The sequence below is a fragment of the Chelonia mydas genome, chromosome 1, assembly GCF_015237465.2.
Source record: "Chelonia mydas isolate rCheMyd1 chromosome 1, rCheMyd1.pri.v2, whole genome shotgun sequence".
Classification (NCBI taxonomy): domain Eukaryota; kingdom Metazoa; phylum Chordata; order Testudines; family Cheloniidae; genus Chelonia; species Chelonia mydas.
Window position 1 is genome coordinate 209,272,399 of NC_057849.1, and position 144,179 is coordinate 209,416,577.

Below are 144,179 nucleotides of genomic sequence, written 5' to 3' on the forward strand. Positions count from 1 at the left end.
TCCAGATGTATTTTCCAGGCTAACTAAAAAGGAGAAAGACATTGTTGCTTTTAATAACAGAATTAATTCCTACTGTTTTCAAGGCTGCAGTGCTATTACACCTCATTATAGATTGTCAGAATGCCCTTTTATCAGGACTTTGTTTCAAGGATTTTGCAGCCTCCCTGATGTTTAACCAGGGCTATACCCATACTAATAAACTTCATAGCTGTGCTACCAGTACAAATCTGCCAGTGGTAGTGCACGTGGAGGCTGTAGTAGACAGTATTTTTACAAAGGCGAGGTGACGTGGTGGTGAAAACACCTGAGCCCCAGTTACACAACAGCTTCCACTGTTGCTACCTAGTGGGAACTGCACCAATGTTTAATTATAGTTTCAAAGTCTGGTAGTGTTGAAGTAGATGCATCCAGAGTGTTCTGAGTTAGGCACTAAGGATGACTCACCCAACTCAGTTGTGTAACTTTGATGACAAACGAGAGAGAAGTTGCTGTCTTTTCTTGTCAAATGAACCTATATAAATATTAAAGTTCCTTTTTACAGCTGGAGTTACTAAGCTACTTTTAAATCCATCTAAGTACCTAAAAGGCCCCCACAGAGTACTGCGAAAAATAAACAACTCTCCACCAAAACTCAATCTGATCCTTATATTTAAGAGTATAAGTATGTAGCTGTTTTAGCTGCATGCTCAGTTTGTTATTGACACACTTAATAGTTGTGTGATCAAAAAATATTGTTGTGATCTTTCCTATCTCTATCAAGTTCTTGTTTAATTTAATACTTAATGAGATGTTTTACTAAATTAGGTACAGGCTTGGTATCTGGCCTTATTTCTGTAATGTCACTTAGAAGGTTATATTCTCTTTGAAAAAAAATTTCACAATTAGAAAGGGGATATAACTATGGCAGCACTGAACAGTGTTCAGAATTACTATTCTCCTCATCTCTCATTGTAACTCACATCCCAGTTGGATGTTTCCTCACTGCTTAGTCAGGGACAGATCAGCATACAGGCACAAGAGGCCAGTACCCAGGGCCTTGGATCCTGGAGTGATGTGATAACATCAAAATCTCAGCTTTCATTTTTTTAAAAAAAAGTTTCTAGCCCTCTTTGTTGTGAAGAAAATGTTGAAAATGTGACCTGAGTGTAGCTTATGCAGGGACATCTGCTTGAATCTACAGCCAGCCTGTTGTGACCACATCATGCAGATCTGTGGGGTGTTAATTACAAGACTCACTGTTCCAGGAAACTCTGTCAACACCATCGCTGCAGAGAACTTGTTCAGGAGAAGAACTGTGCAATAGACTCGCACTGTGGGTCTCCTGCTGCTGCCCATGCATCCCTAGGCAGAAGATGGGATCCCCGCTGGTCAAACAGGCTAGGGCCTCTGCAGCTGCGCCTGGGAGGTGAAGGGGACCTCATGCTGCTGCCTCTGTCTCTACAAGGCATTGAGCCACCCCTCCCCATACTCCTGCCATTCCAAATGGGTGGGCCCACAGTGCAGGATCAGGGTCATTGGGGTGGAGCCATAAGGGCCCATGTCATAGGAAACCAAAGGCCCCAGATTGTTTTAGTCCAGCCTGCCTCTAATTATGGATCTTTCTGTTCTCTTTTCCGTTTGTCTAGTCTACAATAATCCTTTACATTTTTAAATCTCCCAGTATTACTTTCCATCATCTATTTGTAAACAAGTCATTGCAACCTAACTCAGGAACAGAGCTGACCAGAAAACCCATATTCCCTTTTGAAGTTTTTCAACTGAAAAATGTTGGATTCTCTGTGGGGATTTTTAAAACAAAATTACATTTAAAAAACCAATGATTTTTTTCATTTCCTTTCCACTTTAAATGGTTTAATGTTTGGAAACCAAAACCACTTTCACACACGTCCTTACCATTTTCCAACATTTTCCAGTGTAGGGAGAGAGATTAAAAAAAAAAAAGGGGGGGGGAGGGGAATGAAACACATTTTTTGTTTTCCAGAACTAAAATACTCCAAAAGCACAACCTTTAAGTTACAATGAAAATGTTCATTTTGTATTGAAATGTCAATTCAAAATGAATTTTTGTTTTGAATTTTCTGGTTGGAAAATGGGAAAATGTTGTTGATTTCAACATTTGCCTGTGGAAAAACTTGGTTTTCATAAAACCACATTGTCCAATAGAAAAATGTTTTGGTCAGATGATTTTGACCATCCCTGGTCTGGAAGTCTTTGCTCTTTAGTTGCCACCTTGCTGAAAAGCACATTCTTCTCTACCCCCATCTATTCCCCCCAACATCTCAGAAGAACACCACATAAAAATAATGCCAGTGGCCAACACTGTGATTCCTTGAAGGGGAATGAGAACATGCTCACAAACACCCCAGGTTGGGAGGAAGTGCCTCGCAGAATCAGTCCCCCTGGCCACCCAGGAGCAGTGTTCACTGGCTTTACAGGAAACTCCATCCCTCAATCACAGAAATTATTAACCAAACAGCCTGAGAGAACAGAGACTGGAGACTTCACAAGAGACCCCTTGACCCACAAAGCACAAAGGGTAAAATCTTAGTCCCAGCTGAAGTCAATGGGAGCTCCAAATGGGCCAGGATTTCATCCCAATTTTATATGTTTCTGCACTGTCTGCCGAAAAAGAAATGACATAATTAAAAGTAAAAGGTGCCACTCTCCATGTAAAAACAATTTCTTAGGCCAGCATTAACATTCTCTGTAGTTGTGAGACAGAGGAACAGTGCAAATGTGGCCTCTGAGGGATACAGTCTTTAGACAGTATTTATTATGAAACTGAAACAATTAAAAGGAGCTGGACCTTTCTAGAGCAGATGATGCATTGTCTCTGGTTATGCCCAAGTGGTAAGTGTCTGGGCCTTTACTGCTTCAGGCATGGGCTGTAGGGGGTTGAGAGCTAGCAGAGCGTGTGTTTGTGACTTTGCTGGTGAGTGTCTAACAAACACAATAACATGTGAGCTGTCTCCTAACAGTTCTCTGGCTTTAGCATATTGACCAGCTCCAACTGGTCACACAGGACACAGGACTAGTGCCTGCAGGTGACACCTTCCTCTGTGAGTGCAAAATGTGTCCTTCACTGTGTGCGAAGGCAAAGAGAAGACAGAAGACAGTAGAGTGTGAACAGCAGTGTAAAGATGAACACCTCTTGTCACAAAACTCTACAGATAGGGTCTGGTGAGCGCAGGGCTCCAGGTTCTTCCTCCTGCACCTTTTCAATGGCTCTAAATCCATTCCTGACAGCTAATTTAAACTTACCTCTTGCTTCTTCCTGACTAGTGCATCGTGATCGTCAGAGAGATGCTCAAGCCAAGATGATTGAATCCTGATCCATTTTTATCCAAAGTTTGAGGTCATTGAATGTCTTTCTAATGAGACATCCTGTATATATGGTACATGGCTCAGAGGAGATCAATCTTCTGCTTACACCACGAACTAGAAAGTTGAGTCTAGTCCACACTGGTCCTGCATCATCCTTCAGATGAAGCCAGTTCAGATGAAAGCTGTGCACTACAAGTGAGGGGTGTGATTCTCTTACTCACATAGGCGCCGACTCCATGGGTGCTCCGGGGCTGGAGCACCCAAGGGAAAAATTGGTGGGTGCTCTCCACCCACCGGCAGCTCCCCGCGCCCCCCCACAGCTCACCTCCTCTCCGCCTCCACCTCCTCCCCTGAGTGCGCTGCCACTCCGCTTCTCCTCCTAGCTCCCAGTGCTTGCTACGTGAAACAGCTGTTTCGTGGCGGCAAGCGCTGGGAGGGAGGTGGGAGGAGGGGGAATGCGGCCTGCTCCGGGAAGAGGCGGGGCCGGGGCGGGGATTTGGGGAAGGGGTCCAACAGGGGCAGGGAGAGGGCAGAGTTAGGACAGGGACTTTGGGGAAGGGGCTGGGATGGGAGTGGGGCAGGGGCGGGGCCAGGGGCGAGCACCCACCGGCACCTGGAAAAATTGGTGCCCATGCTTACTCATGGACACATATTCACACTAGCTCTCGTTGAGCTCGCAAGAGTGTACATAGCAGTGTAGCCACGGTCACACAGGTGGTGGCAGCAGAGGCACAGCGGGGCCATGCGGAGTACATACGTATGCCACGAGAACACCTGTTCTCACTTTCAGGTGACATTGTAAACAAGGAGCCAGCAGCATTAGCTCCTGCAAATGTAAACAAATGTGTCTGTCTGAGCGACTGGCTGAAGTAGGACTGAGTGGACTTGTTGGCTCTAAAGTTTTACATTGTTTTATTTTTGAATGCAGTTGTTTTTTGTGTATAATTCTACATTTGTAAGTTCAACTTTTATGATGAAGAGATTGCACTACAGTACTTGTATTAGGTGAATTTAAAAATATTATTTCTTTTGTTTTTTACAGTGCAAATACTTGTAATCAAAAATAAATATAAAGTGAGCACAGTACACTTTGCATTCTGTGTTGTAATTGAAATCAATATATTCAAAAATGTAGAAAACATCCAAAAATATATAACTAAATGGAATCATGCAATTAATTGTGATTAATTTTTTTAATCGCAATTAATTTTTTTTTGTCGTTGACTAAATAGTTCCTGGATTTCAGGGAGAATTGATCTCCTGCTCGCCTGTCTCCCATTCTCCTCATCATCATTTTCCATGATGTCCTCCCTGTTGTTGCCTGAAATGGCCCGGGACTCAGACTCCTGTGAGGTATCCCACTGTGTTTAGGGGTAGTGGTGGGTTCGCCGCCAAGAATCGCATGTAGTTTTGTAGACACGGCATGTGTGTGGTGCAGAATGAGAATGACTGTTTGCCTCCCTTGTCTTCTGGGTCACCTGCCAAAGTTCTTTGATTTTCATGTGGCACTGCTGTGTGTCCCTGGTGTAGCCCTTGTCCCCCCTGCCCTGTTCAATCTTTCCATAGATGTTGACACTTCTATGGCTGGATTGGAGCTTTGCATGCACAGGCTCTTCTCCCTACCGACCAATAAGATCCACCACCTCCTGTGTACTCCAGGCAGGAGGGCGTTTGGGGTGTTGAGTCCCCATGATCAGCTGTGCTGGCGAGCGCTCCACACTGAAGAAATAGGAAATGGGAATTCAAAAGATCCTGGGGCTTTAAGAGGGGAAGGGCTATTTCCTGTGTACTCTGTGCAATGGAGTTAAAAATGGAGTTAAAAATGATCACCAGAGTGGTTACAGCGGAGCATTGTGGGACACTTCCTATTGGCCAATTCAGTCCACCTACACAATGCTGTGTCTACACGGCCTCTCTGTCGACCCATCAACATCAAATTAAGCACTACATCTGTCACGGAGGTGGAGTGATTAAGTCGATGTAACAGGCAAATTAGGTAAAAGGAAGAAACCTGGTAGTGTAGATGCATACATTATTAGGTCAACGTAAAGGCGGCTTCTGTTGACCTAAGTTTGTAGTGTAGACCAGACCTTAGTATGTAGATTTCTAGCATCTGTATACCAAGCACTTACAAAATTTGTCAATATTTAGTTGTGTGCGTTCATGTGATGTAACTGAATGGGACTCTTTTTCATTTGACTGTTCCTCTTCAGTTCCTACCTGTACTTTATCAACTTCTATGTAGTTGGATATAGAATTATAGAATATCAGGGTTGGAAGGGACCTCAAGAGGCCATCTAGTCCAAACCCCTGCTCAAAGCAGGATCAATCCCCATTTTTTACCCAAAATCCCTAAATGGCCGCCTCAAGGAACTCACAATGCTGGGTTTAGCAGGCCAACAAGCAAACCACTGAGCTATCCCTCCCGCAAGGGATATAGAGTATCCCTTTAATAAATCCTTCCCTGTCTGAACCATGTGCTCCTCCACACCTAACGGCTTTCCCCGAGCCCTTAGTTTAAAAATTTCTGTATGACCTTTTTAATTTTACATGTCAGCAGTCTGGTTCCATTTTGTTTAGGTGGATCCCATCCTTTCTACATAGCCTTCTCCTTTCCTAAAAGGAACTTCTCCAAGTTCCTAATAAACCAAAATCCCTCCTCCCAAAACCATTGTCTTAGCCCTGGACTACACTCGGAGTTGAGGTCGAATTTAGCAGTGTTAAATCAATTTAACCCTGCACCCGTCCACATGACGAAGCCCTTTTTTTTTTTTTACTTAAAGGGCTCTTAAAATCGATTTCCTTACTCCATCCCCGACAAGGGGATTAGTGCTGAAATCGGCCTTGCCAGGTTGAATTTGGGGTACTGTGCACACAATTAGACGGTATTGTTCTCCGTGAGCTATCCCAGAGTGCTCCATTGTGACTGCTCTGGACAGCACTCTCAACTCAGATGCACTGGCCAGGTAGACAGGAAAAGGCCCGCGAACTTTTGAATTTCAATTTCCTGTTTGGCCAGCGTGGCAAGCTGCAGGTGACCATGCAGAGCTCATCAGCAGAGCTGATCATGCAGAGCTTATCAGCAGAGGTGACCATGATGGAGTCCCAGATTCGCCCGAAACGATTGTCTGCCATTGCTTTCATGGAGGGAGGGAGGGCCTGAGGATATGTACCCAGAACCACCCGTGACAATGTTTTTTGGCCCATCATGCATTGGGATCTCAACCCAGAATTCCAATGGGCGGCGGAGACTGTGGAACTGTGGGATAGCTACCCACAGTGCAACACTCTGGAGGTCTACGCTAGGTTCGGTACTGTGGAAGCACTCTGCCAAGTTAATGCACTTAATGCACTTAGAGCATTTTGTGTGTGGGGGGACAGAATCGACTATATAAAAACGATTTCTAAAAAAACGACTTCTATAAATTCGACCTAATTTTGTAGTGTAGACATACCCATAGAGACCATTACCCCATAAGGGAAGCCACAAATATAACCATTATTGGGGGAAACAATTCTCTGGCCCCTGTAACTCTCCAGTGTATCAGAGCATGAGCCTCCAAGGCTGCAGTGCATGGGGCAAGTGAATCCCAGCAGCTGCTGGGTCAGTGTCTTGCTTTGTTTCTTTGCTAGCCCTGTAGAGACTTAAGTGAGGATCGGAGGAGCCACTCACAGCCAGAGTGACCTCATGCCTTATTATTTATTCCTTTAGTGAAGAGTTAGTTACTGTTTATTACTCTAGTTATTAACACTAGAAGTAGAGCTCTGATTTATTACAATACTTAACACTATTATATATAACTGATTGTATTCTATAATGTTTTATCAACAATTTATTAATATCTTTAATAATACTACTACTATAATATGAATTATTGTTCATCTTTTTATAACAGTTTTATGAAACTTAGCTTTAGTAACTATTTATTATAATGACCATTATTATTATCATTAGGGTTAGAACTGGGTCTAGTGCTCTATTTTTTCTAATGCTGCTTTTTCTCTCTTCCCTGAGCATTCAAAGCGCTTACAAAGTGCATTCTGTTCAACCACACAGTTGCTGTCTGTACTGGCACCAAAGAAGACCCCACTGGAAAGGAGCCCATAGTAACAACTCTCTGTGTGGCTTGTTTGAGGGAGAGTTGTCTACCCGTATGTCTGTGCTGAGAGGAGACTGTGTGTGTCTGTGTGTGGGTTGGGAAGAGAGTGAGTGGATATTAAGTTGGATATTAGGAAAAACGTTTTCACTAGGAGGGTGGTGAAACACTGGAATGCGTTACCTAGGGAGGTGGTGGAATCTCCTTCCTCAGAGGTTTTTAAGGTCAGGCTTGACAAAGCCCTGGCTGGGATGATTTAGTTGGGGATTGGTCCTGCTTTGAGCAGGGGGTTGGACTAGATGACCTCCTGAGGTCCCTTCCAACCCTGATATTCTATGATTCTATGAGTGTGATGGGCTGAATGGAGAGTGAATGTCCAGCAATGACAGTGAGCCATTAGCATGGCATTGTTGCTCACATATGTATGTGCTAATTCATTGAGATTTTGGGTGTATTAATTGCAACTTTCTTTAGGATGAGAATTTGTTTAATAATCACTGGAGAGGACATGGCATACAATCTAAACCCTTTAAAAAAAAGCCCTGAAATTTATGATTAAATGAAGTTATTTACAACTCTTCAAAATTTGCTCATTTAATAATTTGCATACATTTTCACAGGTACAATTAAGTGTCCTTCGTTTTCTACCCAAAAGGCAGGAATCCTATGAACTTGGAACTCAGCAACTTGATGCTGTTTGGCAAGAGTAGTTCACTGTGAATTTTACCTTGGATTTAGCTCATGCACATAGTCTCTCTCTCATTTCTCTTCCTACCTTTCCTATTTTCCTGGAAGGCCACTGACCAACAGTCCTCAGCAGAAGAAGGGGTCATTTAATGAGGAGGCGTCAAGTACACCTGGTCCATGTCAGTGAATTTCTCTCCTCCTTACATTACTTCTGAGGATCCTGTGGTTCTAAAGGTAAAGTGTTTCTTCAGCCCCTCTACCACCAGAAAGCTGGCTGGCCCAGACATCCTTCCTGATTGGGGTCAGGTTCTTATTGAGTCGAGGCTGGAATGACAATACATGACAAATAGGGATTTAATATCATTCATAATGCTACCTCATAGAGTTTGCTTCCCCTCCATCCACATTTTGTGTCCCTTCTTCCTGGGGCATGATGAATTTAGTAGTGGACTGGCTTTGGGAGTCCTGTGTTCAATTAGTAGCTATGCCATAGATTTCCTATGTGAGAATGGGCAAGTGACTTCATTAATCTGTACCTCAGTTCCTTGCCGGTAAAAAGGGGAATCTTAGCACCCATGGATGTTGTAAAGCAAATATGTGTGATACTATGGTGATGGAAGCCATAGAAATTAATGGCTAGATCAGTGGTCCCCAAACTCTGGGGTGTGCCCCCCTTAGGGGGGCACGGAGGAATGTCCGGGGGGCATGGCCCAGGCCCAGCTTCACTCCATCCCCAGCTGCAATCTCTGCCCCTTCTCTCAGCCCCGGCCTCTGCTCCCGGGTGTGACTCAGCCCTGCTCCTGGCCCCAGCTCTCAGCTGTGGATTAGTTTCTGCTTAATGCAGAATTTTGCATCCTTTCTACAGTCTACAGACAAGTCATATCAACCTGAAAATTGGTAGGTCAGGTCAAGGTTTTGAGTAAAGTTTGTGAGGAAAAACGTTAAGTAATTTGAACAAGGTTTTCCAGAAACTGAATACCCTAAAAAGTGTGCCGTTTTCAAAATTGAAAAATTCAAATGTTTTTTTTACAAAGACCTCCAGGAAAAAATGAGACAGGAGACACATGAAACATATCATTAGACTCCTCCTGCTCAGATCCATTGCATGGTACCAAAAGCAAGGTCTGCAATTCAAAATAGAAAAATTAGCCCTTGAATTGGAATTCTGTGGACAGCAGAGTGTTTGATGGGTGGCACAGAGTGCAGGTGCTTTAGCTGAGCTGTTAGCTGCACTCCTCGCTCCCTGCCCTGCTTTCAGTAGACTTAATGGGGAGCACAGAGGGAGCAGATAGGTGGGAAGGGAACCGAAGCTCTGACAGAAGCAATGCACTGTGAACAGCTCTTCTCCTCTTGAAACACCTCCAGCCAGTGAAGCAGCTTTGTATCTAATGCAGTCCTATTTATCCCGTGGAATTCTCCTCTCTTGTGAAGTCCAATCCATAGACCTTGCTTTGTTATTTTCCTAATACATTTTTGTAGGAAAAAACACACACAAGAAGGAATCTCTTCATCAGCCATTTCTAGTGTTTTGTCCAATTTTCAAAATGTCAAATCTTTGTTCCAGACTAGAAGATCATAGAATCATAGAAGATTAGGGTTGGAAGAGATCTCAGGAGGTCATCTAATCCCACCCCCTCCTCAAAGTAGGGCCAACCCCAACTAAATCATCCCAGCCAGGGCTTTGTCAAGCCGGGCCTTAAAAACCTCTGAGGATGGAGATTCCACCACCTACTTAGGTAACCCATTCCAGTGCTTCACCACCCTCCTAGTGAAATAGTGTTTCCTAATATCCTACCTAGACCTCCCCCACTGCAACTTGAGACCATTGATTCTCGTTCTGTCATCTGCCACCACTGAGAACAGCCGAGCTCTATCCTCTTTGGAACCCCCCTTCAGGTAGTTGAAGGTTGCTATCAAATCCCCCCTCACTCTTCTCTTCTGCAGACTAAATAACCCCAGTTCATTCATCCTCTCCTCATAAGTCATGTGACCCAACCCCTTAATCATTTTCATTGCCCTGTTCTTGACTCTCTCCAATTTGTCCACATCCTTTCTGTAGTGGGAGGCCCAAAACTGGACGCAGTACTCCAGATGAGGCCTCACCAGTGTTGAATAGAAGGGAACGATCACGTCCCTCGATCTGCTGGCAATGCCCCTACTTATACATCCCAAAATGCCATTGGCCTTCTTGGCAACAAGGGCACACTATTGACTCATATCCAGCTTCTCATCCACTGTAATTCCCAGGTCCTTTTCTGCAGAACTGCGGCTTAGCCAGTCGGTCCCCAGCCTGTAGCAGTGCATGGGATTCTTCCATCCTAAGTGCAGGACTCTGCACTTGTCCTTGTTGAACCTCATCAGATTTCTTGTAGCCCAATCCTCCAACTTGTCTAGGTCACTCTGGACCCTATCCCTACCCTCCAGCGTATCTACCTCTCCCTCCAGTTTAGTGTCATCTGCAAACTTGCTGAGGGTGCAATCCATCCCATCATCCAGATCATTAATGAAGATGTTGAATAAAACCGGCCCCAGGACTGACCCCTGGGGCACTCCACTTGATACCGGCTGCCAGCTAGACATGGAGCCATTGATCACTACCCATTGAACCTGACAATCTAACCAGCTTTCCATCCACCTTATAGTCAATTCATCGAATCCATACTTTTTTAACTTCCTGGCAAGAATACTGTGGGAGGCCATGTCAAAAGCTTTGCTAAAGTCAAGGCATATCACATCCATCACTTTCCCCATATCCTCAGAGCCAGTTATCTCGTCATAGAAAGCAATCAGGTTGGTCAGGCATGACTTGCCCTTGGTGGATCCATGTTGACTGTTCCTGATCATCTTCCTCTCTTCCAAGTGCTTCAAAATGGATTCCTTAAGGACCTGCTCCATGATTTTTCCAGGGACTGAGGTGAGGCTGACCAGTCTGTAGTTTCCTGGATTCTCTTTCTTCCCTTTTTAAAAGATGGGCACTATATTTGCCTTTTTCCAATCATCTAGGACCTCCCCCATCGCCACAAGTTTTCAAAGATAATGGTCAGCGGCTCTGCTATCATCCAACTCCCTCAGCACGATTGGATGCATTGTATCGGGCCCCATGGACTTATGCATGTCCAGCTTTTCTAAATAGTCCTTAATCTGTTCTTTTACCACTGAGGGCTGCTCACCTCCTCCCCTCACTGTGTTGCCCAGTGCTGCAGTCTGGGAGCTGACCTTGTCCGTGAAGACTGAGGCAAAAAAAGCATTGAGTACTTCAGCGTTTTGCACATCATCTCTCACTAGGTTGTCTCCCCTATTCAGTAAGGATCCCACACTTTCCCTGATCTTCTTGTTGCTAACATACCTGTAGAAACCCTTCTTGTTACCCTTCACAAACTAGCTGCAACTCCAATTGTGCTTTGGCCTTCCTGATTACACCCCTGCATGCTCGAGCAATATATTTATACTCCTCCCTAGGCATCTGTCCAAGTTTCCACTTCTTGTAAGCTTCCTTTTTCTCTTTAAGCTCACCGAAGATTTCTCTGTTAAGCCAAGCTGGTTGCCAGCCATATTTGCTATTCTTTCTGCACATTGGGATGGTTTGTTCCTGCACCCTCAATAAGGCTTCTTTACAATACAGCCAGCTCTCCTGGACTCCTTTCCCCCTCATATTAACCTCCCAGGGGATCCTGCCCATCAGTTCCCTAAGGGAGTCAAAATCTGCTTTTCTGAAGTCCAGGGTCCGTATTCTGCTGCTCTCCTTTCTTCCTTTTGTGATCTAGTGAATTAGGGTGAAAACACAGAGGTCTCCCAAGAGGTTCGGTTACCACCAGAGGGTTCCCTCTTTCAGTGAAATTCTTGGATGGTAAATCTCAAGGTAACAATTTCTTTCATTCTCTCTTGCAGGTTGGCAGCAAAGGGTTTTAGAGAAGGTGCTTATATTGAATCAGATGTGGTCTCCAGTTCTGGATGCTCATTAACCAGGGGCTGGGGCTATAAAAAGAGCCCTTAGCTGTTTGTGCTCATACACACAGGACACAGCTTGACTTGGCCGTTTTCTCCACTGTTAGATGCTCACTCACCATTAGCTACAAATGGCTTGATTTTGTTTATTATAATGATCACTGATAGCAGCGCTATAGTTAGTAGAATTATATAAGAGATGGAAAAGACATGGAAGGTTGCCTAATCCAGTTCTATCACTGTCCAATTTAAGGTCGTTCCCTACAATACTCAGAGCAACCCATCCTGCACACCACCCCCAAAGTATACCTACAAGCTTGGCTTGCAGTTCTGTTCCACCCCATCACAAAACCAGCCTCTTTTAAAAAAACAGTTTTTGCTGCTAGCTCTGCTCACCAGATATCAGGCATTCTGTGTGTTCCCCATTTGAGTTTTAGATGTCACTTCACTCACCCAATTAATATAAGACCCAGGTTTTAACATAATTTTGAAAGCTATAATGCAATGTAGTCTCAATAAATATATATAAATTTCAAAGCATTAACAACTGTAGATTAGCAAAATCTCTTCCCCAAAACACTAACTCACAACCCCTCCACGTGGGTTCAGTAAGGAAGGAGAAAGATTGAGCAGCAATGAAATGAAAACTCAAGCAAGCTGGTGTGCTGTGAGTGCTAATTGTCCTGCTGATCGGTCCCATCTAATAGATTCCTTGTGCTTCGTCCCCATACCACCACCCCGCGGTTTCTTTGTTGTATCCGCCGATTGTTTCTCATCTCATAGTGAGGACATGTCGATGCATCCCCAAGCTAGCTTTGATCTTCCCAGCTCAAATTACAACAGCAATGAAGCTGCAGCAGCACGAGTTGTACAATCCTGCTGGGGACCTCGAAATGTACTTAAGCAGCAACTCCGTGCAGCGTCAGCTTCAGGTCTATTGTTACTCAACTGAGCTAGTTCAGAGGTAGCTCAAGCATGTCCAAGCTGGCTGCAGTCACATCTCTGACTGCAGTGTACTCTTAGACTGCAAGCCCCTTGGCGAGCTCGATCAAACTATGTCTGTGCCATATGTTTGTGCAGCGCCTACCACAATGGGGACCTGACCACTAGGTGCTATCACAATGCAAATAATTAATAGTGGTAGTCACTAAGCCGATCAGAGGATTAGATTCAAATAATTCTTGGGGGTGTTGAGGCCAAATAAGTTTGTAGCACAAGATTCAGTTCAGGGGCATCTACTAGGGTCACTTTCCTTTCACACCCAAAGAACATGTTCTGGGGGAACAGTCCGAAGGGCTATTCCGGCGCAGCAGTAAAGTTTAAGATAGTCGGGGCAAGTTCCCAACCAACCCTGAGCTACCTACGAATGGAATCTTAGGTTTCTGAGTGAGGGCTTGTCTATGCTACGGGTGCTACAGTGGCAGCGCTCCAGCTATGCTGCTGGATCACCACAGAGTAGAGGCTTCCAACATTGACGGAAACCGTTTTTCCATTGACGTAGGTAATCTGCCTCCCCGAGCGGCAGTGGCTAGGTTGATGGAAGAATTCTTTCCAAGCACCAGGGATTAGGTTGGCTTAACTATGGTACTCAGAAGCATGAATTTGTCACACCCCTCAGCGCTACAGCCACGATGGATTTGATTTAAATCAAATTGATTTAAATCATGGTTTAAATCAGGGGTCGGCAACCTATGGCATGTGTGCCAAAGACGGCACGGGAGCCATTTTTGAATGGCAAGCTGCTGCCTGCTGGGTCCCAGCCGCCGGCCCCGCTCAGCCCGCTGCTGAACCCAGGCCGGGACCTCCGCAGGCAGCAGCGTGCCATTAAAAATCCTGCCCGCCCCAGCCCGCTCTTCTCCAACCCCCGCCCCCCGTGGGGGCAGGGTGAAGAAGCTTGGTCCTGCTGGCTGCTGCTGCTGCAGGGCAGGCAAGGTCCCCCTTCCCATGCTGTGCTGGGTTCCTGCCCCTCCTCCTCTCCCTCCCTGCCGCCGATCAGCTGATCGCTCTTGTGAGGGAGGGGGAGAAGCGAAGCCGCAGCACACTCGCTACTCCGGGGAGGAGGCGGAGAAGAGGTGGGGATGGGGCCTTGGGGAAGGGGGGGAGGGAATCAGGGCATATCCCCTCCAGCCCCCTGCAGTGAGCCGCTCTGGGCAGGGGACTGGGAGCACCCCCATGACCCTAGCCCACACCCACCCCCCCAGCCCTCTGTCCTGACCCCTGCACCCCCCCACACATACCCAGCCCTCTGCCCTGACCCCTGCACCCCCCCACACATACCCAGCCCTCTGCTCTGACCCCTGCACCCCCCACAACCCCAGCCTTGACTCCAGCACCCCCACACCGCATGCCCTGACTCCTGCACCTCCCTCACATGCCCCCAGCCCTCTGCCCTGACTCCTGCACCCTCCTCACACCCCCCCCAGCTCTCTGCCCTGATCCCGGCACCCCTCACCCCCACCAGCCCTCTGCCCTGACCCCTGCACCCTCCCACGATCCCAGCCTTTACTCCAGCACCCCCACACATACCCAGCCCCCCACACCCTATGCCCTGACTCTTGCACCCTCCTCACCCCCCCCCACACCCCATGCCCTTACTCTTTCAACCCCACATTCTCACCCCCACCCTGAGCACCAAACGGGAGCTCCTGCACCACCCTCCCACATTCCTGCCTGCACCCCTCGCACCAAATGGGAGCTGCCCAGGTAAGCACTCCACACCCAAACCTCCTGCCCCAACCCTGAGCCCCCTCCCTCATTCTAGCTCCTGGCCAGACCCTCCAGCCCAACTCCCAGCCTGCTCCTTCACCCCCAGCCCTCTGCTCAGTGCAGAAAGAGAGGAAGAGAATAGGCTAGAACCAGGGAGAAGGTAGGTACCCACTCTATGGGGGCAGGACTGGGATCCCAGACTGGCAGCGGGCTGAGCAGGGCCAGCAGCCGGGACCCTGGCTGGCAGGAGCCGGCGGATGGAAACCCAGACTGGCAGCGGGCTGAGTGGCAGCAGGCTGAACCGCTCAGCCCACTGCTGGTCTGGGGTCCCGGCTGCCAGCCCCTTGCCAGCCAGGGTCCCGGCCGCAGGCCCCGCTCAGTCTGCTGCCGGCCTAGCTCAACGGAACCTCAGGCTGGCAGTGGGCTGAGCGGGCCGGCAGCGTAAGATCAGCATTTTAATTTAATTTTAAATGAAGCTTCTTAAACATTTTGAAAACCTTGTTTACTTTACATACGACAATAGTTTAGTTATATAATATATAGACTTATAGAGAGAGACCTTCTAAAAAATGTTAAAATGTATTACTGGCACGCGAAACCTTAAAGTAAAGTGAATAAATGAAGACTCGGCACACCACTTCTGAAAGGTTGCCGACCCCTGGTTTAAATCATGATTTAAATCACTATTCAGGAAGACTCAATTTAACCATGGTTTTCTACATAAAAGTGCATTGTTGTTGGTTGTTATAACCTTAATACATATTCTTCACATCTCAGAGATAGATGGAGGTTTCATTTTTAGAAGGTACACACTATACATTTTTAAACAGTGATTTATTTTGAAAACTTTTCAGATGAGTTTTACAGCTATATCAGAAAATGAATCATTGTTTGGTTATTTCATTTACCAAAGGTATTGAAGCAGATATTTATGAAGTCATTGGGAGGTGAACTATCTCCAATTCAACAGGTTAATCATTAATATTTGGAGGATTTTCTTGCCCTGTTGTATTAGGAGGAGAACATCACCAGACAGACATTTAAATTGTTTGATTTAACTAAAACAACAACGTTAAGTATTCTGGATTTTTTTCTTCAACAGCAAACATATAATATTTTAACAAAATAAGCATATGTCCCTCGCGTCTCACATTTATCTCCAGACTTCTTCTCCTTGTCCAGATCTATTGGGCCCCCAACAATCTTCTATTCATTGAACTTTTTGAAACTTTGCACTTTTAGAGAGAGATAAGGGATTGACGCTGTGTACACAAATTTGCAGAGGGACAATAGAGTTGAGGTCTGTTATTTCTCACCTCTATATATTATTTATTTATTTCAAAACATTTTTGCTGTTAACAAGCATGTTACCTCTGGAGACACAAATCCACAGTTTGAGAAGTGCAGAACTAAGCATCTCTGATGGTATTTTCTAGATTGAGCACTGAGTCCCATTGGGTAGATAGAAGGATTAACCTAAATAATCTACACAGAAGCCTGTGGAACCCCATAAAATTGGGTCCCTAATCCATGAACTATTAGAACTCATTTACAAAACTTTTCTTAAACATTACATGAATATATTGTCTCATACTATAGAATTAGAATTTATAATCCCAATTCCACGCTGAGCTATTTTTGAGCTATAATGTATCTTAATTAAAGCTATCTTTACGTAGTTTTTTTCCTCAAAAATCTGATTTAAATTAAAAAAAAATCCAATTTTTTAAATTTCTTTTTAAAAATCATGGATTTTTATCCACCCTGGCTATAGCTAGGCTGATCTAAATGTTAAGTGTAGATCATGGCTCAGTATATGAAGCTACTAATTTCTCTGTTGAGATCGTTCTAAGAATAGTGAGGGATAAACGAGAGCAAGGTGGCTGTCAAACTCACTCACAGTGGTCAATGTCTACGTGGCCCAGCCAATTGATTCTAGCTGTTGGTGACGTTTGACTCTTAGGGTAAGAAACCATTCCAAATCAGCTGTCTGTACTTGGGAAGGATCAAGAGTTACCATAAGTCCGGGAGGACTGGAAGCCCTCTAATGTGAGAGAGCTCTGAAGAAAAATATCAGCTTTCATTTAAATATAATTTTCCTTCAACAAGCAGTGGCAATAGAACCAACACAGATCCCCACTGGCACAAAGTTTATCACAGTGATTTTTTTCCCTGAAGATCACAGAGCCAGCTCTTCAGCTAATGTAAATCAGTGTAACTCCATTGACTCACGTGAGGATGGGCCAAATCACACCAGCAGAGGCTCTGGCTTCATGTGACCTTCAGGGTTGTCTCCACTCGCCTCCCTAGGCATGGAGTTGGTCTTTGTGATCCATGACACCAGGGACTTGAGAGTTTTTGGAGGGAGAAGTTCGTATGCAGCCGCTACAGAACGCCTGCTCTTTAGGAAAAAGAGGATCTCGTGATATTCTCATTTGTCCAAAGTGTATCTGTTTTTCAATGGCTCTAAAATTGTGCTTGGTTTCATAAATTGTTTACTTACATTATTAGACTGCAATTTTTTCCCCATAATGGTCTGTTTTTACTGTTCACTTTGCCTTATATATTTTACTTCAATGTATTTTTCTTAAAGTTTATTTGCTGTTCGGTTTTGTCCATCTTATGTATGTCAGCAGTATGGTAGGGCCTTTACACTAACAGGACAGTATAAATTTCCTGGAGTTTATGATTCCAATACCTTTAGTGACTCAGACTTTCTAGATGATCATTTGTTTTTGGTTTTTTATCATTTTAATATTTTGTAGATTTAGTAATAAAAACAAGAAGAATATTTTAACATTTTGGACACACAGACCCCTATGAAGGGTAAAGTAGTAGAGCTGTCCTGAAAGAATACCCCTACAGCGAGTAGATATTGGTACATTCCATGTATGTATGAACATGTCAAGTTGCCTTAATTAAAATTCACATAACTTTCAGATTATTGGATGGAACAGTTCTATCATTCTTTATATCTGAACAATTTTCCCCCATCTGTTGCCATGAGAATTCAGAAACACATTGTGACAGATTTTGCCAAGGTGCAACCTGAACTGTGGGACCACTCAGCCCTCTGTCCCACAAATCTCTGTGCTAAGCCACAAACCTCTGTCAGGTGCTGCACTTACATAGACATCCACAGACAGGGACACACCCAACTGAGTTACATGAATGCTTCTCCCAGCCACTCATGAACCAATAGAGAGGCTCCCCCTCAGCTGCCCCAGAACCTGCATAGAGCATAATAATAATTAAAATCCTGCAAACGGCATCCCACTGCAGCAGCTGTGCCAGGGAAGGCTTAGCCTTCTCTGGCCTATTATACCTGTCACCTCTGGTGCCCTCTAAACCCTGCTGTGACACAAAGACTAAATAAGGTCCTCATCCCACCCCCCAACACACACCATCTGCTCTTGCCCCCCACACAAGCCAACTTCCCACATCCAACCTGCTCTAGATGCCTTCCTGCCCCATGCACATACCCTGTGTTCTGCACCTCCAGGCTCAGCCTCACACACACATGCTCTGCCCTGCATTTCCCTCCCCCACCTACACACAGGCTGTGGTCCTGCCAGTTACATGCCTTCTACTTTCACATTTTCCAGCAGTTGCTCTCCTCCATTGCTCCTTCATTATAAGCCCCAACCTCTGCTCAGCAGTCAGGGACCAGGCAAATGGAACTACATTCCTCTAATCTAATGCAGTACAGGCTGGGGAGTGGGACAGTTCTGGTTTTCTGCCACTCGCTGCCTTCCTGTTTAATACAAGTTCTCTCACACCCCCACTCTCCGCCCCGTGTTGGCCAGCAGCTTTCACTCTTCGTTTGTGTTTGCAGCTGCACTTGGGGATGAAGCTCAGCTCCTGAAAGGGCATTTTATTTTGGAGGAAAGGGGTCACCCTAGAGCAAGAAGAATTTGGGGTGAGGAACTTACCTTCTAGTATTTGTACCTTTGGAGAGCTGTTCAGGAGATAGAAAAGGAGTACTTGTGGCACCTTAGAGACTAACCAGTTTATTTGAGCATAAGCTTTCATGAGCTACAGCTCACTTCATCGGATGCATACTGTGGAAAGTGTAGAAGATCTTTTTATACACACAAATCATGAAAAAATACCTCCCCCCACCCCACTCTCCTGCTGGTAATAGCTTATCTAAAGTAATCACTCTCCTTACAATGTGTATGATAATCAAGTTGGCCCATTTCCAGCACAAATCCAGGTTTTCTCACCCCCATCCCCACCCCACCCCACCCCACACACAAACCCACTCTGTCTCCGTAGACTAAACATCCCCAGTTCCCTCAGCGTCTCCTCATAACTCATGTGTTCCAGTCCCTTAACATTTTTGTTGCCCTCCGCTGGACTCTTTCCAATTTTTCCACATCCTTCTTGTAGTGTGGGGCCCAAAACTGGACACAGTACTCCAGATGAGGCCTCACCAGTGTCAAATAGAGGGGAACGATCACGTCCCTCGATCTGCTGGCAATGCCCCTACTTATACATCCCAAAATGCCAATGGCCTTCTTGGCAACAAGGGCACACTGTTGACTCATATCCAGCTTCTTGACCACCGTAACCCCTAGTTCCTTTTCTGCAGAACTGCTGCCTAGCCATTCGGTCCCTAGTCTGTAGCGGTGCATTGGATTCTTCCGTCCTAAGTGCAGGACTCTGCACTTGTCCTTGTTGAACCTCATCAGATTTCTTTCAGCCCAATCCTCCAATTTGTCTAGGGCCCTCTGTATCCTATCCCTACCCTCCAGCGTATCTACCTCTCCTCCCAGTTTAGTGTCATCTGCAAACTTGCTGAGGGTGCAATCAACACCATCCTCCATATCATTTATGAAGATATTGAACAAAACCAGCCCCAGGACCAACCCTTGGGGCACTCCACTTGATACCGGCTGCCAACTAGACATGGAGCCATTGATCACTACCCGTTGAGCCTGACAATCTAGCCAACTTTCTATCCACCTTACAGTCCATTCATCCAGCCCATACTTCTTTAACTTGCTGGCAAGAATACTGTGGGAGACAGTGTCAAAAGCTTTGCTAAAGTCAAGGAACAACATGTCCACTGCTTTCCCTTCATCCACAGAACCAGTTATCTCGTCATAGAAGGCAATTAGATTAGTCAGGCATGACTTGCCCTTGGTGAATCCATGCTGACTGTTCCTGATCACTTTCCTCTCCTCTAAGTGCTTCAGAATTGACATCTGCTGCCACCTCAGATATTCCTTACAAACAATAGATCTGCTTAACACCATGCTTCACACCATGATGATGGTGAAATAAAAAAAGGTAAATTGGATTAGACAGTGACTGATATTCTTCCTACCCATTTTATGTAACTTTATTTTAGGGAAGGGAACTTTGCTAAAAGAAAATACTTTCCCCTTCAGATCAAAATTTCTAGTCACAGAAGGCCTTAACCACCAGTACCTTAAATAGACACAGTCATTTCCTGTAGTGCACAGAGATTTTAAAAAATTGACTGAAAGGTATCGGGTGACTGCACTTTTAAGATCTGCAACACTCTGATGCAGAGTTCAAAACACCTGGTCAGTCAGTCCTCTGAGGTGACTGGACTGGAGGGAAGCCTGGAAGACCGGCCCTCAGACTCTGCTTACCTGAGCCATTGTTTGATGCCATTTTTCTTGTTTATTTTCTCTTATCCAATTCAAGTAATCTTTTTTTACTGAGAGTATAACTGCCTGATCGGGAATCCCTTTGTATTCACCCTCCCCTCCACGTAAACACAAGCTGCTCCACTACCACAAAACACTCTGAGCCCGTTATTCTCCTCTACCCCACACCACTCTGTAAATGCACTTCACAAATGACCTTCTGCCTCCCTCCCCCATTTGGTCCTAAACGCTGCACAAAGAGCTAGGCTGTAGCTTTCAGTGCCGTATCTCTCAGTTCCATCGTTGGCAAGGTAGTCTGGAGAGCAGTTTAAATTGGCTGTATCTGAAAAAGAAACCTCTCTCACTCGGCAGACAAGAGAGGACTATTATTTTGTAAAGCCCTGTTGGTGGCAGCTGTTCAGCTCAGCATTCTTTTGCAGTTGGTGTAAGACTAAACGCAGTGCTAAACAGGAAACTGGTTTGAAGAGCTCAAAGTGATGTCAGAGTAATTTCATAGCTTCCTAACCCCAGAGTGATACAAATCCACCGTGCAACCTAGAAAACTGGTTCTGATCTTCTCTATGACTGAGGTCTGGCTTCTGGGAAAAGTAGCAGATGATGGCATTGACTGATGAGGCAACTGTACAGCCTCATTCCACCCCAACCATTAAGCTGTTTTCTGGTGCAGATACACTGGCTACAGATATCTCCTTTGAAAATTTACCGACCACAGTCAACAGGATGGAGACCAGGATGGAGGCCAGGTTCACCTGGCTATGACTCTGACTCACAGAATGAGAAACCTCACTGTGCTCTTGGCTGCAAAACCTTCAAACTGTGAGTAGCTCTTCAGGGAGTTAAAACTAGACTCAATGAAAGGCTCATCAGCCTTAAGGAAAATACTGTACTCCTCTGGGAAGGTGGAAATGTTGGAGACCCATATAGCAGGGGTGGCCAAACTGTGGCTCTTTTACTATTAAAGTGTGGCTTGTGGAGTCCCCCCCATTCTCCATCTACCGGTCTGGGTGGGAATGGAGCTCAGGACCTCTGCCTTGCAGCGGGGCGGTGCAATAGGGCTTCCCCATTGGGGAAGGGAGTCTTGGGGCTTCAGCTCTGCAGAGTGCTCCTTCCTGGGCTTGGGGCTTCAGCAGGAGTGGGGCTTCAGCCCATAGCCCCATCAGGTGCCTTCTGCAGGAGAGAAGCCCTGACCCCCGGCAGGTGTACCCTGGATCTCGAACTTCTGAAGATTGTTGTATGTTGCTTGGAGAGCCAGTAAATTTGGTCACCCCTGCCAAATACATCTAATCTGTGTCTAGAACCAGATCCTCAGCTGGTGTAAAGGAAGTCAGATGACCTGTGTCCACTTATACGAGCTGAGGATCCTGCCCCTGATCTCTTCTCTCTCTCTCTCTCTCTTACTGATTTTTATTATGTTATTTTAATCTTATTTATCTTCATCTTCTCCATGTCATTGTACTGCTATATCCCTTGTTCTTCCTCACCCCATCCACTCCCTATTTATTTTTACCCTCACTCTCACCAATGGTCATAGTAGATTCTCCATCACTCACCATTTTTAGATCAAGGTGGATGTTTTTCGAAAGGATCTCTTCTAGGGATGATTCTAGGAAGTTCTTTGGCCTGTGTTATGCAGGAGATCAGACTGCTACAGAATCACAATGGTCCCTTCTGGCCTGGAAATGTATGAATCACATATTTAACATCTATCACTGAGATTGTCTTCAATCTGAGAGGGGGGCATGTCTTCTGTTAAGCACCTTGCTTACTTCTGAGTGCTAAAGAGAAATCAATAATAATAATGAATGTTGGAATCATTAACAGCATTTAAACCACAGGTCACAGTCGAGCTAGAACACTTGCCCTGCTGTCTTCCACACAATACTATAAGGGAACTGCTTTCCAGATGCTAGGGCTTTATACACTTTTTCTGCAGCTCTAAGGCTTATCTATTTTGACACTCAGAACCTGATTCATTCCTTCTCCACTCTGAACTCTAGGGTACAGATGTGGGGACCTGCATGAAAACCCCCTAAGCTTATTTTTACCAACTTAGGTTAAAACTTCCCCAAGATACAAACTATTTTACCTTTTGCCCTTGGACTTTTTTTCTGCCACCACCAAGCGTCTAACAAATGTATATCACAGGGAAAGAGCCCGCTTGGAAATGTCTTTCCCCCCAAAATCCTCCCTAACCCTACACCCCCTTTCCTGGGGAAGGCTTGATAAAAATCCTCACCAATTTGCATAGGTGAACACACACCCAAACCCTTGGATCTCAAGAACAATGCAAAAAGCAATCAGGTTCTTAAAAGAAGAATTTTAATAGAAGAAAAAGTAAAAGAATCACCTCTGTAAAAATCAGGATGGTAAATACCTTACAGGGTAATCAGATTCAAAACATAGAGAATCCCTGTTAGGGTTCCTTCCCCACTCTGAACTCTAGGGTACAGATGTGGGGACCTGCATGAAAACCTCTTAAGCTTACTTTTACCAGCTAAGGTTAAAACTTCCCCAAGGTACAAACTATTTTACCCTTTGCCCTTGGACTTCCACTGCCACCACCAAACGTTTATCTGGGTTTATTTTTATTAGGAAAGGGTTGTTTGGAAACCTCTTTCCCCCCAAAATTCTCCCAACCCTTGCACCCCACTTCCTGGGGAAGGTTTGGTAAAAATCCTCACCAATTTGCATAGGTAACTACACACACAAACCCTTGGATCTCAAGAACAATGAAAAAACATTCAGTTTCTGAAAAGAAGGATTTTAATAGAAGTAAAAAGTAAAAAAGAATCACCTCTGTAAAATCAGGATGGTAAATACCTTAAGGGGTAATTAGATTCAAAACATAGAGAATCCCTCTAGGCAAAACCTTAAGTTACAAAAAGACACACAGACAGGAATATTCATTCTATTCAGCACAGCTTAATTTCTCAGCCATTTAAAGAAGAAATCATAATCTAACGCATATCTAGCTAGATTACTTACTAAGTTCTAAGACTCCATTACTTTCTGTTCTCGGCAAAAGTATCACACAGACAGAGAGAGCCTTTGTTTCTCACCCCCCCTCCAGCTTTGAAAGTATCTTCTCTCCTCATTTGTCATTTTGGTCAGGTGCCAGCGAGGCTATCCTAGCTTCTTAACCCTTTACAGGTGAAAGGGTTTTTGCTCTAGCCAGGAGGTATTTTAAAGGTGTTTACCCTTCCCTTTATGTTTATGATACGCCCCCCAAATCACAGATAGGGTGAAACATTGGCTGTGATTTCTTCCTGGAGCTCTAGGAGAAAACAGAGTTAATAAGACACATGCACCTCTACATATACTTTATACCAAGTGTATAAAGACTAACAATATTTTCCACCTCTCAAGGACTATTTTAACCAGTTGATTCTGGGAAACTTTCACGGGAAAGTGCATCAGCCACTTTGTTAGAAGCTCCTGAGATGTGTTGGATGTCAAACTCAAAATCTTGGAGAGCTAAACTCCACCGAATAAGTTTTTTGTTATTTCCCGTGGCGGTATGAAGCCACTGTAGCGCAGCATGGTCGGTTTGCAGGTGGAAACGCCGTCCCCAAACATATGGGTGTAGCTTTTCCAGAGCGTAGACAATGGCGTAACATTCTTTTTCACTGACTGACCAGTTGCTTTCCCTCTCAGACAGCTTCTTGCTGAGAAACGCTATAGGGTGGAATTCTTGATCCGGTCCTTTCTGCATTAAAATTGCTCCCACACCACGCTCGGACGCATGTTTGGTTACTAGGAAAGGTTTGTCAAAGTCTGGGGCCCATAGTAGAGGGTCAGACATGAGTGTCACTTTAAGCTGTTAAAGGCCTTCTGACACTTTTCGGTCCACTGAACGGCATTTGGCTGTTTCTTTTTGGTTAGGTCTGTCAGTGGGGTGGCAATTTGGCTGTATTGCGGTACAAATCGTCTGTAATAACGGGCCAAGCCTAAGAAGGATTGAACCTGTTTCTTTAACTTTGGGACAGGCCACTCTTGGACAGCATCCACGTTAGCCTGTAGGGGGTTGATAGTTCCTTGACCCACCTGGTGTCCAAGGTAAGTCACTCTGTTTAGGCCTATTTGACACTTCTTAGCCTTAACAGATAGTCCTGCCTCCCTTATGCGCTCAAAGACTTTTTGTAAATGTTCCAGGTGTTCTGCCCAGGAATCTGAAAATATGGCCACATCGTCAAGGTAGGCGACTGCATATTCTCCTAATCCCACTAGGAGATCATCTACAAGTCTTTGGAAGGTGGCGGGTGCATTCCGCAGCCAGAAAGGGAGTACATTAAATTCATACAGCCCGAGATGTGTGGTGAAGGCTGACCTCTCCTTGGCGGATTCATCTAGCGGTACCTGCCAGTACCCCTTGGTTAAGTCCAAGGTAGAGATGAACTGGGCCCGTCCCAGTTTCTCTAATAGTTCATCTGTGTGTGGCATTGGATAGTTGTCTGGGCGAGTTACAGCATTTAGCTTATGGTAGTCCATGCAAAAACGTATCTCCCCATCTGGTTTGGGAACTCGAACTACTGGAGATGCCCACGTACTGCCAGAGGGGTGGATTATAGCCATCTGTAACATATCCTGGATCTCCCGTTCTGTAGCAGTTTTAGCTTGAGGAGACACCTGGTAAGGTTGGACTTTAATTGGGTGAGCATTACCTGTGTCAATGGAGTGGTATGCCCGTTCAGTCAGTCCTGGGGTGGCTGAGAATGTCGGCGCATAGCTAGTGCACAGCTCCTGGATCTGCAGTCGCTGCATACGCCCAAGGGTCATGGAGAGGTTCACCTCTTCCACACCACCAGCACTTTTCCCTTCGTTATAGACACCTTCAGGCCACTCAGCGTCCTCTCCTCCCTGGGCTGTAAACTGACAACCTTTAATTCTCTGGAATAAAAGGGCTTTAGAGAATTTGATATGGTACACCTTAGGCTTTCAGTTTGAGGTGGGGAATGCTATGAGATAATTAACAGCTCCCAGGCGCTCCTGGACCATGAATGGCCCTTCCCAGGACGCTTCCATTTTATGGGCTTGGAGCGCCTTTAAGACCATGACCTGGTCCCCTACTTTGAAGGAACGCTCTCTGGCATGTTTATCACACCAGGCTTTTTGCTCTTTTTGAGCATCCTGTAGGTTTTTTTTGTCAAGGGCTAAAGAGGTTCGGAGGGTGTTTTGTAGTTGGTTACAAAGTCCAGAATGTTAGTTCCTGATGAAGGTGTAAATCCCTCCCATTGCTGCTTCACCAACTGTAATGCCCCCTTAACCTCGCGGCCATATACAAGTTCAAATGGGGAAAACCCTAAACTGGGATGTGGTACAGGTCTGTAGGCAAAGAGCAACTGCTGCAACACTAGGTCCCAATCATTGAAGTGCTCATTTACGAATTTACGTATCATGACCCCCAAAGTTCCATTAAACTTCTCCACCATGCCATTTGTTTGATGGTGGTAAGGAGTGGCAACCAAGTGATTTACCCCATGAGCTTCCCAAAGGCTTCCCATAGTTCCTGACAGGAAATTAGTTCCTGCATGTGTGAGGATGTCGGAGGGCCAACCTACCCTGGCAAAAATGTCTGCTAGTGCCTGGCACACACTTTTAGCCCTGGTGTTGCTTAGAGCTACTGCTTCCGGCCATCGGGTGGCAAAATCCATGAAAGTCAGTATGTACTGCTTTCCTCTGGGTGTCTATTTCGGACAAGGACCCAGAATATCCACAGCTACTTGCTGAAATGGAACTTCAGTGATGGGGAGTGGCTAGAGAGGGGCTTTGACCTGGTCTTGGGGTTTTCCCACTCTTTGGCATACCTCACAAGACCGGACATAGGTAGAAACATCTTGTCCATTCACTCCCAGTGGAATGACCTCCCCAAATGGTCTTTGGTCATGTTCACCCCAGCGTGGCCACTAGGATGATCGTGGGCTAAGCTCAAGAGCTTGACCCGGTACTTAGTTGGAACTACCAACTGTCTCTGAGGATGCCAGTCTTCCTGGTGTCCACCAGAAAGAGTTTCCTTGTATAAAAGTCCTCTTTCTACAATAAACCTGGATGAATTAGAAGAGCTGAGAGGTGGAGGGTTGCTCTGTGCCACCGTCCAAGCTTTCTGGAGGCTTTCATCTGCTTCCTGTTCAGTCTGGAACTGTTCCCTTGATGCTGGAGACATCAGTTCCTCATTGGATTGTGGACCTAGGCTTGGTCCCTCTGGAAGCGACATAGGGGATGGGGCTGTTTCCGTTGACTGTGAACCGCTCTCTGCTGGTGCACTATGTTGGGATTCAGGCTCCTGCTGAGCCTCTTGTGTCGGGTTATGGGCTGCTGCCGGTTCAGGTTCGGTGGGGCCCTCTGGTGTTGGGGTTGCAAGTACTGGATTCAGTGCTGGCAATGGGTCTGGTGCTAGTTGTTCCGCCGGTTCCGGTTCTGGGACTGGCTCTGTCTGGGTCTCTGGGACTAGATCCACTACTGCTGTTGCAGACATTGGCCTGGGGTCCAGGTCCATCACCTCTGACCGGGTCCTGGTAGAAGTTTCCGGAACAGAGCTAAGCATGATGACTTGTTTAGCCTGGCTGCAGGTGACCATTCCCACCCTCTTAGCTAGCTTCACACGATTGGCCAAGTCTTCCCCCAACAGCGTGGGGATGGGATAATCATTATAGACTGCAAAAGTCCATATTCCTGACCAGCCCTTGTACTGGATAGGCAACTTGGCTGTCGGCAAATTGAAAGAGTTTGACTTGAAGGGTTGAATCATCACTTGGAGCTCTGGGTCAATTAAATTGGGGTCCACTAAGGAAGCATGGATAGCCGACACTTGTGCTCCAGCGTCCCTCCACGCGGTGACCTTCTTCCCACCCACACTCACACTTTCCCTCCGCTCTGAGGGTATCTGGGAGGTATCTGGGCCTGAGGACCTCTGGTGTGATTCCAGTGCAATGAACTGTAATCTGTTGGGATTCTTGGGGCAGTTGGCCTTTACATGCCCCAGCTCATTACATTTTAATCATCGTCCAGCTGATGGGTCACTGGGGCGAGGTGGGTTGCTGGAGAACGGTGTGGTGGGACGATAAGGTGGCTGGAGGGTTCCTTGGGGGGTAGTTGGGGCCTTGGGCTGCCCCCGGTAGTAGGGTGTGGTCTGAGGTTGTCCCTTCGGGTCTCTGTTCCAACTGCGACCAGTTTTTTTCTTTTCTGCCACCTTCACCCATTTGGCTCCAATCTCCCCCACCTCAAGTACAATTTCCCATCTAGGATGTATCTTTCTATTTCCTCAAGAACATCCTCTAAGAACTGCTCCATTTGCATTAGGAAGGGCAAATCTTCTGGAGATTTAACACTTGCTCCCGATATCCAGGCATCCCAATGTTTCACAATGTGGTAGGCATGTCAGGTAAATGACACGTCTGGTTTCCACCTTAGGGCTCTGAACCGCCGACGGGAATGCTCGTGTGTTAGTCCCATTGTGACTCTTGCCTTGGTTTTAAACAGTTCATACTGTTTCATTTGTTCCTTAGGCATTTCAGCCGCCACCTCAGCCAAGGGTCCACTGAGTTGTGGCCTCTGCTCTACCATGTATTGGTCTGTAGAGATGCTGTACCTAAGGCAGGCCCTTTCGAAGTTTTCAAAGAAGGCCTCAGTATCATCGCCTGCCTTGTAGGTGGGGAACTTTCTGGGATGGGAAGTGGTACCTGGAGAAGGATTGCTAGGGTTTGTTGGTATATTCTGCTGAGCCTTTGCGTTCTCCATCTCCAGTGCATGCTTCCTCTCTTTTTTCTTCTCCTCCAGTTCTTTGTCCCTTGTCTCCATAGCTCTCCTGTGGGCAGCCTCTTGGTTTTTTTTCTGCCTCTTTCGCTGCCTCCATTTCTTTGTCCTTTGCCTCCATAGCTGTCCTGTGGGAAGCTTCTAGGGGTTTTTCTGCCTCTTTTGCTGCCTCCAGTCTGATTAACTCCAATTCGTGTTGTGTCTTGGTTTCTGTCATCTTTGCCTCTCTGTTTTTAACTAACTTTACACCCGAGAGTTAGAAATCAAACAAACAAACAAACAAAAAACTTGGCTTGTAAAAGTTTGCTGTGCTGTAATATGATATCTATATTCTCTGATAGTGATTGTCAGCCTACACAAAAATCCTTAAAAAAAACCAAAAAACAAAAACCTAACACCTTTGTCTCCAGGCACATAGACAGAAAACCCCTCTAGTTGCTCTTAGGTAAAAAACAACTTCAGGTCTGTGAAGATTTGTGCATTTCCCTGCAGGAGGTTAAGTACCCTGCCTTTAGGTAGAGAAAACTCCAGCTCAAAAAAGACAATTCTCTGGACCCGAAGCAGAGAAAAAAAAAAACTCTAACTGCTTTCAGCTTAAAACCTGCTTTCCAGCAGCCCAAAGGAAAAAAAAAATATTTCCTTTTCAAATCTGTGCTTCTGGTTCAAAAAATCTCAAATTGATCTCAAAATGATTTCAAGTTAATCCCACCATGCTGCCACCATGTCACGGTTCCTTCTCCACTCTGAGCTCTAGGGTACAGATGTGGGGACCTGCATGAAAACCCCCTAAGCTTATTTTTACCAGCTTAGGTTAAAACTTCCCCAAGGTACAAACTATTTTACCTTTTGCCCTTGGACTTTTTTGCTGCCACCACCAAGCATCTAACAAATGTATATCACAGGGAAAGAGCCCGCTTGGAAATGTCTTTCCCCCCAAAATCCTCCCTAACCCTACACCCCCTTTCCTGGGGAAGGCTTGATAAAAATCCTCACCAATTTGCATAGGTGAACACAGACCCAAACCCTTGGATCTCAAGAACAATGAAAAAAGCAATCAGGTTCTTAAAAGAAGAATTTTAATAGAAGAAAAAGTAAAAGAATCATCTCTGTAAAATCAGGATGGTAAATACCTTACAGGGTAATCTGATTCAAAACACAGAGAATCCCTCTCAGCAAAACCTTAAGTTACAAAAAGACACAAAAACAGGAATATCCATTCCATTCAGCACAGCTTATTTTCTCAGCCATTTAAACAAAACAGAATCTAATGCATATCTAGCTAGATTACTTACTAAGTTCTAAGACTCCATTCCTTTCTGTTCCCGGCAAAAGCATCACACAGACAGAGAGAGCCTTTGTTTCTCATGCCCCCCTCCAGCTTTGAAAGTATCTTCTCTCCTTATTGGTCATTTTGGTCAGGTGCCAGCGAGGTTATCCTAGCTTCTTAACCCTTTACAGGTGAAAGGGTTTTTCCTCTGGCCAGGAGAGATTTCAAAGGTGTTTACCCTTCCCTTTATATTTATGACACTCTGAGGTGCATCCTCAATTCTTAATGGCTTCTTTGGGATATGGGGATGCTCAGCACCTCACAGGATCTGGCCCTTAACTTGCTGCATCAGATATTTTCAATGTTACTTTCAAATGGTTTTATAGGAAAGTGACTTTTTAATGGTTCTAAACTCTACTAACCAGGACAGAGCGTCTGCTAGCTAATTCAAACTCCATAATTTTATGTCGCAGCCTCCCCCTTTCCATCCCTCTGTTTCATCTATCATTGTTTAAGGCCCCGATCCTGCTCATGCTTACTTTTACATGTGTAAGCCAGCCCCATGGAATGCAGCGGGAGTACTCACATGCTTAAAGTTAAATGTGTGCATAAACCTTTGCAGCCTTGAGGCCTAAGATTTGAAGTTTTTTGGTGCAGGGATCTTGTTTTCCTTATGTCACTAAAGTATCGTGCAGATTTATAGTGTTACAAAATAATAATAATAGGCCCAAGACCAGGAACACACTTTATTTTACAAATACTAAGAAAAGAGACTGTTCATATACATTTGTCCTTCTGAACATAAAATATAAAACCAGCACTGAGTACCAGTGATAACTTAGGGGCAGACAGTAGCATTAGGGTGAAAATAACCTTGAATATCTTCTTTGGATTTAGAAAAAGAGGTCTCATGGCATAGGGAAGGTATTGATTGGGAGGTTGTTTCATAAGTATCATTGATCTGTTACAAATGCAAAGCAAGGAGCAGGCTGTGACAGTGGGGATACTGATGGTTAGTAACCTTCAAAAATTCAAGAAGTAACATTACAAGATATAGTACCATTATAACCTTTTGGGGGGTGAAAGTAAATAGTAAATAGAAGGGGCGGGGCCTCAGGTGGAAGGAGCGGGGCTGGGGGTCAGCCTCCCCCAGCCAGCCCATCTATGCTGCCTGGCCCGCGCAACCTAGGGCTCTGGAGGTTATTTAAAAGGGCCCGGGGCTCTGGCTGCTGCTGCCAATGCTGCCATAGGAGATGCTCCATCACTGACCATTTTTAGATCAAAATGGCCCCAGGGCAGCTGTCCCTTTTGCCCCCCCGCTCCACCCTCTGTCGGCGGCCTGAGGGGGGGCAAAAGAGGCAACGGCAGTAAAGTGCTGCCGCAGCGCTTAAACATCGCTGCCCCTTTGGCCCCCTCCCCTGCTGACAGGGAGGGCAAAAGGCGCAGCGACGTTAAAGCGCTGTCGGCTGCGTATGGGCCGGTACCAGCTTCTCACCAGTACACCGTACCGGCCTGTACCAACCTACTTTCAGCCCTGAACCTGATCCAACTCTCTTTGCAGTCAATGCAAAGACTCCCCATGATTTCAATAGGAGTTGGATTGTACTCCAAAATAGTAATACTCATATAGATAGTGGACTAGCATCTAACAACCAACCAGAATTTCCAAGAATACCCATCAGTATCAGAAAGTTAACATCTTCACTGGGCTCAGAGAACAATCCAAAGCCCACTGGAGTCTTCCCATGGAATGTTGTTGGAGCTGGATCAGGACGTAAGTGCCCACTTATGCTTCAAGCATGTTTATAGATCCATATTATAAGGCCGGAAGGGACTGCTGTGATCTAGTCTGTTACACTTTTGTCCTGCACTATTGATATGCAGCTATTTGTTCTCAGATTGCTGGATACTCAGAAAAGAAAATATCAGTTTGTAAAAATAAATAAATGAATAAAAAGGTTGTGGCTGGAACCTAATTGATTGGATGTCAGGGTTCAAAATATTAGTCTACGTGGACCAAATCTGTAAGGTGCTCAGCACTAGAGCTCATCAGAATGTTTACAATGAAAAGGTTTTCATTGGAAAATGCCCTTCTTTTTCATAGAAAGTGTTCACAAAGATTTTTTTCAAAACTTTTCATTCTTTCCTTTTGGGGCTTTTTGAGTGTTTTCTGTTTCTTGTTGCTGTTGGTGAACTATTTTCCTCTTTCTTTGGCCATTTTCCTTTTAAAAACGGCAGAAACGCTGTTTTCTTTTCCTATCATTTTTAATTTTCATTGATAAAATGGGAAAAGTTTCAATAGAAAATTTCATGAAAAAATCAAACCCTTGGGGGGGAAATTTTTGTGAGATTAATTCTTTCCCTTTTTTTGACTAACCCTCCTCAGCACCTTCAACCGCAATGACTTCAGGGGGAGTTGAGGACGCACAGCAACTTGCAGAGAGTACTCAGCACCACGTTGGACTGGGCCATACATGAGGGCAACTCCGGAAGAGTGACTTGTTGTGCGAAACTTCAGCGACAGGAAAACAGGCTATTTCCTAGGTGACCAAAGAGTCTTTCATGCCTCATCTTACAGTTGACAACTTAATCAACTGAACAAGGAGCATACACAAGAGAATACAAGATGGGGTTCGTGGACTGCAAGATGGGGTTCGACTGGAAAAAGGCTAATGTAGTGCCCATCTTTAAAAAGGGAAGAAGGAGGATCCGGGGAACTACAGGCCAGTCAGCCTCACTTAAGTCCCTGGAAAAATCATAGAGCAGGTCCTCAAGGAATCAATTCTGAAGCACTTAGAGGAGAGGAAAGTGATCAGGAACAGTCAGCATGGATTAACCAAGGGCAAGTCATGCCTTACTAATCTAATTGCCTTCTATGACGAGATAACTGGCTCTGTGGATGAGGGGAAAGCCGTGGACGTGTTGTTCCTTGACTTTAGCAAAGCTTTTGACACGGTCTCCCACAGTATTCTTGCCAGCAAGTTAAAGAAGTATGGGTTGGATGAATGGACTATAAGATGGATAGAAAATTGGCTACATTGTCGGGCTCAACGGGTAGTGATCAATGGCTCCATGTCTAGTTGGCAGCCGGTATCAAGTGGAGTGCCCCAAGGATCGGTCCTGGGGCCAGTTTTGTTCAATATCTTCATAAATGACCCCAAGGATGGTATGGATTGCACCCTCAGCAAGTTTGCAGATGACACTAAGCTGGGAGGAGAGGTAGATACGCTGGAGGGTAGGGATAGGATACAAAGGGCCCTAGACAAATTAGAGGATTGGGCCAAAAGAAATGTGATGAGGTTCAACAAGGACAAGTGCAGATTCCTGCATTTAGGACGGAAGAATCCCATGCATCGCTACAGACTAGGGACCGAATGGCTTGGCAGCAGTTCTGCAGAAAAGGACCTAGGGGTTACAGTGGACGAGAAGCTGGATATGAGTCAACAGTGTGCCTTTGTTGCCAAGAAGGCCAATGGCATTTTGGGATGTATAAGTAGGGGCATTGCCAGCAGATCGAGGGACGTGATCGTTCCCCTCTACTCAACATTGGTGAGATCTCATCTGGAGTACTGTGTCTAGTTTTGGGCCCCACACTACAAGAAGGATGTGGAAAAATTGGAAAGAGTCCAGCAGAGGGCAACAAAAATGATTAGGGGTCTGGAACACATGACTTATGAGGAGAGGCTGAGGGAACTGGGATTGTTTAGTCTGCGGAAGAGAAGAATGAGGGGGGATTTGATAGCTGCTTTCAACTACCTGAAAGGGGGTTCCAAAGACGATGGACCTAGACTTTTCTCAGTGGTAGCTGATGACAGAACAAGGAGTAATGGTCTCAAATTGCAGTGGGGGAGGTTTAGGTTGGATATTAGGAAAACCTTTTTCACTAGGAGGGTGGTGAAACACTGGAATGCGTTACCTAGGGAGGTGGTGGAATCTCCTTCCTTAGAAGTTTTTAAGGTCAGGCTTGACAAAGCCCTGGCTGGGATGATTTAGTTGGGGATTGGTCCTGCTTTGAGCAGGGGGTTGGACTAGATGACTTCCTGCGGTCCCTTCCAACCCTGATATTCTATGATTCTATGACTGCAAGGCACAAGATACTTTCAGTCCCTAACAAACCCCTTTTCCTTCATATACACAGATCTCTTCTGCCTCCGAAGCTGAGCCCCCAATTCCCATGTGTTCAAGAATCTTTTAACAGGTAAGTTCCAGGCTCTGAATCCTTCCCCTTCATTTAGTTGAGAGATGCCAGCTTGTTCCTTGTTCCTCTCAGGCTGCTCCAGAGTCTTTAAAAAATCTCCACCCATGTTCACCCATGCAGATAGGGGTGGTGTGGGGATGAAAAAGCTCCCCGCTCTCAGTCCATGTACTGGGCTCTGCACAGGTGGAGGGATGAATTCTCCTCAGGGTCAGCCCCGGCAGGGTGGCCACTGACAGACCCGGTAGTGTAGCTTCCACTTAATATACAGGACACTCAGGCAGTTTCCATTTATGGCTGTCTTGACTTGTTTCTTGGAAAGGAACTCCCAAACCATACAGTGCTCACTCAGGGCCAAGCATACAGAGGTTAATCTGCCCCAGCTCTAGTCTCTCCTCCCTAAAGCCCATTAAGCATTACTATCCCATGAATATTCAATCTTTGACTGGTCCAACCTTATCTCAATCCAATAATTACAGTTTCACCCTTTGCTCTCCCTCCCTTATCAAGAGGGGGCATTTGAACACCTGGCCTGCAGGGCCTCACTGCTTACTCTGATAACAAGGAGAGGTTGCCTTGAGAGGTGCCTGGGATTAAATAAACTGTGAAGCTGAAAGTCCAAGCTCCTGGTTAGCTCAGAGCACCATTATAGGAAGCCCCTTGGGGTTATCATTACTGATATCAGGCTGAAGAGTCTAATAATTCAGTAGTAGAGACATTATGGGGTTTCAATGTTTTTCTTTTTAAACAGAAGAGAAAGTGATCAAGCTGAGGCTGCCCTGTGTACTAGTGGCTGGTGACAGTTGGGAGGATTTCTGTGCATGCTGTATGGTTAGGAGTCAGGTTTCAGAGTAACAGCCGTGTTAGTCTGTATTTGTAAAAAGAAAAGGAGTACTTGTGGCACCTTAGAGACTAACCAGTTTATCTGAGCATGAGCTTTCGTGAGCTACAGCTCACTTCATCGGATGCATAGCATATCGTGGAAACTGCAGAAGACATTATATACACACAGAGACCATGGTCTCTGTGTGTATATAATGTCTTCTGCAGTTTCCACGATATGCTATGCATCCGATGAAGTGAGCTGTAGCTCACGAAAGCTCATGCTCAGATAAACTGGTTAGTCTCTAAGGTGCCACAAGTACTCCTTTTCTGGTTAGGAGTCAGTAACTCCACTGTCCACTGGTTTTGCACAGTCCCATTTAGTGGGAAAATAACCAATTCTTTCTCTGTTCTAAGTAACAGGGGAACTTTCTGGACTGTAGCAGATCCAGTCACTGCTGTAGCTCACGAAAGCTTATGCTCAAATAAATTGGTTAGTCTCTAAGGTGCCACAAGTACTCCTTTTCTTTTTTCTAATATACATGCTTCTCTTCCACAAAAGCCTATTGGATAAATCCTCATAAACTCCTCTCCTGTTGTGTACAGTATCTGATACTGTTCACAGTGGAAACTGCTGGGTACTGTACTCTTATGAAAATTTCCCCCATGTCTATTTACAGTGCTGCATAAATGTTACATTATTACAGTAATTTGGCATTATGGGCACTAATGAAAACAGAAGGGTCCCTCTTTGGAGTTGTACAGCGTAAAACAACCCAAAAATTCACTGCAAAGCAATGGGAAGGGCAGCAAGAATTCTCCCCGCAGCCTAATTCTTTTCCCTGCTTCTGTTCCACTGTCTCCCTTGGCTAGAACTCCGAGTACGCCGCACAGTACTTGGTTCCAACTTAAGTTGCTCTTTAGATTCTGAGCAGGGTGAGGCCCTTGCCTTTAAGAGCTATCATGCAGCAGATTTCGAATTCTTATTACTACAGTGTGCTTATTGCTTCAGAAAAATGAAAGTGGTGTTGGTCCCTGCCCCACAGAGCTTACAATCTAAATCAGACAAACAGAAAAAAATGGCAGGGGAGGGGGCATGTTTCAAATCACTAGAGGTGATTTAAGTAGTTTGGGGGGCAGTGTCATTTGTTTGGGGGGGAGAGGGTCCTTGGTCTTGTTCTGTTTCAGACTGAGGTCAATTTACACAGCAGGAGCAGATGGCCCACCCACGAAAGCTTATGCTCCAATACGTCGGTTAGTCTATAAGGTGCCACAGGACTCTTTGCCGCTTTTACAGATCCAGACTAACAGAGCTACCCCTCTGATACTTGACAGCATATTCTAACTTCTCTGGAGCTCTTTGTTTCTCTACCCCCCATTACATTTGCGACACAATACAGGATCATCACGACTTTAATTACCATGCTTTCCCTCTCTCTTTCATACCTAAGAACTGACCGTCTGATTGGGGCACCTCCTCGCCATGCCTCCATTGCCAAAGGGAGATGGACCATCAACCCGTGACGGTGTTTATATCCAACTGCCATTCCGTTTTCAGGTGAGACCACAACACTGAACATTTACATAACTTCAGAGTGCTTCATATGCACTCACTGACCACCCTTCCCAACCCGTTCGGGAGGCAGATCGCCATTCCCCCGTGCACCGGATGAGAAACTACCGGTGCCGGACGTGAAGGGCCCGTGTCAAAATTTACTGGACCCAGGGTTTGGCCGCTACGATCCCTCCTTTGGGTGCAGAGTTGTGAGAGTCGCTGGGAAGCCCCTTCCCCCCAAAGCGCTTGCAGCCGGGATGCGGGCCCCAGCCCTGCTCCGTGTTCCAGGCTTCACTATTTACACGGCATTTGAATGGTCTGTGCTCCGGCTTCCCTTTTCCACTCGTATCCGCCCCCTGGCCTCCGCCCTGCGGGCGCCATGCAGCGGGAGACAGGGAAGCGGAAACCAGGCTAAATGTGCCGGAGCAGGGGAGACGCAGTAATAGGAGGGGGGTCGCCTCCCGCTTCCCCTGGGTGCCTCCCAGGTAAATATGCCTGCGGGATCCAACCGCCGGGGTCCGCAGCAGCCGCTCGGGACTCCGGCCGCTTCTCCGGCCGCAGCGGGGCGGCGCTGGGAGAGGGGACCCCTCTGGAGACAGAGCCCTGTCAAATGGTGCGGGGAGGGACCGGGCTGGGGACAGCTCCAGCGAGTCCAGCACCAGCTGGATCAAGCCGGGCCCAGCGGACTTGTGTGAGTGGAGAGGCGGCTGCTTTGGGGAAGGGCTCAGGCGGATCCCGCACAACCCGCCGTAGCGGCAGGTGGCGAGCCCAGCCCATGCCCTGGAGCGCCTGCAGGGGCCAGTGAACGGGCTGCCCCAGCCCAGCCCGGCCAGGGAAAACAGTCCTGAGCCGGGTGGGAGCAGCAGCCAGGGCTGCCCCGAGAGGATCGTAGCGGGCCAGGGAGCGTGCAACTGCTGAGGCAAGGGGATCCCAGTGCAAAGGCTGGGGCCCTGGGTCTGGACTCATGTACATCAGGACACCGGACCCAGAGGGAGCCAGGCCCGCCCTGGAGCCTGCCCGGACCCGCCCTGTTTCTGGGAAATCCCGTGACTGCCGTGCAAGGGAAGTAGTGGGCCCCAGGGGGCAGCAGATAAAACCGGCCTTGCCTGCACTACAGAATTAAGGTGACGTTAAGTTAAGTGGACATACAGTCACCGCAGTAACTGAAGTGGTGCGTCACATCCACACTGTGCTCCTTCTGTCTGTGGTGCCTGTCCTCACCAGGAGCGCCTCCACTCACTGAAGTGGGGCATTGTGAGGCACTCACAGCTGGAGCCCCCCCACCCCAGACTGACAGCCTGAGCTGGCATGGGGCTCACACAGCTGGAGTGTGCGGCTAGCAACACAGCAGCCAGCCTGGGAGTGCCCAGCTGGAGCCAGGGCTCTGGGGGCTGACAGGTTCTCCACACCGCAGCAGCAGCCCTGGGAGCCCCATCTGCAGGCTGGATTCTTGATGCTGCTCCCAGATCCAGGGCAGGGAGCCAACCAGCCCTGAAATTGACATTGTTGTCAGTTTCACATCTGCTATTATTTCACATTTCCTCTCTGGCTCAGGCTGTCAGCCCCTGGGGACAGGGGGCTCCAGCTGTGAGCCCAGCACAGACTATGTAAGTAACACAGTGTCTGAACGGAGGCTGCATTGCCCTAACTACGTAGAATCATAGCATATCAGGGTTGGAAGGGACCTCTGGAGGTCATCTAGTCCAACCCCCTGCTCAAAACAGGACCAATCCCCAACTAAATCATCCCAGCTAGGGCTTTGTCAAGCCTGACCTTAAAAACCTCTGAGGAAGGAGATTCCACCACCTCCCTAGGTAATCCATTCCAGTGCTTCACCACCCTCCTAGTGAAATAGTTTTTCCTAATATCCATCCATCAACCTACGCACTATGCCTCTCATGGAGGTGGAGTTATTAAAGTGACGTAGTGGACAAATTACATTGGTGGGAGCTACATTTTAGTGTAGATGCTTACAGGGTTAGGTCGTTCACTTAACTCTATAGTGTAGACCAGACCACCGCGTCCCGCTGCACACGTTGGGCCATGTTGCCAATTGCATCGGCGTGCCAGGGTCTGTGTAACTATTGTCCAAAGATGCTGCATGTGCTGGGTTGGGTCTGGTGGGATGCTCCATGTCTCCCCACCGTATGAGGCTTCCCATCAGAAAGTCCAATGGGCTATTTCAGGGGCAGCGTGAGGGATGGATGGCAAGTGCTGCCGGGCTCAGAATGCAGGAATGGAACTTCCACACTGTTGTGACAGCAGGAGCCAGTTACACATGAAATGGCCCCTTTCCCACTGTGCTCTGATCTAATGCACTGAGTGGTGCCTTACCTAAGGTAATCAGGAGAGCCCAGTGGAGAGCCCCATGCAGTTCCTCACCTGACCCCTGCTGGAGTTGCTCTGCCTCCCTCCCGCAATGGGCAATAATATACACCTCACAGTCTGTATCTGGTTCCCACAGAATCTCAGCTCAGCTCTGTTTAGCTCAGCTTTGGAAAGATGCTGTGGGACAGATGCCCAGCTGCTTTAAGTTTGGGTAGCTCCAGTGACTAGAATGGAGCTACACTGATTTACACTAGTGGATCTGGCCCTGTATCTTTTCCAGTTCTAAGCTTAAGGCGTTAAGTACACTTGCATTATTTAATCCTGGGGGAATTCTGTGCCAAAAAATTAAAAATTCTACACACAATATTTTAAAATTCTGTAAATGTTATTTGTCAAAATAACACTATTTAATCATGCCACTTTCAACTATTTTGGTAATTTATTTAAAAAATACCTATCAGCAAGGATGTTTGTAACAATATAGACACACACAAACTTTCGCCCAGGAGTAGAGAGTTATGACACCTATGACACCTATGACAACCAAGTTCCTGTTTCTCTGCCTCCTCACCCCGAGAGCCCAGCTAGGTGGCCAGACACTCACACCCCCACCGAGATCCCAGCCATGCCCCCCCAGTCCAGAAACTCACACCCCCTATCCCACCCAGAGCCCAGCTGTGGCCCCCTCAGCCCAGACACTCGCAGACTACCTTCCCCCCGAGCCCAGAGATACAGAGGGAGAAACAGCCTGATGCTGAGTCCTGGGCTTGCATGGAGTTTCCTGCACGCCCACGCTGCCTGCCTTTGGGGCGTGCTGGGAACCTTCCAGTTCCCTCCCCCAGCCTTGTCTTCTATTTGTGAGATGAGCTCTGCCAGATCCCGTGGCCCCTAGTGGTGGGCAACATCTCTGCCGCCCATTTCTGTGGGGAAAAAATAGAAATTCTGTGCGCACAACATTAACTTCTGCAAAATTCTGCATTGTGCAGGGGCACAGTAAATTCCCCCAGGAGTCCTTGTTGGGTAAATGCCAAATAATTTTGCCGCTTTGTGCTCTGGCACAGAGGAATAGCAGGAAACTTTCCAGCCAGAGCAGCAAAGTGTAAAATAGCACAGAAACTGCATGAAGCAGCAGAGAAAAGAGCAAGAAATACCCGCATCAAACACTCATTCTCAGCCTTGTTTGTTTTGCACTCTCCCTGGGGGAGCAGTTTCCTGCAAGTCCCCTGTCCACTAGCTCCTTGGGATTTGGAACAGCAAACTACAACAGACAGATAGTTGGGTCCCTCCTGGTAGTAAGTAGAGCTCACTCTCTTGAAGTTGGCGGCAGGCAGTGGGGGAAAGAGAGGGAGTCTTTGTAGGAGGAGACTGGAGGTTGCAGCACCAGAAGTTCTGGGCTCAGAGGGCAGTAGACAATGACAATCCTTACTTCCCTTACACACACCATGAACCCTTCACTGCCTTACCCATTAGTTCTGTTCCTTAATCTTTCTATTCCTCTATCTTCATTCCCAGCTCAGTCCCCTCTCCCCATGTCCCATCTCTCTCTATTTCACTATTATTATGACTGCTGAGTACTGGCATTGCACACAGTTGTTTGTAGTGGATATTTAGTCTTTTCTTTTCCTAGCTTCAGTAGCCTTTTTTTTTTTTCATTGTGGTTGTTGAATGCAGAAATTTCTACATCTGGGCTTTCCTAGGTTAACTGTCAGCTTTCCCAGATGTCCAGCTCTACTCCTATAAAGATCACAGCCAGTCATTACATCCTAAACCCCATTCTAGTACATGGATTTCTTTTAGAGTTCTTAAACTTATAGTTTTGTGATTGTTTTCAGGGCTCTGCTCAAATATCTGGTTCTGGAGGTGCACTACAGGGATTCTTGCTGTTGTTTCGGTTTTGATCTTGTGTATTCACCTTGGTAAGTATTTAAGTAATTTTAAAATAAAGTATTATTTACAACTACAGTCAAGAGAACTCCAGATTTTCATAGAGAAACCAAAACCAAATTTAGTTTGTTCATAACTCCCATTATCTGAGAGTTAAATAGGTGTCCCTTGAGAGAGACACTTCATTTGAAGACTCAGTTTCAAGACTGGAGAGGTGAAACCCATAGCAGTAGAAATGGTAAGGGCCATATGTAGTCCTGGTTTACACGTGACTTGTGAATGTGCGACCTTGTCTATTTCCAGATTCAAAAAAACACTCCTTCAGTTCACAGGCAGAAGATTTCCCTGGCCCTGACTCTTTAATTTCTGGCCCTGACTCTTTAAAAAAATGAAAGCTAAATTAATGCAGAAACTGGTGAGACTGCCAAAAAATGCTGCTCTGGCATAACAGCCAAGGCTGGCTCAGTCGAACACTGACGTTATCAGAAGTTGGGGAGATTTTTTTTTAATTTGGGAATTTGGTCTGTTGTTTTCACAAGCTGCCTTCTGGTTATAATTAGACTGTAATGTCTTTAGGCCAGGGACCAGGTCTCTCTTATGAGGTTGTTCAGCATCTCACACCCCCTAGGAAACATAAAAATGATACAGGTTCATTAAATTTAAATCTCAGCCCAGTGTTATATTTGATTTCCTGTAATATTTTCAATTGTTTTGAGCTCTTGTCTGCAGAGGGCACAAATTGAGGGCTGGGCTAGGTAGCTCCAGGAAGTCTGCTCTGGGAGATCTGACTGGCAGAAATGTGATGGTTTGTTGTTGTTTTTTAGCGGTAAACAGCTCATCAGGGAAGGGTTCTTCTGGCTCTCCTCCTCCAGAACCATGCCCTGCCGACTGGCTGTACCACCAAAGGAAATGTTACTGCTTCTCTGAGAAAGTAAAGGACTGGAACTCCAGTCAGAGCTTTTGTGCCTCACACAACAGCTCCCTAATTGTAATTGAAAGCCAGCAGGAACTGGTAAGGGAATGAAATATGATACTTTCACCCCCTCCCATCTCCTGGGATCTGTGTGATTCCCCACTCTCTCATTCTGCTATCTCATCTGAATGGCTGTAAATCCAGTCAAGGAGTGTGACAAGGTACAGTGCACAGAAAAACATGAAGATAAGAACGGCCATACTGGGTCAGACCAAAGATCCATCTAGCCCAGTATCCTGTCTTCCAACAATGGCCAATGCCATGTGCCCCAGAGGGAACGAACAGAACAGGTAATCACCAAGTGATCCATCCCCTGTCACCCATTCCCAGCTTCTCTTCTGGAGCTGCCGTCTTTAACCCCGGTAGTTAATGTTTTAGGAGTTGCCCATGGAATGCCTCATTTAACCTTTGGATTGATCACATTGACAAACGCTGGTGTCTGAAGCGACTGTCTGTGAAAACAATGTCCCGTCTTTCTTATCTGTAACCAGACATAAATTCTCTTAGAGTTACCAGGACCCACTGAGGACAACGAGCCTGGATACTTGTGTTAGCCCCAGTTTGGGAGTGAGGTAACAGTTCTCTTCCACTGAGATTTGCCATTTCTCTTGAATTTTAAATTTCAGTGCTGGGATGTTAGAAATGGTCCCACTCCAGCCCAGCTCTGAAATATAGGAAGAGATTCTCTCCTTTCCCTGATCTGTCCCTTAAATGGAGCTGCAGCAGTGAACAGGGCCCCCAAAAGCCCCATAGCCAGCCAGAAGTGAACTGCCTCAGCTGAAGGGAGCGCTGCACAGCCCCCATCCCTAACCTCAGCACAGTGGTCATACTGGGGGCAGAAGGGGAGTCTGCAGAGCAAGCTGTACTGTGGGTTCGGGGCAGCTCCATGTTGCAAAGCTGCAGGCAGCCAACCCAGGAAGGTCTTTTCTGAATTAGAGGAGGCTTTTGGGCTGTGCTTAGTTGTGCTAGGGGCCACGCTGGCCCTAGCCACCACAGAAGTTTGCTTCCCTTTGTCTCCACTCTGCCCAGACTGCACCTGTTTGTGCGGTGGCTCCTAGACGGGCAGTACACACTCCCACCCTACACCTTCACTACAGGAAACTTTGCACTGTACTGAAGCTCCTTATCTTCACTTTCAAGACCCTCTATAATCTGGTTGCTGACTGTAACTCTGCTCTCATTTTCTCCTACTTCCCACCTTGCTCTGTATGCTCCTTCCAGCCTTGTTGCCTCACTGCTCCCTTCATCTTTTTCCATGCTTGGTTTGGCACCATCTGTTTTCTTGCTTCCAACACTTGGAATAATTCCTCTCTCTTCATTCACATCCCTCTATAAAACCTACTTCTTCCAGGAATCCTTCTACTGGTCTCTACACCAATGATTTCTCCAATCTGCTTTGCCTAAACTGTTGTCCACTGTTCTGCTGATGTCACACTGTAGGCTGTTCAGGGCAGGGACATAACTTATTCTCTATTTTGTACAGTCCTGTGCTCATGAGTCTATGTAAATACTTAATAATTGTCTATGTTCATCCAGGTTCTTATAGTAGACTCTATACATCACTACAGTGTCAGAGCGCCTCCATGGCTCAGTATAAATGCTTAATATTAGTCCATGGCAGTCTTTTGAGCAGAGACTTCCAAACTGGCTGAATTTTGGGGTGCTTTTCTTTATGTGGATATCACAGGATCCACACTTATGATTTTGATGTCAGCTCTCAAGAGGTGAAAGGCTGGTACATTAACCCATAGTCCTCTGGGAGAAGGGAAAGATCATCCTTTCGTTTTCTAGTCTGGAAGAAAGATTGCTCCTTGTGGTTTTTTTCCTACAGAAATTTATAATGAAAATAACAAAGCAAGATCCGTGGATTGGACTTCGCAAGACAGGAGAAGAATTCCATTGGGTAAATGGGACTCCATTAGATACAAGTCTGTAAGTTGATATTGACTTGTATTGCCCTGGATACATGATAACAGAAGGGTTAATGAAGGGTTCCCAGAATAAGCAGAATGTATGGAGTGATTGGAAGGTAGAGTTAAAATGCTGGCGATACAAGTAGCATTGTCTCTGATGCATCTGAGATTATGAGACCACAGAGAGGATGATAGACTGGGGTTGGCAGCTAGATTTTTGAATCTGTCGTGTAGCATTGGCAAAATCATAGGAGGTGTTAAGGTGGGGAGAAAAGCTGAGAACACAAAGGAAAGAATCCTAAGGAGCAAAGAGAGAGAGAGAGGAGGAAGAGGACTTACTAAAAATGGTGCTGAAGGAGTTGTCAGGAAAGCAGGAGTGAATCCAAGAAAGCCCAAAGCTACAGAGTCTGAGAGGAGAGAGAAATCAGTGGTATAAAGGCAGCAGGCACACCAGAAAGGCTGACAGAGAAGTGCCCCTTTGAATTAGCAAATCAAAGGTTGTTTGTGACCTTGGTCAGGCATTTTCACTGAAATGGAGAGGGCTGAGGATAGACTGGAGAGCACCAAGAAGAGGAGGCCAAGGCAGCAGGAGCAGACAGCATATTTTAAGGTACATCTACATGGCACACCACTGGTGGCAGTGTGTAGGGTATGTATAGCTGTATGCTGCAGTGGAAAAGCAGGCTGTGTTCACACTGTGGTGGTGTGCAGTCACACACAGCCGTGAAAAGCTCTGGTCGGGGTGTGGCAGTGGAGAAAGGCTCCTGCAAGTCCCTACTGCCAAAGGCTTTCCCACTGCTCCCCCTCTATTTGAGCCTTTCACTATGCCAGGGTCTTTCACTGTGGTAGGGAATCCCCTTTACTGGAGCCTTTCTCCAGTGCCTTCCCCCACCATTGAATTTCTCTACTGCTGGAGACTCTCCCTGTGGCAGGTAGTGGGACACTGCTAAAGACAGCAGTGCAGACAGGGAAGGCACTGCTTGGGCATGTAGAGATCCGTATAGCGTACAAGTGCAGGTGTATTTACTTGCCTAAGCAATGCTTCACCGTTTGGGACAAGGGGTAAAAAGTGAGATGGCAAAATTTGCAGATGATACGAGACTACTCAGGATAGTTAAGTCCAAAGCAGACTGTAGATAGTTACAAAGGGATCTCACAAAACTGGGTGAGTAGGCAACAAAATGATAGATGAAATTCAATGTTGCTAAATGCAAAGTAATGCACATGGCAAAATATAGTCCCAACTATACATGTAAGATGATGGGGTCTAAATGAGCTGTTACCACTCAAGAAAGAGATCTTGGAGTCATTGTGGATAGTTCTCTGAAAACATCCACGCAGTGTGCAGCAGCAGTCAAAAAAGCAAACAGAATGTTGGGAATCATGAAGAAAGGGACAGGTAATAAGACAGAAAATATCATGTTGGGCAGCACTTACCTCAGGCGGCTCCTGGTTAGCGGCGGAGCAGGGCTAAGGCAGGCTCCCTGCATGCCCTGGCTCCGCACGGCTCCGGAAGCGGCCGGCATGTCCCTGTGGCCCCTAGGCGCAGCTGTGATCAGGAAGGCTCCGTGTGCTGCCTCCGCCCGTGCAGCTCCCATTCACTAGGAACCCCCTAACCCCCTGCCCCAGCCCTGAGCCACTCCCGTGCTCCAAACCCCTTGGCCCCAGCCTGGAGCCCCCTCCTGAACCCCAAACCCCGCATCCCCGGCCCCACCCTAGAGCCCGCTCCCCGAGCCGGAGCCCTCATTCTCTCCCGCATCCCAACCCCCCGCCCCATCCCAGTGAAGGTGAGTGAGGGTGGGGGAGAGTGAGGGGAGGGGGGAGTGAGTGAGTGGGAGCTGGGGCCTCAGAGGAAGGGCGAAACTTTGGGGGAGGGGCTGGGCAAGGGTGTTCAGTTTTGTGCGATTAGAAAGTTTGCAACCCTAACCAACCACCTGATGTTTAATTCTAGAGACTGTTAGTGTGACTGTGTGACCTGATTTCCATTTCTGGGTCACTGCAGGTGAGGAGAAGGGCGAGCTGTTAGGTAGCCAGGACCTAAGTTCCCTCTGAGCTGCACAGGCGCGCAGGTGCTCAGGGCTGCAGCGGGGAGAGATGCCTCTCCCCCAACCCTGGACCTGCTGTAGTGGGGAGAAGCGCCCTGGCCCCAAGCCAGCCGCGGACCTGCCGCAGCCCCAACCCAGCCCTGGATCTTCCATGGCCGGGGGGCAGGTGCCTCTCTCCCGGCCCCTGACCTGTCATGGCTGGGGGAGAGGCGCCCGGCCCCAACCCAGCCCCGGCCCGGACCTGCTGGGTGCCCCTCTCCCGGCCCCAACCCTGCCCCGGATCAGACCTCCCGTGGTGGGGAGAGGTGCCTCTCCCCTCCCAGCCCAGGTGCTGCTTTGGGGGAGAGAGCTGGGGGGAGTCCTCTCTCTCCGCCATAGGCCCGGGGGAGGCTGCACCCCAAACCCCGCATCCCCAGCCCCACCACAGAGCCAGCATCCCGAGCCAGAGCCCTGACCCCCAATCTTCTGCCCCAGCCCTGATCCCCCCTTCCACACACCATACCCCCTAGGCCCTACCCCCGTCACATGAAATCTGTTATGTGCACCAATATGGATGATGTCACACATCACCTCCATATTCATGCACATAACAAAATTCATTCCACACATGTATGGGAAAAATGAGAGGGAACACGGGCCAGGATTCCAGCCATTAAGGGCTTTAATCATAGACTCAACAGCTAAAATATTACCCAGAAGCAGATAGTGAGCTAGTGAAGTTCACAAAGGATTGGTGTACTATGGTGTCCTGATTTCCATTTCTGTAGCTGTCCCAGCTTTCATGAAGCTTTCATGGGTAGCCCCACATACAGCTCAATGCATGTATCTGGTCTGGAGGTCACAGGTGCCTGGAGAACTGTGACAAGGGCCACATCTGAGAAAAATGGAGCAGAGCCTAGCCAGCTGCAGATGGAAACAGCACTTCGGGGTTCTTGAAGTGTGTCAGATTCCCAGTAGCAGACGGGGATCTATAATCGCCCACAGGCTGTAATCCTCTTTAACAAATAGTGACAAATTCCCTCAGTAATGGTATGGAACCATCCCCCCAATACCCTGAAGCTCCTTTCCCAATGCATCCTTCTAGTATTGTTTCCCTTTTAGCTGACTCTTAGCCATTTTGCTCACTCTAGTCCCAAACTCAGCCAGACATTGGAAAAACCAAAGGAACGTGCACCATGTGGGCCACATGAGGAAAGACTTTGTGTGACATCTGCATATTGATGACATCGTAGCCCAAACCACCCATACACCTGTGCTGAGCAGGAAAAGGAATTCCCCTTAAATGACCTATCCGGGCAGATGAGCAAGCACCCAGAAACACCTCTTTGGGGCTGTCAGACAGGAATGGAGGAATACCCATATATAAATAGTCCAATGTGCTGACTGCAAACCCAGGCTATTCATGTCATAGATCAAAATGAAAGAAGACTTCGCAAAGGTTAAGGAGAACGTGTGGGAGACCTGAACTGGAGAGTTTTTGTGTTCTGAGGATCTGCTTCTGCTGTCACTTGCAGGACCGGCTCTCGGCACCAGCAAACCAAGCACGTGCTTGGGGTGGCACAATTCCAGGGGCGGCATTCTGGGTGTTTTTTTTTTCTTGCTTGGGGTGGCAAAAAACCTAGAGCCGGCCCTGGTCACTTGCACTGGTGTAACTTCACTTGAAGTCTCTGGAATTGCACCAGTGTAAAACTAGCATGAGTGAGGAGGAGATTCAGCCCCACAGCTTTTTAAGAAATGTAACACTAGCCGTGAATTTCCAGATATTTAGTTTGTTACAAAATTCTTATAAAATGACATTTGCTGAAATTACTAGTAACTCCATGTTAACTAAGCTTTCTGTCTGGGAATTAAATACATAATCTCTTTTATATTAAGAAAATTCCCATCTTCCCCTTTGCAATAAATTTCATGTAGTGAATTAGGGTGAAACACTGGGGGTCTCTCAAGAGGTTCTGTTACCAACAGAGGATTCCCTCGTTCAGTGGAATTATTTGATGGTAAATTTCAAGGTAACAGTTTTTTTCATTCTCTCTTGCAGGTTGGCAGTAAAGGGTTCTGGAGAATGTGCCTATATTGAATCAGCTGTGGTCTCCAGTTCTGGATGCTCATTACCCAGGGGTTGGGTCTGTAAAAAGGGCTCTTAGCTCTGTGTACTCATGCTTCACTCAGCCAATTAATGTAAAACCCAGGGTTCAGCTGTCACAGTTGAGGGCAACTGCACCTGTATGTCCCCTCAGTGATCCAGCAAGGGCACCTAGTCTCAGGCTTGCTGCATCGTTCTCCCTTCTGACTGGGGTATTTCCAAGGCTGCACAGTTGCCTGCCTTTATTGTGTTGTTCCCAGCACAGAAAGGTTGCCCAAGGACACCTGCTTGCTTTCTCCTCTGAGACAGTTAACAGGTGTAATTGCTACAGTTATAAGATACCACACAGCACTTCCTATGACAGCCCACTTTATTCTTATGGTAAAAATCATTACGGAGAAAACATTGAAAACAATAAAAGACACTACACACATGCTACTAAGCTTCCCAGAATTCACCCTAACATGGATTCTGGCAGGAGCAGTTCTTCCCTCCCCCCAGCCAACAGATTCCTTGTGGTTACAAGTTCATCACAGCTTCAGCTCAGAACAAGCTCAATAGGGCCAGTCCTTCCAACCCTACCAGAAGGATTGGGGCCTTCTGTGGACCAGAGGTCCTGTCTGGTTGCTGGATCAGGAAGAAGGCCCTGAGCTGGTTGAAAATCAAGATTTTTATCCAAAAATCTTTTTTTGTCTGTTGGTCCCTGGAGAGTCCGGTTTGGACTAGTAGAGGCGCACTTCTCCGGGTGGTGGTGTCTCTCTGGAGATAGTACAACCTGAGCGAATGTACCTAATTACCCCCTACTGTTCTCTTATTTATCCGTCCCATGGAAACACATCCATTTCCACAGTAATACGGACAAAGTTACATTTTAATACAGTGGACCCCCAAAGGTATTCACCTCTTTCAGTGAGGTCTAACTTAGTTCAATAAAGTTCCTTCAGGATATTGTAGGAACTTGTCAGTCTGTTATATCAACAACATCTTGAAAGCTATAAATGCAGTGTAGCCTCAGTACATTTACATACATTTCAAAGCACTAACAGCTGTAGATTAGCAAAATGTCTTCCCAAAAACACTAACCCACAACCACCCCACCTGGATTCAGAAAGGAAGGAGAAAAATCTATTAGCCATGAACTGAGAACTCAGCCAGAGTTAAACAAGCTGGTGTGCTGTGAATGCTGCTTGTCAGTCTCATCTCATTGATTCCTTGTGCTCTCCCCCTCCCACCAATCTCTTTGGTGTATCCACCTGTTCTTTCTCATCCAATAGTGAGCGTATGTCTATACTGCAATCCGAAGTGTGACTGTAGCACTTGTAGACATACCCGAGGTAGCTTTGATCTAGCTAGCTCAAATTACAATAGTGATGCAGCCACAGCAACCCGGGCTGTGCAATCCTGCTGGGGCCCTTGGGTATGCAGTTGAGCTGCTAGCCTGTACTGCCACAACTTCTGTGCTATTGTTACACAATCTAGTGAGATCAAAGCTACCTCAAGTATGTCTGTGCTTGCTGCAGCCTCACCTCCGATTGCAGTGTGCCCTTAGAGTCAAAGCTCCTTGGCTAGCTAGATCAATCCATCTTTTTGTCATGTTTGTGCGGTGCCTACCCCAATGGGGCCATTATCTCTAGGCATTATCGCAATACAAATAATGAATACTACTACTGAGAGTCACTTTCCAACCTAGGCCGATCAGAGGAAGAGATTCAAATAATTCCTGGAACCACATATGTTTGTAGCACAAGATTCAGTTCAGGGGCATCTCCTAGGGTCACTTTCTTTTGACACCCAAAGAACATGTGCTGGGGGAACAGTCCGAAGGGCTATTCCAGTCCAGCAGTAAAGTTTAAGGTAGGCAGGGTATGTTCCCATCCAACCCTGAGCTACCTACGAATGGAATCTTAGGTTTCTGAGTGAGGGCTTGTCTATGCTACGGGTGCTACAGTGGCAGCGCTCCAGCTATGCTGCTGGATCACCACAGAGTAGAGGCTTCCTACATTGACGGAAACCGGTTTTCCATTGACGTAGGTAATCTGCCTCCCCAAGGAATGGTAGCTAGGTTGATGGAAGAATTCTTTCCAAGCACCAGGGGTTAGGTCGGTTTACCTATTGTGCTCAGCAGTGTGAGTTTTTCACACCCCTGAGCACTGTAGCTAGGTTGAGCTAAATGTTAAGTGTAGATCATGGCTCAGGATATGAATCTACTAATTTCTCTGTTGAGATAGTTGTAAGAATAGCGAGGGATAAACGAGAGCAAGGTGGCTGTCAAAGTCACTCACAAGGGTCAATGTCGACGTGGCCCAGCCAATTGATTCTAGCTGCTGGTGACATTTGACTCTTACGGTAAGAAACCATTCCAAATCAGCTATCAGCAGTTGGGAAGGATCAGGAGTTACCATTAGTCTGAGAAGACTGAAAGTCCTCTGATGTGAGAGAGGTCTGAAGAAAAATATCAGCTTTCATTTTAAAAATAATTTTCCTTTGACGAGCAGTGGCAATAGAGTCAGCCCAGAGCCCCGCTGGCAGTTTGTCACGGAATGTGTTTCCCAAAGTCCATGGAGCCAGTTCTTCAGCTGGTGCAAATCAGTGTAATTCCATTGACTCAAGTGGAGGTGTGCCAGTTTACGCCAGTCGAGGATCTGGCCCCTTGTGTGCTTTGGGGTTCCCTCCACCCACCTCTATAGGTATGGGGGTTAGTCTTCGTGAGCTGTGACACCATGCACATGGGGTTTTTTTGGAGGGAGCCCCCGGACCATTTTATAAAGTTTGTATGAAGCCATCAGTGAGTGCCAGCTGGTTAGCGAAAAGCAGATCTCTTGATATTCTCATTTGTTAAAAATGTCTCTGTTTTTCCATGCGTGTAAAATTATGTCTTGTTTTACAAACTGTTTATTTACAGTATTTACACTGCCAATTTCCCCCCATAATGGTCTGTTTTTACTATTCTCTTTGCCTGGTCTATTTTTTTCAATGTATTTTTCTTTATTTTATTTGTTTAGTTTAAAGTTTATTTGCTATTTGGTTTTGTCCATCATATGTACAGTAACTCCACACTTATCGTCATCCCAGTTAATGTTGTTTCGTTGTTACATTGCTGATCAATTAGAGAACATGCTCCTTTAAAGTTGGTCAGTGCTCCCTTATAATGTTGCTTGGCAGCTGCCTGCTTTGTCCACTGCTTGCAGAAAGAGCAGCCCATTGGAGCTAGTTGGTGGGGGCTTGGAACCAGAGTGGACTGGCAGCCCCCCATCAGCTCCCCTAAGTTCCTTGTGTGGCAGCCGCCCAGCAGGCTATCAAGTGCCGGGCAGTTCAGCTGTCCTGACCCCCTCTGCCGTGTGCTGCTCCTGCCCTCTGCCTTGGAGCTGCTCTCAGGAGCCTCCTGCTTGCTGTGGGGGGTGGGGGGTAAGAAGAGGGGTAGTAATGTCAGGGTGTTCCCCTCCCCCCACTTCTGCCCCCCCACTCCTGTACCCCACCCCACAGAGCAGGAGGGGGACACAACAGGGCTCAGGACGGAGGGAGCTTGCTGGCAGCAGCTGCTGTCTCAACTTGCTGATCTACTTAAAAAGGCAATGTACTTAGAGTGTGGTCAGCGTACCTAAAGGGGCAATGCGCGTCTCTCTCACACACACACATGGTGTGTCTCTCTCTCTCTCTCACACGCCCGCGCGCGCACACACACACGCGTGCGCGCACACACGGTGTGTGTCTCTCTGTCTCTCTCTGTCATGCTGTGTCTCCTCCCTCCATTCCTGCTGCCTTGTAGAGTGTGAGGCTACATTAACAATGTGTTAACCCTTGAGTGACCCTCTTTCACCCACTGACTCCACCACCTCAACCAAGCTTCACAATCATCATTGCTGTGTGCAGTATTAAATTGTGTGTTTAAAATATAGTCTTTTGTTTGGAAAAAAAAAATTCCCTGGAACCAAATTTCCCCTCCTCCCCGTCAACATTAATTCTTACAGGGAAATTGGATTCACTTAACATTGTTTCACTTAAAGTAGCATTTTTCAGGAACATAACTACAGTGTTAAGCGAGGAGTTACTGTATAACATTGGCAGTTTGGTAGGGTCTTTACAATGACAGGACAATATGTAAATGTCCTGGAGTTTATGATTTCAATACCTTTAGTGACTTAAAGTTATAAAAAACAAATTTTCATATAAAAAGTCTAATAATTTGTAGCTTTAATAATAAATACAAGCACATTTTTTTTTATCCTTTGGACACAAATACCCCTCTGAAGGGGAAAGTAGTGCAGCTGTGCTGAAAGTTTTTCTGAGGAATACCTCTACAGCAAGTAAAAACAACGAGGAGTCCTTGTGGCACCTTAGAAACTAACAAATTTATTTGGGCATAAGCTTTCATGGGCTAGAACCCACTTCATCAGATGCATGGAGTGGAAAATACAGGAGCAGGTATAAATACATGAAAAGATGGGAGTTGCCTTACCAAGTGTGAGGTCAGTCTAAAGAGACAATTCAATTAACAGTAGGATACCAAGGGAGGAAAAATAACTTTTGTAGTGGTATTGAGAGTGGCCCATTTCAACAGTTGACAAGACGGTGTGAGTAACAGTAGGGGGAAATTAGTATGGGGGAAATTAGGTTTAGGTTTTGTAATGACCCAACCACTCTCAGTCTTTATTCAGGCCTAATGTGATGGTGTCCAGTTTGCAAATTAATTCCAGTTCTGCAGTTTCACGTTGGAGTCTGTTTTTGAAGATTTGTTGTTGAAGAATTGCCACTTTTAGGTCTGTTATTGAGTGGCCAGGGAGATTTAAGTGTTCTCCTACTGGTTTTTGAATGTTATCTACAGCAAGTAGATAGTCCATGTATGTGTGAACATGTGTTTTGTGAATTAATTAATAAAATTCTCATCACTTTCAGATTATTGGATGATACTATTCTATCATTATTTATATGTCTAACTTAGTTGTTCCCCATGTGTTGCCATGAAAATTCAGAAACACATCTAAGTCTTAAAGTATTAAAGTGTATTACACAACATATTTCAGAGTAGCAGCCGTGTTAGTCTGTATTCGCAAAAAGAAAAGGAGTACTAGTGGCACCTTGGAGACTAACCAATTTTTTGAGCATAAGCTTTCGTGAGCTACAGCTTACTTCATCGGATGCATTCAGTGGAAAATACAGTGAGGAGATTTATATACACACACAACATGAAAAAATGGGTTTTATCATACACACTGTAAAGAGAGTGATCACTTAAGATGAGCTATTACCAGCAGGAGAGCTGAGGGGAGAAAACCTTTTGTAGTGATAATCAAGGTGGGCCATTTCCAGCAGTTAACAGGAACGTCCGAGGAGCAGTGGGGGGTGGGGGTGGGGGTGGGGGGGGAATAAACATGGGGAAATCGTTTTACTTTGTGTAATGACACATCCACTCCCAGTCTCTATTCAAGCCTGAGTTTATTGTATCCAGTTTGCAAATTAATTCCAATTCAGCAGTCTCTCGTTGGAGTCTGTTTTTGAAGTCTTTTTGTTGTAATATTGCGACCTTTAGGTCTGAAATCGAGTGACCAGAGAGATTGAAGTGTTCTCCGACTGGTTTATGAATGTTATAATTCTTGACATCTGATTTGTGTCCATTTATTCTTTTACGAAGGGACTGTCCAGTTTGACCAATGTACATGACAGAGGGGCATTGCTGGCACATGATGGCATATATCACATTGGTAGATATGCAGGTGAACGAGCCTCTGATAGTGTGGCTGATGTGATTAGGCCTATGATGGTGTCCCCTGAATAGATATGTGGACACAGTTGGCAATGGCCTTTGTTGCAAGGATAGGTTCCTGGGTTAGTGGTTCTGTTGTGTGGTGTGTGCTTGCTGGTGAGTATTTGCTTCAGGTTGAGGGGCTGTTGTAGGCAAGGACTGGCCTGTCTCCCAAGATCTGTGAGAGTGATGGGTCGTCCTTCAGGATAGGTTGTAGATCCTTGATGTTGCGTTGGAGAGGTTTTAGTTGGGGGCTGAAGGTGACGGCTAGTGGCGTTCTGTTCTTATCTTTGTTGGGCCTGTCCTGTAGTAGGTGACTTCTGGGTACTCTTCTGGCTCTGTCAATTTGTTTCTTCACTTCAGCAGGTGGGTATTGTAGTTTTAAGAATTCTTGATAGAGATCTTGTAGGTCTTTGTCTCTGTCTGAGGGGTTGGTGCAAATGCGGTTGTATCGTAGAGCTTGGCTGTAGACAATGGACCGTGTGGTGTGGTCTAGGTGAAAGCTGGAGGCATGTAGGTAGGAATAGCGGTCAGTAGGTTTCGGTATAGGGTGGTGTTTATGTGACCATGGCTTATTAGCACCGTAGTGTCCAGGAAGTGGATCTCTTGTGTGGACTGGTCCAGGCTGAGGTTGATGTTGGGATGCAAATTGTTGAAATCATGATGGAATTCCTCAAGGGCTTCTTTTCCATGGGTCCAGATGATGAAGAGGTCATCAATGTAGCGCAAGTAGAGTAGGGGCATTAGGGGACGAGAGCTGAGGAAGCATTGTTCTAAGTCAGCCATAAAAATGTTGGCATACTGTGGGGCCATGTGGGTACCCATAGCAGTGCTGCTAATTTGAAGGTATACATTGTCCCCAAATGTGAAATAGTTATGGGTGAGGACAAAGTCACAAAGTTCAGCCACCAGGTTTGCCGTGACATTATCGGGGATAGTGTTCTTGACGGCTTGTAGTCCATCTTTGTGTGGAATGTTGGTGTAGAGGGCTTCTACATCCATAGTGGCCAGGATGGTGTTTTCAGGAAGATCACCGATGGATTGTAGTTTCCTCAGGAAGTCAGTGGTGTCTCGAAGATAGCTGGGAGTGCTGGTAGCATAGGGCCTGAGGAGGGAGTCTACATAGCCAGACAATCCTGCTGTCAGGGTGCCAATGCCTGAGATGATGGGGCGTCCAGGATTTCCAGGTTTATGGATCTTGGGTAGCAGATAGAATGCCCCAGGTCAGGGTTCCAGGGGTGTGTCTGTGCGGATTTGTTCTTGTGCTTTTTCAAGGAGTTTCTTGAGCAAATGCTGTAGTTTCTTTTGGTAACCCTCAATGGGATCAGAGGGTAATGGCTTGTAGAAAGTGGTGTTGGAGAGCTGCCTAGCAGCCTCTTGTTCATATTCCGACCTATTCATGATGACGACAGCACCTCCTTTGTCAGCCTTTTTTATTATGATGTCAGAGTTGTTTCTGAGGCTGTGGATGGCATTGTGTTCTGCATGGCTGAGGTTATGAGGCAAGCTTTTCCACAATTTCAGCCCGTGCACATCGGCGGAAGCACTCTATGGAGAAGTCCAGTCTGTTGTTTCGACCTTCAGGAGGAGTCCACCAAGAATCCTTCTTTTTGTAGTGTTGGTAGGAAGGTCTCTGTGGATTAGTGTGTTGTTCAGAGGTGTGTTGGAAATATTCCTTGAGTCAGAGATGTCGAAAATAGGATTCTAGGTCACCACAGAACTGTATCATGTTCGTGGGAGTGGAGGGGCAGAAGGAGAGGCCCCGAGATAGGACAGATTCTTCTGCTGGACTAAGAGTATAGCTGGATAGATAGACAATATTGCTGGGTGGGTTAAGGGAACCATTGTTGTGGCCTCTTGTGGCATGTAGTAGTTTAGATAGTTTAGTGTCCTTTTTCTTTTGTAGAGAAGCAAAGTGTGTGTTGTAAATGGCTTATCTAGTTTTTGTAAAGTCCAGCCATGAGGAAGTTTGTGTGGAAGGTTGGTTTTTTATGAGAGTATCCAGTTTTCAGAGCTCATTCTTAATCTTTCCCTGTTTGCTATAGAGGATGTTGATCAGGTGATTCCGCAGTTTCTTTGAGAGCGTGTGGCACAAGCTGTCAGCATAGTCTATATGGTATGTAGATTGTAATGGATTTTTTACCTTTAGTCCTTTTGGTACGATGTCCATCTGTTTGCATTTGGAAAGGAAGATGATGTCTGTCTGTATCTGTTTGAGTTTTTTCATGAAGTTGATTTCCACTCCATACGGCTAAATGCCGTGCCTTGCATAATGACAGGTTTCAGAGTAGCAGCTGTGTTAGTCTTACACTGATGAGCAGTTACACAAGTAGTTCCATCGCAGTCTCCCATATCTTAGGATGAATGAAGTAATTTAATATTAACTGGAGCATGGACTGGAATTCAAGTCAACCCCTCCCAAGTGAATGCCCTAACCATCAGCCTATAGAGTTAATCTCACTCTCTCTGGCCCTGTAAATATTTAATTATTTGATACAAAGTGGAACAGCTTCAACAAGAGAAACTGAAGAAGTCACACCCCAGAATATGCTATAATAGCCCAGTGTCTAGGGCACTTGCTTGTGACATGGGAGTACTGCGTTCAAATCCATGGTCCACATTAGGCAGGGGTGGCATTTGAACCTGGGTCTCCCACACCCAAGTGACTGCTTTAATCACTAGACTTTGGGGTAAGGGCAGTGGCACTTCAGTTTTTTGTGAGGAATGGCTGACAAGATGTAGGCACCTGACTTGCAGAGGGGCAGCGCTTAAGCCACACCCTTCTCCTTCTCATCTCCTATTGGTTAACTTAAGTGGCTCCCTGCTCACCTTGCTGACTTCGGAAGGGTCTTTGCTTAGGGAGTTTGGGCACCTAGCTTGGGGCTGTGGATTCTGCTAGGTGGCATGGCACCGAAATGTTAGGTGTTGCAATGCTAAACTTGAGTCCCCTTTCTGGATCTAGCCCAAATTTTCTACCCCATATATGCAAGGGCACATTTTCAGATATTTCAGTTTACTTCAAAGCTATTATTTTTTCCTACTTAATAATGGAGACATTACAGGATAATCCTTTGCTAAGTTTCCCAGACTTGTTGTTTGAGTCCCCCGCCCCCCCCCCCAACACCATTATGATTTTTTTGTTTTTAAAACACAATTAAAAAATATATAGTGTGCTGGAGGGGGCTCTCAGCTCCCTGGTAAAGTTATGCCATGAAAGGGAAAGTAGGGCTGATTTCTATGCCTCTGATGGCATCACCCCCTCTTTGGCTAATGTTCGAAAGTCACTTCAGAGAAGTGTTATCCTGGGGGCTCAATAATACTTCTGAAGATCCAATGTATTGTCCTTATGGAATGAGCAGATTGCAACAACCATCAGGTAATTTACTAAAAATTTCCTATGGAAGGAGACCTCTATGCCTGAGAGAGAGAGAGAGAGAGAGAGTCTCTCTCTCTCTCTCTCTCGGCTAGGTCCAAAGATCATCAGTGTAGGTCATCACTTGACTAGGTATAGGAGGCAGACTCAAAACTGATTGGATGGCTGATGAAGGACTAACCCCCACGTTCCACAGCCTCCTCCCGCAGTTTTGTTCTGCCTCCTCTAGATATTGGCAGGGCTGGGGGATTCAGCACCTACTGCAAGAGAGAGAATAATAAAAATAAATTTAAAAAAATGAAGAGTTGGGTTTTTCTCTTACCTGGAATTACCACAGCCCTCAACCCTGCATGCTGAGATAACAGGCTAGGAGGAAGTGGAGGAAGGTTCATATAGGAGCCCAAGGCTGCGTCCTGCCTGCTCGGTGTCCCTGCTATAAGGTGCAGAAGGAGAGGTTTTTGCCTCGTGTGCTCCAGCTGCCTCATCTACTGGGTCAGAAAAGTTTCACTTAGACTGTCTGACCCTGATCCAAGAACCAGTTCTCCAGGAGTTTCTCACCAGTGGGGCCGGGGAGCCTGACAGCCTGGCCCAAACATCTCAAAGGATGATGGAAAACTGAAGAGAGCCTTTCAGCTGCTGGAGGTTGTTATATCAAAGGGCAACGGCCTGGCATAGGGAAACCATCAGGAGGCCTGGCTGAATCTGCCACAGGCACAGCAAGGAGCTGCCAGTGAGACCATTTCAGGTGTATGCCCTCTCACAGCGTAGGTCTTATGACTCCCATCCCTTCCCTCACCGGGAATTCTGTTTCCATCCCTTAGCCCGAGGGGAAGTCAGGAATCCTGTATGGAGGGGAGCAGAAGAGACTCTCCCCATCAAGAAGAAATTCCTTCTTGGGCTAGGCACCTTTAGCTCAGAGACCACCATCTTTCGAACCCTTGGCAGCAGCTGCAGTGCCCCCTTTCAGCATAGGTATCAAATATACCTCTGGCCCATGAAAGAGTTTATTCGCTTCCTGTGAATCTTTGGGCTTGTCTATGCAACCCTGGAGTCTGCTCTACCAGGGTGTGATTGGTAGAGTGCACCAGTGGGTTGTGCTTTGACTCCCCCATGTAGGCGCTGCTAGTGTGCCTTGGTGTGGACGTGGTTTAAACATGTAGTGCAGGGGTGGGGAACTTTTTTGTGTCAGGGGTGTGACGGCTCACCCGTAGTGGGTGGAAGACCCAAGCTTCCCCGCCCCGGGCGAGTGAATTGAATGTATGTGGCCCATGAGCCAGATGAAAATGAGCAAGGGGCGGGATCTGGCCTGTGGGCCATAGGTTCCCCACCCTTGATTTAGTGCATGACAGCAGGGTCCACACAGGGGAGTTAGAGCACAACACAGTGCTGTACTCTACAAATCACAACCCCCTAGTCCAGACTCCAGCACAGCAATCCAGCAAAACCTCATGTACAGGTGTAGACCATCTTGATGGCATTTAACACAGGCATTAGAAGCATTAGTCTGGCAAAAGCTGTTACGTGTTCAGGTGAGCGGAAATATCACCAAAGAGCCCTTAAGGGTACTAAGAGATGCCAGGTATCAGAAAATAGCAGTAGCAGTCACTAAAAGCTAAAATAATTGTGACTACCAGCATGGTTTATCTTTATCTATTTCTATTTTAATAACTTTTGCTGAGTGTGGCCCATGATATTCTATGATTTTATGCCGCAGGGCAGGCTATCAGGTAAAGTCTGCCATATGAAATGAATAGGACACCCCTGCACAGGCCTTCTATCCACTCTCAAAAGAGCAAAAATAAAGAGATTTCCATTAGCAAAAGAGGTTTTCAGGATTCCTCATCTGACTCAGGCTACCAGTCCCCACATCTCCTAAAGAGTAAAATTATAAAAGGGGAAAAGGGTTGAAGAAATTACTTCCAAAACAGGAGAAAACTGACCTGTTCTTCTGGGGACAGCAGTTCCTGTGACTCATCACCAGAGGGTGCCAGAGCTAAAGATTCTGCTCAGTAGGTATCAGTGACACAGGATAGGGAAAGACAGGAGAGAGGTCCTGGAGGCCAAATTTATGCAGCTAGGTAAGAGCTTAAAGTCCAGGACCTCCATAGTACCATTCTCTGAAATGCTTTCAGATCCATGCGTAGGGCCAATTAGGCAGAACTGCAGAGTCTCAATGAGTGACTAAGACAATGGTTTTGGCAGGAGGGATTTAGGTTTATTAGGAACTGGGGACCCTTTTAGGAAAGGAGAAGGCTCTGTAGGAAGGATGGGCGCCACCTAAACCAAAATGGAACCAGACAGCTGACATGTAAAATTAAAAAGGTCATACAGAAGTTTTTAAACTAAGGGCTCGGGGAAATCCGTTAGGTGTGGAGGAGCACATGGTTCAGACAGGGAAGGATTTATTAAAGAGATACTCTATATCCCTTGTGGGAGGGATAGCTCAGTGGTTTGAGCGTTGGCCTGCTAAACCCAGCATTGTGAGTTCCTTGAGGCGGCCATTTAGGGATTTTGGGCAAAAATTGGGGATTGGTCCTGCTTTGAGCAGGGGTTTGGACTAGATGGCCTCTTGAGGTCCCTTCCAACCCTGATATTCTATAATTCTACATCCAACTACACTGGAGAGGATAGAAGTTGATAAAGTACAGGTAGGAACTGAAGAGGAACAGTCAAATGAAAAAGAGTCCCATTCAGTTACATCACATGAAGGCAGACAGCTAAATATTGACAAATTTTGTAAGTGCTTGGTATACAGACACTAGAAATCTACATACTAAAGTCTAGTCTACACTACAAACTTAGGTCAACAGAAGCCGCCTTTACGTTGACCTAATGATGTATACATCTACACTACCAGGTTTCTTCCTTTTACCTAATTTGCCTGTTACATCGACTTAATTACTCCACCTCCGTGACAGGTGTAGTGCTTAATTTGATGTTGATGGGTTGACAGAGAGGCCATGTAGACAAAGCATTGTGTAGGTTGACTGAATTGGCCAATAGGCAGTGTCCCACAACGCTCCGCTGTAACCACTCTGGTGATCATTTTGAACTACGCTGCACAGAGTACACAGGAAATAGCCCTTCCCCTCTTAAAGCCCCAGGATCTTTTGAATTCCCATTTCCTATTTGTTTAGTGTGGAGCGCTCATCAGCCCAGCTGATCATGGTGACTCAACACCCCAAACGCCCTCCTGCCTGGAGTACGCAGGAGGTGGTGGATCTTATTGGTCGGTAGGGAGAAGAGCCTGTGCATGCAAAGCTCCAATCCAGCCATAGAAGTGTCAACATCTGTGGAAAGATTGAACAGGGCAGGGGGGACAAGGACTACACCAGGGACACACAGCAGTGCCACGTGAAAATCGAAGAACTTTGGCAGGTGACCCAGAAGACAAGGGAGGCAAACAGTCATTCTCGTTCTGCACCACACACATGCCGTGTCTACAAAACTACATGTGATTCTTGGTGGTGAACCCACCACTACCCCCAAACACAGTGGGATACCTCACAGGAGTCTTGAGTCCCGGGCCATTTCAGGCAACAAGAAGGAGGACATCGTGCAAGATGATGATGAGGAGAATGGGAGACAGGCGAGCAGGGGATCAATTCTCCCTGAAATCCAGGAACTATTTAGTCAACGACTAAAAAAAAAATTAATTGCGATTAAAAAAATTAATCACAATTAATTGCATGATTCCATTTAGTTATATATTTTTGGATGTTTTCTACATTTTTGAATATATTGATTTCAATTACAACACAGAATGCAAAGTGTACTGTGCTCACTTTATATTTATTTTTGATTACAAGTATTTGCACTGTAAAAAAACAAAAGAAATAATATTTTTAAATTCACCTAATACAAGTACTGTAGTGCAATCTCTTCATCATGAAAGCTGAACTTACAAATATAGAATTATACACAAAAAACAACTGCATTCAAAAATAAAACAATGTAAAACTTTAGAGCCTGCAAGTCCACTCAGTCCTACTTCAGCCAGTCGCTCAGACAGACACATTTGTTTACATTTGCAGGAGCTAATGCTGCTGGCTCCTTGTTTACATTGTCACCTGAAAGTGAGAACAGGTGTTCTCGTGGCATATGTATGTACTCCGCATGGCCCCGCTGTGCCTCTGCTGCCACCACCTGTGTGGCCATGGCTACACTGCTATGTACACTCTTGCGAGCTCAACGAGAGCTAGTGTGAATATGTGTCCAATAGTAAGCATGGGCACCAATTTTTCCAGGTGATGGTGGGTTCTTGCCCCCGGCCCCGCCCCTGCCCTCCTCCCATCCCAGCCCCTTCCCCAAAGTCCCTGCCCCAACTCTGCCCCCTCCCTGCCCCTGTTGGACCCCTTCCCCAAATCCCCGCCCCGGCCCCGCCTCTTCCCGGAGCAGGCCGCATTCCCCCTCCTCCCACCTCCCTCCCAGCGCTTGCCGCCACGAAACAGCTGTTTCGTGCAGCAAGCGCTGGGAGCTAGGAAGAGAAGCGGAGTGGCAGCGCACTCAGGGGAGGAGGTGGAGGCGGAGAGGAGGTGAGCTGGGGTGGGGCGTGGGGAGCTGCCGGTGGGTGGAGAGCACCCACCAATTTTTCCCCGTGGGTGCTCCAGGCCCGGAGCACCCATGGAGTCAGCGCCTATGTGAGTAAGAGAATCACACCCCTCGCTTGTAGTGCACAGCTTTCATCTGAACTGGCTTCATCTGAAGGATGATGCAGGACCAGTGTGGACTAGACTCAACTTTCTAGTTAGTGGTGTAAGCAGAAGATTGATCTCCTCTGAGCCATGTACCGTATACACAGGATGTCTCATTAGAAAGACATCCAATGACCTCAAACTTTGGATTAAAATGGATCAGGATTCAATCATCTTGGCTTGAGCATCTCTCTGACGATCACGATGCACTAGTCAGGAAGAAGCAAGAGGTAAGTTTAAATTAGCTGTCAGGAATGGATTTAGAGCCATTGAAAAGGTGCAGGAGGAAGAACCTGGAGCCCTGCGCTCACCAGACCCTATCTGTAGAGTTTTGTGACAAGAGGTGTTCATCTTTACATTGCTGCTCACACTCTACTGTCTTCTGTCTTCTCTTTGCCTTCGCACACAAGTGAAGGACACATTTTGCACTCACAGAGGAAGGTGTCATCTGCAGGCACTAGTCCTGTGTCCTGTGTGACCAGTTGGAGCTGGTCAATATGCTAAAGCCAGAGAACTGTTAGGAGACAGCTCACATGTAACTGTGTTTGTTAGACACTCACCAGCAAAGTCACAAACACACGCTCTGCTAGCTCTCAACCCGCTACAGCCCATCCCTGTAGCAGTAAAGGCCCAGACACTTACCACTTGGGCGTAACCAGAGACAATGCATCATCTGCTCTAGAAAGGTCCAGCTCCTTTTAATTGTTTCAGTTTCATAATAAAAACTGTCTAAAGACTGTATCCCTCAGAGGCCACATTTGCACTGTCCCTCTGTCTCACAGCTACAGAGAATGTCAATGCTGGCCTAAGAAATTGTTTTTACATGGAGAGTGGCACCTTTTACTTTTAATTATGTCATTTCTTTTTCGGCAGACAGTGCAGAAACATATAAAATTGGGATGAAATTTTGGCCCATTTGGAGCTCCCATTGACTTCAGCTGGGACTAAGATTTTACCCTTTGTGCTTTGTGGGTCAAGGGGTCTCTTGTGAAGTCTCCAGTCTCTGTTCTCTCAGGCTGTTTGGTTAATAATTTCTGTGATTGAGGGATGGAGTTTCCTGTAAAGCCAGTGAACACTGCTCCTGGGTGGCTAGGGGGACTGATTCTGCGAGGCACTTCCTCCCAACCTGGGGTGTTTGTGGGCATGTTCTCATTCCCCTTCAAGGAATCACAGTGTTGGCCACTGGCATTATTTTTATGTGGTGTTCTTCTGAGATGTTGGGGGGAATAGATGGGGGTAGAGAAGAATGTGCTTTTCAGCAAGGTGGCAACTAAAGAGCAAAGACTTCCAGACCAGGGGTGGTCAAAATCATCTGACCAAAACATTTTTCTATGGGATAATGTGGTTTTATGAAAACCAAGTTTTTCCACAGGCAAATGTTGAAATCAACAACATTTTCCCATTTTCCAACCAGAAAATTCAAAACAAAAATTCATTTCGAATTGACATTTCAATACAAAATGAACATTTTCATTGTAACTTAAAGGTTGTGCTTTTGGAGTATTTTAGTTCTGGAAAACAAAAAATGTGTTTCATTCCCCTCCCCCCCCCCCCTTTTTTTTTAAAAATCTCTCTCCCTACACTGGAAAATGTTGGAAAATGGTAAGGACGTGTGTGAAAGCGGTTTTGGTTTCCAAACATTAAACCATTTAAAGTGGAAAGGAAATGAAAAAAATCATTGGTTTTTTAAATGTAATTTTGTTTTAAAAATCCCTGCAGAGAATCCAACATTTTTCAGTTGAAAAACTTCAAAAGGGAATATGGGTTTTCTGGTCAGCTCTGTTCCTGAGTTAGGTTGCAATGACTTGTTTACAAATAGAGGATGGAAAGTAATACTGGGAGATTTAAAAATGTAAAGGATTATTGTAGACTAGACAAATGGAAAAGAGAACAGAAAGATCCATAATTAGAGGCAGGCTGGACTAAAACAATCTGGGGCCTTTGGTTTCCTATGACATGGGCCCTTATGGCTCCACCCCAATGACCCTGATCCTGCACTGTGGGCCCACCCATTTGGAATGGCAGGAGTGTGGGGAGGGGTGGCTCAATGCCTTGTAGAGACAGAGGCAGCAGCATGAGGTCCCCTTCACCTCCCAGGCGCAGCTGCAGAGGCCCTATCCTGGATGACCAGCGGGGATCCCGTCTTCTGCCTAGGGATGCATGGGCAGCAGCAGGAGGCCCGCAGTGCGAGTCTATTGCACAGTTCTTCTCCTGAACAAGTTCTCTGCAGCGATGGTGTTGACAGAGTTTCCTGGAACAGTGAGTCTTGTAATTAACACCCCACAGATCTGCATGATGTGGTTCACAACAGGCTGGCTGTAGATTCAAGCAGATGTCCCTGCATAAGCTACACTCAGGTCACATTTTCAACATTTTCTTCACAACAAAGAGGGCTAGAAACTTTTTTTTAAAAAAACGAAAGCTGAGATTTTGATGTTATCACATCACTCCAGGATCCAAGGCCCTGGGTACTGGCCTCTTGTGCCTGTATGCTGATCTGTCCCTGACTAAGCAGTGAGGAAACATCCAGTTGGGATGTGAGTTACAATGAGAGATGAGGAGAATAGTCATTCTGAACAATGTTCAGTGCTGCCATAGTTATATCCCCTTTCTAATTGTGAAATTTTTTTTCAAAGAGAATATAACCTTCTAAGTGACATTACAGAAATAAGGCCAGATACCAAGCCTGTACCTAATTTAGTAAAACATCTCATTAAGTATTAAATTAAACAAGAACTTGTTAGAGATAGGAAAGATCACAACAATATTTTTTGATCACACAACTATTAAGTGTGTCAATAACAAACTGAGCATGCAGCTAAAACAACTACATACTTATACTCTTAAATATAAGGATCAGATTGAGTTTTGGTGGAGAGTTGTTTATTTTTCGCAGTACTCTGTGGGGGCCTTTTAGGTACTTAGATGGATTTAAAAGTAGCTTAGTAACTCCAGCTGTAAAAAGGAACTTTAATATTTATATAGGTTCATTTGACAAGAAAAGACAGCAACTTCTCTCTCGTTTGTCATCAAAGTTACACAACTGAGTTGGGTGAGTCATCCTTAGTGCCTAACTCAGAACATTCTGGATGCATCTACTTCAACACTACCAGACTTTGAAACTATAATTAAACATTGGTGCAGTTCCCACTAGGTAGCAACAGTGGAAGCTGTTGTGTAACTGGGGCTCAGGTGTTTTCACCACCACGTCACCTCGCCTTTGTAAAAATACTGTCTACTACAGCCTCCACGTGCACTACCACTGGCGGATTTGTACTGGTAGCACAGCTATGAAGTTTATTAGTATGGGTATAGCCCTGGTTAAACATCAGGGAGGCTGCAATATCCTTCAATCAAAGTCCTGATAAAAGGGCATTCTGACAATCTATAATGAGGTGTAATAGCACTGCAGCCTTGAAAACAGTAGGAATTAATTCTGTTATTAAAAGCAACAATGTCTTTCTCCTTTTTAGTTAGCCTGGAAAATACATCTGGAAAAGCATGTATTGGAGACACTGATTTTCACAGTTTAACACCATTCATCTCAGGAGCACAGAGGTTATTCTACCTCTGTATTTGGTACTGGTGCAACCACTGCTAGAATACTATGTCCAGTTCTGGTGCTCACAGTTCAAGACAGATGTTGATAAATTGGAGAGGGTTCAGAGAAGAGCCATGAGAATTAATAAAGGATTAGAAAACATGCCTTACAGTGATAGACTCAAGGAGCTCAATGAAGTTAGCTTAATAAAGAGAAGGTTAAGGGGTGACTTGATTACAGTCTAAAAGTACCTACGTGGGAAACAAATATTTAATAATGGGCTCTTCAACCTATCAGAGCCAGGTATTACACAATCCAATGGCTGGAAATTGAAGCTAGACAAATTCGGCATGGAAATAAGGTGTAGATTTTTAACGGTGAGAGTAATTAAGCATTGGAACAATTTACCAAGGGTTGTGGTGGATTCTCTATTGCTGACAATTTTTAAATCTAGAGTAGATGTGTTTCTAAAATCTCTGCTCTAGGAATTCTTTTGGGGAAGTTCTATGTCCTGAGTTATACAGGAGGTCAGACTAGATGATCACAATGGTCCCTTCTGGCCTTGGAATCTATTAATCTTTTTCTACAAAAGTCAGAAACACAATAGTTCTGTGAAAAACAGACCTGGCAGAAACCATAACCCTTAATTGGGATATGGCTTCTGTCATAAATATAAAGGGAAGGGTAACCACCTTTCTGTATACAGGGCTATAAAATCCCTCCTGGCCAGAGGCAAAACCCTTTCACCTGTAAAGGGTTAAGAAGCTAAGGTAACCTAGCTGGCACCTGACCCAAATGACCAATGGGAGGACAAGATACTTTCAAATCTGGAGTGCAGGGGGGGAACAAAGGATTTGTCTGTCTGTGTGATGCTTTTGCCGGGAACAGATCAGGCATGCAGCCTCAGAACTTCTGTTAAGTTAGTAAGTAATCTAGCTAGAAATGCGTTAGATTTCCTTTTGTTTAATGGCTGGTAAAATAAGCTGTGCTGGATGGAATGTATATTCCTCTCTTTGTGTCTTTTTGTAACTTAAGGTTTTGCCTAGAAGGATTCTCTCTGTTTTGAATCTGATTACCCTGTAAGGCATTTACCATCCTGATTTTACAGAGGTGATCCTTTTATCTTGTCTTGAATTAAAATTATTTTTTTAAGAACCTGATAGATTTTTCATTGTTCTTAAGATCCAAGGATTTGGGTCTGTGTTCACCTGTACAAATTGGTGAGGATTCTTATCAAGCCTTCCCCAGGAAAGGGGTTGTAGGGCTTGGGGGAATATTTTGGGGGAAGATGTCTCCAAGTGGTCTCTTTCCCTGGTCTTTGCTTAAAACACTTGGTGGTGGCAGCATATGGTTCAAGGACAAGGCAAAGTTTGTACCTTGGGAAAGTTTTAACCTAGGCTGGTACGAATAAGCTTAGCGGGTCTTTCATGCAGGTCCCCACATCTGTACCCTAGAGTTCAGAGTGGGGAAGGAACCTTGACAGCTTCAACAGAGGCAGCAGCTTTATTGGGGTTTTGGCATGGAAGTGCAGGTAAAGGGGTTTCTACTTTGAGGCGTGGATTTTCAAAGGGTCTAATGAAGTTAGGTGCCTAACTGCTATTGTCTGTCAGTGCGGATTGGGAGAACTATAAATGGGCAAAATGTTGAGCCCCAATAGTGAAAAGGTGGGAAGGAGACTTCAGCCACATGAATCTCAGTGCCTGGTTTGTATGACAGATGTGAGGTTCAGCCCAGTAGATACTAATCTAATAACACCTGGTACACACAGGTTGGAAGCTTGCAGATGGGGCTGAGCCAGGACATGGAATCCAAGTGACTTTCAATGAGCCTTATTCTCCTAAGCGCCCAAAGTCACTTTTAAAAATGAGATTTAGTCTCCCAAATTGTCATCTCCACTTCCATATACTGCCACTCTGAGGAGCAAATGAAAGCTCCTCACAGAGATTGCCTCAGAATTTGGTATTAAATATAAAGACAGAGACAAAGCTTGGGATAAGTAAACTTTTTAAAAAAAATTTCTGGGTGCTTTGCCACGTGTTGGCTCATTGCAGTCTATTTCACTGGGCAGATGGGCTGTGCACAAGGAATCTGGGAGCCCAGGCACCAGCAGAAGGAATTCAGAGGTCTCCATACCCAAGAGCATTATTAGTCGAAGAGAAAAATCTTGCACAAAGCAGAACTGCTAAGCTGCAATGGTGAGAAGGGAGCCTTTGGCCAGTGAATCCCAGTAACTGGTTTGCACATGGAACTGCTCACCAATAACACTGTTGGAAGCATGCAGATGTGCTTCAGCCAGACATGGAGTCCAAGAGTGATCTTCTAACAGCAGGCAGCATCAGGATCATAGAATCATAGAATATCAGGGTTGGAAGGGACCTCAGGAGGTCATCTAGTCCAACCCCTGCTCAAAGGAGGACCAATCCCCCACTAAATCATCCCAGCCAGGGCTTTCTCAAGCCTGACCTTAAAAACCTCTTAGGAAGGAGATTCCACTACCTCCCTAGCTAACCCATTCCAGTGCTTCACCACCCTCCTAGTGAAAAAGGTTTTCCTAATATACATCCTAAACTTCCCTCACTGCAACTTGAGACCATTTCTCAGTGGTAGCAGATGACAGGACAAGGAGAACTGTCTAGAGCCATCCTCTTTGGAACCCCCTTTCAGGTAGTTGAAAACAGCTATCAAATCCCCCCTCATTCTTCTCTTCTGCAGACTAAATAATCCCAGTTCCCTCAGGCTCTCCTCATAAATCATGTGCTCCAGCCCCCTAATCATCTAAAATAATTATAGCCCTGGCTACAGAAACAAATAATGGCTGGTATGAATGTGGTGCCCTGACTATATCATTCATTGGCCAGATATTAACAGACCCCGCCCCCCCCCCCCCCACCGCCCCACATACCTTGGCTGTGACCATGTTGTTAGTTATTGTCATAACCACATGTGGTTTGATAACTTTATACACTGCCTATTTTGGGGTACATTTTCAAACTATAAATCCATGGTGTACTCACATCTTGAATACTGCATGCAGATGTGGTCGCCCCATCTCAAAAAAGATATATTGGAATTGGAAAAAGTTCAGAAAAGGGCAGTGTAGCCACACGCAGACTCACCAGCGGCACCTCCTGCTGGTCGTCTCAGGGAATTAGCGTTCCAGCCTCCAGAGCGCCCTCTTCAGGCCTGTGTCTCGCCTTGCTACTGACTCCCGTGTCCCTCCCAGGATCCCAGTGCCCCTTTCACTGGGTGTTGCCCATTGTAGTACCCCACAGTCCTGGGTCTTCCCCTCCCAGGGGAATCCCCCACCCACTATCCCTACCTCACCTCTGTCGTAGGCTCCTGCCAGTCACCAGCTAGCCCCCACTCTCTGGGGCAGACTGCAGTATGAGCCACTCATCACCGGCAAGGTTGGGTTTGGACCTGCTGCCTCTGCCTACCCGTGGCTGCCCCTGCAACCCCCTTACCTAATAGGCTTTCCTAGGCCAGAGCTCCCCAGCTCCCTTGGCCTTTCCCCAGCCCTGCTCCAAACTAGGTCCTCTATTCAGGTCTCTGCAGCCAGGTCCCTCCCTCTCAGAGCTAGAGAGAGAGTGCTCTTCTGCTCCTGGGGGGATATGATGGAGGTCTATAAAATCATGACTGGTGTGGAGAAAGTAAATAAGGAAGTGTTATTTACTCCTTCTCATAACACAAGAACTCGAGGTCACCAAATGAAATTAATAGGCAGCAGGTTTAAAACTAACAAAAGGAAGTATTTTTTCACACAACACACAATCAGTCTGTGGAACTCTTTGCCAGAAGACATTGTGAAAGCCAAGACTAATAGGGTTCAAAAAAGAACTAGGTAAGTTAATGGAGGACAGGTCCATCAGTGGCTATTAGCCAGGATGGGCAGGGATGGTGTCCCTAGCCTCTCTTTGCTAGAAGCTGGGAATGAGCGACAAGGGATGGATCACTTGATGATTACCTGTTCTCATCATTCCCTCTGGAACACCTGGTGTTGTCCACTGTCAGAAGACAGGATACTGGGCTAGATGGACCTTTGGTCGGAACCAGTATGGTCACTCTTATGTTCTAAACCATTTAAATAAATATTTGCCTAGCTCTAGGCCCTACTGGGAGCAGAGGTCCCTGTCACAGAAACCATGGTACGCCCACATATTGAATACTGTGTGCATATGTGGTCGCCCCATCTCAAAGAAGATATATTGGATTTGGAAAAGGCACAGAGAAGGGCAACAGAAATGGTCAGGGGTATGGAACAGCTTCTGCATGAGGAGAGATTAAAAAGACTGGGACTTTTCAGCTTGGAAAAGAGATGACTGAGGGGAGATATGATAGAGGTCTATAAAATCATGAATGGTGCGGAAAAACTGAAGAAGAAAATGTTATTTACTCCTTCACATAACATAAGAACTAGGGGTCATTCAATGAAATTAATAGGCAGCAAAATTAAAACAAACAAAAGAAAGTATTTCTTCACAGTTAGCCGGTGGAGCTCTTTGCCAGGAGATGTTGGGGAAAGCCAAAACTATAACAGGATTCCAATAAGAATTAGATACGTTCATGGAGGATAGATCCATCATAGCCAGGGTGGGCAGGGTTCCAACACCATGTTCTATGTGTTCCTAGCCTTTGTTTGCCAGAAGCTGGGAGTGGGCGACAGGGGATGACTCACTGGATGATTGCCTGTTCTGTTCATTCCCTCTGAAGCACCTGGCATTGGTCACTGCTGGAAGACAGGATATTGAGCTAGATATACCATTGGTCTTACCCAGTATGGTCATTCTGTTCTTATTTAGAACTCAGATGTATCTGCTTCCCCCCTGCCCACGCTGTAACCCACTAGACCCTCACTCCCCTCCCAGAGCTGAGATAGATCCCAGGCGTCCTGATGGAGTCTCTCTTTCTACAGAGATAGTAACAAAGTGAGAATATACATTAAAATTTGAACTAACTAGTGTCTCTTAAGTGACTTGCCACAAGATGTCAGAATGTCTTTTGGGGGCCCCGGATGATTGAGATACAAAAGGAGCACTTAAAGATGATAAAGTCATTGCAGAGAAACTAAATGAATTCTTTGCATTTGTCTTCATGGCTGAGGATGTTAGGGAGATTCCCAAACCTAAGCCGTCCTTTGTAGGTGACAAATCTGAGGAATTGTCACAGATTGAAGTGTCATTAGAGGAGGTTTTAGAATTAATTGATAAACTTAACAGTAACAAGTCACCGGGACCAGATGGCATTCACCCAAGAGTTCTGAAAGAACTCAAATGTGAAATTGCGGAACTATTAACTATGGTTTTTAACCTGTTCTTTAAATCAGCTTCTATACCCAATGACTGGAAGGTAGCTAAAGTAATGCCAATATTTAAAAGAGGCTCTAGAGGTGATCCCGGCAATTACAGACTGGTAAGTCTAACGTCAGTACCAGGCAAATTAGTTAAAACAATAGTAAAGAATAAAATTGTCAGACACATAGAAGAACATAAATTGTTGGGCAAAAGTCAACAGGGTTTCTGTAAAGGGAAATCATGTCTTACTAATCTATTAGAGTTCTTTGAAGGAGTCAACAAACATATGGACAAGAGGGATCTAGTGTACTTAGATTTCCAGAAAGCCTTTGACAAGGTCCCTCACCAAAGGCTCTTGCATAAATTAAGTTGTCATGAGATAAGAGGGAAGATCCTGTCATGGATTGAGAACTGGTTAAAAGACAGGGAACAAAGGGTAGGAATAAATGGTAAATTTTCAGAATGGAGAGGGGTAACTAGTGGTGTTCCCCAAGGGTCAGTCAACCAATCCTATTCAACTTATTCATAAACGATCTGGAGAAAGGGGTAAACAGTGAGGTGGCAAAGTTTGCAGACGATACTAAACTGCTCAAGATAGTTAAGACCAAAGCAGACTGTAAAGAACTTCAAAAAGATCTCACAAAACTAAGTGATTGGGCAACAAAATGGCAAATGAAATTTAATGTGGATAAACGTAAAGTAATGCACATTGGAAAAAATAACCCCAACTATACATACAATATGATGGGGGCTAATTTAGCTACAACTAATCAGGAAAGAGATCTTGGAGTCATCACGGATAGTTCTCTAAAAAGATCCACTCAATATGCAGCGGCAGTCAAAAAAGCGTACAGAATGTTGGGAATCATGAAGAAAGGGATACATAATAAGACAGAAAATATCACGTTGCCCTTATATAAATCCATAGTACGCCCACATCTTGAATAATGCCTAGAGATGTGGTCTCCTTATCTCAAAAAAGATATACTGTCATTAGAAAAAGTTCAGAGAAGGGCAACTAAAATGATTAGAGGTTTGGAACGGGTCCCATATGAGGAGAGATTAAAGAGGTGAGGACTTTTCAGCTTGGAAAAGAGGAGACTAAGGCGGGGTATGATAGAGGTATATAAAATCATGAGTGGTGTGGAGAAAGTGAATAAGGAAAAGTTATTTACTTGTTCCCATCATATAAGAACTAGGGGCGACCAAATGAAATTAATGGGCAGCAGATTTAAAGCAAATAAAAGGAAGTTCTTCACACAGTCAACCTGTGGAACTCCTTGCCTGAGGAGGTTGTGAAGGCTAGGACTATAACAGGGTTTACAAGAGAACTAGATAAATTGATGGAGGTTATGTCCATTAATGGCTATTAGCCAGGATGGGTAAAGAATGGTATCCCGAGCCTCTGTTTGTCAGAGGGTGGAGATGGATGGCAGGAGAGAGATGACTTGATCATTACCTGTTAGGTTCACTCCCTCTGGGGCACCTGGCATTGGCCACTGTCGGCAGACAGGATACTGGGCTGAATGGATCTTTGGGCTGACCCAGTATGGCCATTCTTATGTTCTTGTGTTCTTATGTTAGTATTACAGCTGAGTGGGTCTAATATTTATTTAATTTTCTTTCTTTCATATAGGAATTAGATACAGTGCTCCTGTCAGCTAATTGCTAAGTTATCTGACAAAAAATTAGAGTTTTCAAGTGTCTAAGTAGCACCTGGAATCACAGTTGAAGTTATTTCCCACCACAAATCTGAAATGGTGCTGTTGTCCCTCCCCCGCGTGAACCCACTCCCAGCCCTCCCTGACTCCACTGCCACCTGCCCGCGTATGGCTGGTCCAGGGCCCCCCTTTCTGTCCCATGCCAGGCCAGCCTGAGCCCCTGCTGCCCACCCGAGACCCCCCCATGTATGGGACTAGCCTGAGCCCCCCCTGCCACCTGCCTGAGCAGGGCTGGCCTGAGGCCCCCCTCTACTCCCTGCACGTGGGCCAGCCCAAGAACCCAGGCTGCCTGCCCATGTGGGGCAGGCTTGGCCTGATCCGCTCTCCCGAACTCTCGCTCCCTTGCAGGGCTGGCATTGCCACTTGCCCCTCCCTGCAAGTTCTTCTGTGTCCCACTAGGGGTCGCACCCCACTTTTTGGGCAAAACTGTGCAGTTGTCCAGTTTGCTCTTGCCAATTGATGATCAGTTGGCAAGAGAAAATGGGACAAATGACCAGTTTTGCCAAAAAAAGTCAGAATGGCTGGGACAGGGCTTAAAGACGAGATTGTCCCAGCCAAAATGAGACATGTGGTCACCCTAGCTGAGTGGCCATTCTGTGGCAGGAAAGGGGGCAGGGCAAAAAAATCTACATTTTAGCAAAGTCACAGTATGGAGTTCCCTTCCACAGCCTGTTGCATGCTCCCAGCTGGAAATGCTTCTCAAACCGTGGACAGGACTATAAAAAGAAGTGGCAGACCGCCCCCCCCCGCCCGCCCGCCCACCCAAGATACCCTCCTCCCCGCCCACCTATCACATTCATGGCACCTGTAGAAACAAAGGAAGCATTCACTGTACTTTCGGAGAAGGGGTCCTGAGCTAAGAAGTTTGATCGGTAAGACTGCTGAAAGCATGTGGTAAGAAAACTTTGCTTTGAATTTAACATAGTTTGTTAAGTTAGGCACCAGTTGCATTTTATCTTTATTTTCCTTGTAACCATTTGTTTATACTGCATTACTGGTACCCACTTAAAATCTCTCTCTTTGTAGTTAATAAACCTGTTGTATTGTTTTGTCTAGTCCAGTGTGTTTAAATTGAATTGTCTGGGCAACTCCATTTGGAGTGACAAGTTGTGTACATACTATTTCTATTAAAGAAACATTGGACCTAATGTAATTTGTATAGTCCAGGAGAGGGCTGGGCAGTACAGGACATACCTTTTTGGGGGGAAATCTAAGACTGAGGGTCACCCTACAGTATAACCAAGGCTGGTGAGAGTCAAAGTGTAACTCAGATGTGGCTGGCAGGTGGGTGTTACACACAGACATTCAGGATGTGGCTTGAATGCTGGAAGTCTGTTTTGGAGTATGGGCTGCTGCTGTCATGTGTTGAGTTCAATATGTGGTTGGAGGGAATCCAGTCATTTCAGATTGGGGGAGGCAGCTTTGTGATTCTAGGAGCTACTTAAGCACCTAAATCGCTAGTTTTTTTAGTAGATAATAACGTAGAAATAAGCTGACAGGAGCACTGTATCTAATTCCTATATCAAGAAAGAAAAAATATATACAGACACCAGTTGAAGCCATAGTTTAAATTTATATGCAAATGTAGAACAATGAGGAGCTAATACAGCAAAATATCCCCAATCCCAAGCCTTGAGGTTTTGGAGCCATAGCATAGATAACAGAAACACAAGTTTGATACTTTGTATACTGTCTTTAGTAGAGATAAATAAAAATGAATAAAATCTGCTTACCCTTGCAATTGTTTTTTTTAAGAACATAAGAACGGCCATACTGGGTCAGAATGGTCCAACTAGCCCAGTATCCAGTCTGCCGACAGTGGCCAGTGCCAGGTTCCCCAGAGGGAATGAACAGAACAGGTAACCATCAAGGGATCCACCTCCTGTTGCCCATTCCCAGCTTCTGGCAAGCAGAGGCTAGGGACACTTCAGAGCATGTTTTTACATCCCTGCCCATCCCGGCTAAAATGTTCTATGTTCCAAACTGTGAAGAGGAGAATCTGACAGTAAATTTGTTCCAGAAATGTTTAACAGGAAATAAATTATTGAAAACAAGCAAACAAACAAACAAAAAAACCACTCCAGGTATGAGTAAAACAATAGATAATACCGGGGTCTCATCTTGGCAAAATTGTCAATAGCCTTGTTGATGTCCAGGTGTTTTGAAGATAAAATGACCAAGTCACTTAAGTGCCTATCTCTCACTGTGGATCTTGAGTAGTCCTTCATTCTCTTGAGCACAGAGAAGAACCTCTTATTTGATGCTGTAGAAACTGGAAGGCTCAACACAATATCTACAATGGATATCAAAGACTAATAAACCTTGGTAAGTCATTGAGAACATTCCAGAATTCGGAAATTGAAGTCAAGTTTTTGGTGCAATGTGCTTCTTGGCAACTTTGACTTCTGCATCCTGGTGAACAAAATTGGTGCCTGTTGATCTATAGTGATCTGCAATTATTTTCAGTTTCTCATAATCAAGAAAATGTTCACTCTTTGGGTCACAAGCAATTAGTGAGGAAAACAAACTGGAGTTAGAGGTGAATCGTTTATCAAGCTCAGCAAGAACTGTGGCCAGAACAGGATAGTAGAAATCAGATTTTATAGATTCTTGCATGCTGTTGAGAACATCACGTGTCGGTGACTGACCCAGTGTACTAGAAACAAAAAACAAGGCCAGCTTGGAGGACATTTTGTTAGGTCTTCTTGCCATTTTGTTTTGCTGTGCTCAGCAGTTGTGACTGCCTGACCCGGAATAGCAATTTCAAGTTCCTTGGCAATGATTTCATCTGTATCACAAAGCTCCTTCCATTTGCTTTCAGATGTCCTCATTTCTTGAAGAGCAGCAATATTGCTTGCTACCAATTCCATGGCACTTGATAAATTCAGGTTTTCATTTTGTAGTTCTTCTGAAGCTCTCTTCAAAATCTTGAATATTCTTTCCAAAACCAAGAGCCTCAACAGATGTTCTTTGGCCTTGCCATCTAGCTGATGGTCCGTCAGCTCTCTGAACTGAAACGTCTTCCAGTGTTTCCACTGCAGTGCCATATCTTGAATGCAGTTTTTGGAGGGAGTCATACCAGCACGACCAGTGAGTTTCACATAATCTACTGCAGTGCTAGACCTCTGGCTCTATCCCAGGCCCCGCCTCCACTCCATCCCTTCCCCCAGGGCCCCACCTGCCCAGCATCTTCCCGCCCCCGCCCACCCTGCCCCCAGCCCGCCCTACTCCACCTCTTCCCGTCCCCGCTCCACCCCTGCCCCGCCTCTTCCCACCCAGTTCCCACCCCCTCCCTTGAGTGCACTGTGTCCTCACTGCTCTCCCCTCCCTCCCTGCCCCCTGCACACCGCAAAACAGCTGTTTGCAGTGGGCGGGAGGGGGAGGCACTGATCCGTGGGGCCTGCCAGCGGGCAAGAGGCGCTGAGGAGGAGCTGATGGGGGGCTGCCGGTGGGTGCTTAGCACCCACCATTTTTTCCCCAGGAGTGCTCCAGCCATGGAGCACCCATGGAGTTGGTGCCTATGTAGATTTTCCATGTGGAAGCAGCCCAGAGCTCTTTCCTGAATGATTTCTTTTTGGTGGTAGCATAAAAGGAGACACAGTTGTTCTTTTTTTGATGCATCTTTACTTTCATCAGCAAGGACAGAAAAATATTTAGCATGTCTTTTTTACTGCTGTCACTTAGGGTGTGTCTACACAGCAAAAACTGTTCGTGGGCTAATCTGTCCAAGCTAATTTGAATCCAGCTAGCATGGGTAACAATAGAAGTGAAGACAGCACAGCCAGGCTTCAGCGTGGGTAGTGCAAGTCTCGTACGGACTTCGTATTGGCTTGCTAGCCCATTCTGAAGCCTGTGAGTTGAACTTCTGTTCTGTATGCAGAGATGGGAGTAAGTTTTATTTAAGAGTCTGCATGTTTCCTGTTTTGGTTTATTCTTATAATTTAGATCCTCAATACATTAGCCCCCACTTCATCTCTAACCACTCGGTCCTGACCAAACCATCATTTGCCATGAAAAAAAATCAATGATTACAGTAAAAGGAAATCACACAACAGTAAATCATTTCCCGAGTCACTAAAACACAGATCTCTATTTTAACTTCAGTATGAAATGTGTGGTTTACTGACTTTCATAAACTCATTTTTGTAGTTAATATTTTTATTGTACATTAAAACTGTGGATTACATTTGTAGCCACACAGATCAGTTTAACTCACGTTTATCAACTAGCATTATAGGAAAGTCATTTTACACCAGCTTAGACATCTTTGCCAGGAACTAAGTGTCTATTGTAAATCTCAGATGAGATCCAGAACAATGGCATTGTGGTTAGATTGTGTTTAAAAACGAACCTTCATTTTTAAATTAATTTTAATTCATTTTAGTTTATCTCCTTTTAACTCATGCCTAAAGATTAACATAATACATTGTAATTTTACATTTACTTAAACATTTAATTTATTATATAATATTTAAATATTGCTTTCCCATAGATACTCATCCTCTAACTCCAGATTAAATTTGATCAATTAATGAGCAGGATTTTTGAAATTCATGCCCTTGCTTAATCCTGAAAGCCAAATTGGGGCTTTTTCCTGCTTCTTTCATCTTCACCAGTAAAGCATTCAACAATTCTGTGCCTGTATGAGGTCAAACAGAATACAGCTTGCTTTCCTTGCCTGATATTGGTTCCGGCACCATTAAGAGTATAAACATGTTTGTATCCATAAAATGACCAGATTTTATTTGAAACAGAGAAAGTTGATATATATGACTGTGGTGATGTTTTTACAGATCCATTTTTCTGACTACAACTGGACTTTAAAGAAAAACTCACATTTATTTTTGTCCGGCTGGACATGCAAGATATGCCAATGAACAATCTCATAATCCATCATCTAAGTCATTAGCTAGGAGAGTGTGCAGTCGTGAGGGCACAGTATCAGAATGGGGATCAGGGCTGAGATACATTTCCAGCTCTAATAATAACGTCTTGTAGCAAGTCACTTAAGGGACACGGGTTAGGCTTAAAATTTTAATGTTCCTTCCCTACAGATCTAAATCTAATCCTTATAATTCCATATGGCAGGCAGGCAAGTACTATTATTCCCATTTGACAGCAATAGGAACTGAAGTAAAACGTCCAAACCCCGAATGATATATACAAACTCTAAATAATAAACAAGACTCAATTTTTTTCTCAACTTTAAAATGTGGAATTTTCTTGGTGTTTGGTTTTAAATATTCTCCTGTGAGAACTGCAACTCAGTCACTGTAGTGATGTGTTTAAGAGCCTTCTGGAAAGTACTGTAACTAGCCTTTAAAGAGAAATGAAAGTGACTTCACAGTGTTTCACTCCTGTTTAAAGTCAATTTCTAGTCTATTATTTTTATTTGTAGTAGGGTAACACCCCGAAAGCCCCAGGCAGGTGCAGTAGAGGACAGTAGTATGTTACTATTGGTTGGGAGAATTGTCACTCCATATCATCTCAGCTGCTGATTGGTGGAAGCAGGTGAGGGGATGGAGTGGATCAGCTCTCACTGCGGAGGAAACTGACCACGGGAGCCATAGCCAGAGAACCTGGCTCCTGGAGGAGGGGACCTAGCTGTGCAGTTCTGCCAATAAGAGTTCTGCCTGGGGCGTGTGCTGTGAGCAGACTTCCACTATGAAACTTAGGGAGGGGGGGAAGTGCCCCCCCTCATCCTTCCTAAATGGTGCCCCTGGAATCCAGCCTGGCTCTCTCTCTCTTTGAACTTTGACACTGTGCTGAAGGTGTGTGTATGTGTGTGGGGGGGTGCCTCTCCATGTGCTGCATGTCATAGCCAGGTCAGTGCAGCCAGACCTAGTGGTCAGAGCCAGAGTCCACAATAACTAGACAGTAGTCAAGTCAGCTGGGTCAGGATACCAGGAGATCAGAAGCAGGAAACAAACTGAAGATCAGAACCACAATCATGAACCAGAGTCAGGCTGGGTCAGGATACCAAACTGCCAAAGACAGGAGACAAAGTGAAAGTCAGGAACCACACATCAGATGCCAGGAATCAAGACAGATCAGAATGCCAGGAGATCAAGCCAAGGAAGCACATAGTTCAGAGCAGGATGGAGCCCAGTTGTTCAGACAGCTTCCTGTGCCTGCTGCTGGCTTCAGTAGGGCCAGTGGGTCAATCAGCCACTCTGGGACTCTGCTCGTCAGCCCTCGGGGCAGAGCCTCACTGGGGCTGGGCTTCATGGGTCATAGGTAAACTATTGCTGGCAGGTGGAGGGTTGGAGCATGGCTTCTCTCTTGACCCTGGCAGGACTGGTTTGCCACCCATGGGCCATGACACTGGGTCTGTAGGTGTTATGAAGGAGTCTGGCTTGGTTCAGTCTGTCTTATCTTTCCCCCCAGGAGTTAGTGAGCTCCTCCCCCAAGCCATTCCTCCAGGGGAGAGGGCTCAGAAACCATGGGGATGTGCTGGGTCACTAGATATGGATGGGTTAGTGGGGGAAGCTCATTTCTCAACTTAGCTCCAGCCAATCTGTCAGGTCCCAGGTGTTCCCAATTCCAGTGGGTGCTGCTGTTTGGTGGCCTGGAGCTCACCTCTTTAGAATGTTCAGTGATTTTGACAAACTTTCCAGAAGACAGAAATTGAGAGAAGGGAAATGATGAATTGTAACACTTCATGACTCAGCTATATCTGAAGGCAATTTCACTAGATGAGAAAACACACATCTACAGCCTGAGGGGTATCCATAAGAACATACCATAACAACAGCCGTACTGGGTTAGACCAAAGGTCCATCTAGCCCAGTATCCTGTCTTCTGACAGTGGCCAATGCCAAGTGCTTCAGAGGGAATGAACAGAACAGGTAATCATCAAGTGATCCATCCCGTCTCCCATGCCCAGCTTCTGGCAAACAGAGGCTAGGGACTCCATCCCTGCCCATCCTGGCTAATAACCATTGATGGACCTATCCTTCATGAATTTATCTAGTTATTTTTTGAACCCTGTTATAGTCTTGGCCTTCACAATATCCTCTGGCAAGGAGTTCCACAGGTTGACTGTCCATCGTGTGAAGAAATACTCCCTTTTGTTTGTTTAAAACTTGCTGACTATTAATTTCATTTGGTGACCTCTAGTTCTTGTATTATGAGAAGGAGTAAATAACACTTCCTTACTTACTTTCTCCACATCCGTCATGATTTTATAGACCTCTATCATATCCCTCCTTTGTCATCTCTTTTCCAAGCTGAAAAGTCCCAGTCTTATTAATCTCTCCTTATATGGCAGCCGTTCCATACCCCAATAATTTTTGTTGCCCTTTTCTGTACCTTTTCCAATTCCAATATAGCTTTTCTGAGATGAGGAGACCACATCTGCACACAGTATTCAAGATGTGGGTGTACCATGGATTTATATAGAGGCAATATGATCTTTTCTGTCTTATTACCCATCCCCTTCCTATTCCATTTTGAATATCAAAGTCCAGCTACAAACAAAAGAGCAGTGAGAGCTCCCCAAAGAAAAGTTCCCAAGAACTTTTTAAAAGTTCCTTTATAATGGAAAGAATTCAGCAGCCTAAATATAGGGAGAGCTGGTAGCAAACTTATCAGTAACTGTGACTCTCCTTGCAGAGTTAAGGGAATTGCTTCTCTCTACAGCAGTATCTTAGGGTATGTCAACACTGTGATAAAAAACACAGGGCACTGAGTCTCAGAGCCTGGATCAGCTGACTTAAGCTGGTGGGGCTCAGGCTGTGGGGCTCTAAAATTGCAGTCTAGATATTTGGGCATGGGCTGGAACCTTGGCTCTGACTCCCCTGTCCTGGGGTCTCAAAGCCCAGACTCGAGCCCAAGCCTGTATGTCTGCACTGCAATTTCATAGCACCAGAGACTGAGCTCCGTGAACCCAAGTCAGCTGACCTGGGTTAGCCATGATCCTGCCGCAGGTCTCTTATTGCGATGTCCCCTTGCTTAGTCCCCAGCACTTGAGCAAGAATGCACCAGCCTGAACAGAGAGCAAGACAAGAAATAAATAGTTTTCATAGGAAAAAGCTGCTGAAGTTTTTCTCAGCTTCAAGTTTATTCCCAGAGAAGAAGATTTTTCCTGAACAAATTGCATTTTCATGTACACCCCAAGTGTTCAGGATATGTCAGTCATGGGGTGGGTTAATCAGCAGGGGTAAAGAGTCCGCAGCTGAAGATTCTAACTTCCTCTGCTGAAAAGTCAGTGTAAGCCGTCAACAAGGGATGTCAATAATACAAAGATAAAGGTGAATGTGGTGATAAAGAATAAGACAGAAATTTCAACTAAAATGGAGAAGGGCCACCTTGAGATCACAGGTGTTAATTACAGAAAAGAAAGGTGCCATCAGACTAAGATTTCAGTGGGAGTTAAGCACCCTAAATACCTTTGAGGATCTGGGCCTGGGGAACTAGAACTGCTCACATATAAACTGTTCACAGATTACATCAGGACAAGGGGTAGGGATAGCTCAGTGGTTTGAGCATTGGCCTGCTAAATCCAGGGTTGTGAGTTCAATCCTGGAGGGGGCCATTTGGGTTCTGGGGCAAAAATTGGGGATTGGTCCTGCTTTGAGCAAGGGGTTGGACTAGATGACCTCCTGAGGTCCCTTCTAACTCTGATATTCTATGAAGTTTTAGGAAAAGAAATTTCCTGACCCCTTCAGTGCCTGAATCTTGAAACAGTTCATTCCAGAGCACTTCAGAAGACAGGCCATTTTTGTCTTGATCCTAAATAACACATGACAGTTGGTTCAAAAAATAATTATAGTAGTTGTAGTGCTCAAAGAACTACAGAGAAAAAGGAAATTTAGTGGAAAGGGGGATTGTGGCAGGCAAAAAGTAGATTGACATTAAAAGAACAGAGGGATTTTGAAGAGCAGTTTGCCACACAGAAATACAAATAAAAAAGAAAAGTTTTAATCATAGCAGAAGCAGGAAGCCTGGGGGGAAACTGGTAGGTGCACAGGACCACCAAGAAGTAATGGAGTAATTATAGAGAATAAGAATTATTGCAGAAGAATTAAAGGATTTTTGCATTGAACTTTGTGACAGATATTGCAACTGCATGCAGTATCTCTGTAGAAACATATTGTATTAAGTTTATGAATGGTTTAGGTACCATTGTGGGCCAGGGATTGTATGTAACTTCAGGAGAGAAGTAACCACTGCTCCTTCAGGAATTGGAATCAGGGGGGAGTGATTAAGGCTAGTCACTGAAACTGTAAACAACTCAAGAGAGGTACCCCTCCCTGGGGTGACTTGTGTATACTGGTTCAAACTGTGTTTTCCAGAGACCAACAGAAAAAGAAAGGGCCTGTGGTATGAAAAGGCTGAGTTAAAAATGACACGTGCCCTCTTGATTCAGTAAATTGTCAGACCTTCTGTCAAGGATGGGAGGGGTGACTCTTGGTCCACTAAGGCCCCATAAAATTGATGGGTGACCTCTGGTAAGCTTTTAGCATGCATATAGAAACTTGTATTATTTTAGTGTTTTCCCTGTAATGCTTTTGCCCTAAGAATAAATATACTTTGTTTTGTGAAGGCTAGTTGGTAACTGCTGTACACTGTTATAGCCTCTGGAGAAAAGATAACCACGGTGCTGGCCTCCAGTCAGACCTTCTGGGAAATGACAGTGAGGTGCAGAGGGACTGCAAGTCTAAATCTCTGGTCTGGAGGGAGAGAGGAAGCCTGAAACCTTTAAGTGCATGCCCTCAAGGAAGACCGAGAGGGCTGTCAAAGGTACCGTTAACTCTGAAACTGTGACAAACTTCACCACAAATACCTGTCCCAGCTGCATTCTACTGAGACAGTTCTATTCAGAGAGCATTTTCAGCAACTCAGGAGGTCAACAGAAGAGGTGATAGAGCAAACAAATATATTGAAAGAGCAACCATCACCAGAACCAGTTGGTACATCCAAGAGCTCTGGATGAAATATCTAAGCTTCTAACAAAATACGCAATTTCTCATAAAATCAGCTACTGTACCAGATAATTGTGTGGTACAAATATTTTATCTATCTTTCAAAGAAGATATAGGAGATGACCACAGGAATTTACAAACCAGGGAGGTTTACTCCAGTGCCAGGCAAACTATTTTGAAAAAATAAAGAGAGAATTTATGAAATATCTCAGTTAATATGATCTGATTGAGACAAACCTGCACAGTTTCTGTAAAGGAAAATCTTGTCTCTCCAATCGACCAGAATTTTTGGAGCTTTCAAGGAGCTTTTGACAAAGTCTCTCTCAAGAAGCTATCAAGGAAAGCAAATAGTCATGGGATGAGAGATAAAGTTCTGTCATGGATCCCCCTCGATGCCAACTGGCAAAGGATTCACTGTTCGTAAGAGCAATTCCTGACAGGCCTGACAAACTCATTACACCTAACATGCAGCTTTCATAGTATTGATGCAAAATGGGTCATGTGAAGTGTGTAATAAACTCTTAGGTCATACTGATCTTCATAATCATTGGGAGATGTAAATAAGGATGATATTTAAAGTTGTATATATGTACTAAACATATGTTTTGAGATCTAAATCAAGGCAGGGATGACAAACAGGTTTTGAGTCAGAAAAAGGAAGCTGATTCACCTGTCTCTCTGTCTGCTGTGTAGATTAAGCATGAAAAACTAACAATGGCAGTCAAATCTGCATATGGTACAAACAGGAGTATGTGAAGATGATTTAGAGCCAGCACACCAGGAAAGGAACCTTGGGGGTCATCTTGACTCCGGGGATAAACTTAATGGACTTTGGGGTATAAGAGGAAGGGGAAATGACAGCTTTTTGTCAATCACTGAGTAAGCAAGAAAGATAGTATTTTTTGCATTCATGAATGTTGGAGCTTAGCCATGTTGGTTAGTGAAGCTGGAAGATTGCTTTGGGTGCGAAACTGCTCTAGACAAGGATTTTAGCCTATTAAAGTTAAGTTTAGATTCTAAGAATCATGTTAAACTTTTAGTTTGATATGTAATTATTTCTGTTATCCTTACTTGCCATCTTGCCAGCAGATTGAGGGACGTGATCATTCCCCTCTATTCGACATTGGTGAGGCCTCATCTGGAGTACTGTGTCCAGTTTGGGGCCCCACACTACAAGAAGGATGTGAAAAAATTGGAAAACGTCCAGCGGAGGGCAACAAAAATGATTAGGGGACTGAAACACATGACTTATGAGGAGAGGCTGAGGGAACTGGGCTTGTGTAGTCTGCAGAAGAGAAGAATGAGGGGGGATTTGATAGCTGCTTTCAACTACCTGAAGGGGGGTTCCAAAGAGGAAGGAGCTAGGCTGTTCTCAGTGGGAACAGATGACAGAACAAGGAGAAATGGTCTCAAGTTGCAGTGGGAGAGGTTTAGGTTGGATATTAGGAAAAACGTTTTCACTAGGAGGGTGGTGAAGCACTGGAATGGGTTACCTAGGAAGGTGGTGGAATCTCCGTCCTGAGAGGTTTTTAAGGACAGGCTTTGACTCATTGTCTGTAGACAAAAAGTCTTAGAAATGCTGGATGCAGCCTTGCAGGTCTTCTGGCAGCCCTGAAGAAGTCAGAAAGGTTTCCTTTAAAAAAAAAAGTTAACTTTTATTAGCCACCATGAAGTGTTGTTTTAGCTGCGTTGGTTCCATGATATTAGAGAGACAAGGAGGGTGAGGTATTACCAAAAGTTGGTCCAATAAAAGATATTTACCTTGTCTCTCTGTACATCACTGTGTATTTTCAATGTCCAGCGCTGGGTGTGGTATGGCTGTGAGTGCGTAGAAGTGTTTGCATCTAATGATTCCATCATTTAAAAAAAAAATTGCATTTCACTAAGTAAGCCAAAGTTAATAATGCAAAATATTTCCTGCTAAAGTATTTGTTATGTTGAGAACATTTTGTTTCTATTTCATGTGTCACAAATACCACTATGTAGCTTTCCTTTATGCTCCAAGGCTGTTTTAATTGTATTTATTAAATCTAATTTAATCTTTTTTTATAAAATCACATTCCATTATTTGAAAGCACACTAAACTAGGATACGTGTTTGGAATCCTGTATATAGGTACCTTAATTATGAAAGAGTTACAGGTTCCACTTAGCATCTGTATTCTAGGTCCCTTTGATGACTACCTGAGGTTTGCCAACACTATGAAAACAATTTCAGTGCAGTGTCACAATAACTTCACTGTAGTTTTCGCCTAGGTTACAATTATTATTTTAAAATGTTCCCACTTACATGGTTTTAATGATCTAGGTTGCAGATGTATTAGATATATTAAAAATGTTTTCTCTATTTGGGGATTGGTCCTGCTTTGAGCAAGGGGTTGGACTAGATGACCTCCTGAGGTCCCTTCCAACCCTGATATTCTATGATTCTATTCATTAGATAATCCATTAGAGGATTATCATAAATATAAACGAAACAGTATATTTTGACCATGCAAGCATTTTCTTTCTGACTTTAAAATCAAGTATAATTTCTGGTTTGATATTAGACAATTGATGCAAAAGTTATTTCAGGGACCCCAGTCCCCAGGTTCCTGTGGTTACAGTTCCTGTGGTTATCCTGAGGTGCGAAAGCTAAACAAAGAGAGGCACCTGGTTAGGATGTTTCTAGCTGCACCCACTACATCTATCTTATCACTTTGGTGGCAAAAACACATACCCTCTGTAGGTCCAGAATGAAAGAATTAAGAGAAATGGAGAATTAAGAGAAAGTGCCTGGACTAGCTCAACATCTGAGCTATACAGGGCGGGTGGTGGGGGGGACAGTGGGCTGAATGGGATGAACTGCTTCTTAAAAGAAATCATTGACAGAATTTCTACAGAAAGAGTGGTGTCAGCAGAAGGCAGGGTCATTGCACGGCTCACTGTCCCAGTTTCAAATAGAGCCTAGCGAATAATGGATTTTTTGGTGCAGGGACTGAAAAGCAAAAATCAATCAATCAATCAATCAATCCAACTTGATTTCAACCAAAACTAATTTTTCTTAACTGTTTTTGTAGAAAAGAAAAACTAAAAAAGAATGGAACTGAATTGACCACATCATTTGATTCCTTACTTCCTTTTCATTTGGTCAACTCTATTTTTTTTTTTGTTTTGATTTTTTTTCTTTTCAATTTGGCTGTTTTGGGGTGTTTTAATCCCTTTTCTGTGTTTTTTAAATTGGCCAATTCTGATTTTAATATGAAAAGATGAAATTATACATTTTGGAATGGTCAAAATGAAATATTTTCTCTTTTTCTAAATTACTTTTCATTTTTTCTCAGCCAAAACTGTTTCTTGAATTTGTCCCAAATTTGCCAAAAGTTTCAGAGCATCAAAAATGTGTTTTTTGACAAAAAATGATTTTGTTGAAACAAATTTCACCGAGCTCTAGTTTACAAAGGCTTACAATGAAAATGTACATGGCAGTCAAAGTGTGGGAGAAAAGACAGAGTATCATCCTTGTTGTATATTTGGGAAATGCCCTCATTCACACAGGAAATCTGTGTAGCTGTGTTTAGTGTTTGAGGAAGGGCTACAGCCATGTTGGTGCATTTCAGCGTACCCCTGCAGAGTTTTAAGGCAAGTCTGCCATAATTTTTGGTTAACTGAGCATTAAGTTTGAAAACAGCTCCTATAGTAGGAGTATGTAGCTCTCTATCATCTTCCTATGGCTTGGAGGCATTGTCCATCAGGGTGACTAACATATTTTGTGTGCCATAGGGTTGCCAACTTTCTAATTGCAGAAAACCAAACACCCCCGCCCCGCCCCTTCTCCGAGGCCCCACCCCTTCTCCAAGGTCCCACCCCCTGCTCGCTCCATTCCCCTCCCTCCATCGCTCGCTTTCCTCCAACCTCACTCACTTTCACTGGGCTGGGGTAGAGGATTAGGGTGCGGGGTGGGGGTTCTGGCTGGGGGTGTGTGCTCTGGGGTGGGGCTGGGGATGAGAGGTTTGGGGTGCAGGAGGGGGCTCAGGACTGGGGCAGGGGGTTGGGGTGTGGGAGGGGGTTTGGTGTGTTGGGTCCCGGCGGCAGTTACTGCAGCTCCCAGGAAGCGGCTGCCAGGTCCCTGCAGCCCCTAGGCGGTCAGGAAGGCTCTGCGCACTGCCCTCGCGCCCATAGGCACCGCCCCCACAGCTCCCATTGTTCTCAGTTTCTGGCCAATGGGAGCTGTGGAGCTGGGACTGAGGGCGGGGGCAGTGCATGGAGCCTCCCTGGCCACCCGTGCACCTAGGAACCGCAGGGACCTGGTGGCCACTTCGGGGAGCCATGCAGAACCAGGGCAGGAAGGGAGCCTGCCTTAGCCCCAGCCTCCAGTGCACCACCAACTGGACTTTTAATGGCCTGGATGGCAGTGCTGACTGGAGCAGCCAAGGTCCCTTTTCAACTGGAAAAAACCAGACACCCGGCAACCCTAGTGTACCATTCCAATAGCTAGAACCTGATTGGTAGGATCCAGAATGTTGTCAGATGTCTGGTGTTAGTTCTCAGTGATCTCATTTAGGAAAAGGAAATAAGATATCAGGCTATGGTGCCACTGAGGTTTTGGAACTGTATCCTCTTCATTGCCTGTTTAGTGGGTCTCCCTTCCTTCCTATGGGAAATTGGCAGCATTTTCCTTTGTGGACACTAAGGCCCAGATCCATAAAGGGAGTTAAGCATTGTGTAACCCTTCTGCCCGTCAGAGTTGGCAGCAACAAGGGCCGAGTTCAGTATCTAGGGCTTTCATTCCAAAAACACAATGCAAAACCGGCTCGAGCCCCCACCCAGTGACCTGGGACAAATATATACCACCCCCGCTTGGCACCTCTAAGGGCAATACGTCCCCTCTCGCAAGCACAGAGTCTGAGTGTAGCAAAAGCCTTTGAGTAACAGAGAGAAACAAGGTGGCATTATGTTGGGGAAACGCCACCAACAGGATTCATAACACAACCCATGAGCAAAAACCCACCCCAAGTAAATTGGGCCATGTCCTTTCCTTTTGGTTCTTGAGTCCAGCAACCCAAAAATCACCCAAAGTCCCAAAAGTCCAACAATCCAAAAGTCTCTGTCCCTGGTCAGTGCGGCCCCAGAGTTCAAAAGTTTATCTGCAGAGTTTTACCTCCCAACCTGGGGGGAAATGGGGGAGGTTAATGGACACCGAAGCCGACTGCCCCACCTCTCCGTGGGGCTCTGCTCTGCTCCACCAGCCGTCCCACAAATCACTCTGCTCTGCCAGCCGCTCCGCTCCGCTCCACCAGCCATCCTGTGACCCACCTCCAGCCATCCCGCAAACTGCTCTGCTCCGCCAGCTGCTCTGCTCTGCCAGCCACCCATGAGCCACTCCAGCTGTCCCGTGAAGTGCTCTGCTCCACCAGCCACTCCACAATATATCTTCAGCCCCCCACCCACTACTTAACACAATGCTTAGTGATTTCAGGTTGCAGTAGGGGAGCCTCAGTACTGGTGCACCATTGGCCCAAAGCATATTCAGCTCAGCAACCTGTAACTAGACTCCTAGTGGCATCAAAACTAGCTCTGATATTCCACAGTAGGGAGAGGAGAATTGGCATGTAAGTCCTTTACCAGGGACCCATACCACCAGGCATTAATATCTGTCCCCAACCAATCTCAATTCACTGGGTTTTGGAACCCATGATCCTTGCCTAGCGAGTGTTGCTTAGTTAATGGTGAGTCCCTCCATCAAAACAAAAGGCCAAGTTCAGTTCCACTGTCCTTAATTCACATAATCAGGATAATAACAGTTTATTCTTCCTGCCCCAATAACAAAGAAACTGGGGCTCCTACAGCAGCCAAAGTGACCATCTAGGCGGGATGGGTGTGCCTATGCAAATGAGATCAGCCCCTAAAGTTCTTTTCCACAACCCACCACAACTCACCACCAGATGTCAGGGTAGAGCTCATCCTGACTCTGCTTACAATTGCAATATTGAGCATTGTAACACCCAACTTTTAAGCACCTAGAAAATCAAAGGAACAACACTGGGAACCAAAGCCAGAGTTACAAACCCAGGCTCCCTGTACAATGAATGCGGAGTGATAGGCGCCTTATGGTATGTCTATACTACCCACTGGAGCGGCGGGCAGCGATCGATCCAGTGGGGATCAATTTATTGCGTCTAGCCTAGATGCAATAAATCGACCCCCGAGTGCTCTCCTGTCGACTCCTGTACTCCACCAGACCAAGAGGCGCAGGCGGAGTCGATGGGGGAGCATCAGCAGTCGACTTACCGCAGTGAAGACACCGCGGTGAGTACTTCTAAGTACGTCGACTTCAGCTACGTTATTCATGTAGCTGAAGTTGCATAACTTAGATCGATCCCTGCCCCTAGTGTAGATCAGGCCTTAGAATGAGATCCACAAAAGCCAGCAGGCTGGATGGGGAGCTGCCTAGGCTAGCTAATGGGAGATGGCAACAAGAGGGGTGTGTCTTAAGTACTGAACTCTGTGAGAGGGACAGGACTTAAGTCCAGGCTGCAGTGAGGTGCCAATCTCTGCCAGTGATCCACAAACCAGGAGGAAAATGGCACTCTCAGGTAACTCGTCAGTGGGCCCAATCTACACCAAATGGGGGTGGGAGAAGGAGAAAGAGGAGCTCACTTATAACTTCCAGCCCAGTGGTTAGGATACTCAACCAGGATGGGAGAGCCCCCCTCCCCATTCTAGTCCCCATTCTGCCTGATGAGGATAAGGGATTTGAAGAGGGATCTGCCACCACTCAGGTACGTGCTGTAACCACTGGACTATAGAGTCATCCTCACCCTTTCTTTGGCCCAATTAATCTTTAATTATTCTATTAAAGTGGAATAACTTAATTAGGAGAGATTAAGGAAGGCCCACATTAGAATATCCCGAACACCAGGGTGAGGGCACCCACCAGAGAGGTGGCAGATCCCTCTTCAAATCCCCTCTCCAACTCAGAAGGAGGGGAGACTTGAAGTAGGGGCTACCCACATCTCAGGTAAGTTCCCTCTCCACTGGGTGAAGGTTATAATGGAGGTCTTCCTCCTCTTTCCCCATCAGCTGCTTTGTGTGAAGTTAGGCAGCCTACGAGCATGGCTACTGGAGCAGTGCCTGCATATTGATTTAGGAGGAGAAGGAGTGTTTATCTTCCCCTGGTTTGCAGGTTGCTCTGGGCTTAGGCAGGAGATAGGTGTCCGGGTGCCTAGAGGGAGGCAGCAGTGCATATGCCCAGAAGCAGAAACATTGGTGCTTAGGGACCTTTTACAGCTAAAGCTTAGGCACTGAGTGAGTTTAAGCATCTTCAGGGTTAAGCAGGAGCCGAATGGCAGTTTTGTGGATTGCAGTGGAGCCTAAAAATGGAATTTAGGAACCTCAGTTTGGAGCTGAGGTGCCTATGTAGCTTTATGGACCTGGGCCTAAGGCTCTGTCTACACTGGACCCATAATTTTCCACCAGTGCAGCTCCAGTGGTAATAGTAGTGGTAGGATTTGTAATACACAGAGGGTCCAGCTGTTTCCCTGGATATTATCTAACCCTACCACATGGTGGTAAAATGCCTGCAACATTCTAAAACGGCAGCTTCCACCGTGGCTTTCATTGTTGGAGCTGCTCTGGTGAAGAATTATTAGTTTGAATTGTAGCCTAGGGGAAAACTGCACTAAAGTTGTTGTGAAACTGAACAGAAGCTGTTCTCTTGCTGGAGGCAAAGATCCTACACTCATAAAAAGGACCTAGAGTACTGACGGAGGATGGAGCTTGTGCCACAGCCCTTGGCTTCAAAGAGATCTTTGTAAAAGAGGTGCTCTTGCTCAGATAGAACTTACGGGCTTCATGCCGAAACGAATATGTGAAATCCTATGGCCTGTGTTGTGCAGGGCTCACGCTAGATGGTCACAATGGGCTCCAGTTGCCTTAAAATTGAGGAATCTATGGAGAGGCAGGAAGAGGCATTTATAGACACAGCAAAATATGCTTTTACTTCAGCAGAACACTGTGTAATGTAGAACTAAACAAGCTAAATTTTAGTTCCAGTGACCACCAAATATATTGAAAATGCCAGTGGAAATGGCTTAGTGGCTTCCTTCCCCTCTCTCTACCTCACTTCCCCATCTCCAAAGAGGGGAGAAAAGTATTTCCTTTCTCTTACCTTTTGTCTGTTCTATTTGAACTGTACATTCTTCTGGGCAGGGTCTGTCTCGTGTTTGGCTCTATGTTTTGACCCCTAGGTGCTACCATCATGAAACTAGCAATGTGGTTGGCCCCGGCCCCCGAAATACCTTGTATTTGCCAGACTGTGTCAAAAGTAGACAAGGTGGGAGAAGTAATATCTTTCACTGGACCAACTTATGCTGGTGAAAGAAAGTAGCCTTTTGAGTTACACAGACCAACATGGGTACATGTGTTGGAAGTGTCAGACTGTGTGTGAACCTACATGGAGGCATACATTCTCCCACCCCTCCTCCAGGTTATATAATCTGAGCAGCAGGCCTGTCCTGCTGCTTTGCAGTGAAACTGTACACCAGAAAGCACTGAAGGAGAAACACACTTAGAATGTTCTCTGGTCTGACACCACTGTTTCTTAAAGGGGCAGGAGAATGAAGGCTGCTCTGCACCTTTGGCCCCAGCCCCCAAAATACCTTGTATTTGCCATACTGTGTCAAAAGTAGACAAGGTGGGAGAAGTAATATCTTTCACTGGACCACCTTCTGCTGGTGAAAGAAAGTAGCCTTTTGAGTTACACATGTAAGCAGAGTCAGGATGAGATCCACCCTGACATCTGGTGGTGAGGTGTGGCAAGTTGTGGAAAAGAACTTCAGGGGCCAATCTCATTTGCATAGGCACCCCCCCCCCGCCTAGAATGAGGCCATAACTGCCTAAATGGTCACTTTGGCTGTTGTGGGATTCCCAGTGTCTCTGTTATTGGGGCAGGAAGAATAAATTGTTATTACCCTGATTATGTGAATCAAGGACTGTGGAACTGTACTTGGCCTTTTGTTATGATGGAGGGACTCGCCATCAACTAAGTAGCACTCGCTAGGCAAGGATCATGGGTTCCAAAACTCTGAATTGAGAGAGGCAGGGCATAGGTATTAATACTTGGTGGTCTTGCCCTGGTGAGGGCCTTACATGCTAATTGCACTGCCTCCTCTCTCCATTGTAGAATATCAGAGCTAATTTTGATTCCATTAAGAGTCTAGTTACAGGCTGCTGAGCTGAATTCACTTTGGGCTAATGGTGCACCAGCACTGAGGCTCCCCTACTACAAGCAGAAATCACAAAAGAGCTAAACTTACTAAGAGCTGAAATCACTGAGTGTTGTGTTAAGTAGTGGGGGAGCCTGAAGATATATGGTGGAGCAGTTTGCGGGACGGCGAGCAGAGCGGCTGGTGGAGCAGAGCAGTTTGTGGGACGGCGAGCAGAGCAGAGCAGATTGTTGGATTCCTGGAGCAGCTCATGGGATGGCTGGCAGAGTGGAGCCCCAGGGAGAGGTGGGGCCATCAGCTTTGGACCACGTAAGGTGCCCCTTACTCCCCTCCACCCCCAATCTCCACCCAGGTTGGGAGGTAAAACTCTGCAGACAAACTTTTGAACTCTGGGGCTGCCCTGACCAGGGACAGAGACTTTTGGGTCCTTGGACTTTGGGTGATTTGGGTTCCTGGATTCAAGAACCAAAGGGAAAGGACATTCTCCAATTTGCTTGGGGTGGGTTTTTTTGCTCATGGGTTGTGTTATGAATCCTGTTGGTGGTGTTTCCCCAACATAATGCCACATTGTTTCTCTCTGTTATTAAAAGGCTTTTTGCTACACTCAGACTATGCGCTTGTGAGAGGGGATGTATTGCCTCTTGGAGGCGCCCAGCGGGGGTGGTATATATTTGTCCCAGGTCACTGGGTGGGGGCTCGAGCCGGTTTTGCATTGTGTTATTGGAATGGAAGCCCTAGATACTGAACCTGGCCCTTGTTGCTGCCAACTCTGACAGACAGAAGGGTTACACACAGACCAACATGGGTACATGTGTTGGAAGTGTCAGACTGTGTGTGAACCTACATGGAGGCATACATTCTCCCACCCCTCCTCCAGGTTGTATAATCTGAGCAGCAGGCCTGTCCTGCTGCTTTGCAATGAAATTGTACACCAGAAAGCACTGAAGGAGAAACACACTTAGAATGTTGTCTGGTCTGACACCACTGTTTCTTAAAGGGGCAGGAGAATGAAGGCTGCTCTGCACCTTTGGAAGAAGGCACCCACTGGTCCTGATGCTCCTCTCATTAACTCCACTGAGGCAGTGGAGTGACTCTTGATTTACACTGGTAAATGTTAAATGTTCATTTACACTTCACTGTTTACGGTTGCTGAAAGGAGCATCAACTCCATCAATTCTCGCTCCTGTGGCTCCTATGGTTATAGGAGCAATTAGCTGGGTTCACTTCCTTGTGTGCCTAGTTGGTAGGATGGTTCTGAAGAGATCAGGAGCCTCATACACCACTGTGTTATTCCAGTTTTACATTGGTGTAACTCCATTAAAACCTATGGCCTCACGGTGGTGTAAATCTGGAGTCATGAAGTGGGGAATGAGGCCCCAGGTCTCCAGCACTGGGAGGAAATTTGCTTAGAACTGACTCCTTCCTGCCTCTTCACCTGTGCAGAAGAGAAAGCACATTGAGTTCCAGCTGTGAAAGAGAGGATAAGATATTTGGGGAGCTGGGGGGGGATGGGGAGGACGCCGGTGGAGATCTGAGGATCGTTCCTCAAGGTGTTGAGATACTTCAATGAGAAGAACACAGTGTTGTGCCATGCTGGAGCTGGTCTGAACAGCACAGTTAAAGCTGTTGCAGAGGTTTCTGTTTAACTGGAATTTTAAATCTTTATTTCATACAAATCTTAAGAATGGCAAATTTTAAGCACCTTTTGAACATTTCATGCTGGCTTGGAGACCAGCAGATTGATACAGGGAGAATAAGGAGAGTTGAAAATCACTCCTTTTTGTTGTTTTTCATTGGGTTGTCTCACCTTTTGTAAAACCCCTTTGCAAGGAATCTGAAATGCTCAGGGATCGATGGTTGGCTCCACTGATTGCTCCTCATGGGCCACTTTCAACAATGTCAGTTAGACATTGATAGTGTTTGCCATGAGTTTGTATCACCTCTGCTAATTGCTCTTTGTGTTCATACTTCACCATGCTTGTTATTGACCAACGCCATGGGAACAATCCAGTCTAAGATGCTGCACACAGACTACATTTTAAAATAAATAGAGAGAGAGGTTATTCAAGCTCATTGCAGGCTCAGTTAGAAATAGAACCCTAAGGTGAAATCCTGACCTCCTTAATGTAAATGGCATTTTGCCATTTACATCACTGGGGCCAGGATTTCACCCCAGGCTCTAATGTGGCAGATCAGGGTCAAATCTTTCAGATTGATTGTTCTAGCTGTGGTTATCCTGTCTCTAAGCTATTAACTACACTCCTCTCCCAGAGGCAGGCTGTAACCTTGTTGCATTAAGGTCAGACACAAAGCAAGTATCTAATGCAACAAAGAATCTTACACAGTAATCATTTAATTAAATGAGGCCTTTTTCAAAAATAATGAAGACATCTATAGTATCTTGGGAATTAAATAGAACAATAACTGGGCATCCGGTGAAAACAAACTCCTCTGTCTAAAACAAGGTGCATGTTGGGTAGGCTTTTACACAATTCAAGGAAGAAAATTAGAACACTAGATTGTCTCTCAGGAGTTTTAAATCCAATTCCCACCTCTGCCATAGATTTCTTGTGTGACCTTGGGAGAGTCATTTAGATTCATAGATATTTAGGTCAGAAGGGACCATTATGATCATCTAGTCTGACCTCCTGCACAACGCAGGCCACAGAATTTCACCCACCACTCCCACAAAAAAACCTCACACCTATATCTGTGCTATTGAAGTCCTCAAATTGTAGTTTAAAGACCTCAAGGAGCAGAGAATCCTCCAGCAAGTGATCCGTGCCCCATGCTACAGAGGAAGGCGAAAAACCTCCAGGGCCTTCCAATCTGCCCAGGAGGAAAATTCCTTCCCGACCCCAAATATGGCGATCAGCTAAACCCTGAGCATATGGGCAAGATTCATCAGCCAGATACTACAGAAAATTCTTTCCCGGGTAACTTGGATCTTACCCCATCTAAAACCCATCACAGGCCATTGGGCCAATTTACCATGAATATTTAATTACCAAAGCCATGTTATCCCATCATACCATCTCCTCCATAAACTTATCGAGTTTAATCTTAAAGCAAGATAGATCTTTTGCCCCCACTACTTCCCTCGGAAGGCTATTCCAAAACTTCACTCCTCTGATGGTTAGAAACCTTCGTCTAATTTCTAATCTAAATTTCCTAGTGGCCAGTTTATATCCATTTGTTCTTGTGTCCACATTGGTACTGAGTTTAAATAATTCCTCTCCCTCTCTGGTATTTATCCCTCTGATATATTTATAGAGAGCAATCATATCTCCCCTCAACCTTCTTTTAGTTAGGCTAAACAAGCCAAGCTCCCTGAGTCTCCTTTCATAAGACAAGTTTTCCATTCCTCGGATCATCCTAGTAGCCCTTCTCTGTACCTGTTCCAGTTTGAATTCATCCTTCTTAAACATGGGAGACCAGAACTGCACACAGTACTCCAGGTGAGGTCTCACCAGTGCCTTATATAACGGTACTAAGACCTCCTTATCCCTACTGGAAATACCTCTCCTGATGCATCCCAAGACGACATTAGCTTTTTTCACAGCCATATCACATTGGCAGCTCATAGTCATCCTATGATCAACCAATACTCCAAGGTCCTTTTCCTCCTCCGTTACTTCTAGTTGATGCGTCCCTAGCTTATAACTAAAATTCTTGTTATTAATCCCTAAATGCATGACCTTACACTTCTCACTATTAAATTTCATCCTATTCCTATTACTCCAGTTTACAAGGTCATCCAGATCCTCCTGTATGGTATCCCTATCCTTCTCTAAATTAGCAATACCTCCCAGCTTTGTATCATCTGCAAACTTTATTAGCACACTCCCACTTTTTGTGCCCAGGTCAGTAATAAAAAGATTAAATAAGATTGGTCCCAAAACCGATCCCTGAGGAACTCCACTGGTAACCTCCCTCCAACTTGACAGTTCACCTTTCAGTAGGACCCGTTGTAGTCTCCCCTTTAACCAATTCCCTATCCACCTTTCAATTTTCCTATTGATGCCCATCTTATCCAATTTAACTAATAATTCCCCATGTGGCACCGTATCAAACGCCTTACTAAAATCTAAGTAAATTAGATCCACTGCGTTTCCTTTATCTAAAAAATCTGTTACTTTCTCAAAGAAGGAGATCAGGTTGGTTTGGCACGATCTACCTTTTGTAAAACCATGTTGTATTTTGTCCCATTTACCATTGACTTCAATGTCCTTAACTACCTTCTCCTTCAAAATTTTTTCCAAGACCTTGCATACTACAGATGTCAAACTAACAGGCCTATAATTACTTGGATCACTTTTTTTCCCTTTCTTAAAAATAGGAACTATGTTAGCAATTCTCCAATCATACGGTACAACCCCTGAGTTTACAGATTCCTTAAAAATTCTTGCTAACGGGCTTGCAATTTCTTGTGCCAATTCTTTTAATATTCTTGGATGAAGATTATCTGGGCCCCCCGATTTAGTCCCATTAAGCTGTTTGAGTTTCGCTTCTACCTCAGATATGGTGATGTCTACCTCCATATCCTCATTCCCATTTATCATGCTACCATTATCCCTAAGATCCTCTTTAGTCTTATTAAAGACTGAGGCAAAGTATTTGTTTAGATATTGGGCCATGCCTAGATTATCCTTGACCTCCACTCCATCCTCAGTTTTTAGCGGTCCCACTTCCTCTTTCTTTGTTTTCTTCCTATTTATATGACTATAGAACCTTTTACTATTGGTTTTAATTCCCTTTGCAAGGTCCAACTCTACTTGACTTTTAGCCTGTCTCACTTTATCCCTACATATTCTGACCTCAATAAGGTAGCTTGCCTTACTGATCCCTCCCTTCTTCCACTCCCTATATGCTTTCTGCTTTTTCTTAATTACCTCTCTAAGATGCTTGCTCACCCAGCTCCACAAATCTACTTAGACTCTTAACTTCCACTGAAATCAAGGGATGTTAAGAGCCTAATTTCCTGTGTGGATCCGCTTTACTCTGTACTGATTAGGTGTAAGCTGGAGCACTGTGTCCAATTCTGGGTGCCACACTTCAGGAAAGATATGGACAAAATTGGAGAAAGTCCAGAAAAGAGCAACAAAAATGATTAAAGGTTTGGAGGACATGACCTATGAGGGAAGACTGACAAAAATGGGTTTGTTTAATCTGGAGAAGAGAAGACTGAGCAGGGAAATGATAATAGTTTTCAAGTATGTAAAAGGATGTTATAAGGAGGAGAGTGAAAAATTGTTCTCCTTAACCTCTGAGGATAGGACAAGAAGCAATGGGCTTAAATTACAGCAAGGGCGATTTAGGATGGACATGAGGAAAAACTAACTTCCTGTCAGGGTAGCTAAGCACGGGAATAGTTTACCTAAGGAGGTTATGGAATCTCTATTACTGGAGGTTTTCAAGAACAGGTTAAACAAACACCTGTCAGGAGTGGTCTAGTTCAGGGGTCGGCAACCTTCGGCACATGGCCCATCAGGGTAATTTGCTGGCAGGCCACGAGACATTTTGTTTATGTTGACCATCCGCGGGCACAGCCTCTCACAGCTCCCAGTGGCTGCGGTTCGCTTCCCGGAGCTCCCATTTGCCAACCCCCCGTCTAGTTATTCCTGAGTCCTGCCTTGAGTACAAGGGACAGGAGTACAGGGACAGTCGTTCACTTCTATGATTCTATGATCTGGGCCAAAGTGCCTTAGTTCTCCAGGTGTTAGAGTATTTTTCCTGTCCAGTTAATTAATAGTAACATTTACTCAGAATGTACACATAAGTCATCTTTGGGCACGGCTGGTCAGAGGAACCGAAATGGTTCCTGCTAATGCAGCTGCACCAAGGAGCAGGAAAGAACCTTCCATTGCATAAGAGTTTCTACTTGAAAATCTTAATAATACAAAAGTTGAAAGTAAGCAAGAAAAGAGGTGTTTGAGTCATTTCTTAATACAGAGCAGATAGTCACAGGCATTTCCATATTTATGCAGATGTCATTTGGCACTAAATCTTAAGAGAAAGGGATTGGCCTAAAACGAAAAGCGTTTGGAATCTGAAGAGGTGAATAAAATGGGATGAGCTTGCTCAAGCTGAAGGGTAAAGGCCCGGCCCTGGATCGAATGTGCTATTGGCTTATTTATCGTGCATCAATTATTATAATCTGTTTAGCTAAACATTCTCTAGCCTTGGCCTCCAGGAGCTACAGGGGGTTACAATACAAACCTATCCCTAATGCAGCCAGTGGTCAATCGACACAGGATTGCCGAATGCTATGGTTTTTGTGCAATGCTCTTATGATTATTTACATTAAAATATCAAAGTACAAGAAAATGCATCATTCTACAAGGGACGGTGTCTAATGTTCTGGGGTGTTCCAGGGAGCCAGCGTGAATGCATTTTTCTTGCAGATCCATCTGTTTAAACTCGGGCAGCTCTCAGCGTATAACTTCTCCTTGTTGAAAACAAAACAGTTCTTGCCATCTCCAGTTCCGTTTTCCACCACCCTAAAGAGAAAACAAAAGCTGCTCACTGAGAGGTTAGCTCAGAACTTGGGACTGAATAAAAAGACAGGAACAGAGATTGGGAGGAGGGAACCAGGGTTTTTTTCTTTTGTGTGTGTGTGCTTTTTTCTTATGCGGCTAGACTGGCATATGCAGGCTCATTGCAATCCATTTGATTGGACAGATGGGATTTGCACAGGGATTCACGGAGAGCAGACACTGGTAGGAGGAATTCAGGGGTCCTCATGTCCATGAGCATTATCAGCAAGAGGAGGAAAACCCTTCCACAAAGAAGAAATAGTGAGGAAGCGCGGAGGAGTTTTCAACTACATGAATCCAAATGTCGAGTCTGCACGACAGACCAGATGGTCAACCCAAGTGGTCCCACTCTCCAATAACATCTGATTCATACATGTTGGGAGTTTTCAGGTGGGTTTGAGCCATAACCTGGAGTTCAAGTGTGATCTTCTACGAACAGCAGGCGGCATCAGGGTCACTTTCAAATACTTACAGGCCTCACTTGATGGACAGTAATTGAGGCTGGTGGGACTGTGGTGACCCTGGCCACATAATACATTGGTCAAATATGAACACAGAAAGTCCCTAGGCACTCAGCACCTTCTTAGGTTAGTGCCATTGGCAGATGTGGTTGAAAATTCTTTCAAGTTACATATTATTTTTGTACATTTTTAAACCATTTGAATAACTGTGCCCCTGCAGTGTCCACTGCACTTCGATATGTGTCAGTGCACCTTATTCCTCCAGCTCGGCTATCCTCACCCTGTCCAAAGCCACCTGATTGCCAAAGAAGAGAATAAAGAATAATCAACTTAACTCTGATGCCAAGTAAGGTCCTGTCTAGGGAGGACACTGCTTTGTGCAGTTGTAACTCCACCAATTTAGCTGCCCTAGTACAAACCTCAGGGGTGAAATCCTGGTTCCACTGAAGTCAATGGGAGTTTTGCATTCCTGTTGATGTCACAGGGGTGAAAGATTTCTCCCCATGTGGAAGCCCCAAGGCAAACTCCACAGATACAAATCACTTTTCTTTTTATTCTGGTGCCACATGGTTACACTAGAGCTGTGTCTAGACTGACGTGTTTGGTCCTGTACTTTTGTTCCTATAATTTCTAATCAATAATTAATTAGCTTGATGATACATGCTGATATAGACACTCCATAAACACTTGTTCCTCGAGTTCATTGTAGGGTGACCCAAGACCAGAAGGAACAAATGTTTGTACAGTGTCTACACTAACATGTATAGTTGTGTAACTTGAATTGAGTTAATTGGCAATCAATTAACTTAAGTTACAATGTGTCCATAACCTTAGTACAGACAAGCCCTAGAGGTTTTTCATGGGGCTGCTATACAGCCCTAGCAAAACGTCTACAAAATAGCCCCCAAATGATTGTGTAGACAGGGCCTAAGCAGCAATGGTCTGCAGTGATTTGAAATTGAGGATGAGGCCTTCATGCAGCATCACCCGCACCACTGCTTTCTAAAGACTGTGACTATAAGTAAGGAAAACAGTCTCTGTGGAACAGGTCATGCTGGAGACTTTGCAATCTAAGATGGAGCTAAATATGTGCCTTCAATCACAGTACTAGCTCTGTGCTTTGGGAATTACTTAGCGGGGAGCTATGCAGTCAGAGCTGTATCTGCATTTATATTAATGTAACTTAACATTTATACAAAGAAAAATCCACCCACAAGCTCAGCCTGTTCCCTTCTAACTGGGAGTCACCCAGCCACATCCATCTTCCCTCTTTCTCTTGAAAGTTTAATCCAATCCAGAAATATTTCGTTTCTGTTCTGGTTGCTATAAATTCCTGTGGATTAAACAGAAATACATTACACACTGACGGGGCATTTCAGCTCTGCCTCATTCCTCATGCAATCACATGCTCATTTTGAACCGAGACCGGGATACATGTGAAAGACAAGGACTCAGCCACACCGGTAACTAGTTTGGTTGGAACAGCCTGAGGGCACATGGGAATCCTTATAGCTGCTTTTCCCAAAAGTCTTGCACTTGGGAGAACGTAAGAGTCGCTGAAAACAGCCAGACCCTGAGTGAACTGCCAGACATGAAAATCAGGCCTTTTTTACCTTGTAGAGGGAATCTACCCTCTACATTTCCAAAGGAGACTGGGCAGGTCCCTGACAGCATGAAAGTCGCACTCAACCGCAAAGCAAAGCCTTTCCTGCCTTAGTAGACTGCAGAAAGCCCTTGATCACACCCCCAATCTCCTCCCAGATCAGAACTTATTCTGCTTTCTACATTTGCATCTGAAGCATCTGCCCATCAGCCTCATGGAGACCCAGGGAAGCCCACTGAATTGGTAGAGCAGCTTTTCAGTAATGGATCAGAGGACTGATCGCAGCCAGAGGGAAGAAAGGCCAGGCCCTGCTCCCTCTTGGTGTCTTCCCAAGTGGGGCTCTTGTTTGTGGGGAAATAAAAGCCCATTCACAGACAGTTTCTCAGGGAGAGCCTGCCTGGTCAGAGATTCTGATAAAACCTAGGGTATATTTGTGCTTTTCAGTCAAGTGTCTGAATGACATGGAGGGTTTGCTGATTGCTGGGTACTATGTGGAATGTTCCCAGACTTACCATCTCAGCCTCATCTTCAACAACAAGCAGCTGGGATTTCCTGCCTGAACAATTTCGCATACTAGCATCCCAGGTCCCCAACTGCTCTGAGAAATAGTAACAGCTCCCCCTGTGCAGCATCCACCCTGGGGGGCAGAGCAGACACTCGGTTCTTCCTGGAGAGGGGGAGGAAAGAAGATCATTACTCAGCATCACAAATGGTTTAATTACTCCCGTCACATATTGTGGGGAAGCAAATAGCCTCCCAGCTGCTAACAATACATTTTGGAAAATTAAATATTCTTGGTGAAATGTCACAGCTGTCAGTTGCCCTGCATTTTACCGACCTGTCTTACATTCTTCTAATTATCGTTGAATGGGTTAAATGCCTATTTAGGGAACGATTGCTTCGAGCAACATGACACCGTGCATGCTCCGGCCTCGAACTGTGAAACTGGTGCTTTTGTTTCCTGTGTGCTGCACGTTTGCCTCTCTAGGAGCCTGAAGGCAGCAGCTGCCATTTTGTTCTCAGTTGTTGAGATGCAGCCTGTGACTGTTCTTGCTTGTTCGGGTGTTTTCCCTTAACCTGAAATGGCGGTAAATCAGTGACCTGAATATTGTTTGCGTGTATGTGTGTGTGTGTGTGTGTAAGTAAAAGACAAGGATTCTTCTTTTTCTTTGTAACTTAGTAGCTCCTAATGGCTTGAGAAAGGGCCCCTCTGAGTTGAAACATGGTCCCTGCCCTGAAAATCCTACAATCTAATGTGATGAGGAGAGGATGGGGAACAACAACGAGCTGAGAGCAAGTGACGTAGCAGAGAAGAGGTCTCCTCATTGAAAAAAGAAGACTAGAAAAGTAAAATTGCCACTTATGCAAATGCGATCAGTTTCCAGTTAAATAAAGGAGAGGGAGAATTTGGATAATCTATTCTGAGAGTAAACCAGGCTTCTTATGCCACTACTACTGAAGAGTGTTACAAGAAAAAAAATTAGTTTTCCTAACTCTGGTGGGGAAATGACATTAAAAACATGTTTTCCACAGGATCCGGGTGAGTTGTAACGAATCTGGTGAAGACCCGGGTGTGGCTGTTGTGTTGTGTCAGGCTGCTGGGGTCAGAGCGCTGAACCAGGGCTGCACAGTGCACACACGCTCAGGGAGCTGCATGTGTGTTTGCTGGCTGTTGGTGTCTGGGCTGTGAGCCACAGCAGCAGAGCATTAAAGACACCAGGGTTACATGGCAAGAAGTGACAACCTCTCACTGGTCTGAATAATTGCACTCCAAATGTCACACCCTCCCTGGGTTAGAGAGACACAGAAAATGTACTTCCTCCTAACACAGCCCTTGTGTAGGCAAAGACTTTAACTTGACCGGTTCAACACGTGTTAAGAGCACCCGGCCTTATCTAGCCTAGACCTCCAGAGTGCGTTGGTTACAAGTGTTAGCCTGAACATGGTACCAGCGTACTTTAGATCCGAGTCTACAGAGGGCCACAGTGAACGAGTAACTTTATTAGAATAAGGGAAACAGTATTATCCCTACAACTACACTCATTCTTTCTCCCTCACCATAGGAGCTTCTGTTTACAACCTTCCCTAGGTTTCAGAGTAGCAGCCGTGTTAGTCTGTATTCGCAAAAAGAAAAGGAGTACGTGTGGCACCTTAGAGACTAACAAATTTATTTGAGCATAAGCTTTTGTGAGCTACAGCTCACTCCTGCTTGGCTTCCTGCTACAGGTTTTAAGCAAAATATTTGCATTATAAAAAATAAATATTTATCACCAAATTATAGATTCAGGGCAATAAGGCTACATGTGTCATTTGGTAAAGGTCCCAGGCTGCCAAAGACCTTCCCTCTCTTTGCAAAATATCCTTGGCCTCGGGCAGTTCTTGAAAACACCTGGAAGCTGTAAGGCAGTGGTTTTCATTTGAGACCCCTTTGGAAATTTCGAATGCAGGTGGGGACCCCTTTGGAAACCCCTTTGTAGATCGACTGAAAACTGACTGAACAGAATTCAGCTATAAGTCTTTCACTGACTCCTTAGGCATAGTCTGCGGACCCCCAGGAGTCCATGGACCAGAGGTTGAGAATCAGTGCTCTAAGGTATCTAATGTCATTTTTAAAAGCAGCCCTGGACATTCCAGTTCTATTCCAAGCACAGTGTATGTATCAATAATTACAATTACTAACTAGGAATTGTAAATATTGGTTCAAATATATCTTCAGGGCCAGATTCTGATACTCTTATTCATCCTGAGTAGTACCTTCCTCTGTGAATCGTTCCATTGATTTCAGCGGGGACAGTAAAGAAGCCATATTTTGACCCATAACATTTTCAGGTTGTTATAGAAGAGGGGTGTTAACAAACAGCAGAAGGGAACACACTGCACAGTTAGAGAGGGGCTGTAACTCCTCACCCTCTCTTTTGTCACACAGGTAGTCCATTAATCCACTGATTGTCATCGAGCATCTCCCTGTGCATGGAGATTCCCCTGAAGATGTAGTGTTTTCAGTGCAGGTTGTCCTGAGCATGGACGGACTCTTACTATTTCCCCTCCAGACTTGAATGCAAAGGAAGACAACATGGTTAATAGGAGCATCAGTAATATGCAGTCTTGGTATCTGAGGGTCAGAAAACACAGTTGTATTAGAGCACAGTCAGTGAGGAAGGCAGCTTGCAAAGGGATTAAAAATAGGTTTGTGCCTTTTTTGTTGGGTTATGAGATATCAAGAAGGCCTGGTATCTTTTTTCTCTTTGTTGTTTTTTGTTTAAATTTGATTTGTTTTCCCTGCTTGTTTTCTCCATAAGAAATTCAGGTCTTGCCTACTTTGGTGGAGAATAGGAACGGTTATGGCATTACACGTACTACAGTTATATATCTGATTAATTGAAAAGAGATATCAATTTCATTCAGACTGTCTAGAATTCTGTTTTTTCTTTTATTAGTCCCCATTTAACCTAAGCATATGAGAGTAAATCTCGTTAACAAAAAGATCCAACATCCCAATATTTAATTTAAAGGATGAGACGCTACCTTCCTACGCAGCGGAGTCAGCACAGAAATCCTCCAGCAATAACAAGGAAGTCAAAATTGATAATCCTGATATTTCTAAGGTAACAAGCAAGCAGTAAAAAAAAAACACCACTACAAACCCTTTCAGGGCTTATAGTTATTTAAATAGTTTACAAACATACAAAAAATAATATGTAACTTGAAAAATTATTCAACCATATCTGCCAATGGCACCACCTAAGAATATGATGAGTGCTTAGGGATTTTCTGTATTCATATCCGACCAATGAATTATGGGCACAGGGTCTCCACAGTCCCCATTAGTGTCCATCCAGTGAGGCCTGTAATTACTTGAAAGTGACCCTGATGCTACCTGCTGTTAGAAGATCACACTTGGACTCCAGGTTATGGCTCAAACCCACCTGCAAACTTCCAACATGTTTGAACCAGGTGTAATTGGAGAGTGGGACCACTTAGACCAGAGGGTCAACCCATCATGCTTATTTAAAGCTCAAAAAGATGTAAAAAGCAGGACAACTCTTTCCCCCCCTTTTGTCTGTCACCTTTAAAGGCCTAGTTAGTGGGGATGTACAGTTAAGCTAAAAGGAGCTCTTAGGCCAAAGAACATAATAGTAATGCTATCAGAGAATTCACAATATTGAAGACTAGTGTCAAGAGAGAGAAGGGGGTTAGTTTTTAACCTCATTCCACACTATACCCCAAAGCAGAAAGAGACATACCTTTTAAGCTTCACATTCATAGAACTGCTGATTCACCAAAGCACTTAAGCATGTGCTTAACTTCAATCACACACTAATGTTTCATGGAGGTCAATGGGATTTAAGCATGTGTCTAAAGTTAAGCATGTGCTTAAGTGCTTTGTTGAACAAGGATACTTTGCTGGAGCTATTCAGGTGCAGAGGATGGCTACGAGGATGATCCAAGGAATGGAAAACCTACCTTATGAGAGGAGACTCAAAGAGCTTGGCTTGTTTAGCCTAACCACATGAAGGCTGAGGGGAGATATGATTGCTCTCTATAAATACATTGGAGGGATAAATACCAGGGAGGGAGAGGAGAGTTCAGCGCCAATGTGGAAACAAGAACAAATGGATATAAACTGGCCATCAACAAGTTTAGGCATGAAATTAGATGAAGGTTTCTAACCATCAGAGGAGTGAAGTTCTGGAACAGCCTTCCAAGGGGAGCAATGGGGGCAAAGAACTTAACTGTCTTCAAAACTGGACTTGATAAGTTTATGGAGGGGATGGTATGATGGGACTGCATACAATGGCATGTAGCCGACCTGTGACTGCTAGCGGCAAACATCTCCAATGGTGGGTGATGGGACACTAGATGGGGAGGGCTCTGAGTTACTACAACGAAGTCTTTCCCAGGTGTCTGGCTGGTGAGTGTTGCTCACACGCTCAGGGTCTAACTGACCACCATATTTGGGGTCTGGAAAGAATTTTCCCCCTGGTCAAATTGGCAGAGACCCTGGGTTTTTTTGCCTTCTTCTGCAGCATGGGGTCACTTGCAGGTTTAAACTAGTGTAAATGGTGGATTCTCTGTAACCTGAAATCTTTAAGTCATGATTTGACGACTACAGTAACTCAGACAGAAGTTAGGGGTCTATTACAGGAGTGGGTGGGTGAGGTTCTGTGGCTTGCAATGTGCAGGACATCAGATTAGATGATCATGATGGTCCCTTCTGGGCTTAAAGTCTATGAGTCTACACCAGCTAATGATCTGCCCAAGGAAATTAAACAAAGAAAACTACCTTATGGTCCAGTGTCACAAAGTCAAGGCTGGCAATTTAATCTTATGAATAAAGAAATTCAAAAGTTAATTTTCTCATAGGTCACTGAAATCCCCCACAGAGCGCATATACAGTATCTCTGAGTACTTGATGCTTTGTTAATTATTCACCTTCATAAATATCCTGCATGTGAAATAATAGTAAGTGTCCCTGTGGAAACATTAATATTTTAATTTTCTGATTTGTGTTTAACTTGTCACCCATAATGTTGCATTGTCAGTTATTTTTTCATGTAATATCCTTTTGGTGAGGTTTAAACATGCACATAGCTGAATGAATAAAGCAAAAGTTGTCATCTGGAAAGTGGCACTCACAAATAGAGATTAGAACAGCCATGAAAACCAGTGTGATAAGCCCCAGGACTACAGCAACATAGAACCAGCTTGAACACTGGGAGCCAGGACCTGCAAAAAAGAGAAACAAAAGAGTTGCTTTGGAGGAAATTGCAATTTAAGCCCTCACATTACTAGGATGTGCAAGCGTTGCCACATTGGCTTCAGATATCGGACAGTTTCTAACCAGGTGCTGAGATAGAAATTGACAGTCTAAAAATACTTCTGAGTGAAAGGAAACATCTTTATTTGTTAGCATTTTACACCCACTTTGCACAGATGTAAATGGAGACACAAAGGGCAGGATAGGAGAGAATCAGACTCTGGGAGAAGAACCTTGGAATGAATGTTTCCCAGGATGACTGGGACCCCGAGGAACTCAATTGCTTCCTATGACAGGATCATAGTATTGGCAGAGGAAGGGAATGCTGTAAATGTCACAGATTATAAAATACTACATGAAAATTTGTTCAGCCTATATGATGAGGGCCATCCACACATAGCTTTCTTCCATGTAGCGGGAAGGGGAAGGGATCAGTTGTTTCTGTGGCACTGGGGTTCCACTGTGATCTTTGGCAAGTTGGATGCAGGGCTGGGGGATACATTGTTCACACACCAGTGCCACACAGATTACCTGAAAAAGGTGACACAGCCCCAGGTTGAACCACACTTCCTGTTGCCCCCTCTGGAGTGAATCGCTGCTCTTTGAGGCAAGTCCTAGTAATGACGCTCCGATAGAACCACTCATCCAGAGAACTAGGGAATGGTGTACAGGAGGGGACAAGGACCAGAACACCCTGAACCTATGCCTCAGAGAGAGATCCTGAGATATGCATCGAGTACTGGGCTCTGGGGGAATGAATTCTCTTCTTTTTCCCCAAGAGGGGGTAAACTTGCCATCCCACCAATGGGACACCTCAGGAAAATCTCCATGAAGAGTTACTGTGCAGTTTTCCTCCCTTACTGTCTGACCCTTGATTCTTCAGAAGGATGTGCTGTGGGGTCACTATCATTTGGACTGAAAACTGGTTCATATGACTGTATAGAAAGGATAATGGTCCCAAACCAAAGTCTTTGTTAAAGTGAAGTTGAGGTTGAAGGTTCATATCAGAGCACTGAGAGTCCTGCACGTAGGATGGAAGAATCCCATCCACTGCTACAGACTAGGGACTGAGTGGCTAGGCAGCAGTTCTGCAGAAAAGGAAAAGAAGCTGGATATGAGTCAACAGTGTGTCCTTGTTGCCAAGAAAGCTAACAGCATTTTGGGCTGTATAAGTAGGAGCATTGCCAGTAGATTGAGGGTTGTGATCATTCCCCTCTATTCAGAATTGGTGAGGCCTCATCTGGAGAACTGTGTCCAGTTTTGGGCCCCACACTACAAGAAGGATGTGGAAAAATTGGAAAGAGTCCAGCGGAGGGCAACAAAAATGATTAGGGGGCTGGAGGACATGACTTATGAGGAGAGGCTGAGGGAACTGGGATTATTTAGACTACAGAAGAGAAGAATGAGAGGGGATTTGATAACTGCTTTCAACTACCTGAAAGGGGGTTCCAAAGAGGATGGCTCTAGACTGTTCTCAGTGGGAGCAGATGACAGAACAAGGAGTAATGGTCTCAAAGTTGCAGTGGGGGAGGTTTAGGTTGGATATTAGGAAAAACTTTTTCCACTAGGAGGGTGGTGAAGCACTGGAATAGGTTACCTAGAGAGGTGGTGGAATCTCCTTCCTTAGAGGTTTTTAAGGTCAGGCTTGACAAAGCCTTGGCTGGGATGATTTAGTGGGGGATTGGTCCTGCTTTGAGCAGGGGGTTGGACTAGATGATCTCCTGAGGTCCCTTCCAACCCTGATATTTTATGATTCCATATTCTAAAGGGGCACTCACCTCTTGAGCACCTCTGAGCAGCTTGGTGTGGTACCACAGGCCTTTTCTCACCCCTGGTGCTCCCTGCAGGCTGCAGGACAACTTTGATGGGTTTTCAGTGGTTTGGCCCTCTGACCAAGTCACAAAATTGAAATGAACCCCTTGTGGGGTATTAAAGATTCTAGTAAACAAACAGGCTATCTGCCCTCACTAGGATCTTCAACCTGGTTCTGGGCCCTTTAAATTGTTCAGGTTTGTAACTAAGCCCTGCCCCCTTCTTGGGTCTTACACTACTTTACCTGTGGCTGGTGGAGGAACCCAGGCCACCCACTGTTCTGGTTTCCAGCCCAGGGATCCTACAACCAGCAGCCACATATCACTTCCCTCAGTCCTTCACTACTGTTTCCCTGGGCCTCTTTCCATCTGGCCCCTTTATCTCCAGTCCTGTCTCAGGCCCAGCATCCCCAGGTCCTTCTCCCTCGGTGATCCCAGCTATGGAAATTCAGCCCAGCATGAATGCTGTCTGATTGCTGGTTATTCCAGCCAGGTACAAACCCACTTCTTCCCTCCTCCACTCCCAGCCAGGAGCTAAACTGCTAAACCCAGGCAGCCCTTTTTATTTGGGCCAGCATGGCCCCTGATTGGCTATTGCTAGCCCCTTTTGCCCTTGGAGGACCAGGTCTCTGTGGTTTCCAAAATAGCTGCGCCAGAGAGTCCTCTCTAGGAAAGCTTGTAGGAGTCACCTTCACTGCTGTTCTTCTCCCAGCTTGCTACTTCTTGGGGGTCAGGGGTAGTAGGACTGTGGCGGACTCAGCAGGGAGCCACAATGACCGAATACACCCTGTCACAGTTTGTCCACCTTACAAGAGTGTTCTAGTTATAACACAAACCCAAAGATTAGAAACCCAGGAAATTCAGGGTTGAGGTTGCATTCCCACAATAAGCCACAGAGTCACACTCAGATAACCACCAGGTCTCTAACCCTGCCTCCATACAGTGTCACAATGTAGTATTCTCATAAAGTTCACTCTGTAGTTCAGTTTAAAGTATTCTGTGGGCCATCTGACCTGCACTCAGTGCTGTTCAGGACAAGGAGGTGGGGTAAAGATGGCTTACAATACAAATAGTAGGTGAAACTCTGCATATAAGATGGTCTCACCAGGGTAACTGTGGCCAATCACACACTGGGAGTGTTGCTGCAATGGAGCAAATGAGTTGTGACTTAGATAAGGTTTCATAATAAACAAGTGCTTAGATGCCTAGAGTCTGAATGGCAGTAAACCAAAGCCCAGTCCAATACATTATATTGATTAATTTGTGAATGTTCTCATTAAAAATCAGTTTTATTTTAAGGCACTTCCCTCTTCCCAAATTTCAGAAACAGAGCACAAAAGAATTTCAGAAAATCAGAAAATGCCAGTTTAAACTACTTTTGAAACTGCGTTCACCACAGAGCTGTTGTAGGGCTCAATAAGCCAGTGAATAGAAAAGTCACCATTTAAAATGTTGAAATAATTTCTATACATGATTTATAATTTAGAGATTCTCAGCAGTATTGTTTTCACAGTTTTCTAACATAATAAAGAATAAATCTCTAATAACTAAAAATGCCACCCCAACAAATACCCACAATACCAGAAGGGGAAGTCTCTGATCTGCTGGTCCTTTCAGATTTACGATGCACACGCAGTTCAGCATATGTGATCTCTGTAAGGAGCAAGGAAATGCTGACAATGTTGAATGTGAGAACCATTACACAGAGACATCATTACAAGAATCAGTCTATCTGCAAAGTGCATATGTTCCCCACGGTGCTGGCTCAGCTTCATTACTGCTAGAAACAATGGGCTAGATTATACCTGAGACTACACGTCTATGCAGAGGAGCAATGGGGGGAGTAAGAATCTGCCTTACACTGCTGCATGAACTACCTGAATCTTGGAACAGGTGGATAAGTAGTGTGTGTGTGTGTGTGTGTGTGTGTGTGTGTGTGTGTGTGTGTGTGTGTGTGTGTGTGTGAGGGGAGAGGGGGAGAATGGGGGGAGAGTGTGTGTGTGTGTGTGTGTGTGGGAGGGGAGGGGGGGGGAATAGGTGGATCCTTGACTCTGCCCACAACAAACTGGCTGACATAGCTGAGTCAACTCAGGGGGAGTCACAAATTCTGCTGATATATGCCAGCATAAAATTACCACCCCCTTGGAGCAAGTGAGAAGCAGAGAGGGAATTGTGCCTCAGAGAAGTGTCTGTGAGAAATCATAGCTCCCCGGGCTACTCCTGGTAGTTTATGCACCAACCTGTGTGCAGGGCTATGTCACTAGTGGATATTAGACACTGAATATTACACTGATCCAATGTCAGGGACCGGATAGATTAGGTAGAGGTGGTCAAACATTGATTGTCAAAACATTTTTCAACGAGAAATGAGTTTCTGACATTTCAGTTTTTGTCAAAAAAAAAGAAACGAACAACACAAAACTAAATATTTTTCTTTTTTTGCCAGCAAACCACTCCCCCCACCCCCGCCAAAATTGCAAAACATTTTGACAGAAAAGGGTTTTTTTTATTTGAAATCTTTTGTGGAAACAAAATACATGTTTTCAACTAGCTCTAATGTTAGGTCCTGTCCAGGAAAATTCAATACCAACAAACATGTGATTAGCCCATGATATCATAAATAATGAGTTTAAATTTGTTACTTCTTTAATTCAGTTTTCAGATAGTATATGTAAAGCATTTGCTTCCAATCCATGTAGACCAAGAGATATCAAATCTTATCATGGGGTGATCTCGGTACCTTTTTGCTTTGCTCCTTGTCCCAGCTCCCTGCCCTCTCCCTACATTCCAATTCAGACCTGGATTTGGTGGCAACTATCTTGAAAAGAACCAATAAATATGTACACTTACAACTTGAAACTGTAACTATAAAATGTTATGTAGCATCAGACCCTAACTGTAGAGTCGCCTGAGATATTAGCTGCTGAAATTTAAACAGGAGATTAAAATGGAGCCAAAATAACTCACCTTTAAAGCATGCATGTACCTCAGTTATTAATCATTATTTCATCATTTTTGCTGGGACACCAGATGTTACCTTGGTAAAACATCTCCCTGGTTTTACAGAGGATAATATTTGCATCTTTGCCCCACTCAGGAAAGGGTGAGATATAAGATGAGGCTTGTGTTGCTGCTGTCATGGGTAGTTCATGTTTTTTATAAGAATACTGTGAATTTAAAGTGTGATTCCTCTTCTGAATAAAAAATGCTGGTTGATGACAAGATAAATTCCTCTTGTTTTTTTGCAGAGCCAACACAACTCAGAGGGAGATTCCTGCTGTTTATTCCTTTCTGTGTAACATCAAGAGAATAGTTAACTAATTCCAATTAATTACACATGTGAAAACCGTTGACTATAATGTGAGTGCACAAGTGTTGCTGAGGGCAGCATTTGGTCAGCAGAACTGGTAATGCTGCATGAGAAGGAAAGGTAATGATGCATGACCGTCAGATAAGCAGTCTAGCTGTTAGAAAAAACATCCGAGCACACTTGATCTGTAGAGTGTTCAGTCTGAACTATTCAAACTTTTTACAAAGGTAAATATCACAAGAAAAATATTGGGGAAATGGTTAATAATGAGGCACATCTATGCTTTTAGGTCCCCTGTGTTGTGACTCAGTGGGTGTACAGACATTTTGCTGTTTGTTTTATTCTTTCTTAATTGATTAGTCCAATAAAATGTAGAAAATATGCACATTTATATTTATTATATATAACTGTAATTAAATATTTTTTCTTAAAAAAAGTTTTTCAAATGCTATTGGTCCCAGAAGAATTATGCAGATATAATTATTGTACAGAGAGATAACTCTGATAGTGTTTGCAGGAAGACATTGTTCAAATATATTTTTTATTTAAAATCTGAATTTTTTTTATGGTAAAGAAATAATGGAGGCTTGTAAATTTTAAAATTCAGTTGCTGTATAAATAGGAAAACTCATTTAACCATATTGACTTAGAAAACCTGTCAATATAAAAAAAATTCCCTCCATCCCCAAATAAATACACATTACTTTTTTTAAATATTAAACACAACTTATCTGGCTGTATGAAAAAAGTGACTCTGTAGCATGGAAACAGAATTTTTCCCAAATAAGTTCATTGCCTGTATTTCAAGATATCTACATAAATGAACATTGAAATTAGAATGCAAAGTCCTCAGAAATCAGCAGATGGCAAAGTCCAGGTTACCCCTGCAACCTGAATTCTACCTGCTGCAAACATACCCTTATGTGACATATAAAAGAGCCCTATCTCACTAGATTCAGATCTTCACAGATCATATGCCACATATTAAAAGTGAAATTTTACTCAACTTTGTTATACATGTATCTGCAAATCCAATGGAGTACAGAGATATTTTTTCTATTAAATGGAAATTTCCACTCAGTGTATATACACAAACATGCAGAGTGTCAATGCAACTTTGGCAGATCCTTAGTTTTGTAGATTCATAGATTTTTAGACCAGAAGGTAGCATTATGATCATCTAGGCTCATCTCCTATATAACACTGGCCATATAATTTCACATATCAATTCCTGTATCAAAGCCCATATCTTGTGGTTGAGCTAGCATATTTTTAGAAAGACATCCAGAGATCTAGAGACTTCAAGTGATGGAAAATCCACCACAGCTCTTGGTAAATTTTTTCAATGGTTAACACCCTCACTGTTTAAAATCTGCACATTATTTCTGGTTTCAATTTAACCAGCTTAAACTTTAAGCCATTGGATCTTGTTATGCCTTTGTCCGCTACAATAAAGCACCGTCTATTGTCAGAAATCTTCTCCCCATGTACTTGTATACCATGATCAAGTCATGTCTTAGCCTTTTCTTGCATAAACTAAGTAGATTGAACTTTCTAAGTGTTTCACCGTAAAGCAGGTTTTCCAGACCTCAGATTATTCTTGTAGTTCTTTTCTTAACACTTTCCAATTTTTCAACATTCTTCTTAAAATGTGGACACCAGAACTGGACACTGCATTCCAGTAATGGTCTTACCAATGCTGTAAAAAGAGATAATATTACTTCCCAACTTCTACTCAACATTCCCCTGAATAGTATTGGTCCTCTTAGCCACAGCATCTCACTGGGTGCTCATGTTCAGCTGGTTATCTATCATTACCCGTATAAGTCTTTCTCAGAGTCACTGCTTTCCAGGATACAGTTCCTCATCCTGAAGGGTGAACTACATTATTTGTTCCTAAATGTATGACTTTGTATTTGACTGTACTAAAAAAATGAGCCCAGATAAAGGTATTTAGGTGCCTAATTCCCACAGATTTCAATGGGAATTAGAAACTCCTAAATATCTTTTAGGCTATTGGCCACATTGTTCAAATGCATCCATCTTATCAAGTGATCCAGATCAGTTTTTAATGATGAGGACAGTTATTATTCACCACTCCACAAATATGTGTCATTTGCAACCTTTACCAGGAATGATTTTATGTTTTCTCCCAGATCATTGACAAATATATTGAATAGCATTGTGCCAAGAACAGAACTTCGGGGCACCTCACTAGAACTCTCCCGCACTTTGGATTATCATATAGCAAAAAATACCATGCATGCAGAATACATTTTTAAACCCCACATAACTTGGGCAAACCAAAACCAATTTTCATCAAACAACTATGTCCCTTCCAAATTTCAGGTTTCCTCCATCTTCTACTGAGTCACAAGAGGTGTTTAAAAAATTTGTTTGCAGAAAATCTCCATTTTCTTCCACCTTTTTTGCACTTAAAATCTCACCTTTTTTTTTTTTTTTTAAACTTTCAGAAAAATTTCCTCCTTGACTGAGAGCTTGTGTACCAAATGACAGGTTTCAGAGTAGCAGCCGTGTTAGTCTGTATTTGCAAAAAGAAAAGGAGTACTTGTGGCACCTTAGAGACTAGCCAATTTATTTGAGCATAAGCTTTCATGAGCTACAGCCAGTGAGCTGTAGCTCACGAAAGCTTATGCTCAAATAAATTGGTTAGTCTCTAAGGTGCCACAAGTAGTCCTTTTCTTTTTGTGTACCAAATGTCAGCCAAAATATTAAAACTTTAGGGTAGGAATAATTGAACTTAGTAGCACACATTCTGATTCAAATATTAGCATATATTAAATGGATTCAGAACTGGTTAACAGAAAGATCTCTAAAAGTAGTTGTAAATGGAGAATGACCATCAAATGGAGGTGTTCTGCAAGATTGGTACTAGGCCTGACTCTATTCAATATTTTTAGCAATGACTTAGAAGTAAAATTGAGGGAATGGTAAATAATGATGAAGCAGTGATACAGAGTGATCTGGATTGCTTGGTAAAATAGGCCCATGCAAACAAAATGTGTTTTAGTACACTCAAATGCAAATTCATAAATCTAGGAACAAAGAATATAGGCCATACCCACACAGCAATTCTGAAAAAGATTGAGGGGTCAGTACACAAGCAACTCAATATGAGATCCCCGTGCAATGCAGTGGGGAAAAGGACAAATACTATCCTTGCATGTATAAACTAGGGAGTATTGAGTAGGAATAAGGAGGTGACTTTACCTCTGAGTATGGGATTGGGAAAATCACCATTGGAATACTGCATCTAGTTCTGGTGTCCCCATTACAAAAAGGCTATTGAAAAATTGTAGAGGATGCAGAGAAGAGCCACAAAAATGATTCAAGGGCTGGAGAAAATGCCTTACAGTTAGAAACTTAAAGAGCTCTATCTGTTCTTCTCACAAAGAAGACTGAGAGGTGACTTGATTACAATGTATAAGAACCTTTATAGGAAGAAAATATTAAAGGGCTCTTTAATTTAGAAAAGAAAGGCATAACAAGACCCAATGGCTGGAAGCTGAAGCCAAAAAAAGTTAAATTAGATATAAGGCCCAATTTTTTGTAACAGTGAGGGCAATTAATCACTAGAACAAACTACTAATGGAAGTGGTAGATTCTCCATCTCTTTCTTCATATCAAAACTGGATGCCTTTTGGTAGACAAGGAGTTATTCAGCCCCGTAGAGGAGTAATTGGTTGGAATTTGATGGCTTACGATATATAGGAAGTCAGACTAATAATAATAACCTAGCCCTGTACCATATATTATCACTATTCTAATTGTAAATGCAATTAAGATAAATAAATGAAATGAAATTTAAATGATGAGAAATATTTTTTGTAAATATATATCAAAATATTGTTTCTACCATTCCGTTACATTAAATCACAGCTCAACAATCAAGAATCAAACTAGATAGTAAATATATTATTTATTCTAATAATACAGACTGTAAAATGATGACATCGTTGGTTGCTAATATAATTAATTAATAGCTATTGTACCCTGAAAACATTATGAACTAGCCAACTTACTCTGAACACTATGTATTTCATATTTACTTTTAAAATCATTGTAACATAGGTTAGTGGCAGTCCATCATTTTTGCAAAATGTACTGAAGAATGAATTCATCAATTGTTTTCAAGTCCTGGGAATATTATTCACAAAGAAATATTGTCAAAGTCAGCTCTTTTCCCCTAATATCCACTTAAACTTTTGTCTTCTATGATAAGCGTATGATGTGTTTACAGATTTGATAGTTTGGTTACAGGAAAGTCATTATTTAAAAACCAAATATAAAAGAACTGTGGACAAATGGGTCCATCTGGCGCCTTCCTTGCAGCAGCAGTGGCTGAACTTTCAACTGTCTTTTGTGATTTCGGGGGGATTATATGCCACCATTTTGCCAGAATTAGCACATTGCAGACATAGTCAAATGCAACAATTGGCCTCTCAGGCTAGCTAATTGTTCAGATCATGGCTTACTTAAGCCATAGTAACCCTCTGATCAGACAAAGACATTTAAAAAATAAACTATTGTTCTGCTAATTTATAATTTAGCTAAAAGTATATTTTAGTCTGTTATTAGCAACACTGGGCCAGATCCTCAGAGGAGGTAAATGAGCATGACAACACTGATTTCAATAAAGCTTTGCGGATTGATATCTTCTAAGGATCAGGCACAATGTGTGTGCAATTTTGTCCTCAAATACATTGCCTTCACTGACAAAATGTCATGACAATTATTTAAAGCTTTTTGAAATGACATTTTTTAAAGAAAAGACAACATGCAAATATGAATCTGATAACTATTAAGAATATTTTACCTGGATTCGAAGTCGGAGGAGCAATACATGCTCTTTCCCTGGGTAAAATCTTTACATCTGTGTGTGTGACCTGGTTTGCCATTGGTGATAAAATTCTGTCTGAGTGTTGGAAACAGTTGCTTAACAGAGTAGGTTGTATCCTGCATTAATCTCACCTGCCTCCACAGACACACAGACACAGACACACACACATACACACACAGCATGATGGGTCTAGGGGAGGTTAAAAAAAAAGTTATTTCTGTTAAATGTGGCTTCACAGCTTCCTCTCATTGGGCATTTTTCAGCCATCAGTCTGCCTCTTGCAACGTGAGATCTTGCCTTTAGGATAAAATATAAATGACTAAAAGTAGAAAAGGCTATGTGGGGGGGGGGGGGGTTGGTCTTGGGGAAACACTTTATTTTTTTGGTCACAATGTAATAAATTGTCTAAGAGCTTGTCTACACACAAAAGTAGTACCACTTTAATTATATTGATAGAGTTAAAGCTGTACAACGCCCCAAGGATGGATGCAGTTATATAGGTATAAAGGTGTTCTGTATTAGTATAGATATTCCCATTCAGGAAAGTGAATAAACTATATTAGTATAAGGCACTTCTAAACTTGTATAACTGCATCTACCCCAGGGCTTCTACCAGAATAACTATTTCGGTAAAAATTCACACCCCTCACTGACATAGTTATACTGGTAGAAAAATTGTGTGTAAAACAGGTTTTAGTTTCACTGGTTTAACTGAAGGTGTAATTTAAATGTATATAGTTAAACAGTACAGAAAGACGAAGTTAACACTCTCATTTCATTTTAAGAGAGTGGATTTTTAGATTTAGCTTGTATCCAGTGGCGGATTATCCACTGGGCCACTGGGGCCCATGCCCAGGGGCCCTGGCCAATTGGGAGGCCCTGGAAAAATGGGCGTCCCCACACCCTGACCTGCTCTGCCCACCGTGGAGCGGGGTTGGGGTGCAGGGCCTTGCCCTGCTCCACCCACCTGGCGCTCCTTCTGGGAAGTGGGGATGGGGTTTGGGGGCTTGACCCACTTCACCTGCCTGGCACTCCTGCCAGGGAGTGGGGATGGGGTATGGAGGCTTGCCCCACTTCACCCGCCCGGCACTCCTGCTGGCGAGTGGGGGAAGCCCCCATGTCCCAAATCTGCTCCCCGGCAGGAGCGTGGGGCAGGCAGGGGGAAGCCTTGCACCCCGACACTGCTCCCTGGCAGGAGGGCCAGGCGGGAGGGTGGGGCAAGCCCCCGCACCCTGACCCCATTTCTTCAGCAGGAGCACGGGGTGGGAGGTCGGGGGGGGGACTGCAAGCAGAAGGCATGGAGAGGAGCCCCGACTCGCTCTGGCCCAGGCCCCCACAAAAGCTTAATCCGCCTCTGCTTGTATCTGTTCCAACTCAATTTAAATGATCCCAAATAAACAATTAACTGAACTAAGAGTGTCCACACAATATTTTGCACTAGTTTAATTAAATTAGTTTAAAGTCAAATCTTTATTTAAACCAGCGCAGTTCTGCACATCAACAAGCCCTAAGATTCTGTAGAATTTCAACCTTTTGTGTTACAGAAACCACAGTATTGTATGATGAAATACTGGGAAATAATCTGGAACTATATTATGAAATGAAGAGTAATGTGGATGGAGTTTAAGAATAAAATTCTCCTCCCAGATCTGCCCACCAAATGTTACGTCCAACAATATGCTGTCTCTGATGGGGTGTGCACCCCAAACCCAGCCCTTGAAGGGGTTAAAGTGGCTAGGTGGGCCAATTGACCACCTAGGCTGCACCTGGAGGAGTCAGGGAGCAATGAGGGCTAATTAAAGGATGAAGTTCATCTGGACAGGAACAGGCGGGGCTTGTATACAGGTAGCTGAGAGCAAAAGGAGGCTGCAGGGAGGAGGTCTGCAGTCATTCTGAGGCTAGGGAGAAAAAGGAGCTTGGCTCGGAGTGAAGGGCATACCCCGAGGATGGTGGAGAAAGAGTCTGATAGAGGCAAGGTAGGAAGCAGTCCAGGGAAACAGCGGCAAGGTGTGGGACAGTGCAGAGCTTAGCATTGTAGGGTTCCTGGGTTTGGAAGCCAGAGAATAGGACGGGTCTGGGTTCCTCTACCAGCAACTGGGGAAGTGGCACCATTGAGGGGCAGTGAATTGGAAGACTGTCTGGGACAGTTGTTACAGAGACTTTGGTACACCCCCCACCTTCCCCCACCCCTGAATGAGAAAACTACAGTGATCTGGCCAGAGCGCCAAGCCATGAAGAGGGAACAGCCAAGTCCTGAGAGAGAGAGAGAGAGCAACTGAAGGCAGAGGCATCAGACTGGCAGGGCTAATCCCCAGCCATGGCCACAAGGAGGTGCTCCAGTGGTGAGCAAAGTACCCTGTGACACTGTCCCTACATGCATAAAGTGGATACCTTTTGCATACCAAATCTGCTGTAGCTCTCTGTACTTTAAAGTAGCACCCTGGAACCCCCATATAATTATGATATGTTTTGTACGAAGTATGCCTTGTGAGGTATCATTTTAAAAGTCTTGATCTGTTGAACATTAATATCATGTTGGATTGTATGTGCTATCATTGTTTGTGGAGTTATGAAATGTTGCTATGGGTGTATTCCTGAAATATGTTCTGAGTTTGGGAACATCCACAACCAGTCTTTCAGGTACAACAATGGAGTAGCCAGATGAGCTGATGGCCCATTACAGGGAATCTACTTTCCCAATAGTCATTCCAGAAGACTTCTCAGAGAGAGCATGGAGACAATGGAGACTGTTTGACTAATGGAGGTGGACATGCATGTCGCAAGCAAAAGATCTTTCCAGCAAGCTGGAAGAAACTATAAAAGAGGGGAAGTGACATCATCACTTGGCCTCTCACCCTCCCTCCCCCACAGCAATACCTGGAGGAACATCTGAAGGACAAAGACTTTGAACTGGAGGGGAGTGGTCTCGGGCTGGAAGGCTGTTCCAGCCTGTGTATTGAAGATCTGTGACCTGTTTGTACCATCTATCAGGGTGAGACACTGTTTGATTCAAATCCTGTTTAGTTTATAGAACTCAGATTGCGAATTTACTTTTCTTAGGTAACCCACTTTGATCTCTACACTTACTACTTATAATCACTTAAAATATATCTTTCTGTAGTTAATAAATCTGTTTTATATTTTACATAAAACAGTGTGTTTTGGTTGAAATGCTTGGGAAATCTCAACTCAGTTTAAAAAGGCTAGTGTGTGTCCTCTCCACATCAAGGGGTGGAGGACTGGGTAATGAACTTATACTGGTCAGATTTCTGACCAGTGTAAGATGGTACAGTTCTGCGGTGCAAGGCTGGGGCAGAATTGGCCTCTCTATTGTTGGTACATGAGTGTCTGGGGAAATCATTCATGTAACTCAGTTGGATGTGTCCCTGTCTGTGAATGCCTATGTAAGTGCAGCACCTGCCAGAGGACTGTAGCTTGCCAACAGCATCAGAGAGTGAGAGGAATACACCAGGTTGTGGGACTGACAGCTCTGTGGTCCCACAGTCCAGGTTGCACCCTGGGAAACCCATCACACCCACCCACAGAAATTAGTCAAAGAACAACCAGAAGAATTGGATATACAGTCTATCACCTCCATCCCCTACAGCACAGACCGATAATAAAGAATAAACAAAGCACCTGGCTAACTGAGACTTCTTTCTACTCACTCCCCCTTGTTGCAGGGGACTTTGGGTACAATGTTTTTGTCTATATGTTTTGTCCAAAGCACCCACCATATTTTAACCTGATGCCCCAGAAAACAAGCACCCTTGTAGACACAATTTTGACATTTCTAAGGTGTTCTTTTACAGGTTCTATACTTTAATTTAGTTTATTTCCATATAGAAAACTCTTATAGAATTTAATAGGGATGAAACCAATACAAATCTTTTGAAATTAAATAAGATTCTATAGAAATTACTCTAAAAACCCAACAAATGTAGAATGATCTCCTTTTTCTATTTTTAAATCAGTCCTATGCAATTCTGTAATAAGGACAGAATTCTCCACTAATTGCTAAAGAGTGGCTAAAAATCCTAAGGGAAGAGTCTCATTTTCTTTTACAGTCCATAGCAGGTTTCCATAAGGGTTCATGTCAAATGAAAATTTGGCTCCTTGCAGTCATGTTTGTGTTGTTCCCTCCTCCTCCTTCTCTCAGTGTTCATTAAACACTTTACTCAGAACTAGTGTGCCTGTCAGTTAAGATTTATATGTAATATTTCTAAATCATTTGCTGCTGCAGCAACTATGGGATAAGCAATCTTGTATGCAGAAATAGAGTTCATTCCATGGCATCAGCCATGTAGTTGGCATAATAAGGACATACAGCACCCCTTATCTGATTGACTTACCTGCAACTGCCTGCCATTGAAGCTCTTAACACCCTTCAGAGCAGGAACTTCAGGCCGCTGGAACTGAACAATCCCCTTGTGGGTTTTTTTTCCAGTCTGCACCAAAATGGGCCAAAAGCGATTGCTGGAAGCGGGAACTGTGATATGTTCATTTAGTTACACACAGAAGTAGGGTCTGAACATCCCCTTTCTAAATGATTCAGAACGATCAAGTTATACCCGGAGCCTTGCCGATACTGTTGCTCTAATATTCCATCCACTGTTCCATTCTAATTTTCATCACACTCACTTGCTGCAGCTTGTCTTTAATTTGATTGTAAGCTTTATTCATTATTATTATTTATTAGTATGTCCCCTCAAGAACACCATGGAGTTATTGAAAATTCTTGCACTCTGGACTCTGCTTGGCCAGTCTGTAGTAACATAAAATACAGTATCAGTGATCCACTATGGCCATCAAGACCAAAGGGTAACAAGATTTGCGCTTGTAGCACTCAGTGGCATTATATGGCAGGCAGATGTAGGCAAGTGGGCTAATTCAACAGTGTACAGAGTTGGGAAAGCCTATTTCTGTTTAGACCCTACCATTATCTCAAAGTAGTTTGTAATAGTGACCACACTCTCCATTGGGGTTCTCTGCATTGTGAGGATCGTTTCAGACACACTAGTGCCCACGACCGCAGGATGACCTTTCATACCTCAACAGGCCATTGTGTGTGTTTGCAGCAAGGTTTTTTAAGACTCTGGCTCTGATGCCACTTGCTGGTGCTAGGACAGGTTGGTCAGCTTTTGCATATATCACCCATCCTATCAATTTATCAAATCACTATTGGAATAGGACACTGATCCACCTCCATTCAAAGGTTTATGGTGACTTTATCACCTTCACAAATTATTAAACTTCCACTAGTTTTTAGAAGACACACAATCACCACAGCCCATTCGCTGAACTCTGTGCAGAATTTTAATATGCCTGCTCTTGCACTTCTGCTGATTACCTTTGCACAGATTCTCATAAAACAGTGGCTTTCAACCTTTCCAGACAACTGTAGCCCTTTCGGGAGCCTGATTTGTCTTGGGTACCCCCAAGTTACACCTCACTTAAAACCTACTTGCTTACAAATTCAGATATGCAATACAAAAGTGTCACAGCATGCTCTAACTGAAAAATTGCTTACTTTCTCATTTTACCATATAATTATAAAATCAGTTGGAATATAAATATTGTACTTATATTTCAGGGTACGGTATATAACAAGTTATTATGTGTATGAAATTTTAGTTTGACTGAGTTCGCTAGTGCTTTTTACATAGCCTGTTGTAAAACTAAGCAAATATCTAAATGAGTTGCTGTATCCCTTGGAAGACCTCTGTGGACCCCTGTTTGAGAACCACTGCCTTAAAACATTAGTAACTTGACACAACTTTAGAAATGCAGGACTGGGATTTCAACCACATGCAGCTTTGTGTTTACACCTTATATTAACCATATGTCTGTGTAAAATCAGATTTATATTTTTCTCTTCTTCCTCTGAGCTTTTTGAATTTTTACAATCCCATCCTTATATGAAGAAATGTGTCATGTTTTCCCATTGACAGAGAGCAAACATGCACTTTCAGTCTGGATTGATTTTTTTCAAGTTTAAAAACAAGAACAAACACAAAGTCTCTGAAAAGGCGCATGGTGTGAGTGTGACTTCTGGTGAATGTTCCCCCTGTTTCATTACCAATGGGTGAAGCTGAATGCAGGTTAATTTGAACAAGTGAACCTTCATTAAGCCCTATGCACTGCTCTGTAAATGTGACTGAGTCGCTTCCAGCCCAACTCAACCTGTTTCCTGTTCCCCAGGTGTCCCCTCAATCACAGCTCCTCCAGGGAGCACGGCCTCTTTCATGATCAGTGGAACTGGAATCATACAACCCCCATCTCTATGGGGCAGGGATGTTTGATGATTGGACCAGCAGGGCAAAGAAAACCTCTGGGATCCTTCCCCACTATTCACAAAGCATGTGGAGGTTGTGCCTGAATTGAGGGGGTTTAGTTCAGGGAAGTTTTTCTCTGCCACTCTCTGCTGCCATGGCTAGGCTCTGGCAGGCAGGGAGAAAGGAAGGGTGAGTTGATTGACTGTTGTGGCTCAATTGTGTTGTGAGGGATGAATTCCATAATAAATTCCTCAGTGATGAAATTGCACAAAACATAGGGCCCTGATTATAAGATCTGGTATCTCCCTGCCTATCTGAGTTAGAAACAAAAGCTTTAAACATGCCATTTAAGAGCTGGGTGGGTGAGATATCAGGCCTCAGATCTATTGCTCACTGTCTCATGGACTAGCCCTGTGTTTCTGAAAATGGACTTTCCTGGTCTGGGGTTTCATAGGAAGTCTCAGATGCTGGAGCAATGTAGAATTCAATCCCCGATTTCTCCAGGTGGCATTGTTTCTGTCTATCAAAGAACAGCTCCTGTGCATGAAGAATCTGTGTTCTTTTCAGAGAAAGCATTTCTTGTACTAGTTTGTTAATTTTTCTATTTAATAATCCATATGTCTGCAATTGTCATCATTTCCTTTCTCCGAATCGCAGAGAGGCCATATATGTCAATGTCCAAGCACGTCAGAAATCTAACAAGAGCAACAGATCAAAGACTTTCTCTTCTGGTATGTGGTGCTTCGTTGTGATTTCGTTATTTATTTCCTCGTTTTAGCAAATAGTAAATATAATCTTTTTGTGTCTGTACACTATGCATCTTTTCACTGAAGACAAGTGATTTCAGCATTCTAAATGGTGACATTTCTATTAATTGCTGAGCTTTATGACAACTTGGGCTTGTCTAGACGAATACTTACTACGCAGCAAGCTGGAGTGTAAATCTACCTCACATCCGCGTGCCATGCACTAACTATCCCTGTGGACCCCCCTGCCACACACGAAGAGTTCCCTAATGTGAGAGAGAGAGAGAGAGCGAGAGAGAGAGCCTGGAGCCCTGGGCCTGGTGCAAGACCTGAGGCCTGAATCAGAGGCTGTGAAGCAAAGTTAGGCCATGTATTAAAACAGATGTTTACAAATTCACTGTCCAATACATGACCTTGGCAAAAGTATTGCTAGCATTGCTAAAACATAGGCACTCCTAAGAAGCAACAGACAGTGGGTATGTGTGAGAACTCACGCCAAAAGCTTAGCCCAGGGACATCCTGACTTAACACCTGTCATAAATATAAAAGGAAGGGTAAACACCTTTAAAATCCCTTCTGGCCAGAGGAAAAATCCTTTCACCTGTAAGGGGTTAAGAAGCTGGGATAGCCTCGCTGGCACCTGACCAAAATGACCAATGAGGAGACAAGATACTTTCAAAAGCTGGAGGGAGGGAGAGACAAAGAGTCTGTCTGTGTGATGCTTTTGCTGGGGACAGAACAGGAATGGAGTCTTAGAACTAGTAAGTAATCTAGAAATGCTGATTTCTTTTCATGAGAGGGGAGCTCAGGATCAGTCCCGTGACACCACAACTCAGGAGCTGAGGGGCAGGGTGTGTGATGGGGTATACAAACCCCACACTGGGCCCAAAGGAGTTAAAAGACTATATTGAGCGCAGGTAGCCTCACCCTCCAGACCTGCCGAGCATGCTGTGGCTGGAGGAATGGGTTAAAAGTTGCTCAGAAGCCAGGCAAAGGGTGGTGGACAGGCTGCAGGAGACAGGAATTCTTCTCCAGGAACCTAGATGAAAGGTTGAACCTGAGAGGGGACACAGAATGGTTCAGACCCACAGGCAATGCCTTCTCCAACCTGCACCCGCTTTGAGAACCAGCAGGTCCTGCAGGGCCCTGATCCTTTGGACTTTTTTGTTGTTGTTGGTAGAAGTGCCTGGCTGTCCCTCCCTGTCAATCTCAGAGGGAGGCCATGCCCCCTCGCTCTCAAGTCCTTAATAAGGCAAGGATTATTTAGAGATTAGCAGTCTCTATGGTCCCAATGCTCTAGGCAAAGCAAGGCACCAGCTAGTCCAGGGCCCAGGCTGCAGGTAGGGCAGAGAAATAAAGGGTCTATGGGCACAGACCCTCAGGCAGGGCAGAGCCCCAGCAGCCTAGAAGCTCAGACTCTCAGGCAGGGCAGAGCAGCAAATAGACAGTTTGACATCTTAGCTCTGGTAGATGGCAGAAAAATGCAGGCCTCTTGGCCTAAGGTGGGAAGGCTGCCACCTCAGGGGTGGGGTTGGCAGCAGGGGATAGGGGGGAACCAGGCCCACCCTACTCCACTGGGTCCCAGCCCAAGGCCCTAACAGTGGCAGAGTGTTCCACCACTGAATCAGTGGGGATCCACCCAAAACACACTAACTGGGGTTCAGGCAACAACACAACCAAACTACTGTCTGGTGTCCCTGGGCTACATCCTACAGTCCCCTCACAGCGTATCTGTGGCTTGGGTCATCTTCTGTCTCCCTAGGGTACACTGCTCGCGGCAGTCCCAGCAGCTCCTTGGTGCCCTGGTCGGCCGGCAGCCCAGGTAGCTCTGGTAAGTCCTCAGCGAAGCAGGGATCCTCTTCAGGCTCAAGCCCCAGCAGTGGACAGGAGACATTTGTCTCCTTTAGCAGCTCCAGCCCAACTGAGCTGCAGGGACCACCTTTTATACTTCCTGTCCTGCCCCTCTGCTTCTGGCAGGGTGGGAGCTGGTGTTCTGGCTCCACCTACCAGGGGGTGGGCAGGGGGTCCTCCTTGTCAATCTCAGAGGGAGGCCACACCCCCTCGCTACATTGTTGTTGAGAGATTGACTATTTGGACTACAGGGCCCACGCCTGAAGCTTAAGGGACCTCTTGGTAGGAAGTACTCAGGGAAGCGATTGTGGACTTACAGCAGTGAGGACCCTGCTGGTGTTGATTCCCACAGGGGACTGGGCTGACACCTGGTGAAGAGTGAGAGTCCAGCTCCCCTTATCACAACCCCTTAAGGGCTGAGGCCCAGATGCAGGTGGAAAGCCAAACCTCTGAGCTTAAGATCAGGAACAGTTATTGCTACCACCCTGACAGAGGGACAAGAGGCTGGAAGTTGGGTGCATTAATCTCTAGATCACCCAGCTCTCTGAGTCCCCTATGACATGGACCTTAACATAAACGTTCACAATCTTTCTCCTGTATTACTAAAATCAAAATAAACTTACCATGTATCATACAAAACCAGAAGGTGAAATGGGAGCAGAGCAAAGTGTACAGGTGAACCTAGCCCTGTATATCCATCTTTGCATTTCCCCCCAAAGCAATTCTTTTTTCCCATTTGCAGGCCCTGGCTTTTAGCATTCATGCTGGTTCTAAGTTGCTCTGGTGGTGACTGCACTGATTCTGCTGGGTACTGTAATCATCTTACCTCAGCAACATGAATGCCACTATCTAGAGGGCAGCATTAAGCTTCATTCATTCAATTATGTAGCTGTTTGAACCTTGTAAACAGGCAACTAAATGCAAAAAATGGCATCAATGCAACATTAAGGTTGAGAATTTAAATTCATAAATGAGGAAATTCAAATAGTAATGTTCTCCTGGGAGCATTAACTCATTCCCATATCCTATAAGCACATATGAAGATAACCTAATTGGTAATCAGAACTGTAGCATATGTGTGTGTGCTCTGAGTGATTTATTATTAGATAATTTAATTCTGAATTTCCTGACTGAGTTTAAATTCTCAGCCTCAATTTTACATTAAGATAGGATATTTTGCATTTAACTTTCTTGGCTTTGGGCTTGTCTTTTTAAAGGCGGAAGAGAAGAGGGAAAGAGAAAGTGGGCTGAGATCCACTGGGGCTGCCACAAATCCTCTCATAATCCTATGAAGGGTTTTGGAGAGGGCTCACCTCCTTAACCACAAACAAAAACACATATGTTCCAGATTTGATATGAACCTCTGAGCAAGCAGGTTCACTCTGAGAAACAGGATGTAAATGGGCCCTTAGCTCCTGGCAACAGAAGCCCCACTTGGGAGGATGCCAACTCAGCCTGGCCTTCGTCCCTCTGGCTGTGATCTGGTGCAAATGGAATCTCTGGAAAGCACACTCAGCTCTGATAGGTGCAGAAGATTGGTGGAGGAGTCAGGAGCCTTTTATCCACCTCAGTCATTCTGGATGAAGAGACTTGCTTCTGCTGCTGGAAGGGAGTTTGTTCCAACAGAGCATCAATCATTTGTCCCCTTGAGACTATAGAAGGCAGATTCCTTTCAGAAGGTGTAAGTGGTCTGATATAGCAATCTAAAAGCTGCCTCAGAATTCTGTGAAGACCTGAGAACCCAAAGCCCTGGAGAACAGGTTTTTTTATCTAAACCTTGGACTTTTGGAAATGCCCTTTTGTATGAGTCAGGTTTCCCTGGGGACAGTATGAAAGATGTTATAAGGATTGCCATGTGTTTCTAATGTTGTTTTAACCAAATTAGTTATTGCTAGGACTGAGACAATGTTCTTGACTTTATGCATATTAATGGTCTGAATCAGAGAATCATAGAATATCAGGGTTGGAAGGGACCTCAGGAGGTCATCTAGTCCAACCCCCTGCTCAAAGCAGGACCAATCCCCAATTAAATCATCCCAGCCAGGGCTTTGTCAAGCCTGACCTTAAAAACTTCTAAGGAAGGAGATTCTACCACCTCCCTAGGTAACGCATTCCAGTGTTTCACCACCCTCCTAGTGAAAAAGTTTTTCCTAATATCCAACCTAAACCTCCCCCACTGCAACTTGAGACCATTACTCCTTGTCCTGTCGTCTTCTACCACTGAGAATAGTCTAGAACCATCCTCTTTGGAATCACCTCTCAGGTAGTTGAAAGCAGCTATCAAATCCCGCCTCATTCTTCTCTTCTGCAGACTAAACAAGCCCAGTTCCCTCAGCCTCTCCTCATAAGTCATGTGTTCCAGACCTCTAATCATTTTTGTTGCCCTTCGCTGGACTCTCTCCAATTTTTCCACATCCTTCTTGTAGTGTGGTGCCCAAAACTGGACACAGTACTCCAGATGAGGCCTCACCAGTGTCGAATAGAGGGGAACGATCACATCCCTCGATCTGCTGGCAATGCCCCTACTTATACATCCCAAAATGCCATTGGCCTTCTTGGCAACAAGGGCACACTGTTGACTCATATCCAGCTTCTCATCCACTGTCACCCCTAGGTCCTTTTCCGCAGAACTGCTGCCTAGCCATTCGGTCCCTAGTCTGTAGCGGTGCATTGGATTCTTCCGTCCTAAGTGCAGGACCCTGCACTTATCCTTGTTGAACCTCATCAGATTTCTTTTGGCCCAATCCTCCAATTTGTCTAGGTCCCTCTGTATCCTATCCCTACCCTCCAGCGTATCTACCACTCCTCCCAGTTTAGTGTCATCCGCAAACTCGCTGAGGGTGCAATCCACACCATCCTCCAGATCATTTATGAAGATATTGAACAAAACTGGCCCCAGGACCGACCCTTGGGGCACTCCGCTAGATACCGGCTGCCAACTAGACATGGAGCCATTGATCACTACCCGTTGAGCCCGACAATCTAGCCAACTTTCTACCCACTTTGTAGTGCATCCATCCAGCCCATACTTCTTTAACTTGCTGACAAGAATACTGTGGCAGACCATATCAAAAGCTTTCCTAAAATCAAGGAATAACACAACCACTGCTTTCCCCTCATCCACAGAGCCAGTTATCTCATCATAGAAGGTGATTAGATTAGTCAGGCATGACCTTCCCTTGGTGAATCCATGCTGACTGTTCCTGATCATTTTCCTCTCGTGTAAGTGCTTCAGGATTGATTCCTTGAGGACCTGCTCCATGATTTTTCCGGGGACTGAGGTGAGGCTGACTGGCCTGTAGTTCCCAGGATCCTCCTTCTTCCCTTTTTTAAAGATTGGCACTACATTAGCCTTTTTCCAGTCGTCCGGGACTTCCCCCGATTGCCACGAGTTTTCAAAGATAATGGCCAATGGTTCTGCAATCACATCTGCCAACTCCTTTAGCACTCTCGGATGCAACGCATCCTGCCCCATGGACTTGTGCACGTCCAGCTTTTCTAAATAGTCCCTAACCACTTCTTTCTCCACAGAGGGCTGGCCACCTACTCCCCATGCTGTGTTGCCCAGTGCAGCAGTCTGGGAGCTGACCTTGTTCGTGAAGACAGAGGCAAAAAAAGCCTGAGTTAAAACTGAGCAAATGATATGATAAAGAATGAAGCAGAGCTGAAATGCCCCATCAGTGAGTAATGTATTTCTGGTTAGTCCACAGGAATGTACAGACACCAGATAAGAAAAGGCTAAATATTTCTGGATTGGGTTAAACGGAGAAGGAGAAAAGACGGATTTGGCTTGATGACTCCCAATGAAAAGGATACAGGTGGAGATTTCTGGAGGATATTTTTTAAGTGTGAAATTACTTTTTATTTTAAATACAGATACACCTCTGGATCCATAGCCCTGTGCTGGCTATATCACAAATCTAGTATTGCAATAATAGTATTGCATTTAGATCCAGCTTAGATTCCAAAATCCACTGCATGGCCAATCTCCCAAAGACTGGTTGTACTAAGTAAAGCTAGGATCTTTGAAAAGCAACAATGACAACTAAAACCTGTTCCCCAGTCTCTGATCATTGAATTCCATGGCTCTTTAATTGGTATTAAAGTGGAGTTAATGATCTTTTATAAGTCCTTAGAAATCAGATGGCTTTGGGCAAGGTGGGCATTCCATGTAGGCCATGATGGGGGGACTTTCTCCTGGGATGCAGTGACTCTGAAAGAGATTTGGGGGTAATGATGAATAATCAGATGAACATGATCTCCCAGTGTGATGGTGTGGCCCAAAGGGCTAATGGAATGCATAAATAGGGGCAACTTGGATGTATAAATAAGGGAATCTCAAGTCGGAGTAGAGAGGTTATTTTACCTCTGTATTTGGCACGGCTGGAATACTGTTTCCAATTCTAGAAGGATGTTGATAAATTGGAGAGGGTTCAGAGAAGAGCCATGAGAATGGTTCAAGACTTAGAAAACATGCTATATACTGATAGATTGAGTTTCTTGAGTCTATTTAGCTTAATGAAGAGAATATTAAGGGGTGACTTGACCACAGTCCGTAAATACATGCATGGGGAACAAATATTTAATAATGGGCTTTTCAATCTAGCAGAGAAAGATATAATATAATCTAATGGCTGGAAATTGAAATTAACCAAATTCAGACTGGAAATAAGGTATAAATTTTTAACAGCTAGAGTAATTAACAACTGGAACAACTTACGAAGGGGTGTGGTGAATTCTTCATCACTGACAATTATAAAATCAAGATTGGATTTTTTTCTAACAGATCTGCTCTAGGAATTATTTAGGGGAAGTTCTATGGCCTGTGTTATACAGGAGGTCAGACTAGATGACTACTGTGGTCCCTCTGGCCTTAGAGCTATGAATTTTTGAAAAGAATAAGCAACAGAGAGAGAAATGCAGAAGTGTGTTGGAGGATAGAGATGGCTGAATAATAATATTAATTTTGTTAAATTCTTCAGCCCACTCCACTGGTGGATCTGTACAATGCTCGTGGTTGAGGCTCAGCCTCTGTTAACATATGGCCAACGGATTATGGTTGTTCAGAGCCACCACATGCATACCAGCCCTACTTGGTGGTTATCCGGCCAAAGTTGATATTACTTTAGAATGGTCCTGATGCCACCTGCTATTAGTAGAGGAGAGCACTTGAATTTGTAGTCATGGACCAACCTCATCTGCTCATCTCCAATATCACCATTGTGTACTTGGCATTTTTTGAAAGAAGGAAGCATCTGGGCTGAACCTCATGCCTATTGTGCAAACCAGGCATTGGAATTGATGTGGCTGAACAGCCCCTCCCCACCTTTTCACTACGGAGGCTCAACATTTCTGCTTCATAGAAGTTATTTCTCCTCTTTCTAATGATGATCCATATGGGCATAGAAATTGCTGCATTCCTCCTCCAAGTACCCTGGGCTCCCAGATCCCTTGTGCACATACCAACCATCCACTTAAATGGAACAGAAAGTGCCTGCACCTGCCAAGCCACCTCAATAAAAAACAAAAAACAACTGGTTCACTCACCCCCAACTCTGTACCCTATGTTTTTATTTAATACCAAGTTCTAAACTAATTTTTCTCCCCAGGTTGGCATTAAAAGGAAATGCAGATGGCAAGAACTGTGCTGCTTTCCAAAGGAAGGAGAAGATCCTCCATGATAGCTGCCATTTTAAACGGATGGATCTTCAAGAAAAAATGCAACCCTGCTGGCTGGCTGAGACCCTACAGGATACTAGACAATGTGTTTTATAGAATGATACATCTTCTTGCACTTTGAGATATTTGGCTATAAATAATAATGGGTTTTATCCAAAGTCCAGTGAAGTAGATGAAAAGACCACCCTCCCTAAAATAGACTTTGGATTAAGCCTTCTAAGAAGATTCCACAGAAGCTAAAATACTCCGCAGTGATGTGTATCACTGACTGTATTAGGGGCAGCTGGGCATTGTCAGACCTGAACTCCCTTGCTGTTAGATGTTTAAACCACAGTATATTTGATCAAACAAAGCATTATTTGATGCAGCATTAAAAGGGAGCAGAGAGGGTGGCTGGGACTTAGTGTGACTATATCTCAGCACATATGGCTATGGGGGTGGGAGGGCGTGTCACTGGCAGCTCAGCCTCACTGCCTGGCCAGTTCAGATGGTTTCACAGTCACAAACACATCAGGCTGTTTATCTTTCACCAAGGCGTGTATTTATTTTCCTCTTACATAGTAATACCATGTAATACAGTCTTACAGCAAGGATAGGCTTCCCTGCAGTCCCCACCCCCCAGCTCCGGCAACCCCCTTCCAAGCCTCCTTCTGAGTTGCCCCATGCCTCCTGTTTCCTCCCCTTATATTCTCCCCAATTACCTTGTTAGCTCAGTGATTGTCACCCAAGTGCTCACTCCTCAACTGAAAAGGTGTATAAGTGCCCTCAGCTCGGCCTGCAGCCTTCCTCAGACTACAGCAATATCAGTGATCAGGATGCTGCTGATAGCTCCCTGTCACACACCTCCCCCCTTATTTCAACTGAGGCCCTTTCTTGCCTCCAAATGAGGCCTTCTTTGCTGCCCATATCTTACCTTCATGCCTCACTATGGGGTTGGGATTCCACCGGGGGTTCCTGTGCTCTTTGGGGATGGCTCTCATTGGACCATATCTTTCACCATGGTGTGTATTTATGGTAATACTGTGCAATACAGGCTGATAGCAAGAGTAGGCTTCCCTGCAGCCCCCACTCCCTGACTCTGGCTCTAACTGACCCTATCACAGGGGGAATTGAATGTCTCCCTCAGATAAAAATTCCTGGATGCAGGACAAAGTGGGGGAGGCATTAGGTGGTGGTTCCAGCCCACACAGAACTCAATGCTGCTTGTAGATGGCTTTCAGTTCCACTGATCTCATAGGTCCTTAACAGACCCTGCACCAGTGGAGGATTGCTATGGTGGAGCAGAGGATGTGGGGGCAGAGACCCAAGGCCTGGCTACGCATACACCAGATGGCAGTTTTTCTATGCCAGCGGAATTGTCTGCTGGGCATTTATGGTTGAATTAAGGCTATTTTGTGTCTCCTGCGTGGTGCAAAAGAGTCATTACCCAGTGAGAATCTAGCCCCTTGTCTGCTGAAAAAGGGAGGGCAAAGGGAGAAAGTCAGGCAACTGATTTTTCATGATGTGTGAGAGGAAAGGCTCTTTGGGAGACTAGAAGGTGTATTGTAGTCCCAAGGCCATATACATGAGGTAGGATAAATAAGCTGTCTTTTGGGAAGTGGAATAAAATATGTAATTTTTTGCACATTTTTTATTGAGTTACAACATAGTCAAACTGTCATATGCCTTGCAACCGAGCAGATTCTCACATATCTTGAGAAAGTGGCTGTTTCACACTAACTGTTACACTTATTTCATAAAGCAGACTTGCAAGACTTGCAAGGAATATTTAGCAGCCCAGGTGTAAAATCTACTCACTTTGCACTTACAGTTATGACAGATAATGGAAAACTAAGACAACGTTACTCACCTCAGGGTAAGAGGTGAATATGATTTTTGCAACGCTTTTGTATTGTGCTTTGATGCATTGCACAACGAAAAAGTGGATTCCCGTTACGTTTAGGACAGGTTTGTATTGCTGCAGATTTTTCCATGCAATAAATATTTCCCTTGAGATTTAATTACTTCTGCCTTCGTGATTCTCCTCATACTTTTCAACCCCTTCATGGCCAGTCCTGGCCTTGTCCTCAATCAGTTTCTGGTCACCAGGTCTGACTCCCTGATTTACCAGCCACAATAGCAGATAGTGCCTTGCCCATGGAATATTCAGTCCCTGGAAATCTCACTCCTATCTACAGCTTAGGCAGCCTTCTTCCATAGTGTTAATGTGCTCAGAGTTCAAACACTTTGGCTCAGGTCAGTGCATGACTTTAAAGCTTTACCGTTGTATGGTTGTGTATATATACACAAAAGTTAAGTCAGACAAGATGTTCATGCCATTTGTCTCAAACTATTTGTTCGTGTTTATTATTACTATGTGTGTCACGGGGTCAATTTTTGGTTCATTGCTCATAGGAAAAAAGCACTACTTCAGCCTTCTCTGCTCCATGAGTTCCAGCTGCAGTCTCTGGAACACAGCAAGAGTCTGGGTTGGCCTCCTAAACTTTATGGGTTTTCAAGATTCCTACTTCTTCACCATAACCACAATGTTCCCTGAGGAAAGCCCTAGAGCACAGCCAAACTTTCCATTATTTGGACCACCCAGTTCCTGAATCCAGTACTTTTAAGGCCCAGATCCAATGAATTCAGTGGGAGCGAGGTGCCTAAATACCTTTGAGGATCTGAGTCTAAAAGCCTCAGGGGCCTCAGAACATTTAGGCACCTACCACTCAGTGGAAGCCACATCCCTTAGTTAGGTGTCCAGACTTCCTTTACAAAGCATGGGGAGAGTTGGTGCCTAAGAATGGGATCCTCCAAAACCAGCACACTGAGCAGGGAGCTGCGTGAACTAGCCAGTGGGAAATGCTGTGGGGAGAGGCCAGGCCTAAGACCGCCCCCGCCCCACAAAGGAAACTACTTCTGCTTGGGATTCGCAGCCATGAACTTTCTTCTGGAGTTAGTCACCTCAGCCACGTCAGTCCTTTCTCACACACACAAAAGGAAGAGGAGGCAGCAGTGGTGCTGCCACTGCCCCCTTATCTCCAGAGCACTCACCCAGCATGTAGGAAATCTGAGTTCAAAGCATCCATTCTGCCTGACACGGAGCAGGGACTTGAACTCAGGTTTCTTATTTTACAGGTGAGTGCTCTAACTATGGGGCAATTGGCACAACCAACATCAACTCCTTTTCCTCTGTCTTTTGTGTGGTTTAGATGTGCTCTGAAAACAGCTACTGGATGAAGCCCTGCAGGTGAGATAGGTGGAGGAATGCCTAGTTTGTGAATCCTTCCAGGGCTTTGGTGTGAGCTGGGGTGCTGAGCAGCTCAGCAAAATCAGGACTCAGGTGATTGTGTACATGTCCACCTGCAGAAATTTACGCATCTAGAAGCAATTTAGAGGCCTCCAGGTTTAGGTGGCAGCTGAGTTTGAGGATCTCAGTGGCAAATAAATGCTGGACTTAGGCACCTAAAGTGGCAGTGAGGTGCCTAAGTCCCTTTGCGGATCTAGCCCTCAGTCCTTAGCTCCTTTCATTTAAGAAGAGCCTAGTGTCCTCAAGCAGACTGAACACACAAAAACAAAGACGCTCCAGAATGGAGAGGAACCCAGGTCTGTAAATCCTTTTCTTGTTTGAGGAGGGCAAAACAAACAAAATAGTGTCTTTCTATTCCCTTCTTCCCCAGAAGGGAACAATCCAACGGTAAATCTCCCGTTTCCTCCAGCAGCAAGAAACCCAGTCAAAAACTCACAGCTGGGCTCCTTGTTGCTCTCTGTCAGCATGATTTCCTCAGGAGCTATTGAAAGTACAGCACTTTTGAAAAGCAGGCCACTTACTTCGGTGCCTGAACATGGATTTAGGAGCTCAGCTTTATGCACCCTGTTATGTTTGTAGCGTACGTACAAGAAAGTTAGACTAAAAACAAATACTCTTCCTGGAAGGTTGGAATGTAACACTACTTTATTTCTTAGAATTCTGAATGATAATACACAAGAACCCAAAACAGAGAAAGACAAAGCAGGCTGCTCCCTAAATCAGTGAGGCACAACTCACTCCACCTGACTGTTGGCTGGCTCTCTGCAGACTAACTACTCAGGGCCCAGATTGCATGCTTCCCTACAGAGCCCCCAAGCCTGCAAGCATGACCTGAAAGCTCTTTACAGATGTTAAGTGATAGCTTATAATTTTAATACAGATTTCAATACACCTCACATCCATTTTTTAAAAATAAACCATTATTGGACAATGTCATTATTAAAAGCAAAAGATGTGACTTTCCATTTAAAAACAGTTTCTTAGTCTGGAGTTAAAATCCTCTGCAGCTGTGGGACAAAGGGACAGTGCTCATGTGGCTTCAGAAGAGTGTAAAGCTGTAGAAAAACATGCTATGACTATGAAACAATTAAATACAGGTGGACATTTCCAGAGCAGATAGCGCATTTTCTCAGGCCTATGCCCAAGTGGCAAAACACTTCAATCTTTACTGCTTCAGGGATGGGCTATAGGGGTTAATATCTGGCAGATTTTTTGTCTGTGACTTTGTTGATAAGCATCAATGGTTATATGAGTTGTCAGATAACAGTTCTCTGGCTTTAGCACATTGAACAGCTCCAACTGGTGTGCAAAAGACTCACAGGAAGTGAGGCTAGTGCCTGCAAGTGACACCATCCCCTGTGGGTGTGAAAGCAAGTCCTTCACTGTGTGAGAAGAGCAGAGTGTGAGCAGAGATGTGAAGTTGAACACGTGCTGTCACGGAAACTGTGGTTAATGTCTGGTGAGCCCATCACTCCAGGTTTCTTCTGCTTTTCTGACAACATAACTGAATTTTCTGCTTCCTGGTTAATGAGCTGAGAGAGAGAGAGCGAGAAAGACCCAGGCTTTAAAGGCTGGATCCAAATGCTACTTCTCCCTTCCTGGGGCTGCACTTCAGGCCCATCTGTAGTAGAACAGCCCTGTGCGAGGTGCAGGGGGAAGAGCAACACAGGTCAGAGAAAAATCAATGGAGTCTAGGCCCTGTTTATGGATATTTTTTCCCATTGAAACAAAATTTCTCTGTCACCTAACCAGAGAAAGAAGCAGCAGCACGAGGCAAAGAAACGTATAATGAACTACTGGTTTGCTGAAAATGCTTATACTTTATATACTGAGTATATTGACAAGTGTAGTAGTGTTCGGCTTGTGTGAATTGAAGTGCATGTGTGAAGGTGCTTCAGATGGGATGTAAGAGCTGGTAAGACTGTTCCCCTTCCATGTTTTTTTTTTAAGTATCTGATGCTTGGAGCTATCAGGTACATTCCCTAAAAACCATACATTTGCTCTTCATAGGACTGGCGAACAGCAAACATAGTACCTATCTTCAAAATAAGGAAAAAGGAGGACCCAAGGAATTATACACCAGTTGGCCTAACTTTGATACTGAGATACTGGTACAAATTGTTAAACAATCAGTTTATTAAAACATAGAGGATAATTAGATGATAAGTAATAGCCAGCATAGATTTATCAAGAACAATTCGTGCTAAACTACTCTAATTTCCCTTTTTCACAGGGTAACCAACCTAATGGATAGGGGGGAAAGTAGTAGATGTGATATCTGGACTTTAGTAAGGCTTTTGACACAATCCCACATGACATTCTCATAAGCATACTAGGGAAATATGGTCTAGAGATGAAATTTCTATATAGTGGGTGCATAACTGGATGAAAGGCTGTACTTAAAGTAGTTATCAGTAGTTCACTGTCACACTGGGAAGAAATATCTAGTAGGGGTCTTGCAGAGACTAGCCAGCATCCTGTTCAAGTATTCGTCTCTATTTTCATTAATGACTTGGATAATGCAGTGGAGAATATGTTTCTGTTATAGAGCTTATTCCTTCACTCTCCCACTTCCCTGGTCCTTCTCGCATGAACAGAGAGCAACAATACCTGAAGTCCAAAGGTGCAAACAATTCGATGTTTATTGGGGTGAACTTCCAGCAAGCTTAAATCCAAGTTCCTTTTTCCTTATTTTTGAACCCCAACTTACTTCCTGTTTGCCCCTAATTTATATAGTAATATTCTTAGCTATACCTTAACCAATCATTCTACTGAAATTTAACTAACCAGTCCTAACATACTGTAACATGATTAGCTAACCAATTATATCCCACCACCTTAATTAGTTTACACCCAGCAAAATTAATTATACAGCAGACAGAAACAATCACAGAACCAGACAGAGACCATGCCAATAAACAATAGTAAAGTGGGAACTATAATGACAAAACAATACAGAAGTGAGGATTTCACAACTCACATATATAAAGACATAAGGGTTTCCTGTGTCGATTGATAAGTGAGTTCTTACCAGACAGAAAACTATCAACCTAAATTTCCTTTTACATCTTCTAGGCACTTCCCTTTCTCTGGAGGTGACAGGCATTATCAGGACAGGATTGTATTCCTAACAGCCCAATAGCACCTTCTTTCAGTGTGACTACTTTGGAATGTGAGGATGTGACCGGTCGCTTCCCATCTTATGGCTGCCTCTGTTGCTTAGCCAAAGGCCTTAGCCTAAGAACAGGGCCTCAGACTGTCGCAGTAAGAGAAGGACCTTACACCGGCAGACAGTAATTTTGATTCTTTCTTTTATATCTCTATAACTAGCTAAGTGATAAGAATACACCTAAATTCTTAGAGTACAGGCCTTTGCAGACAGGCCTGAATATCTATATCCTAACAGTTTCTAAATCTGATGATGACACCAAGCTGGGAGGGGTTTGCTTTGGAGAACACCATTAGAATTCAAAATGACCCTGATAAACTGGAGAATTGGTCTGAAATCAACAAGATGAAATTCAATCAAGACACGTGAAAAGTACTACTCTTGGGAAGGAAATACAAAGTGGAGAATAACTGGCTAGGCAGTAGCGCTTCTGAAAAGGATCTGGGCATTACAGTGGATCACAAATTGAATGAGTAAACGAAGTGATGCTGTTGCCAAAAAGGCAAATATCATTCCAGGGTGTGCCAACAGGAGCATCATATGTAAGACACAGGAAGTAATTTTGCTACTCTACTACTACTGGTGAGGTGTCAGCTGGAATATTGTGTCCAGTTTTGGGCACCTTGCTTTAAGAGAGACATACACAAATTGGGGAGAATCCAAAGAGGAGCAACTAAAGTAATAAAAAATTTAGAAAGCATGACTTATGAGAAAAGTTTGAAACACTAGGGCATGTTTAGTCTAGAGAAGACGTGGCTGAAGATGGATCTCAAAAGTCTTTAAATATGTTAACAGCTGTTATGAAGAGGACAGAGATCAACTGTTCTCCATATACACTGAGGGAAAGACAAGAGGTAATCAGTTTACTTTGCAGCAAAGGAGATTTAGGTTGGATATTAGAAAAAGCTTTCTAACTATAAGGGTAGTTAGGCACTGGAACAGGTTAGCAAGAAAAGTTGTGGAAACACAGTCAGTAAAGATTTTTAAGAACAGATGTTCTAGGTACACTTAGTCCTGGCTCGGCAGCGAGGAATGGACTAGATGAGCTCTGGAAGTCCCTTCCAGGCCTAGATTTCTATGGTTATGATGACCCCCAAGTTCTCTGAGATGATTGTTTTAACAGTACACAGTGATGGGGTGAGTCAGAGAGAGAGAGAGGAACCAGCCCACACTTCTTTTCAAACTGATGACATAGCTTTAACCAGCAGCTGATGACAGCCCCCTCCAGCACACAGTTATTTGCCATTCCTTCCTTAGCTCATTTTTGAATAGGTGTTTAAATTCCAGTTTGCTTAAGGGGATTCCTAGGTCGACTTGTTCAAGATTAATAGCACTTTTTGCCTGTTTGTCCACCAGTTCATTGCCTGCTATCCCTACATGTACCAGGAGCCATGCTATTACTATTGTTATATCCAATTGTAACAGTTTGGTTGTTAGCAGTAATATTTCATTAAGAATATAATTTCTGCTGTCAGATTTACCACTGTATATTGCCTGCTGTCTGGATAAGGAATCAGTCGGGATGGCTATGGCAGCTAGCCACACATTTAAAGCCCAATGTAGTGCTAGAATAATCTCTCTTAGCTCAGCTGTAAAGATAGCTACGAAGTTAGTTAGCATTATGGTTTTCTTGAGTCTGAGTGAAGGCATGGAGAAAGCTGTTCCCACTCTTCCTGTTCCTTCCTCTTTGAAGCTGTCTGTATATATTTGGCAGTAGTGTTCACACTTATCACCAGTTTATTGGTTTGCTATATCTTGTATATTTATCATTATTCTTTTCTCATTTCTTTCATTATATAATTCCATGTTTCTCTCGGGGGGATAAAGAGTATTTCCCCATAGCTATAGATTTTTCAATCTTCTATTTCCCACAATATTCCTTATCACATCTGTACTCTACTTACCTTGGGAATTCTGATTTTTTTTGTCTTACCCAACCTCCACTTAATTCCCAACAATCATTATATATCAGCTTTGTGATGTCATCTTCACTATTACTTAGTCAAAGGTTAAGTTCAAAAGCTTCCTTGTAAGCGTGATGGGCATTTCACGGGCTGCTATCTGTAGTACATACAGTGGCAGGGTAATAAATGCACCACATCAATATATATTGCCTGTGCTTGGATATAATTTAATTTTCTTAGATTTGCATTCACTGCTAACCCAAAGGCCTGGCATCCATACTCAGTAATTGGACTAACTTTCTAGCCTTACCACCATTTTCTTATCCACGCCACAGGATGTTCCACAGACACTTTTAAGTAAGTTAATTCTTCCTTTGGACTTATCTTTAATATTTTCATTGTGGTCCCTCCAAGTGAGCTTGTTATCAAATATCACACCTAAGAATTTGTAGTTTTTCGTTATATTTATCTGTTGGTCATACAGATATAACTTTACATCTTTCTGGATTTTCCTTTTTTGTGAAAATCATTCCAATCATTCTTAGTTCTGTCTATGGAGAAACTGAAGCCCCCACCTGTTTCTCTTTTCTGCACTTCTCTCACGTGCATCGTTGAATATTTTGGAGGTGCTTTCGTGGTTTCTGCTTTTGGTCCGTATGGCACAGTCATCAGCAAATAACATGATCCCTATTCCTGTACTCATCTCCTTAAGGAGGTCATTTATCATGATGTTAAGAAGGGTTGGCCTAATTACACTCTCCTGTGGAGTTCTATTTGCAATTGAATATATGTTGGAAAAAGGTTTCCCTATTCAGAGATGTATAGTTCTTTTGCTCAAGAAGTCCCTTTTCCATCTGTACATTTTCCTGTATCACACATGGAGGCCACTTTATGAAGAAGTCCTTCTCTCCATGACACATCGTAGGCTTCTTCCATGTCTATGTATCATGAATACTTCAGTATTCATGCTTTTTTATGCATCTGTCTGTATTTTTACAGTGTGATCAATCACGTTCCTACCTCTTCTGATCCCACTTTGTATTCCTTCTATGGACCTATTTCTTTCTAGGTGAGCTACTAATGTCTCCATTACCGTTCTTTCCATAGTTTTACTTAAACATGCTGTGAGGGCAATTGGTCTGTATGCCTCAGGACCTGAGCACATCTTACCCGATTGCCTCACTGGGACAATAATTGCATGTTTCCACTCATTAGATATTTCGCCTTTTAGCCATATGATATTATGGAATTTTAGTATCACCCTCATGCTTCCTTCACTTAGGAGTTAAAGCATTTCAAGCTTATTCCATCCTTACCTGGTGTGGTGCTTTTATTCCTTATCACTTTCTGGAGTTCTCTCATACTAAAGTTTTCATTAAAACAATATCCACATCCTCCTCCCACCTCTTCATCCTATCGTAATTATCCTTAATGAACGTTCTTTTCCTCTTCCTAATTTCTATCCTCTGATCCTTGTCATTGCTGACTTTTTGAAACATAGTGGCCCTCACATGCAGCCCCATGGCCTGACAGGAGCTGTCTCCCTCCCAAATACAGAAGTCAAACTACGCCTATGGATATTATCCTCCTCTTTGGTATTTCCTATTTCCTTAATATGTAATTAATTCCCTTCTCTCGGTAAATTTCCCAGCTGAATTTTATGGTATAGAAGCTAAAGAAGCTTCCATCAACTGCATTGAATCTGGTAGGTGCTCCATCATTTAATAGTACTAAATTATTCTCTTCAAAGAATAGCTCTAAACATTTTCCATTTTTATCATTTTTCTTACTTCCTCATAATCTGTTGTGACTATTCAGATCACCACAGATAATGAGCAGGATTGTGACATCCACAATTAATTCTTTCAGTTCCATAGCCTCTAGTTTCCTGCATGGGTCATAGACATTATAAAGTCTTAGTGGGGCAGAATTGCTTTGCATCAGTATCTCAGTAGCAGTATACTCGATACTTAGCTTCTGCTTCAAAGTTGTTCAGGTTCTACTTAATGAAGGTGCAGACACTACCACCCTTTCCTATTTCTCTCTGAGGTCTATATATACCATATCCCTGGATTTTATAGTCTAGCTTTTCTATTAGCCCAGTGTCTTGTGTGCACATTACATCAGGCTTGGTTTTCATATCAGTAATATTTTTATTTAATTCCTGCCCATCTGCTATTAGACCGTAGGCATTCCAGCTGAAAATAGTCACTACCATTCTTTTAACCTTCAATATTTCCTTCACTTCGGAAAGTATGAAGTCATTCGTTCACAACACTTTTCAGCAGCTTTAATTATAATTCTCATGTTCTCTGTTTTCTTTCAGCCTCTTTCTGCTACAACCTTTTTGGCTTTATAATCACCACCCAGCCCCTCCCACACTGGGCTCGGTTATCAATAAAATCAGGGAGGCAAACTCTCTCTCTTTCTCTCTCTCTCTCTCAGGTGCTGCCAGATATGTTAATAAGCCACTCAGGCCCACATTAACCCTTTCAGGGCCTGCGTGGGGTACATACCCAAGCAGAGTGTTCAGAGTGGGGAGAGAAAAAGAAAACTACATGTAAGGAGTAGTGACAATAAATAAAATACTTGCTAATAGTTTATGGACTGCTAAAAATAGAAGACTATGTCACTAAAAGTATGCTGATTGCAAGGTTTTGGGGTCCAAAGACCTGAACTTCTATTAGTCTGATGTGTTAATCCAAATAAACAATGTAGACAAAAATAAACAGCAAATAATATATTTTGGAGATATTTGGAATATATGTATCTGTGGAATGGGGAGGCAACAGTGAGACAAGAACAAAAATACCATTGAACTGTAGCTAAATACAGACTGTGAAATGAAGAGTCTTCCATGAATTTAAAACATTTTCAGAGTTCTCCCACACCTTCCCTTTCTGTAACTCCAAGCTTCCAGATCTGTCTGTACCACTGAACTAGTCTAGGTCCAGCTGTTCTCCATCCTAGGCTTTCCAGGCCCCACTGAAAACAGCAGCCTCCTGCCAGCAGGAACCCTGGTAAACAGGACAAGTGAGACTACAAAGAAAACCTCCTTTCCCCTGATCACCAGCTCTCTCTAGTGTCAGTTCACAAAAATTACAAGTGTGTAATATAATCTTCCCCTACAGGCAGCAAACCAATACAAGAATTATTGTGCTTGTGGTTTTGTTTCATTTTTTAAAGTTTCAAAGCCTGATTGTTCTCTCATGTTGGTGTAAAGCAGACATAACTATTGAAATCTGTGGAGTTGCACTGATGTAAAAATGATGTAAGCATGGTCAAAACCAGAGCTGTAATCTGACAGGGGAATGCCCCTCCTGACTAGAAAAAACAAGGAGGAGTCCAGTGGCACCTTAAAGGTCCTTTAAGGTGCCACCGGACTCCTCGTTGTTTTTGTGGATACAGACTAACACAGCTACCCCTCTGATACTTGCCTCCTAACTAGAATGCTGGGACCTTAGCACCTCCCTGTTACATGATATCTCGTCCTCAGACTAGCCAGGCTGACAAAGGTCTGGCTCTGGCATGGGGATCCCAGGAGGAGCAGAAGTTATTTGCTGTCCTTTAGAACCATTCCTTCTGTGACCAAGGGAGCTGTCCATATGCTCTAAGACAGGAGATAAATAATTTAGGCCTGCAATCCCTCCCAGGGTGTGGCTGAGGTGTGCAGAGGGTTAATCCTGGGAAAGGAACATAACCTGGTTGTGGAACACTTTGGCTCTCAGACAGAAAGTTAGTCACAGCAGTCCTGGCTCTGTTGGAAGATTGCAGCACCCCTGATTCTGGTGTCTGGCTTCTTACACCAGGCCATGCTGCACATGCCATGGTAAACAGGGTTGGGCGAAGGAGCTGGTCTGGCAGTTGGATAAACACAATGAAGTGTCCCGTTGCCTTGGAGAACCAAGGTACTTGTGGTGCTGATCTGAAACTTAAGAGAACCAAATAAAGTTGTGGAGTGTGTCTCCTTCTTGCCCTGTCCATTTCCCTGTTGTGAGCATAGGAGTAGGATTTTCTGTGATGCTGGGGTGGGTGGGGTGCAGACGGTATTCATGGTTCACATCTTCCTTGGTGTGGAAACTCCATCTGCTAGTTGGGAATATAGTCAATTTCCAGACAAGTTAGCTCCCAGTGCTGTAAATGTATTTCAGCAAATGTCTGGTGTAGCAGAAACTCCAGTCAGGTCTTGAAGTTCAACAACAGCATAAATCTGCCTGGTCCACTTTCAGAGCTGACCAACCCCCTCCATTCAGCAATGGGTGGGTTTGACCTTCAGCAGAAACATCTCTCTGGCATAGATCGCCAGATCTCCTCCTCTATTCTGTTCTGGTGCGTTGAAAACCACTATGTTTTCCAAATGTTGGCCAGCCTTTAAAGAAGACATTGCCAACCAGTAATGAAGCCCCAGGACCCTCTGAAGCACCCTATCAACATTTTAATTTTTTTAAAATATCGGTAAATTTTCCTTACCATTAATAGCCTCTGCTCCTTCCTCATGGGCTGCCAGAAGTTGTCTGGGAGCCAAGGATAGTCTAACAGTTGTATTCCTGGAATGCTGAAAGGTATCAAAATTTTGGCTTTCTACAGCAAAGTTATATTACATAGGGGGATTTCTCAGCTTCTTTGAAAGGAAAAAAAATATATAGTGCTATCCTTGTATTTGAAAGGACATGCCACCGGGGGGGCAGGAGCAGCACTATAGAGACAGCAGAGGAAGAAGGACCCTGGAAGAGCTGCTCATAGGGATGGACAGGAGGAATTGGGAGAAGTTTGAGTTCCTCAGGGCATGAGAGGATTTCGCTTTTCAGCAAGAAGAGACACTAATGAACCGGTTCATGGAGCAGAAGGCACGCCAGAAGGAATTGGGAGCATTCCCTAAGGGAGAGGCTCATTGAACTGGTGGCTGAATGAGTTTGGGATCTGCCTGCAGCCTAGGCCCCTGAACATGTCCATAAATCTCCACCTCCTCTGAGGGTGCTGCTAAGCCAGAGGATCATCTTTCAAGAACTATCCCAGCGACCAGGAGGAGAACATGGAGCCTGCAGGACTTCTGGGACCACACCCTCCACTGGTACCCAAAACCCTTCACATCCAGTAGGGGAATGATGAGCCTGCAGTAGTCTCTGAACCCCACCAAGTACCTGCCCCCCACAAGCCCTGTGGAGGAAACATCCCCAGTTTTCTCCTCTGTTATTCCCCGCTTGTCAGGGGGAGGACAAGGAGGCAGGTGCAGAGACAGTAACTTCTGACTGGTGTTCATAAATGAGTTCCCTTAGTGTTTTGAACATTTTTTGGTTGATCTTTCTTTTTAAAGAAATTTTAATTACACATTCCATCTAGTACTTTTAATAAACGTTGTCTTTTCCTTCTCTTGTGTGTGGACCCTCCTTCCTAGTGTGAGAAACAGATGACATGTTGGGTGGTCCCACACCCAACCCCAACCCCAACCCCCCAGCTTCAGAAATATCCAAGTCCCAGGAATACACAGGAGGGAGGGGGAAAATGCAGTTAAAGTAATGCAGAAAGCACACTAGTTTTCAATGCGGCAGAACTCTACAACACAGAAAAGGATTAGATGAAAGTCTCTATGGCTTTGTTTGCATGCAAACAATCAAAACACAATTCCAGTTATAATTAAGGCAATAAGAAAAGGAGTATTTGTGGCACCTTAGAGACTAACCAATTTATTTGAGCATAAGCTTTCGTGAGCTACAGCTCACTTCATCGGATGCATACTGTGGAAAGTGTAGAAGATCTTTTATACACACAAAGCATGAAAAAATACCTCCCCCAACCCCACTCTCCTGCTGGCAATAGCTTATCTAAAGCGATCACTCTCCTTACAATGTGTATGATAATCAAGTTGGGCCATTTCCAGCACAAATCCAGGTTTTCTCACCCCCCCACACACAAACCCACTCTCCTGCTGGTAATAGCTTATCTAAAGTGACCACTCTCCTTACAATGTGTATGATAATCAAGGTGGGCCATTTCCAGCACAAATCCAGGGTTTAACAAGAACGTCTGGGGGGGGGTAGGAAAAAACAAGGGGAAATAGGTTACCTTGCATAATGACTTAGCCACTCCCAGTCTCTATTCAAGCCTAAGTTAATTGTATCCAATTTGCAAATGAATTCCAATTCAACAGTTTCTCGCTGGAGTCTGGATTTGAAGTTTTTTTGTTGAAGAATTGCAACTTTCATGTCTGTAATCGCGTGAC

General features: G+C 44.6%; 2 protein-coding genes and 2 long non-coding RNA genes across 13 annotated transcripts; 2 read left to right on the top strand and 2 right to left on the bottom strand.

Moving 5' to 3' along the window:
* Positions 1-6,678: 6,678 nt before the first annotated feature.
* On the bottom strand, positions 6,679-36,024 carry LOC119567301. Of its 4 annotated transcripts, XR_006291325.1 has the most exons (5): positions 35,893-36,024; positions 21,952-22,074; positions 17,888-18,820; positions 16,992-17,160; positions 6,679-8,432 (listed from the first exon to the last, which is right to left on the bottom strand). It is a non-coding gene; the product is annotated as an uncharacterized LOC119567301 (long non-coding RNA). The 4 variants fall into 4 exon arrangements; XR_006291345.1 differs by lacking the exon at positions 16,992-17,160; XR_005227249.2 differs by lacking the exon at positions 6,679-8,432 and having other exon boundaries at positions 16,573-17,160.
* Positions 36,025-36,343: 319 nt separating this feature from the next.
* Positions 36,344-52,112, top strand: LOC114019543 (C-type lectin domain family 2 member L). 6 transcript variants are annotated; one of them, XR_006291287.1, is made up of 6 exons: positions 36,344-36,474; positions 40,150-40,233; positions 41,026-41,213; positions 43,006-43,106; positions 47,171-49,062; positions 50,006-50,361. XR_006291287.1 is itself a non-coding variant. In XM_037911864.2 (6 exons), exons 1-6 carry the CDS (start codon positions 36,405-36,407, stop codon positions 47,274-47,276), a joined length of 612 nt encoding a protein of 203 aa, XP_037767792.1. In that variant the 5' UTR covers positions 36,344-36,404; the 3' UTR covers positions 47,277-47,622. The 6 variants fall into 6 exon arrangements, 5 of the variants coding, with proteins under 5 accessions (XP_037767792.1, XP_037767800.1, XP_037767815.1 ...); XM_037911864.2 differs by lacking the exon at positions 50,006-50,361 and adding an exon at positions 43,606-43,697 and having other exon boundaries at positions 43,006-43,077; positions 47,171-47,622; XM_037911872.2 differs by having other exon boundaries at positions 47,171-52,112.
* A 43,823-nt stretch (positions 52,113-95,935) lies between these two features.
* On the bottom strand, positions 95,936-115,317 carry LOC119567306 (killer cell lectin-like receptor subfamily B member 1B allele C). Of its 2 annotated transcripts, XM_037911920.2 has the most exons (7): positions 115,023-115,317; positions 108,457-108,528; positions 104,944-105,033; positions 102,214-102,357; positions 99,819-99,973; positions 98,918-99,036; positions 95,936-97,206 (listed from the first exon to the last, which is right to left on the bottom strand). In XM_037911920.2, exons 1-7 carry the CDS (start codon positions 115,102-115,104, stop codon positions 97,059-97,061), a joined length of 810 nt encoding a protein of 269 aa, XP_037767848.1. In that variant the 5' UTR covers positions 115,105-115,317; the 3' UTR covers positions 95,936-97,058. The 2 variants fall into 2 exon arrangements, with proteins under 2 accessions (XP_037767848.1, XP_037767855.1); XM_037911927.2 differs by lacking the exon at positions 108,457-108,528 and having other exon boundaries at positions 115,023-115,217.
* Positions 115,318-122,785: 7,468 nt separating this feature from the next.
* Positions 122,786-130,539, top strand: LOC122462213. Its single transcript, XR_006284629.1, has 4 exons — positions 122,786-122,828; positions 123,830-123,898; positions 127,622-127,736; positions 129,528-130,539. It is a non-coding gene; the product is annotated as an uncharacterized LOC122462213 (long non-coding RNA).
* The last annotated feature ends 13,640 nt before the right edge of the window (positions 130,540-144,179 follow it).

Bases quoted from the DNA above. Each gene is read 5' to 3' on its own strand.
- LOC114019543 (XM_037911864.2), top strand. From the start codon at position 36,405: ATGTGCCGGAGCAGGGGAGACGCAGTAATAGGAGGGGGGTCGCCTCCC. The intron at 41,214-43,005 runs GTAAGGGAATGA...TTTTTCCTACAG, and splicing joins TTGAAAGCCAGCAGGAACTG to AAATTTATAATGAAAATAAC. The intron at 43,698-47,170 runs GTACATCTACAT...TCTCTCTTGCAG, and splicing joins AGCAGACAGCATATTTTAAG to GTTGGCAGTAAAGGGTTCTG.
- LOC119567306 (XM_037911920.2), bottom strand. From the start codon at position 115,104: ATGGCAAACCAGGTCACACACACAGATGTAAAGATTTTACCCAGGGAA. The intron at 105,034-108,456 runs GTATTGTGGGTA...TCTTTTTTGCAG, and splicing joins ATCAGAGACTTCCCCTTCTG to GTCCTGGCTCCCAGTGTTCA. The intron at 99,037-99,818 runs GTAAGTCTGGGA...TTTAATCCACAG, and splicing joins TTGAAGATGAGGCTGAGATG to GAATTTATAGCAACCAGAAC.